Source organism: Aptenodytes patagonicus, chromosome 2, assembly GCF_965638725.1.
Source record: "Aptenodytes patagonicus chromosome 2, bAptPat1.pri.cur, whole genome shotgun sequence".
NCBI classification, from domain to species: domain Eukaryota; kingdom Metazoa; phylum Chordata; class Aves; order Sphenisciformes; family Spheniscidae; genus Aptenodytes; species Aptenodytes patagonicus.
The window spans coordinates 128,024,162-128,168,340 of record NC_134950.1 but is presented as its reverse complement, the minus strand read 5'-3'; the positions used below and the strand labels follow the sequence as shown (position 1 = coordinate 128,168,340).

The 144,179-nt window shown below is 41.8% G+C and overlaps 1 protein-coding gene across 3 annotated transcripts; it reads left to right on the top strand.

Annotated features, from left to right (window-relative positions):
* The first annotated feature begins 72,770 nt into the window (after positions 1 to 72,770).
* LRRC3B (leucine rich repeat containing 3B) lies at positions 72,771 to 136,374 on the top strand. Of its 3 annotated transcripts, XR_012994707.1 has the most exons (3): positions 72,771 to 72,831; positions 125,082 to 126,689; positions 135,947 to 136,374. XR_012994707.1 is itself a non-coding variant. In XM_076331154.1 (2 exons), exon 2 carries the CDS (start codon positions 125,245 to 125,247, stop codon positions 126,022 to 126,024), a length of 780 nt encoding a protein of 259 aa, XP_076187269.1. In that variant the 5' UTR covers positions 73,035 to 73,058; positions 125,082 to 125,244; the 3' UTR covers positions 126,025 to 126,814. The 3 variants fall into 3 exon arrangements, 2 of the variants coding, with proteins under 2 accessions (XP_076187269.1, XP_076187270.1); XM_076331154.1 differs by lacking the exons at positions 72,771 to 72,831; positions 135,947 to 136,374 and adding an exon at positions 73,035 to 73,058 and having other exon boundaries at positions 125,082 to 126,814; XM_076331155.1 differs by lacking the exons at positions 72,771 to 72,831; positions 135,947 to 136,374 and adding an exon at positions 91,828 to 91,844 and having other exon boundaries at positions 125,082 to 126,814.
* The last annotated feature ends 7,805 nt before the right edge of the window (positions 136,375 to 144,179 follow it).

Genomic DNA, 144,179 nt, shown 5'->3' with positions numbered 1-144,179 from the left:
AGAGACACTGAGTCTCTGGGATACCTTGAGAACAAGTCTGCAGGATGATTTTCATGCAAACAAATGTAGAAAGCACAGGTCAGTCCCTAAGCATAACACTTGCTCCATAGACTTGTGGAAGTGCAGCCTGGTGCTAGCTCCTGCATCTCTCCTAGGGATGTCCCATGCTCTTCTGGCCTAAGATACAGAGAAAGCATTGCCTGTGCAATACCTGTCTTGCTAATTGATAGCAAATAATTGCTATATTATTTTCTTGTGATTCTGTGTGTTATGTGAGCAATCCCTTATCTTGCCATTAAGATAAAATTACTTTCTATTCTGGGAAGTACAAGGCTGCTATAGGGACTGTGTAAAAGTGCTGCTCTACTCTGAGACCTGACTGAGCCAGATATATCTCCCTTCCACTGCAGGAGTAAGGGCAAATCACCTTAGCAAACCCAGTCACTGCTGTCACACTCTTCATCTCTACATCCATAGGCCCCTACATTTGGCAAAGCGTTTAAGAAATGCTGTGCTTCTGAGGAAATAGTTCTGTTTTCTCCTTTGGGACTCCTTACTTATATGCTGAAAACTAAGCACCAGCTTTAGTCTAATGTTTTGTCCTCCAGCAGAAATTAAGGAGAAGGAAAAATGGCTCAGTGCATCATCTGGGTAGTTACCCTCCTAGTTCATTCTCTCCACTTTGTAGGCAACTCAAGCCAGTTGCCCTAAGCCAAGAGGGAAGCACCTGTTATATTTTATTGTGTTATTAAGTATATTTCTACAACTGTTCTCATATTAAGTTTGTCCCACTGTGACCTCCTTGAAAGAATAAGTGCAACTCAGCGTAAGTAGGGGTTGCAGAATAGTCTTCAAAGACCCTTTCATGTTATATTTTTATCTCTGTCCTAACATTGGCTAGCCATTTCTATAAAGCTGTGATTTCTGTCTTTGATAAACAAGGTTCCTTAAAATCCTCAAACAGCTTAATATCATCTGTGACAGAAACTCCTATTTATGGCACTAATCAAAACCTTTCAGGATCCCTGCAGACCAAATACCTAAGCTACTATCTCTACATCCTTCCTAGCAAGTCTGTTTATTCACAGCCGGGGTCTCCAAGGCATCTTATAGACATACTCTTTATGAAGTTATTTTCACGTTGTTGTATTTTGTTAGAGCTCATAAAAAGACCTACCAATAAAAAAGTTGCTGTAGCTCACCTCTCACATAAACATACCGACGCCTTAATTCCCACAGTACCCTGCCAGACTTTTAAATATTACATTATTTATTTACTACTGATTAGATGACTTTTTTTTTTAATTAAATGAGCTCTTCTTACAGTGTTCATTATATCAGTTTTCCTGTTGATGATGACAGTACAAATGTGCATGAGAGGGGGTGGAATAATGAGCCTGCTGAATAACAATAAGGTCAGATTACTCCTACATATAAATATCATAGCAAAGATAAGATATTGGATATCCTTTTTTGCTGCTGTTTAAAATCAAGGCAAGTATTGACCTCACCCAGGGATGCTGGATTTCTTGAAGACATACAGATAGTTTTCAGTGATCATTTCAAAGGTACCTTTCCAATAGCAACAACAAAATATAACTAGTACCAACAAAGTTCAAAAATCCCAATTGTTCAAGCTCTGGTGAAACATTCAAAGCTTTTTTGATTGCTGAATTGTCTGCTTAAGATGTGGCTAGCAAGTTACTTCTTTTTCTCCTGACAGTCAGATGGTATAATCAGAACCTACATGACATATTTGTCTGTCTTTAATGTTTTATCACATTGCTCTGTTCTTTCATCTAGAAACTAGTACTTGTCCTTCAATGCAAATATATCTACCTATTCATTAGTCTGTCAGAATGTCTATAAATATTAGATTGTTTTGAGGAGGCAGTGCCTAATTTGTCAAATGAAAATATTTTTCTCCTGCTTTCTAGCACATGAACTTTGATGGATGCAATTGTGTTCTGAGATGCATTAAAACCCAGAAGTTATAGCTATTTAGCTGGTGGGTGCCTTGAAAGTGTGTCACACAAATTACCCAGCTGGAGAGAATTGAAACTACAGTGAAAATCCTGTTATTGCCTTCAAAAACATATGGACAGAAAAAAAATTGACGACTTCATAAGGCAGTTGAGGCCTACCTTTTTAATGACTTTTTTCAGTCACCCATGCGTATGAGCTCAGTCGACGTATGAAAGTACCCTGAATGATATTTAAATCCTTACATTTCATTGAAGATCTATTTTCTTTCTTCCCCTCATTGAAACCTCTCAGACTATCTGGTTACAAAATGTCTCAAAATATCCTCTGGCAGCCAAGTGAAAGTAGTAAAATGATTTTGTTTCTTTTGCCTCTTTTCCAAAGTGGAACCACTCTGAAATCCATCAAGTAGTGTAATAGCAACATGTTGTGCATACCCTGAAATAGAAGGGGTGTAAAAAGATGTTGGCAATAAGAGTTATTATTAAGAGTGCCTGTCCTTTGTCAGATAGCTTTGGAAGAGGAGAGAGACTTTGCCAGGAATGATATTCACACCCACAACCACATGTCCATTTGTACTCACACAGGCACTTTTCAAAACACTACAGTGTGCACTGACAGCCTGCAAAGGATCAGCTTCAAAAATGTCCTTTGAATCATTTCTTAGCCTCCAGCAGTGGCTGGAAAAGGTGTTTGTGATCAAACTGAAATGTAAAACTGCAATACTATAAATAGTAGCAAGTTCTACTTGCTGGAGAATATCATTCTCCAATATTACATTGAATTCTTCTTGAAGAGAGTAAAATTAGTGTAGTGAAAACGTTCCTTTTGTATCTATTTGGTGTTAAAAAATGTTGACATTTGCTTTCTGCAATCATTTCTGCTTCAGCTAAGTACTGGTAGTGTCTTGAAGGAAAAGTTTATTTTCACATTACATTAGGGTTTTTTTTAATACTAATTCTACTCTGGTCTGTAGTGAGTCACACACTTGGATGCAGGATGCAACCTTTGTGATTTCACTGGAAGCAGCACCTTGGGTAACAAGTACCCAAGGTACTCCATCCTTCAGAGGGAAAATACCCAACCTGCCTTGCCTTTCTACATACATTTCCTCCTTTGTAGGTTTCCAGTACCATACCTCAATCTGAGTATCAGTTTTTCAGTTCATCCTTGCCCCAGTCCCTTCATGCTCTACTGCTGCAGCATGAAAATAGGAATGAGGAACATACTGATGATATTGTGTGCAGTACTTGAGAGGTTGTTTGAGGGAATTTGACGCCTGGATACACTGGAGGTCCTGGGGGTGCATTTTCTAAGTCCTTTGGATGATAGCTACCACCAACTTGTCCTCTTGCAGAAGAGTTGAGGAGCAATCATAGCATCCTGTATCCCACTGTTATTTGAAGTTTCCATTCCTAAGCAGGGGATTCAGCTGCCTAAGCACAGGTGTCTGACACTAGACACCTTTGGGCACCTGCTTGGGGTTGGAGAGGCAGCTTGAGGCTTGGTGGCATTCCTCTGTGTGTCTAAGATGGTACTAGACACCTGAGTCCTACCAATAATGTCTAGAGCTTTTTATGTGTTGGATATGACCTTTACTCCCAGACCTGAGATTTTCAGGGCCTGAATGAGAAATATGCATAGTAGTGCTTTTTCAATCCATAGTTCAGTTTTTCTTTCTTTACATAGATTGGACAATGAATTCTCTTCTAGAGTATCAAGGTTTTGCAGTAGCATATATCTAGCATATATCTTATTATTCCACACTGCTTTCTTATTGTAAGGCTCCAAAATGGGGGAATTAAGAATTCTGAAATTCGTTGTATTCTTTTCTTCCAAGAAAACACAGTACATTATGATGGCTTTATTATTGGAGAATTAGGGTTTTATAAAGCTACTTCAGAGTAGAGAATTGGCTCAGTCACTAAAGGGATTACTAAATACCTGCATATTTCTATTGTGAAGACTGGCCTTGGGAGGAGGGAGGTATATGTTTTCTTCCCTGCCAGAGGCTGTGCCAATGATTCTAGGCAACATGAGGTTGCATCTCTGGAAGAAACAGTTTCAATTACTAGTGATCATTCTTCAGAGTTATTTCTAATTTTGTATTGTCAAAATTGCTCTTGCCCCTATTTGCATGTACACGGCCAGATGTGTGTAGGCAAAATGAGACAATTTCACATATGACCACCAGATAAATTACCATTTGCAAGTGGAAGTGTTATGTGCGCTAACAGAGTGGATGGTTGGGGACCTGCTTGGTATTTGGCTTGTAAGAGGCAGCTGGTGACAGGCTATTAACAAAGGAGAGCAACAGATTGGTTTTTGTTGGGACAACAGGCTAGACAGTTTTACTGCTGCAATGTTTACCCTCAGAAGGGAAATGACTGATATCAGATGCCAGAAATGTCTTATTGTGAGTTTTATTCACATCCATTTTCTCTTTAAAGAAAAGGGAATAAAACTACGGCTGTAGTAACAGTTACAAATTGAAAAGTATTTGGAACAGAAAAGGAGCTGCCTGCTACTCCTATCACTCTGTTCTTGTTGCAGTTCTTCCTAAATATGTGATTTCAAGTCTTTCCCCCCCCCCCCCAGATAATAAGGAGTCAATATAGTCATTTCTACGACCCAGAAGGAAACACACATTTTAACAGAAAGAGAGCAGTTAAATCTGTGAGTGAGAGTTAAATTATCCAGTTGACTAAAGGATGGAAAATACTTGGCAGGCTGGGTAGATGAGCCATTTTTGGACAAAGTCAAGGATTAAAAAAGAGTTAAAGAAGTCCTAAATAAATAACAGAAAGAGAAGAGTTATGAATTTAACAAAAATAGCAATGTGATAGAGTAGGAGTTTGACGTGTGTTAGTGGTTCCAATAAACAGTTTAAATAAGTAACGTTGCAGTAAAAAAAGACAAGAAGGAGTAAATGGCAAAGTAAACTGAAGTTGAGGGAATAATCGGTTCAGAGAGGCTGAATCAGTGTTATACAGACTAAGTACTCAGGATAATGCTGCTTCTTTATTTTTCTTAGAGTAGAAAAGCTGAGTTTAAGAATCAAGAACAGGCTCTGCCAAGGCTACAGCTTGACCTGGCAAATACCAACTCCAGCTATCGGCCCCAGCAGAAGCCTTCAGCTGGATGAGCATGACTTCCTCTTTGGGGTGAGGTTTCTTTCATGGGCATCGTGTTGAACACAGCATCCCACTTTATGAAGAACTGTGGGAGAGCTGTATAAACAGTTGAAAGTTATATAAAACACAGTAGGGTTTTTCCAGATCATCTCTTTCCAGTACAATGTTATTGTCTTCTTTTTGTGGTAATGCTAAACATTCAGAAATTATAGGTGCTGTGTTAGACTTCCTGATGCTAATGGAGTGCAAGTATGGAGATATCCTCCAGTCACTATGAAAGTGATCACAAAGATTTTTGCGGGGTAACCAAAAAGAAAGTCTAAAGAAGGTCTTTGTGGTGTGATTCCACATAAGGTGGAATTCCACGAGGTGACATAAGCATGTAAACCAGCAGGATTTAAGCTGAAGGTACCCATCTGACTTTAGTGTTCATAGGGGCACCTATTCAAAGGTCATAGCTTGAATAACAGAAAACAAGGGACCCATATTCAGGAGCCAGAAGACTTCCCTGTCCCTTCTGTGGCTGCACAAAAGACTGTGCTGAGCTACGAGGCTGCTGAAACAGAGGCAGCAAGAAGGCAGAAGGGGGTCTGTGTTTGGACAGGGGAAGGCAGCTGTAGGGTGCCACTGTCACTGCCTGCCCTTGTGCAAGGACACAAACTACGCTCTCCTGAGCCATCTCTCTAGTAATGTTCCTGTGGTGCAGCATACCAGGATATAAGCATGTGGCATACTCATGACAGGACGAAGCATTTCCAAGTATGCCTGGCTAATAAATCCTGTTGATTCGGTAGAGATAAAATGTTGGGTTAGTAAGAGACTGGGTCGCTCTGTGGTACTGGGAGGCATCCAGACTGTGAGATGTGGCTGTAGCTTCTATAAATGTATCCAAACCAGCTTTCTGTCGACAATTTTGGGTACCAATGACAGGGTACTTTCAGCAGCATGGGTCTCATTGTGCATCACGGGCTTCTCATTGGACTGTTAACACAGGCTTGGTTTAGCTTAAAGCAAGACTGAACATGTCTCCAGGAGCTGCAGTCACAACTTTGAAGAATAAACACAAATTATCGTATAGGTCAAAATGCAAAAACTCTAGAAAACAAGTGCTCTGACATTTTGGAAGCCAGTGAATGAATGGCCCGTACCTGATGGTGGGAATATAAGCTTACGTGGCTGGGGGTGCTTCAAGGTGGAAAGTTATCTTTTCCTGAAGCAGGGCAGGGCAATTGCAGTCTGAGGAAGAGATATTCAAACACAATTCTCTCATGGAGAATCAGAGTTACTGTTAGATAACCAAGAAGTTACTTCAGCTAAACCCACATCTTTTAACATGTATCTGGAAAGAATACCACAGTGATTTTATTCAAGATTTGCATCTCTGCTATAGCTTTGAAGACTGGCTCATTAGTGATGTCATTGCAATGGGTGGGTTCACTTTGATACTGTTTACAGCTGACAGTGACAAAAACACGGAGACTGATTTCCTGAGACAGGATTTCACCCTCAGGATGTGGTCAGACGAGGCTGCTCCTTGTTTTTCAGCTAGAGTTCAGGGTCTCAGTTTTAACCCATAATGTTTCAAATAATCTGCTGGAGAGATTCTGTCTGTCCCACACACCCGAGCCATTTTACCTGAAGACCTCTGTTTTAAATGAGAAGTGTATGTTAAGGTTTTCCCTGCAAGCATTTTTTTGGGTTGGATACTTGATATTCCTGGGCTGGGAGTTCTGTACAGTATCGAATGTTCATTTTTCTCAATGATAAATGCATTTAAATAAAATATGTAGGCTTTTGTTATTTTGTTGTTACTATTCTAACACTACAGATTGCTCAAAATGCTACTAACATGTTGACTATAAACCTAAATTAATAGAGATACATGATTTATATGCATATGATGTTTTAATAAGCACTCAAGAGGCAGGCCGTTTGTAAGAGAAACATAATTCTTCTATTAACTTTCATAAATACCCTGCTCACTCCTTTGGGAATTCATACACAGCATGTGCATATGTAACAGCATAGCGGCAGTGCATGTAGTGGTGTGATTGTAGGAAATACAATTCTGTTTACTGTCTATAACATCTTTGATTGTTGATTATTCTTGTCTCTGTGCCAAAAAGAGTCAGAGAATTGCCAGGAGTTGGTTCAAGACAACGGATCTTAATGAGTATGACTGTGATCCCCCTATAGAGAAGAATATTTTTTATTTCTTTGTTTCTGGTTTTCTTTTCTGTCTACAGCACTGAAAAGAAATGTTAATTTGCTCTGTATGGAAGCTATCTACTGGCAGCAGAGCCCTTACCAACATAAAGACACTAAGAATGAGCTTGTATTAAAGGCCCCGGATGCAATATATTTGGACTCAATCATGGGGTTTTCCATTTGGCCTTTGTCATGTCCCTTAATTTCCCTGCTGAAATTCCTCATCTGCTTAAATTCCTCATCTGTGAAATTGATTAATAATATTAATGTCTTTAGCTAATATATTTAGAGAATAGACTATTCGGGACATGGGCTAGCTCTCTATGTGAATACACAGAACCTAGAACAGTGGGGCTTAGACCTTGGTGTGGAGGAACCACTTTATTACATGTAGCATGCAATAAGAAGGACCTAGTCCAAAATCCTGCTGTGCCTTAGATTTCTGTCCATAAACAAGAGGAATGACGTCTCCTGATCCCGAACACATGCTAGAAAGCCTGCTGAGCTAGTTAACAGTGCGCCATTATCTAAAGTGTTTATTGGATTCATTAAGCACCAAAAGCTGTGGATGAAAAGCAGGGGTATGTTTTAATCTCCTCATTCCTGCTGCCACTTTTCTCTTTTACTTCACGTTGACATTTCTGCTTTAATTAAATATTCAGTTCCTTCTTGTGATTTCTGCGTACACAGTTTCAACAGCATGAAGTGATGTTTCTTTGTGGCAAAGTTATGTCTAGACTGTTAGTATATCCTCTAGTGTCTCAGAGATTGCTTCCCGGGAGTGTCCTCCTAAATATTCTGCTTTAGATGTAATTGTCTGACTTTCTCCTCTGAGTAAAAATGTGTTGCCTGGGACTGGCTAGACAAGCCCACTGTGCAGAATTGATTTTCATGTTTCACAGGGTACTGATGACTCCCATGCTTCTATTGCAAGATTTTTGCCTTTTGATGGCTGACCAAAAGCCCAAGCAGCAGCAGTAAGCTGATCTACATGAGAACATTAGCTGTCAGCTCAAAAAGAAAAATAATGTTGAGCTCTCATGATTGCACAGAAAAAAAATTAGACTCATGAAGCAAGTGCAAAAACTGAAGCACTCAGAATAAAGAGCAACTAAATGTTTAAAATATTATTTTTAGGTATTTTAACCATTGTTGTGTGTTTAGGGGCTGATGGTAACACCTGTCTTTTATGTAGTATGCTTAATTAGTTGATATAAAAAATTAATCTACAGTGGGGTTGATATCCAGCAGTGGGAACATTATTTAAATACAAAGTTTCTCAAGACAGATGGGCCAAACTGTTTGTTGAAGGCCACTGACTTTAACCCAACTCAAATTGTCCATTTATTCCTGTAGAGCATTTTGAAGAGGGCTGCGCTTTGTAGCCTGACTAAATGAGAAAGACAGGTGTCCTGGGTTTGGCTCTGGAAGCTGGCGGAAGGTTTCAGCTCAACAGTCTTTCATTCTCCTTTTTTTTGCTCAATGTTTAACATCATTTCTTATTGTGTATAATGACTTGGAGGCTGAAAAAAATTGTATGTGGCTTCCTAAGCATCTTGCACTGTGGAAAAAAAGCTTGGAAATAAAGTGTATACAGACTGTCAGATTGAAGATTTCACAGAAATTATTTGCTCAGGTTTCCCATCATGTATTATTAAAGTGAAGTTACTGGAAAGTATGTGTTCTTATGGGAACAGAAAACAAAAGCATCTGGAGGTTTGTGGGTTTTTTTTTTTCTGGAATAGAGACAAAAAGGTGGGGTGACCTTCTCACAGAGGCTTGTGGAGTGATGTCAGCAGTATTTTCCTTAAGGTGCAGTGAAAATGAGTATTTTCTTTCTCTTCAAGCATACTTCATAAGACTTTACTTCTCATAGCTTTGTACTTGTCAAGGCTCATTGAGTAAAAGTCTGAGGCAGTAAAGTGTTAGAACTATCTCAGTACATGTCCTTCCATCCATCTTTATTTAAATTCTACAATTATTTCTTGTAGTGTTTTCTCTTTTTTTTTCCCTGCAGTTAATTTTTATCTCTGTATTCTTTCCTCTATTAGTTGCCTAGGAAGGTCTTATTTTCAGACTTTTTGATGCAAGCCCTCTCCCCTCCCACATTTTCAAAAACATTTAGTTATACACAAGGTAATATTATTTTTAATCCTATATTTTTCATGGGGAAAATCACAGCCTATCTTCTTGTGGATAAAGACTATGTTTTACTTTGCTAACATCTGAGAGGTCTGAGTCCTATTCTCTAGTACTGGGACAAAAATTCTCATATATGTGGTATTAAGAAACCAAGTACTTACCCAGATAATTTACACAGACAACAAATGATATGTGTTAGATACCAGAAATGAGCAAAAAAAATCCATAAGACTTTTTTTTTTCTGTATCCTAGGACATCATCTTATCTTTTTCAAATTTTAAAGCCATTGGCAGGAGTCACTGAGATTGCATGTATCCTTTGACTCATGGCTCTTCTTCTGAAAACTTCTGAAGAGCTTGAATGTCAGCAGTTTGTCAGCTCTGGTGGAAACAATTTGATCCTCAATAAGTGAAGAATGGTTTTGGGAATACTGTTTTAAATTTCCTAAGATAAATCTCTGCTCCTGAGTATTGCATTGAGCATGAGAAATGTTGAGGCTGTATCTCATTCTTAGAACTTGTTTTTGCTCTTTTCTTTGTTTGTTTTATGGTTCAGAATTAATTAATAAGGCTTTCTTGAGCTCTTCAGTCTTTCCACATCCCCTCAGATGCCTTTTATCCTCAGAAAAAGCACTTAGGGCTAGGTTTTACTTCCTGTTCATGGCAGGAGTAAAGAGGGCTACGCATAGAGAAGCCCTGTGCAAAATGATGGCAGAGTCAATCTCTGCCCACAGCCTGCTCTCCTGTGGAATAACAGTAGAGGTATTTCAGTCTCTACAGTATCTTGTATTTTGTGCTTCTAGTTGGTAGCCAAAGGGCTCAGGGGCACTGACTGTGCTCCCTCTGTCCCACAGACCATGCCCCCAGCCTCACCCATTTTTGGTGACTGCTTCTGTAGAACAGGTAGTGGAAAATGAACTTCCAGATAGGGGACATGATGAATATGTACAGTTCCTACATGGATTTATTTCCTCCAGGTCCACAGTTCAAATGCTGTGACCACACTGGGTCTGAAAGTCCAGCTGTAAAGCCAAGGCTGGTGTGTATCTGGTATTTGTTGGCACATTCTCACTTCATTTTAGTTGTGTTGCACTGCCAGCATTCAGATATACTGAGGCAGGAGAAGATATGCTAAGATACGTGACTGATGGGGATCTGGGATGGGAATGATAGATACCCCTCTCCTTTCCCCCATCCATCCCAGGGCACTCAAGATGGCTATAAAAGAACCTTTCTGACCCCAGGAACAGCTCTGACCTGCACTAGCGTGGGCCTCCAGCCCCTTGGCAGCTACTGCGAAGTCTGTCAAGTTCCACCAAGGGGAGAAATCCTGCAACAGTTGTGTGTGGTTGGAGGACTGGCATTAATTGCATGGGAGAAAGGTGGACTGAACAAGGGCTTCGATCATGGACCAACGCCCTAATTCACAGAAGGACTCTCTCCCTGCCTGTAATCCACACCTGCAGGGCAGAAATGGTGAGAGAGGAGGGAGCTTAGGGAAGAGGGCCCAGAGCATGAGAGACTGTGGGACAGGGATTTTTTCTGTGTAGGAGGAACAATTTGTCATGTCCTGTTTGAATTAGAAGGCTGGGTCCTGCCTGGCCTTTTGGGTCCCTGTATAACAAACACTGATGCACAGAAGTGGCACCCGGATTTCTACCCTGGGTACACAGCTGCTCCTCATGGTGTACTGTAGTGGCATGGGGAGAAAGAGGATACGTGTTTACTCATTCAGGTGCTTAGAAATATAAAGGTTGTATTAAAAATGTGAATATTACTCTACAATTTTGAGGATGCTTAGTTTTTCAGACTGACTGGTGATAGATGATCAACATCTATCAAATGTCAGATCTCATTGCCTGATCAGAAGCACGATGACCAGAAGCACACCCTCAGAGGCGGATGTGCATGTCCTCTCATGGCTATGCGATGTTTGCCTTTAACTTACTAAAGAGAAAAGGCCAAATCATGCTTTCTTGGAACAGATACAAGTTCCCAGTGGAGTCATATAAGAGGCACATGTAGCTGAAGAAGCGCTTCTTTCACCATGTGGTGAAATCCTATCCAAACCCATGCTCTCAGATCATTCCTCATACCTAATTAGGGGCTCGTTAGCTCTTTGTATAAGGCATACTGGAACTTTTCACATTATTCCTTGATAAATGGCAATTTTCAGAGTGGGTGTGAATGGGCCATTTCAATAGATGTCAAGAGCTTTAGAGGAAAACTGGGTTGCTGAAGGGGACAAAGATCAGAGGAAAGGAACACCAAAGTAAAAAATGAGACGTTAGGGGAAATTGAAGAGTTGGGGAAAAGGAGGATGCAAAGGAGAAGCTGTCTCTTCCTTGTGAGATTCTCTTCAGCCAGATTTTCACCACACTTCGGAACAGCCTAGAAGCAGTACACAGTCAAATCCTGAGTCAGGTTCTGTCAAATTAGTGACGCATTAGAGAGTCAGACTTTCACACTGTCTGCGAAGTGCAATCGTGCAGCTACACTGCAGTCATGCACTAAAGGGACAAAAAAAACCCCCAAAACCCAACCAAAAAAACAACCCAGAAAAAATTCACCTGATTTCTCTCATTCCCATCTCTCCTTAGCTAATACCTTTTGATAGGCAGTGACACAGTTTGGTGCTTTGCACATGTAGCATCATCTTCTTTATTGGGAAAATCTGTCTCATGGCAAATTTTTACCACTGGGATAGCCCAAGGACTCTCTTTAATATCAAATCATGCCAAAAAGAAGCGAGTGTCTGAGTGGATAAGAAAGGTGATTCAGTTCGTGTATTAGTTACAGAGGACTAGTTCACCACTGGAAACTGTTCAAGTGTAGATAGGAAGGAAGTCTAGGAAGATTCAGGCTTTAAGACAAACAGAGCCAGGTCCAGCAACCACGCTCCTATCTGCAGAGACACCAGAAGAGGTGGTAATATTTTAAAAAGCAGATAAAGGAACTACTTGGGTGCTTAGCAGATATTCAGTGAGTCACTGCACATTTAAAGAGGTCATCCTCAGGAAAAAAAAATAAATTATCCCTAAACAGATGCTTTTAGGAAGGCTTTAACTCCTTCCATTTAAAACACTGAACACTGATCAGCGAGAGAAGTAACGCTGTCTGAGACAGAGGGGGCAGCAACCACTTGGATCCAGTTACTAAAGTGATAACCTTGCCTGCCAACTGGGAAACAACCGTAGACAGAGATGCGTATGTGCTTTTTGTTTCGTATAAGCCTCCTCTGAGAAGGAAGGAAGACAGCTGCTTCCCTGCAAAATGTTTGCCATAGAGCTGAAGCACAAAATGGCAACTTCTGATCCAGAGCATCCTGTGTGTTCAGAAAACCTTCTGCATAGAAAACAAGAAGATCCTGTACAGGTTCATCATCAGTGTATTATAGATGCTACACTGCCCTTATCACACACTGCTGACAATCTGCTTAAGTTCTGTTATGCCGGCATTTTTACAGCGTTTGAGAAGTCATAAAAGACAGAACTGCAAGAGAACTCTAACCATTTGTGTATGCAGTTAATTAGAACATTCAAATTTATTTAAATTCTTTTCATTCTGTGTTTTTATCAGTTTCAAAGGTTACTTCATTCTTACAGATAAGCTGGTCACTGAAGACTTCTGAAGTCTCCAAAAAAGAAGTTGACTTACAGGCAATAGTACAGAGAAAACAGGAAATAACAATCTGTTGAATATTAAACCCATTCATAATAATAAGCAAGCACTTTTAGATCTTTCACAGTATAATTCTGAGAATAGCTTTGACTGCAAATGCAATCTATTCTTCAAAAACACAATGAAAGCAATGTCAGGGACAATTTGTCACCTTGAATATCTAACAGAATCCTGAAGGTTTTAACATTGACTGCAATATACCTTCCTGGCTTTGAGCTTTTCCAGAAATGCTTCAGTTTAGCTATAGGTGCATACTTTTTCTATACTGCTGTTTAGCTTCACTTAACCGGAACACAGGCGACTTGTGAAATAAAAGAGAACAAAGCTTTTACTTTTTAAGAAGTATTCAGCAGAATGGTTTCTCACCATTACTAAGAACTTTCTCTTAAATCAGTCCAGCTTTGAAGACCCCAGAGTCTGGTACATGAGCTGGAGGGGAGGAGACACATCAGGGATTTCCTTGCCTCCACTGACTAGCAGAGACCCTTCTCCTGAGAGATCAATTTATCCTTGACTATTAAAAATACTTCAGAAGAACTTTGGGTAAGGAGGGCCTTTGGAGTGCCTCAGACTGAATGAAATCACACTTAGTGTCCAGGATGCTTTGTGTATTAATCCTCTTTTTTTGTATCTTCTTAATTTGCTGCTTTCAAACCCGTTAAGACTTTTTCACATGCATAGATTACAGTCAAGCATGGTTAAAGAGGTGATGATGTCACTCTCAGATAGCAATAGGTATATGCTTTTTTTGGGGTAGATATAATTTCTAAGTATCTCAGGTGGGCATTTTTACTGTTGTCTGTCGTGGTTTAACCTCAGTCGGCAACTGAGCACCACACAGCCGCTCGCTCACTCCCCCCGCCCCCGGTGGGATGGGGGAGACAATCGGAAGAGTAAAAGTGAGAAAACTCATGGGTTGAGATAAAAACAGTTTAATAATTGAAATAAAATAAAATAATAATAATAATAATAATAGTAATAATAAGAAGAAGATTATACAAAGCAAGTGATGCACAATGCAATTGCTCACCACCTGCCAACCGATGCCCAGCCAGTCCCTGAGCAGTGGCCCCCCCGGCCAGCTTTCCCCAGTTTCTATACTGAGCATGACGTCAGATGGTACGGAATGTCCCTTTGGCCAGTTTGGGTCAGCTGTCCTGGCTGTGCCCCCTCCCAGCTTCTTGTGCACCCCAAGCCTTCTCAGTCGGTAGAGCATGGGAAGCTGAAAAGTCCTTGGCTAGTGTAAGCACTACTTAGCAACAGCTAAAGCATCAGTGTGTTATCAACATTGTTCTCATACTAAATCCAAAACACAGCACTGTACCAGCTACTAGGAAGAAAATTAGCACTATCCCAGCCGAAACCAGGACATTGTCTTATTTCAGTGGTTTCAAGTGTGAAATATTTTTAATGAACAAAGCAAGCCGTTCCCTTTCTAAGTCCTGAGCGTTTCAGAAATGGTGGGTTTACCTTCATCACTTCCTGCCATTATGCTCTTTGTAGTTGTTCCAGTGTTAGAAGTTAGGTTTTAAAAATATCAGAACTTGCTTTATGATGGGAAGAAGTATTTTGGAAGAGTGGGAGTTGATGAGGGAGGAAAGCATTGACTGTTCTGTGAGGAAGAAAGGAAGAATTGGCTTTAAGGAGAATCAAGAAGATTAAAAGGGATGTTTGGCCTCAGACATTACAGTCTGAGGATTAGAACTGTTTTATTTGCTATTACTAAGAAGAAACTGACTTTACAAGAGTGTCTATTGGAAGCCCATTGTTAAAAAAAAAATTGGGGAGTAATTTAGTAATCTGCTAGAGGGGTGTTAACTGGAAATTTGTTACCTTGTTCATTTATGGCTCATCTCACCTAACTAATCTCTTCTTACTTCTGCTATCTTAACTCAAAGCCTGATTTGTCAGGGAAAGCCATGGGGCATCTGCACATGGGGAGGTTTGTACAGATGTAACATCAGTGCAAAAGAAGTGGCACTGAAGATCAAAGTGCTTCTTTTATTCTTATTATTTCTAATATAGAGTTGTTTAAATAAAACTAATGTCTATTACCAACATCAGGTTATCCTAATCCATATAATCATATAATCATAGAATCATTAAGGTTGGAAAAGACCTCTAAGATCATTAAGTCCAACCGTCAACCCAACACCACCATGCCCACTAAACCATGTCCCTAAGCGCCTCATCTACACGTCTTTTAAATACTTCCAGGGATGGGGACTCAACCACTTCCCTGGGCAGCCTCTTCCAATGTTTAACCACTCTTTCAGTAAAGAAATTTTTTCTCATGTCCAATCTAAACCTCCCCTGGCGCAACTTGAGGACATTTCCTCTCGTCCTGTCGCTAGTTACTTGGGAGAAGAGACCAACACCCACCTCACTACAACCTCCTCTCAGGTAGTTGTAGAGAGCGAGGAGGTCTCCCCTCAGCCTCCTTTTCTCCAGGCTAAACAACCCCAGTTCCCTCAGCCGCCCCTCATAAGACTTGTTCTCCAGACCCCTCACCAGCCTCGTTGCCCTTCTCTGGACACGCTCTAACACCTCAGTGTCCTTCTTGTAGTGAGGGGCCCAAAACTGAACACAGTATTCGAGGTGCGGCCTCACCAGTGCCGAGTACAGGGGCACGATCACTTCCCTCCTCCTGCTGGCCACACTATTTCTGATACAGGCCAGGATGCCATTGGCCTTCTTGGCTGCCTGGGCACACTGCCGGCTCATGTTCAGCCGGCTGTCAACCAGCACCCCCAGGTCCTTTTCTGCTGGGCAGCTTTCCAGCCACTCTTCCCCAAGCCTGTAGCGCTGCATGGGGTTGTTGTGGCCGAAGTGCAGGACCCAGCACTTGGCCTTGTTGAATCTCATGCAGTTGGCCTGGGAAGAGGCTGTAATATCAATAAGGTGTTGATAGAAGATTCACACAATCATTTAGGGCATTCCCTTCTCAAAGACCAGGGTTGAATATGTTGATTGGTGGTGGTCGTGCTTGGCATCCTAGGTGGGGGACACAGAAAGCAACAAGGGAACCACAGAAGCTGTCATGGGCTTCATCCTGGCAGGGCATAGAGACAACTGCAGTAAATTGTTCTGCTTGCAAGTCATTGGCTTTTATCGTTGTGACCTGGATGGTATTGTACCCTTGATAAAATTTCCCTTATGTGACCTTTTATTAGGCTGCTGGGTTCTAGTCTTGCCATTTTAAACTCTTGTGCCCATAAGCTTACCTTGACCTGAGTAGGTTGTATTTTTATAAGGCCTTTTCTGTGTATTTCAGAGTGAAATAGCAGTGATCCTTTTCTTTCACTGTTACCAGTTTCCTCACACTCTTGAGTGTTCTTTGGAGCTGGGTCAGGATCCTGGTCCCCTCAGTGGAGACACCAGCCATGCTCAAGTTCCTTCCTGCACATAACTTCTTCCCCAAATCATTAATTTCTCCTCCTTTCTGTTGAGAACTTCTTTCCTTGCCTGCCCCAGAGTTAAAAAGGAAAGGTTTATACCTCCATCTTCCCCAAGTATCTTTTCAGTTGTGTTTCTTACTGAATTCCGATCAAGTTAGTCTCTACACATGATCAGCATCCCCACCATGTAGTATACTGCTCAGTTGACGCTAGCCTTGATGTTCCCATTGAGAACCTGATTTGCTATCAGGTAACTGTTCTGTCTAACTAAGAGATGATCACTGGAATTCTACATTTTAGCTAGTCTTGTGCTATGCAAAAATATTTTTCACATCCTCTTCTATGGAGCTCAAGTTCTACAGAAGAGCAAAGCACAGCAGAGAAGATAACCAGCTCCATATTCAAACTGAAGAGTGCAATTTTATGCAAACACCTTGAAAGACCATGCTGAGTCAAATTCATAAGCTCAAGCAAATTCTCCAATTACAGATTTTTTGTTTTAAAGAGATGGCATTTTAGTACTCTGAACTTAACTTTCTTTTGTCTTTGACTGCATAATATGTTAGAAGTCATGATTAGGAAGCAATAAAAAAAAAAGAATTGTCTAGTAGTATGTACTCACACTCACCTTCTTATTTCTCTTACTGCTTGCTACTGTTACTTTTTACTCTAGAAATTTGAATTATTCCTTCTAGATTTCCTCTAATAATGGGTTAGTTGCAATGTATGCTATGTGTCCTTGTTTTAGACCTTTCTTAGCTGTACTTTCTGCAAAACACACAGTTAAAATTGTGGAGAAATGGCCTTAAATAATGCAATGTCATTAGAGCTGATATCTTTCAGCTTTCTCATATTGTGCTGTAGTGGTAAATGCTCCCTTTGTGCCTCTGACCTTTAATACATTCCTTAAATTTAATGAGTTTAAAGTGTAAAAGAAAAAGAATCTTGCCAAGCACAATCATCAGGACTGTTATTTAATAGGGAAAAAAGGAACAGATTCACAAACATTAGCAGGTCTATACAAAACTACTTTGCACTCTTTCTACCTGCTGTGATATTCTGTTGATACAGTATGCTCAGTCTGATAAAAGCATAAAGAAAATAGCAGCAGACACTTGAATACTGTTCTACCTATGTGGTGTGAGAGAATTTGCTATTTCTCATAGTCTAGCAAGGCACTACTTAAGTCCACTAGTGTCCATAGAGTCTATTACAAAATGGAAAAAAGTGTGTTGTCAGAAGAGTCAAACCTGATTTTTCATTTGTTCACTTTTTATTTTATAAGAAAAGTTTAGCCTCTGCTGCCTTAGTTGTGCAGTTCTTGCAAAATGTGCCAGTTTAATACACTATGAAATATTTACTTGTCCTCTTCAGAAAATTCTTCCCATTGCATCAGGCTAGCGTGCTGCACCAGCCTTTTTGGGAGTGGGGCATGCTCCCTGCACTGTGTTACGGTGAGAGAAACTACTTCTACAGTGTCACTGCAGAGGAAACCTCCTCTCTGGGGACAGACTCTGCAATCTGCCATCTCCCATTTTGTCACACCGAAGAGTGCAAAAGCCCTTCTACAGACGTGTAGATGTTTTGTTGATGGAGAGAAGAGTGGCTTCTTGCCTGGCATTTTCAGCAATTATTTCCATTTTTTCAGCTGGCCTTGCAAAAAGCTGAATAAATCCAGACTGCAGAGCCCATAGCTTCTGTTATTATTTTAGCAGTTAAAATGTTTTTTTCATATGCAGAAACTGCAAGAAGAAGCCGATGAGATGTGGCACAGTATCGGCAATGACAATGCCGACATTGCCTGGGTTGTTCCCGGAACATTCATCTTCAACATTACACCCCTTGTGCCCATGGGCTGTTTGCCCCAGCTTCTCCCAAAACATTTGTGCTTGATCTTCTACCCTCTTCCTGAACAAGCCGTCCCTGATACAATCACATTAATACATACAAGCAAAACCAGAAAAATAGTGTGGAGTCAAATGATACTTGCCACTACTGGATTATTCATTCTGTATATAAGGAGTATTTTTATCTGCTTCTCTTTGCCTTGACCATTTAGACTGTAAACTCTTTTGGGACAGGGACTGCCTTGCAGAAAGAAGGATCATGCTCAGCTAATTGCAAGGGTGCTACAGCAGTTGAGATAAGGGTGAATTATAATCAGCGGATCTGACTAAGAGGGAGTGACTCTACTGCTTATTTCCTCAATATTTACATGTCATCTTGAGAACAACAGATAGAGACTTAAGCACAGGCAATGCATGATAATGAACTATCTTTTACTTGTTAAAGAGTGAGGACCAGCCACATTCTTTAAATATTAATTTTGTGTAGACTTTCAGATCACAGAAAGAGAGAAGATACAGTCTTTTTAAGCAATGGATACATTAGGTTTATACAGGTATTTAGAGTGCTAAATATTAAGTTGTTGGCATCTTTTTGAAGTGTGCAGCAACACAGGGAGGAGTTATCTCTCAGAGTAATGCTTTGTGTGATTTATTTAGTATGGGAGAAATCTGAAGCAAAGCAGAGAACTTGTGCAAAGCCATTACATACATAGATTCCTAATGGGTCTGACCAGAGGATAAAGATAACTGTATTGGCCTTCTCCTGGACTTCTGCAGATGACACCTCTGACCATTTGAAACTATGTGAGAACCATAAGATGTCTGAACATTTCCTGTTGCAAAGAAGTTGCATAAAAGGATAGAGACATTTTTTCATTTAACACCTTACAAGTCCACTGCCTAGCCAAATCTGCATACCTGGTACATCAGCTCTACGGTCTTCCCAGACATAACAGTATTTGGTTTCTCTTCCATCCTACCATTCTTCAATCTGACACTGTAGCATGAGCCAACACTTTCAAATTTGGGGTGACTTTGACTGGCTTTCATGTTTATAACTCTATTTTCTCTCTCTAATTCTTATATCCTAAACCTATGATCTCTTTTTCTTTTTTTGAAACTCATATGTGGGCAAAAGTCACTCTGACTTAATTTATTGGAGATTTATGAAAAAAGTTTTGTCTATTCCATAATACTGCTCTGAACACAAACTATGGCATTATACTGGAATTAGCTAGCCTGCCAGATGACTTCAGTCTTGTTTTGAATACGTTGACTGACATATCATTTTGCTCTTAAAATAATGGGATTCTGGAAAGAGTCTTCAACTTGTAACATCAAAGAATTGCTCAATTCACCTTATTAGTCTTCAACATTTCAAATACAATTGCAGAATACATTAAAGATTATTTTGGTACTAGATTATCCTCTAGCTGAAAATATTATTTTCATGGCTATTCAGTATATTAATTATTTACTGTTGCCTTTACTTATTAGTAAATTCAAAGCTGAGGAAAACACTATATTACATGGTAAATTAATCAGAGCAACCAGATTTCATATCAACTCATACCTCTTTCAGTTGCCCTCAGTCTGAGAATGGACAGCATGAAAAGTCTTTGGATTTTTTTTTCTTTATTCATCAGATTTTTCTAAGCAAAGTAGCAGACAGGAGGCATTGTGATAATCTGCCCTGATTTTGGTTAGGAGGTACCCACTTTACTTTCCAGGACCTAATGAATTCTGCCAGCCCCAGTTTGCCCTTTCCCTTCTCCTAGGAATGGTATTAAAACACGACATTTCCCCTCTTCTCTTTGAGCTACTCCATGGTATTGTGTCCTCATGTGGAGTGCTGTAACTTGTTATCTATATAATGCTTTTCGAAGGAGTCCCAACGCTTTTGTTATCTACATAAATATCAAAATGCTTTTGGCCCCTGCATAATTGTTTTACCTTCTTGTGCCTTTCCCTCTTTTCTCCTCTCCCTGAACCCATGTGTTTAATGTCAACTTCTTTTCACTTAACTACTTTGTATCAAGAATATCTTGTGTTAGCATCATTATTATCCTTTGTATTAGTTTAAAAAGATGAAAATCTTGGAAGTACAAAACAGAATCACATGCTTTTACCATGGATCTCCTCTGCATCCACCTCTGTTCTCCTTGGTAAGATTTTGGGTTTTAAGTAACTAGTAATTTAAAATCCCTCAATTTTCTCACTTCTATCTTTTCCACATCTGTAACAAACCTGTTTCTTTTTATAATATAAGCAACCAGAAATAGATACAGTGGTTGAAATTAATTTTCATTCCACTGTGTTGGAATAATTTCCTTTGGGTTACGATAGTCAAAATGTGCTCACAGACTGCACTGGTATAAAGCCTGAATTTTTTGCTGACATTCATATTGCTCACTTATGGCAATAGAGTTACTTCTGGCTTATGCTAGACTAAAAGGAAGCAGTACTTATCATAATGCCTCTTAAAAAAAACAACAACTCAATTTTCAGCTTTTTCTTATTTCATATTCTCTCCCTATTTCATTATTTTGTTATGTTTAATTGCCTGACTCACTTATCTACACAATTCTATTAGTCTGACCAGGGCATTTTGAGTTTTCCTTTTCCCCACTTCTATTTATTGTTCCTCCTTTTTACTTACATCACTCTTGGCCTCCCATTATTTTAAAGTCATTAAAATTTTAATTTCCTTTCTTCACATCAGCCAGAACTAGTGAGCAATACTTAATCCCAACATGCTCTAGCACTCAAATCAGCCTCTGTGGCACTGAGCCCAGTCACATTTATCCACACCATGGGATTTTATAACTAGTTTTTATCCTGCCAGACCCAAACTTCCTTAGGCCTGATGATCTTCCTCATAATGAAGTGAGCCAATGGCAGAGTAGCCATGGATGACCAAGGATGTGGCTCTCATTAATTTTGTCGTGATGCTCTGGAAGTAATTCTCAAATTCCCAGAAACTCACATTGCTCTTCTTCCCCTACCTCTGAATATTGATTCTGCAGGAGAAAAGCCACAAAAATGATGACCAGCATTGCCAGCTCCATCATCACTAACCCAGCACACTGAGCAGGTGGCAGTCCTAAATGCAGGCTTTATTAGAAAATTCTCCATTATATCTGCCAGGTATCATTGTGCCCAAGAGGCAGGCCTTTCCCATGACCTATTGCTATGTATCCAGGAAACTGCCTCTGTGGTACGCTACATGGTTAGGAAATCCCCACTGCACTTGAGTTATACAATAACCTTATGGCAGGCACTTGCGCTCCATTTTTCTATACAGTAGTGACAAGATCATAACTATGCAGTTCAGGTTTTATTTAATCACTGATGTAATTTCTTTTAACAGAATGGTATGTGTTTTATTTGGAAAACCCTGAACAATATAAAATTATGTTTTCCTTAGCAAGGTGATTGCTAGTGACAGACTGGCAGGAGCAGGGCTGTATTCTGTGGCTTAGTACTGCTCTGGCAAAATGTATGGGATGATGCTGATTTTTACCAGCTGAAGATTGGTCCCACCACTTGCTTCTGCTGCATGGCAGGAGTAGAGGCAAAGTGTGAAGTTCTGTGGTGGTCAGGGCATAAGATGAGGTGCTTCACAAGCGCAACCGCCCCAATGTCAACCACTGTTGCAATGGCTTAGCACCTCTCCAGCTGGGTCCTCCAGAGTTAATCTGGTGAGCCATTGCAAGTGGGCTTCTCTGCAGGCAAACTTGGGCTTGGAGGAAGGGAGAGGCTTGCTCCTTGTGTCAAGCCTGGCTTGAGCTGGCACAGCTTTCCCAGGATACTCCAGCCAGCCTGGCAGCAGATCACACTCTCCTATCCTGTAAGCTAGTGTGTGGGTCTCCCCACATCAGGACTTTGGCAGGTTACTACAGAATCCTGTGGATTACTCTCTCATTTCTTGAAAACACCTTCATACACTAAGCTTTCTGTGTTAAGTTGTGTTACTTCAGCTGTGACTATCCCAAACCAGGCACAAGAACAGAATGGTGCAGGGGTTGAGGCAGAAATACTACAAAATCCAGAGCGCTTTGGGTATTTTTCCCTCCCCCTCCTGAAGTCTGCATCAAATTAAATTTACTCAAAAGTTGACAAACTTCTCCTAGATCAAAAGTTATGAAATGGAACTGTATGTTTTCAAATGCATGCAATAGCATTGATTTGTAACTCCTCATACAAAATCATTTTTGTTTGACTTTCTGTAGTCAGGGTCTGGCATAGGCAAAAATACAAATATCCTACTGGGTTTGTTCTCTCTTGTTTGAGTTGTATCTGCAATCAAATAAGGAAGCAAGCAACAACAAATGGTTCAGACTTCTCCAAACTTATTGCCTAATAAGTGTGAATGTAGAATTACATTTCAACAAGATTTCAGCAGTTTTCTGAATAGCATTCACTGATAACCTCCATAATTAGGATCTGTTCGCTGATGGTGGTATTTTCAGCCTGGTGTAAGCTCCCAAAATAAGAAAATCCCATCTTTAAGAGTTTTCAGGCTCATCAACTGGAAGAGAAAAAGCTAAGGCTCTGCATGAAGAAGCACAAAAGCTGCAATGAGAGTGGAGAGAAGCTCTCCCTTCCATGGGCTTTGTTGATTAACACATAGTGGACGCTGCAGCTAAAACAACTCTTCAAGCAAAAATTGAAAGTGGTAAGAGGGAGCCTATTTCGTGAATCCAGATAAGAAAGGCTGCCAGGAGGTCTGTGTGGGATGAAGGAATAGAGATGGAGGAGAATAAAATGAACACAGCATTGAACACAGCATTGATACTGATTTGGGTTTTGTTCTTCCGTTTTACCTCTACTTTCTTTCTTTTTTTTTTTTTTTAAGAAGGATATAAGTAATCTGCCATGAAATGTAGAATAAGTGATTCCAGCATAACAGTCCCCTAAAGCTTGCTCCAACCCCCTCTTCTTAGTCACTAAAAGTGTATGAAAAATGCAAATCACTGAAGTAAAAAATTTAGAGGCTCAGTAACTGAGGTAACGGGTTTTTGTTTATAAGAATAGCATAGCACTCTGCAGCATAAACCGTCAATTAATCCTTTGGTGCAACCTACGATGATAGACTGCCTGGCATTATCAGATTCTGTTTTAGCTGTATGATAAACACAGTAAGTTAAAAGGGCTTCAGGCAGCTAAAATGACACGTTTGAAATTTTGCATTGCTTTTTTATTCTTCATTCAGTTGTGCTAACGGGGGAAAAAGGTGAGAGGGAGAGAAGATCAGAGGAAACCCACACAGGTTTTAAAATAGATTTTGAAAGCCAATGTACTTTATTTATGTATTTTACTGTGGTTTTTCCACTGTGTATGCATGTAATCCCTTCAATCCCTGCCTCTTTATGCGGCTGTAGGTACAGATCCTTACCTAAGGCAGGCGAAATGGGTGTCAGTGGGAGTGGTGCGATGCTGCTCTAGATACAGATTAGACATAAAGGCTCAGTTTTGGCTGCCTAAGTTTTGGTGCTTACCCTAGATTCAGGTTAGGTGCGTAGGATGTGTCTGTGGGTCAGGGAGAAACCAGGCTTCATCCCTGTTTGCTCAGGCAAGACCTGGGCGTGCACCACCCTCTCTTCCCCTGTTTTCTGGCGTATTGATACCTGGGTTGGAAACCAATATAAACCACCAAACAGATCTTCTCAACTGAATAGTGAGGATGACCAGGCATGCCACGCACTGCCCAATGTCTCCGTTTGCCTTTGAGATGCAGCCATACCTGGTTTAGGTTTCCTTGATGATCCCCATAGGTGTCTGCAGAGCTTAACCATACTCTGGGCAAGCCAATGTCTGTCCTTTGACTGTGAAGGAAGCTAGGACCAAATATATTTCCAACATAGGCTATTCAAGCAAATGTCTAATGTTAGGTGAGAAGAAACTACCAAAAAGTTCTGTCTTTTGAAAAAGAATATGTATACAGAAAATGATCTAAACAGTACCTTTCTTTGTCTTTATTCCCAGTGCGCAGCCTGAGGCTGAATCCTGCTAACATTGAATGGGTGTTTGGCATAAGAATGCACTCAGTGCATCTCAAACACGATGGGGTTATTCCTTCATCCTGCTTTGACTACTCTGACAAGAAACAGAAGTGTGTTTCTTCAGTTTATTTGTATATCCTGTATTTTCTCAGCCAGGATTTCGGTTCCCACCTTCCTCAACAGCTTTTATTGCTCTGTATTATTCTCTGTCTTTAGAGTCTTCCTACTCTTATTCACCAGGTATACAGTCACATATGCATTTTCTGTGTGCTGCAATGCAAACTATTGGTTTACCCTAACAGGAGTATTTGCATACAAGAGGACAAGGGTTCTTCAAACTTTATTTTATTCTGAAAAAAGCCTGAAGGCCCTGAAGAACATGTGCTATGTTTTTCATTCCACTACTTTAAAACAGTACTGGTAATGAAATGTCCTGTAGGGACAGCTTTAGTGAGACAAGTAGTCAGCGTTGTAATACAATGATGGCAGTGCCTGTGGCACTTTGAGCACGTTATTACTACTGCATTACGTTCTGGAAGATGACAAGAGAAACAGAGCGGTTATGGGCTCTTTGACCAGTATTGTTGGAGGGTAGTGGTTGTGATTTCTGCAATGTGGGCTTCTCTCAAGCTATTCTGTGAACGATAGTACCTTGGAGGAAGTGCTGGCATTACCCTAGAGAAAATGAACTAACAGAGCTGCAACCAGCTTCCTTGGGGCGTTATTTCTGGCAAACAGCGTTCTTGCCTTGGATAGCTCTCACATTGCTGGAAGACCCAGCAGGCATCAAAGTGCTGAGGCATGTTATGTTTTCAGGCACCTGTGAAGATAAATTGGTTGTGAACTTTGTTTTTTGAGGTAAGTGCCCCCAGGTCAGGACATGAAAAATTAGTCCTCTGGTTTGTTAGATGTTTTCTGCGTAGCTAAAACAGATTTTAAAAAATGCTGAAGTGTCTTCCAGTGAAAAACAAATCTGCATAGAAAAATCATTTCTAGATTAACTCTTAGATTCCATTTGTGTGTTTTTTTCCCAAACTAGTGCAGCATGCTCCAAGGCATTTCATTTTACTTTTAGTATTTCTGTGGAGGATAAACTCCAGTCTTGCATGTGTGATTTCAGGAAGGTTTTATTTTCTTTCAGCATTTTGTTTCTTTGTTAAGCTGGGCTAATCAAAGGTATGGATTCACGGCTCTCTCCCTGAGTAGCACCAGACAGAATAGTACATACACCTACTGCCTGCAGTCATGTCTGCAGCTAGACGCATGCTCCCTCCCTCTTTTCTCTCCCATAAGTGACAATTCTTTTCTCCCACCCTTTATCTTATCTCCTCAGATTATTAACACTGTGGAGCCACAATATTTCTTTGCTTTGTGTTTTTGCTGCACCTAGAATAGGTGGGATGCTGGTCTGTCTCATAGTTTCTGGGAAAAATTGAACTGCAATAAACTGTGTATTGCAAGGAAAGGATATGATTCCAGCTAGCAGGAAAACTACCAGATAGACATTCTTTTGTCCACTCAAGGAATGGAAAGAAAAGACTTGTGTTGTTCAAAAGGCTTTATCTTTCCTTTATATTACTTTTTTTTTTTGCTATTATGAGTTGTCGAATTGCTGCCTAAAGCAGCTTCTAGATTTTTAATATAATGACCATGTTGTTAAAGGTCTTTTTCTAAGCCCCTGGCTATGTTCTCATTCTCTTATTCCCATTCATTTTTCCTCCTCTTTCTGTTCCCTTCCCCCGTGTGAGTGGCACTGATGGAGCTACCAGGACACTCCTGTCCCTAATAACCTAATCAGTCCAATAACAATCAGGGACCTCATTAGACTGCTAGCTATTGAGTCCCCTTATGCTGTCTGTGTTTGGTGCTGTGGCATATACAGATTGTTTTATTTTAAAAAATCTCTTTGTTCTCTGAAAAATATTGTCGAATAACAGACATAGTCCCTCTGGTTTTCTCCTCTAAGGGTTTCGTTCATAAATCCTACTGTTATCAGGCACAAAGGGCTGAGAAGTGACGGCCTGGGATAGCTCCTGCACCCACAGTCCTTGGCAAGCTGGAAAGAGGCCACCCTTTCACCATTTGATCCTCTTTGTCCCCCTGAATATGAGAAAGAAAAAAAAAGTTAACAAAGCTTTTTGCCCTCACCGTCTGACTGGTTAGAGGGAGAAGGTAGAACCGGCGGTGGCGTGGGCGCCTCTCTCCCTGCACGCTCCTTTGTGCTGCCCTGCTATGTGGCAGGGGGAGGACAATAAGGTAGTGGGAGAGCCGAACTAGCTCGCAGTCCTCTCCCTCACATGTGTGCTCACACCCTTTTCCTATGACAAGTGGATATCCCTATTGATAAATTACATTTGCCGTACCTATAAAGTATTCCCACAGCATTGCCAGCAGTGGAAGACCTATTCACTGCTGAATGGGTGTTACCGATCCCATACCATATGCAGTCTTTTAAGTTTCAGTAGAAAATGAGCTATTTCAGAGGAAAAAACGAGTTCTTTTGCTGCTACTCAGGCAGGGGTAGATGAAAGCCATAGGATCAGTGAAGTTGGCATCTAATGACATTAGGTTCCTTTGAAAAAAGCTGAGGTGTGCAGTCTCACAGGTCTTTGAATTTTACAGAAAATCCTTGCTGTGGTGTCAGGTGTTGGCCACACACTTCAGTATTGTTGTTTATCATTTTTTCCACTTGTTCAATCTGTGTACATAGTTTCACGGGGGTTTTGTATGAATATTTGCATTTTTAACTTGAGATCACTGAAAAGGAGATGTAGTGAAGCAGTAACGGGTACTGTTGCGTACATTTTCTTCTTTTTCTGTGAGGAAAAACAGTAAACATGATATTTAAAAATATCCAGAGGTCTTGAACATCACTTTTGCATGAATCGTTGAATCCTGCAGATTAAGTCTTTGATCTCTGAGAGGCTCCTTCAACTAAGCTTTAATGAATGTGTTACCTAACTGTCCTTCAAGGAAGGCCATGATTATTACTTTGTTGTGTAACATTTCACAAACTGAAATGATAAGATTCTTCACCAAGAATGTTTGTTCTGTTAGGCTTCTGGCTCTGATTTGTAATGAAGTAGCATCTTCTGTGTTGCAGGAATAGTAGTTAGTTTGTAAATGTTGTTTTGGGATGATCAGTGTATACAGATGGGCTCCCTTTAGGTGTGACAGATTTGCCTGAAGATCAGAAAATGTGGCAGCTCACCAGGCAGCCTGGCTGAATCGCCAAGTCCCCAATCTGTGGGACGTGCTGACATGCAAAAGCTGTGGTTTTGGAAACGCTCAAACACGAACTGCCCGATGACCTATTTTCCCCTGGTAGTTTCTGGGTGGAATGAGATGGGTATCAGCAGGAAGCCTGTGGTGCTCACCCTTGGCAGAAGCACAGGAGACCTGTGAAGCTTTCCTAAAGCAAACGCGCTGCTTCCAGTCAGGCTTTCAGAGCTTCCAGATGAGGCAGCCCTTGAGCAATGCAGAGTTGCCAGAGAGCCTGGAGAAACCCATGAAATCCACAGTCCCCATGGTTCCTGTGCCAAGCCTTGAGCACCACTCAAGTGAGCTAATAGGCAGTAAGAAAACCTGCCCACTGTTGTCAAAATTAATCAAAACTGAGTGGTTCTCTAGAAACTTTCTAGTTTTGGGGAATAGCTTACAAATAAACATACAAAATTATGCTTTATGAGACAATTCTGGTTAGCTCTACCCATAACCATAGGCCTTAATTCTTGACACTGCCTTTCTAGAGATAGAAATCTCCATAGCTACTCTTCCCAGTCCGTTAGCTTTGCTTCTGACTGATGCTCAGCATGCCTATGACAAAAAAAGATTTTCTCACATGGTTTACACTAAACTTAACAGGAGCTTTTAATTATATTTTCTAAATTAAAAAAAAAAGGGAAGAAAAAAGTTTGGTGGGTTTTGTTGGTTTTTTTTACATTTTCCATTGATTATTTAGTATGTCATATTTAGTCCTTTCCAAAATGCTTTAGAAATGTGTTTTAAAGCATCTTCAACTTCAGGGCAAACCAGGGAATGCAAAAGCCAGGCTACTTATGAGATTTACGCTTCAGCTTGCTGCCAGCCAGATGGATTGGTGACTTGCAGGTGAGAGAGATTAGAGGATAAGCAATGAATCACAGGGGCAGCCCCTGTTAGAAATGCCTCCAAAAGCTCAAATGAATAGTTTTCTTATCAGCCATCTATTCAGGGCCTCAGCCTGCAGCACCCACTCTGCACAGCTTGCTTCATCTTATTTGCTCATGAGGAACAAAGCACTTGGCTTAGCAGATTTGTCAGCAGCACTGCACTGCTCACAGCTAACCTCCATTTTCTTCCAAATAGGAAAAAATCCTAAAAGAGAGCAACAAAATGTTCTCACACATCATATGGCAAATGATGGTCCAAAGTCAGGGTGTGATATTTACTCACCAGAAGGGAAACACGTTATGTGTGCACATCCATGCACAGAGAAGAAAAATTTACTATTATTTATTTGTCTTTCCTTAGTAATTAAAGATTAAAATTCTAATGCTGATTTGGCACCTCCTGCACCTCTGTGTAGCCCATCCCCTGCAAAGATTTCAGCAGTCTCAGGAACACACACTGCTGTCCACGTCTTACGCTTGACTGAGGCTTTAATGCTGCGATCAATAGAAAAGCAAGATTTCATCCTAAAAGTTGCATTTGGATTATAATCCTGATTTTAAAAACAGCTGTCTCTGTCACAGCCATGAGATCTAGGTGTGTGTTACCCGTCTGGGAAGTCTCAGAGAGTCTGCTGTCTTACGTCTTTGAGTGCGTATGTGGTGGCCTTACACACGTTCCTGGGGAGACAACGTGGGACCAGCAGCCCAGCTTTGGTGCCACTGCAGGAGAGGAGCAGAGAGCTCCTCTCCTCTGCCTCCCACTGTGGGGTCCTCATGCAGGAATGCCTTGTGGTCAGATGGTTCACTTTAAATGTCAAGATGGCAGCAAGATAATTTCCTTTTAAGAAAAAAAAACCCTCTCCGCATGCTATTTTCCTATAGGAAATGCCAGGGAGAATTCTAGGACTTAAAAAAAAAACAAAAACAAAAAAGGAGGGTGGCAGAGGAAAAAAAATATTAAAAGTTTCAGGAGGCTTTTGGTTACAGACCAGCCTCTCTAGAGGGTGAGAATGTATAAGGTTGCAGGAATTGAAGTGCCCCGTAGGCAGCAGCTGCTTGGGGGTTACTCTGTCCAGGTCTGGATCTCACTGTTAGACACCAATTAAGTGGCAGAGCACGCAAAGTCTTTACTTGCATGATCCTGCTTTTGTCCTGCCCATTCATTTCCTGGAACCTACCCTGTTGTTCTGACGCCTGTTTTGATGATCCTAGACCACATTCCCATCCATCTTACCCTTTGAACTGATGTCTTTTTGACTTTTTTCAGTTCCTCATCTTGACCTGTCTTGATTGTGGCCTTTGTCACTTGCTTCCACCTGATCATAGAATCATAGAATCATTAAGGTTGGAAAAGACCTCCAAGATCATTGAGTCCAACTGTCAACCCACCACCACCATGCCCACTAAACCATGTCCCTAAGCATCATGTCCTGATAGCCAATGCAGCCTACAAAATAGCTTTATTGCTTTGTCTCCGTCAAAACTGAATCTTTCTCCAGTTTTTCAGGAATCAGGGTTTCTTGTGCCTTTCCCTGTGACAGCAACTACTAGTTACTGGTGATAAGGCAATGGAGCAGATGGAGCACTGAGCTTTGCAATGCCTTCATTCTTGCTTTGTGTGGCTTGTAACTGCTGTAATACTTGAAGTCAGATAGAAATAAAGAAATCATAGCTAATAAACCCATAATAGAGTTGTTATTTAACTAGAAATTCCCTGTACACTAAAAAAAAATGTTAGACCATCAAAGATGAAACCTAACCTGGGAGTTTGTTCCAGTAGTGAATCTGAATAGAACTGGTAGAAGGTTGAGATTACAACATGTAACTGTCTACATTAATGACTTTTTCTTGATTTTGCACTTCACATACAAGATGATTCATAGCTTTGTACTCCATTGTATAAAATGAATATTTGTTGTACTGAAAACACTGACTGTGAAAGTATCTGACAGTCTGTTTCTCTGCCATGTTGTTCTTCCTTTACAAAAAAGATGATAAACTCCTCATACAAGGGATTTCTGTGAGTTTTCTTGGCATACATCTTGTTCGGAATTCAGATTTTTCTATTATAATCATGGGATCAAATCCTGCTGCCCTTATTCAGTCAAAACTGCCACAGATTTCAGCAAAAGCATTGCCTAAGTAGGGTGTGAAGGAAGGAAGGTCTAGCATTTTGCCCGCACAATATTTAAGAAATTACAGACATCTGTGTTGTTTATTACTTTCTGTTCATAACATCTGTGGAGAGGATTTTAAAAAATATTGGCATTGCCCTAGGTATCTAGGAACATGGGACTGGAAATATGTGCTGTGTCAGGGGGTCCAGTTTCTTTCTTCACTGACGACTGTGTAACAGACATGTACCCTATGGTGACCCTGTAGGCAACAGAAGACACAAAACACTCTCCAATATCCTATCGTGAACTTAAGACCTTCCATACAGAAATCAAAACCCACAAAATCAATAATGGGCCATAGGAATAGTGTAGGCAAGGTCCAGACAACCGCTGAAATTTTGCTCCAAGTTTGTCAGTGTTATTGCTTGCTGCAGTGGGAGTAGTTAGGACACTCAAAATGCTTCTGCAGTCCACACCTTGAATGGTTTTATGGTGTGCATTTGAATACTAACTCACCTTTGTCATTTAACACAGTTCTCGAAGGACAAAGCTGTATCTTCATGCCCTATTTGCAGATCTTCAGCTACTTCTAACCTATTGTGTGGTTTTGCTAAATTTCAAGGCAATATCCAGGTTACTGGCAAAATTGGAAGTGTCAATGATCCCTAGATCAGTTCTTTTCTTGTAAATATTTAAGAATTTTATGATTGCAATTATTCAATAAAATTGCCTTACAGATATGAGCTGTTTACAAATGAGTTTGGAATGGGAACTTTAGCATGTTGGAGGGCAGCTTAAGGTTACTATTCAAGTTTTACTCATTTATTTCTTGCAGCATGCTCAGGTTAGCCCATTTCACTCACAGTAGGGTATCCGAGGTACTCGTTCAATTGCTATAGGTGACCAGAATTCTGAAATAAATTTTTTTTTTTTTTTTTATTGAACTCGTAACTGCATTTTATTAAACTGGTAACTACATTAATCAGTGTTGCCATTTTCTCTTTTTTGGGGTTATTATTTTCAGTTTAGGTTTTTACCTTTAGAAGGAGTTAGATAGAGTGAGCAAACTAGTTGGACAGCTGAAACATTTCAGTTCAGCACCAACAGTTTTAGTCAAATTGGCCAGCCAATCCAAATCCCTTGCTGCTTTACTGAGGAGCAACATAGTTCTCGGGGAAGCACAGAAAAAGTACTTCCTAGTCTAGAAAATAGACAAAAGCTGATCCTGCTCAAAAGAGAAGCAGAGGCTCCAATAACTCACTGTTTCCAAGTGAAGACTGTGAGAAAACTCACTTTTTCTGGCATTGCCAAAGAAAGATCTGGTCTTTAAAGCATATCTGACAGCAATAATGCAGCATGAAACTGCTTCAGTTTCAAAACCATTGCAATTTCCCCATCTGATGTGTGTACAGGTTGCTTATAAGGCACTCCTGTGAAATGCATTTGCTTGAACAGCAGGCTAGACTGCAGTGCATTAAAGGGCGCACGCAAAGGAAGCCTTAATAAGCAATACACCCTACACCCTCTGTTTCAGCAATAGTGTTACAAAAAGCTAGTAGCGAAGATCGTCTTGGAGCGTTCTGGTGACTAAAGATCTTGCGCATTGCCCAGCACTGCTGGGGCAGTTCGATCCCGGCTGACAGCATGGGCTTTTCAGACACAGCGCCATTCTGTTTGCACATGCTGTCTTCATTCAGAAATCTTTTTATAGACTACTTTTTCTGAATTTCACCAGTGGCAATACAACAGGGGCTTCTCACAAAACACAGTATGGTGTCTTATGAAGACTTTTTTATTTTTGCAAGCCACTGAGTCTTCCACTTTCAAAAATGTGGATTTTTAAGTGTACGTCAAAATATGAACAAGAAAAAAATGGGAGAGTAAGGATCTACCTTTTGCTATCGCATTGCTAGTCAGAATCTTTAATCGTTTACACCAAGGAGCTTGTATTTTCATTATCTTCCTTTAATGAAAAACTACAGGAAGCAAAATTAACAACATTAGGCAAAAGGTCGTTGTCAAATTAGGCTGAAATCTAACCATGAATAGTGGCCACAGGTTCGCACCAATTAGTAATGGCTTGGTTTCTTTTCCATTAGTAAAACACTCTGTAGATGGCTTGCTCCTCTGAAATACTGTTGGAAGGAACAGCAAATGGGCTGTGATGCCTCCTCCTAACAGCAGCCAGGTGTGCAATGACAGGTAGGATAACCTGAGCACTTGTGTGACTCCAGATGCAAATCTGTAGTTGGGTTATTTCATTACAAGCCAACTAGGAACAAGTGAACATGTTGTTTGATGTCCTGCTGTATTAAGCTTTTTTTCTACGACTGAAAAACAGAAGTTCTTATGCCTCTCCTGCTGTTACGCCTGGTACCCATCTATTAACCTGGCCCAGGTCCAAGTTGGTGTTTATTATATCATAACCGCAACAATGATTCTTTCCTGTAAGCATGCAGAAAATTAAAATAAGAACAGATTTTCTCTTCAGTAGCGTAAGCTGCAGCTAAAGGAAGACTGATACAGTACAGCAAGGAGCACAGCAGTAAATTATTCCTCTCTGATGTTGAGCTGTCCAAATAATCAGCGTCTTGTATAAGCAAAGTTGAAAGGAAACTGTGGCGCAGTCAAGGTCTATCACTGCAGCTCAAGTGCTGAGCTGTCAGCTATGGTGTGGGGATGGGAAAATGAGAACAAACTCTTCTTCTGACCACTGTAATAGCTATTCATACATTAATGTTATGTGCACAGATGCATCGTGTGAAGGGGGCTGGTATCTTCCCATTTGCTGGTATTTCAGCACGGATGCTGGCACTTTTTGTGGAGGGAGAAGAGGGCAGGAGAGCAGAAGGCTGGACCTCTGAATTTTCCATAGGTACTTCAGAATTCCCAACCTGAGCACTTCGTGTACCTGCGTATACTTGAACTAGGGCTTGCATATTTGGCACCCTACCTGTGCTGTCTAGTTCATATAGCTGTGCTAGTAACAGATATTACCTCTCTAGAAAACTTGCTTTACTTACATCCTTTGACCATCATGGCTGCAGGAAAACTACTACTATTACTTTGATCCATAAAAACAGCCTCTCACACGCACACATGTACAGTTCATTTTTACAGATCATGTTTGTAAAATCATTTTCTCAGGTGTTTTCTGAGGCTTACAACCATTGCCAGGTAAGTATTAGCAAATTATAATAATGAAAAATGGTGATGAAATCCCTAAGCCAAATTTAAATAGAAGAGAACTTGGTCACTGTTCAGTATTCATGTAAAAACAGATCCTGAAAATGTAAAAGGATTTTTTGTTTTGTATTTTGGCAACACTGAAGGGCACAACAGAAATCAGGTGCTTACTATACCAATCAATAAGAAACAATTTGCAAAGCTGGCCATCTGTGCGGAGAAAAGAGAGGAAAAGTGAAAGAAAAAAACCATTCCTCCCCTCAATTTTTGCTGAAGAACGGAGACACAGAGCTATTGACTGGCTTGCCCAGTGTCATGCAGGGTTTGTGTGACTGATCCAAGAACAGAATTCAGGTCTCCAGAGTCCTGCTCCTCTGCCTCAACCACACAAGATAATCCTTCATTTTAAATGCTTGCCAATCAGCTCTCCTGGTTATAATGCTGGCTGAAGTGTTATCACTGCAGTATGAAAATGGAACTACTCAGTGTTCATCAAAGCCGGATGATCAAATGAAAACTCCCATTCTCCTGGCCTCAGGACTTTAAGCACCAGCTTTCTTAATATTTATAACAAAATTAAATGGGACAAATTCTGTGAAACTAGGTAATCCAATAAAACCTCCTTGCAAAACTGGACAATCTGAATAAAATAAATTTGCCATGGCCAAGGGGGTAGCCTACATTTATATTACTCCTTCAAATGTAATTTAATTTTCAAGAGTGACTGTAGATTTCTGTTGATTGGGTTTTTGATAAGCACAAAGTAAAGCTTAAACCATGACAGTGGTCCAGGTGTGCTCCCTCTGCTGCAGTACGGTTGTTCCCTATGTCAGAAGGACATGCTGTAAGGAAGGGCTCTCTGTGCTGCTATCTAGCATGTGTGTTTCTTTACTTCATGGGACTCAGCGCCATGGATTCACCGTTGATACGCATGTATCATGGTCTGTACAAAAGGATGAGGGAGCAAAAACTGCCCATGAGAAGACACGGGCTGCTCTTCTGTGTGCTGCAGCTGTCTCTTCTCATGCGATTTCCTCCCTGATAACCCATTTGGGGGAGAAGCAGAGGAGTTTTGTGTGTTAGCAATATGTCCGTGGAGTTGAAAAGATGCATTGACAGTATATCGGTAGGGCTGAATTACAATTAACAGGAGAACCACAGCACAGCTTCCCGAGGCTCTGGCATGCTGCGGGGCCAAGCCTGCGTCCTCCTCACCGGCGGTCGGGGCCAGAGGCAGTTGCCAACTGCCTGTAGTGCGAGCCAGCCCCTGCCAGCTCCGGTGGGAGGAGAGCTGAGGGCTCCCTCCCCGCAGGGGAAACCTCAGCTAATTATTTCCTTGAAGTAATGTGTCTGCCCATAACCTGAACTTCAGTATTGTGCAACTCTTTGAGGAGACAGGAGTGATTTAGGAAATGAAATGTAGAACTTAAAAACTGTTTCAATGATTGGTGTTGGAGTTTTACCTTTAAAAATATGACCTAAGTTCTGAGGCTTCAAAAATCTGGCCTTAAACCCCAAATCCTCAAAGGTCTTAGGCAGCCAATTCCCAAGGGCATAAATTGCTTTTGAAAATGTATTTTACACATCTAGGACACACAAGTATTTTCTAAAAGGGCTCTTAAAAGGCAGCATTGCTGCTGTTGATAATGGAGCTTCTGCATGTCTGAACTTCAATGAAATCGTCTCTCTGGATGGGAAAAAAAAGTGTTTTCTAAAAAAAAAGCCACAATGTTTCACCTGATTTATTTATTTATTTATATATGGCACTTATTGAAGAGTGAGTCTCATTCCAGTCCTACAGTACTTACCTGATTACACACATAATAGCTGTAGGATGCTGTCCCCATATTATAGGCTTTGGTCTGCTCACCCAAGAGTAATTATGATAAATTTGGCTAGCTTACCTGGAAATATTTTATTTGAATTCTGGACTCCTTTCAGACTGCTGCATGCTTTTCTTCCTCTGGGTACCATTCACTAATAGGTAGCTTTGAACTGCAAATTGAAATTTTGCTTTCTGTGACCAAAGTTAATTTTGGAACCATTTTCTTCTTTTTCACAAATCTTCTCCTCTGAGAGATAAATTGCATTTTATGTTAAAAAGAGGAAACAAGAATCAATTTGCAGCAGCGTGGTGACTATGAAAGTACGATGTATCGTGAGAGCTGGCAGCACCGCAGCTGCCTGGACTTCCCTTGCTAAAGCTGCTGCACAAAGCAAGTCGCTGCAGAAACAGGAATATCTGCTCCGCAGGGATCGCAAGCCGAACGATGCTTAACCAGGGTGTACCGCCCTGCATAGGCTTGTGTTCAGGAGTCATGCATGCTACTGCTACCCAGTGGTGTCGTGCACAGCAGCTCAGCCCTTCTGCCATCAGCACAGTGCTTCAGTCTTGAGCAAATTGTTGTTGAGCAAATATGTTGTTTGGTGCCTATGTGGTCTAACATGATATGCTATTGGGAAACACTGAAAGGGCACATGGATGCAACTGATTTCCCTTGCTAAGGTAGCTGGGAGGGCAGCTAACTGTACACTAGTGTTTTTACTTCTGTGGATAAAGCCATGATATATTTCCCCTACTAGATCAAGCTGACTTGTAAACCCTGGAAAGCTCAGTGAGGCATTACGGACACTGCTTGTACTGTCGTTCCTTGATTCATGATCTCTAAACCAGAAACTCAGTTTGGCGTGCTGAAGTCTTGATCCCAGCTGCTGTATCTAGCATGAATTAGTGCTGTTTCACTGATCTGGCCTTTGATGCTGTTAGGCACTGGAGCTAGTAGGAATCTTTTCACTGTACTGACTTTTATCCTTTCTACCTATGTAGTACTAGAGTTCATGGAGAAAAAATATGTATTATTAGTAACATCTGGATTTTCTTCAGTACCAAATACTCAATGTTATGTTTGATAGTCAAATATATACCTCTCACTTCATTAAAAGGGTAATTTGTTCACCTCAGAGCCAACTTTCAAGTGTGGGTTATGGTATTTTTAGCTCCAGCCAGTGAGTTTTCTCATTGCCATATCACACTACCTCTTTGTACACCTTAGCTGCAAATGTTGGATGTGGAGGATTAATTCTGATTGATAAGGGAGTTGCTTTAATATGAATTCATCTGTTGAATTACTTTATTACCTGAACCAACCCAATGTCTTAAGAAACATACCACACACAGAGGACAGTAAAAAATTTTTCAAATGGTGGAGTCTTTGCTTTATCATATGTCAAAAGATTATGTTGGCTCCTCGGACAAAGTGAATCAAAGAACCTGACTTACTTTCTATTTCCACCCTCTAGCTAGGTTAAATTCATGCTAGAATTTCATACTGCATGGTGCATTTTATTAATTGATGTTGCCATTTTGAGATTTCATTGATAATGAGCCTGTTCAGGTCGTGCTGGTATTTCACTCCTTGCTGTAATTGCACTGTTACACGGTTCCCCTAGAGAGTGGCAAGACTCAGCTAGCGATAATTGCTCCTCTTTTGTCTTCATACAACACCTATAGGCACCAACCTACACTTGAGCCGAAAACCTTGAGTCTCTGGTTTCTTCATTTTTCTATGTCATATTTCTGCATAAAAACAAAATGAAGAACCTTTTAGAGAGAATTATTGCCCAATAAAATACACTGATGAGTATTATCTAGGCTTAAAATCATATCAAACCTATTTACATGTCTTCCCTTCCTATCCCACCCTCCAAAAGACTTCATAATTCCTAGTCAAAGGCTCCAGTGATGGAGATTGATCATATCTATTCCTATGCCTCATTATCCTTAGTGACATGGAATAGTTCCTAATTTTGCCTCTGAATCTTCTTTGTTGCAATTTAAGCCCATTATCTCTTATCCAAACAGGCAATAACAAGTTGCTCCCTTCCCCTTTGCAATTGCCTTGTATGTATTTTAAGGCTTCCTTTGGGATAAGCACAAATTATCTCAAACACTATTCACTGGTGGTGTTTCTTAGCCTTCTGATATTCTGGTGTTCTTTTTCATACTCTCCAGCTGCTCCAGATCATTCTTGAAGTGTTTTGCCCAAAACTGGACATACTACTCCAGCTGAGGTCTTACCAGTAGAGTGTCTTTCAGGTTTTACTCCTCTTTTTATAATCCAGTGTGATGTTTTCCCTTCCCAATAGCGCTGACTCATGCAAACATTATCATCCATTGTAATTATTAGATGTTATTCTAGAACTTGCCGTCCAACTCAGTGTATACTTATTTGCTTAGTTGACTGTGCCTGTGTCGTGGTTTAACCTCAGCTGGCAACTGAGCACCACAGAGATGCTCGCTCACTCTCCCCCCGCCCCAGTGGGATGGGGGAGAGAATCGGAAGAGTAAAAGTGAGAAAACTCATGGGTTGAGATAAGAACAGTTTAATGATTGAAATAAAATAAAATAGTAATAACAATAATAATAAAAGAATATACAAAGCAAGTGATGCACAATGCAATTGCTCACCACCCGCCAACCGATGCCCAGCCAGTCCCTGAGCAGCGGCCCCCCCGGCCAGCTTTCACCCAGTTTATGTACTGAGCATGACGTCATATGGTATGGAATGTTCCTTTGGCCAGTTTGGCTGTGCCCCCTCCCAGCTTCTTGTGCACCTCCAGCCTTCTCAGTCAGTAGAGCGTAGAAAACTAAAAAGTCCTTGGCTAGTGTAAGCACTACTTAGCAATAACTAAAACATTGGTGTGTTATCAACATTGTTCTCATCCTAAATCCAAAACACAGCACTGTACCAGCTGCTAGGAAGAAAATTAACTCTATCCCAGCCAAAACCAGGACAGCCTGTCTGGGTGGAGTACGCTGCGCTCATCCCTGCTGAGAACCATCTTGATTTTTTTTCCAGGAAGCTTCTCCAATTTATCAAGAACATTTTGCATTCTAATCCCATTCAACCATCAAAAGCCTGACAAATATTTATTCACCTGATTCAGGCTCACCTTAACAACTTAAATACCTGTTTAAAAATGTCTACATATTAAAAATTGAAGTGGATCTACAAGATTACATTATCAGAGTGCTGATAAGCAGGATGCATGAAGTAGCATAGTTATATATCCTGCTTCTGTCTGTCTTGGAGGTTTTTCTCAATTTCATTCTCAGAACCATTCCTTGGGAAGAAGGACAGTCAGAAAGCATTTCCTAAAGTCACCCTGCCTTGACCCCTAGACTTAAAGGCAGGTTTACAACAGCTTCTGCTGCCAGCAGAACTACCTCAATGCATAACTCAGGGCGGGCATCTCCTGAGTGGCCGTGGGTCAGAGGGCACTGGGTAGCTGTGGGAAGGGGAACATGCATAAGGTTTCCCTCCAGAGGTGTTCTCAAGAGGCTGCCATCCATGCTTCAAGGCTAGGACAACATGGAGAGTCCAACCCTTCGTGATGGAGGGCAGTTGCAGGGCACTGAAAGCTGCCATGAAGATTTGAGCTTGTGCTAGCTCTGTGCCACAGCACAGCCTGCCATGTGAACATACCCTCAGTTTCTGGGCTTGAGGATCAACACAGACCATTTTCCACTCAGCTAGGACATCCTCATCAGGCACCGTTTTGCCTTACAGTATCCCTGGAGAAATTTCACTGACTCCAGTGGTATTATTAATTTTCCCAAGAAGGCTCCTCCATTCTTTATACCTGGAGTCCTGGCAGTGACATGCGTGCCGGGGAGAGCCACTTGCTGTACTGTCACTCAGCCCTATTCCTGTCACAGGACATGGATCATATGCTGCATCAGCTGATGTTAACTGCAGCACTCTTCTCCCTTTTCCTTGCCTCTTTGCCATCTTTCTCTCCCTTCTGCCTCATTTCCTACACCCTGATCTCCTTTTTTTTTCAGTAAATCCTCTCCCAGATAAAGCCTGGCAAGGAAAAAAGGCTGAATACTGAGAAGCCACAAGCATTTCTGGGTAAGCTCTCAGGCTTGCCTCCCCTTCCTCCCACCTGTTCAGCAGGATGTTTAGATTACTGCTCTTTATGTCAATTCTGTCATCTTACTATAGACTAAGGAATTTGAGTCTGCTGAAAAGGTGTCATAAGTAAAGCACAGGAAGAGCTTTACAGATGATGTTCAGAAGCTTCTCTTAAACATTTCACAGCTCCCTCCTTCCCTGTCTTGGCCCACTGTGAAAGAGAGCTGCATTTATAAGCCATTCACCCAAACATTTTTCCTTTTTGCATTCATGGCAGAGAGGAGTCTGGGGACAGTGAATGCTCCCACAGCTACTGTGCAAATAGCAGCTAATATTCAAGTCTGCCAGGATGGGGCTATATTGCAGCTTTGAAGTTGCTTGATGGGTTGGTTTGTATATTCACATTTTTATATGCAAATTTATTGCCTAGAAGCCTACATAGTCACTCTATTGAGGAATCTGGAAGAGGAATGTTAAAATGGCACAATCTCAGCATGTCCCCATGGCAACCCTTACACGTGATGAGTTCAGAGTTAGTGGATTAGAGTTGTTTCTCTGATGAAACACCAGATGTGGCAGGCAGGACTTTGACCCAGCTGAGAGGCTCTCCTCTTTACGGGTGTCGGTCTTATTCATGCCCTAGCTAATGCTAAGAAGGTGTTTATATGTAGAGGCCATTCAAGGCTGGTTTGATTTCCAGCCTGAAGATGTTCTAATTTGCACCCTGATCCAGCAGTTCCTCTGGACTTACAGCAGCAAAGGGCTGCCCCATCTCCTGCCTCTGACAAGTCTCCTGGCCTGGTTTGTCTCCTGTGGAGCGTCTGTGGCTATAAGCACTATTTATGCCTCCTTAATTCCCTGCTTTCACTGGTATTTCTGAAGATTATTTTGCACTGGCAGCTGTGATGGAGCAGAATGGCTGGGGAGCAGTGGGAAGTGTTGCTTCCTATCACTGGTAGTGACTGCACTTTTGGTAGTTGAATTTCATTACTAAAATCCCTTATTAATATAGAACCACTCTCTTCTATCCTCAAAATCTTCTGCCAGCAGCTGTCTCAGAACTGATGACCAGTAACGACTGTCGAATACGGAGATTTCTTGCCAGCACTGTACAAAGTGGATATGTTGTGTTAAATGCCCTAGCTTTGAAAAGAATAGCAAGAAAGCATAGGGTGCCAAAGGAAATTACACATTACAACTGCACCCTCTATATTCTCCTGCTGTCCTTGCCATTGCAACAGCTGTAGCCAGCAGCAGTGCCTGTGGTGGAGCATTTTGAAACGTGAAAGCATGGGTGTCTGGTGCTGTTTTCCTGCAGGTCTTAAAGAAATTGCCCTCATCCTCAGGAGATGAGCACAGGGGTTCATGAGGAGAGCAGCACTGGACAGGGTCAAAATGGGGAACATGTACAAGGTTGATTTCACTATTTGGTTGTTTGATCTGATTGGAACTGGCATTTCTGTCAAAGAAGTATCTTAAAGGACAGTTAACAGTACCTGGAGTCCTCTTGTCAGGTACTTAAAAAACCTAGGGAAGAAATACATAAATAACAGCAGGACCAAGGAACACTTTAACACACATAAGAAATCTGGTCCAATGAAACCCTTTATATAAATCCAAATAGAATTCATGGGAAAATTGCACAATAGCCTGTCAGAATCAAAGGACAATTGCAACTGCTGTGAGATAAAATAAAACAAAATGACAAAGTCTCAGAGCACAACAGACACCATCTGACTCTTGTTCTAGCTGTAAACTTGGTACTTTGAAACTCGTAGCCTTTCTCTTCTTTCCTGGAGTTCTCCTTTTATGCTGAAAGCTTATTATGGTTGCTGTGAACCAGGTCTTTGGTTAGACTTACATACCTGCTTACAGGGAACTGTACCATATCCTGGGGTTTTGAGCTAATCAGATGGAGCAGTTAAGTAGATCTTTATGTCATGATAAGATGTCCCAGGAAATCACTGCTCCTCAGGCATCCTGGCAGCAATGGAGCTGCGAATCTGAGGAGGGTTCCCTGAGGCAGGTGGCAAAGGCAAAGTTTTGGGAATTGCTCTCCAGAATGGTTGTGTGAGGGGAAAAACAGAATCGATAAGGAAAACAAAATAGCGAGAATCTCCATCAAAGGAAATGGGAGCAGTGATATTTAGCACAAACCCCTTTGGGAAGGCAGACTCAGGGATCTCTGAACATGGTGATTGATTCTGTTTTGCTTCTGCTGCTTTCATGGAAATAGCACTTCCCGTGCAGTCTTTGTAAATAAAGAGGAGGGCACCAAAGAAAGTACTTGACTAGCATCATCTGTTTCTCTTTGACATGAAAACAAGAGAGCTAGATCCAAAATATTGTCTATGCCCTCAGGCAAAAGGATAACAAAAATACATGTGTAATTATATTCCTTACTTTGGGCTTTGCTATTATCAGAGGGCATACGACTGCCTCCCCTTCCCCCCAAGACCTTTCTGAGATAAAGATAGAGATTATGTACCACCAGCCCTCATAGTAAATAGCCTTCTCCTCAGACAGCATTTATGAAGGAAATGGAAAAGCTCAACAACAGCAACACCGCTGAAGAATAAAAAGTCATTGTACAAGCATAAAAGGCTTATTGTTTTCATAGGAGTTAATTTTCATGCAATTTTCCAATTTACATTTTTTTTAAAACCCTTAACACTTCCTAGCTCTTCTTGGTAGGTAAGCACTGTACAAACATTATCTAATTCATAGTTATTAAGTAAGTAGCTATTAATATTTTCATTTTGGTGACAGAATGGAGACAGAAGCAATTTCTTTCTTAATGTCATGGATTGGGTCATTTGCTTAGCAATGCTGAGGCATGGCTGGCTAGGAAGGTAGGGTTAAGGGCTGGGTTGTGCCATGGACTAAACAACCCCATCTTAGTCTTCCTGAGTAGTAGCGCAGGAGCAGAGAGAACATATCTTTGTTCTCAAAACGGGAAGAGCAGAAATGAATCAAACCTGGGCACCACCCTCCACCTTGCTCTCCAAAATACTTGTTACCATCTGGACTACTGAGATAACACCTCAGTGATGATATAGGCCAGCTAACAAGTCTACTCCCAGGAGGGAGCAGAGGAGGAACTGCCCTATTCCTGGCTAACATGGCCTTTCAGAGGCTCTTCCTGGTTGGTACTTTTTGGGTACATTGTCTAGGTCCTGAACCCTGCCTGATTCATAAGACAGCCCCTAAGCAAATTGACGTAAGTCATAAAGCAAGTTTGTACCAATAGGGCTGTAATAGGGCAGATGTGTGGCATCTGGGGCCTCCTAGGTTAGATGCTTAGTGTTAACTCATTAAATGAGTATATTCTCATAGAAATATATGCCTGTCTTTCTGGTGGATGGTGTAACAAGACCAAGCACCTTCACAGAAAATATTCAATGCTCCCAGGGAGTGAAGAAGGAGATGCTTGGTCAGCCAAAGAGAAACAGCAAGATAGGTGTATATCTTAATGGGCATCTAAATCAGGGCTTCACATTAAATACATCCATCCTTAAATCCATCCTTTCAGTACTGAGTCTATACAAGACAGTGGCTGTCTGATGGAAGGGGGAGAGACAGCAATAGCCTGCAGGGCTCACCTGGGAAGTGTGGGCTCTCCTTGGCCTGGGTGCTTCCACCCAACAGCTCCCCTTTTTTTTAAGTTGTGAGTCTTTCCCACCAGGCTGAAGGCTAGGCTGAAATGGAGTTTCTTGCCATTTCTGTGCAGATAGGCCACCGTGCAGGAAGGCAAGATCAAGCAATGAGGAAGGTCCTACAGCAGCGCAGGACCAGATTGGGGGTAGGCTAGAGAACAGCAAGGAGAGTCTCATTATAATGGTAATTTTCTTGACCTACTTTATTCAACCATGGCACTTTGCAAGCAAGGTCCCTAGCAACAGCACTGTAGTCCTGAGGCATCATGATGGAGACTTGGTATTTGGTTGTTTTCAGCTGCTGTTCCTCATCCTGAGCAAGGCAATTTGCCAGCATCTTAACAAGGACATTGCCAAAGAGCCTGCCTCTCTCATCCATGCTCTCTCGCTCAATCATGAATTCTGTGCAGCAATGTGGAGGACAGCAATCAGGCTACTTTACAGTGTTACAGTAACCATGTTTGGGATGAAAAATCAAACAAAACTATATGCTGCATGACAAAATTACTGAGGAAAAGAATGCTGTAGGCTACTTCCGCTGATGCGAGAGTTGCTCTCTGTTTCTGAGCTCATGATCCTGCGGTTAGATACAAATAATGTGTCAGAGCTGAATGCTTCCCATAGACCTACATTTTCCATAGCTCAACAACACACTGCTGGGGTGGTTTTAACAAGGTAAGCATACACAGGCATACACCAACGAATAGACAGTCTTGGGGGATTAGGGAGGGCCCTAAGAGCATTTCATGTATTTGAGAGTCTGTTTTAGTAATGGCATTCGCCTAGCAAAAAAATCCATAAATACCACTTGGATTTCTTTCATTCAGATGTTTGCTTCCTCGTTTCATTTTATCTTTCCAGGAACTCAGAGAGAAAATAAAATGTCACTGAACCTTTTACCTTCAGGCTCCTGCTGGCCATCATATTATTCATGTAACTAGATGTGATGTCCACATTATGTTGGTCATATGAAACGAGTTAGTGGCCTCAGTCCAGCCTGTAACAGACTGGAGTAATGTTCAACTAGGGGACAGACACCCTCACCACCATTAGGGTTTGACAATACCTCAAACCCCTGGTAATTCAACTGCAGAAAAAACTGTCATCCCTATCTGCTCTCTCCCACTGCTCCATGGCTTTTCCTTCCTCCTCTAGCCAGAGACCCAGAGCAGGGTTTGTACCTGTCATCCATGCTGCAGTTTCTAACATGTCTCTGCAAGCAGCAGGAGAAGCATCTGAGGCCCTGAGGGATGTTAACTCTTCAGAGAACTGGTTCCAGACCTTCCTTCCTTTAATAAATGCAAACAACAACTGTTAAATTTTCCTCTCTGTTAAACCGTTCCTCTGAAGCGATTAATCTAACAGCCTTTTAGTACCACAAATGCCTTCTGTATTTCAGTTCTACTAGCTGTAATAGTTACCAGGTCCAGAGGCAGTCTCAGAAAGAGGAGACTTTCAGAGACCACCTTCTTCTTCCTGAGCTATGGATCCATCTTATTACAGCTGGCCAGCAGCCTGAAGTACATATTGCTGCTGCTGCATGTTGTGGGTGGAAAGGAAGACCAGCAGTATTACCTGCTATGCACCTCATTTGCTAAAACGTCCATCTCATAGCACCCAAGCAAACTGAATCCCAAAATATCCATGTTTTGTGGTCCTACATAGCATAGCTCTGCCCATAACTTTGACTTAAAGTGATGAACTAAGGCTTTGCAATAAAAGGTACAAATGCGAGTGTTAAAACTCCCTTTTCCAGAAATACAGAGCTAAAACATTTTGTATGGTTCAGGTGGAGTTTTTTGAGTAGTTATTAATCATTCATTTACATGGATCCAAGTCAGATACCAGGGGCACTGGGCTCAACGCCTTCTGTGTTGTTTCAGACCCGGGGTCACTGAGTACGCAGCTGGGACGCAGCACAGCAGACTGTCATGCAGTGTTGGCTCTTTATGGGGCACTATGTTGCCTCCTGGGTTAGTATCCAACTTGATTTGCTAATCCTCTGAGCAGAAGAAAGGGAAGGAACCGTTGCCTGAGGCATGCAAGCAGAAGCAGCTGTGTGTGAGTGAGGACAGAGAGGTGGAGGTGGCAGCCAAGGGGCGGTCGCAGAGGGAGGCCAGTGCTATGGTCACCTCTGAGCTGGGGCTGGAGGCTCGAGGACTGCATGCACACACAGCCTGGTAGGGTGCCAGCAGTAGTTACAAGCTGAAGGCCAAACAGCGGACTGAGGGGTTACATCATTCTATTGTTTTTACCCATGTACATTGAACTGCCTTTGGAGGCATTTGATCCTTGCTGTGATCTAGCAAAGTCACCCATCAAAACTCTGGCTACAGGGAAATTAAGGAATGCAACATCATGAAGGGGAGTCAGGATTTCATCCATTGCTGCCAGGATATCACACTCTCTGCTTGCGGCAGCCCTGTGGCATCTCTTCCAGGATGCTGTGGGTGTGCTTGTGGGAATCCCCCAGAAGATGGGCAGAAGATGCTCAACCATCCAGCTGGGTGCCCTGCACCACCCTGGTCTTACCACACAGCTATTGAGCCCCTGATGCTACAGCATAGCCTTAGCAGGGCCTGAAGCCGTCCCTCTGAGTTTAGGTATTTACAGAATAACACCCTGTTCAAAACATACTGGGAAGAATATGTATATTGAGTTAGTCCCTCTATATGCATATATGTAATTCCTATTAGTTTCATACGGAAGTAACAGGGATCTTGACCTATTTAGTGAGACAGGTCTCAGCTACCAGTTGGTAAAAAGGATCTGGCCATGTGCTACTACCACTTCTCTCCAGCTGCTTCATACGGCCTGAAGTTGTGCAAGGCCATGGCTGGCTTTCCTTGTGCATAAGGCAAACTTTGGATGCCCTTCCCAGCTGGCTTTTTTTCTTTTTTTAAAATAAGGAGAGGAATTATAGCCTTTTAATTTTTTTAACAGAAAAACAGCTTCTTCGAATCTGTTTCTTACCTTCCAGAATTACTTTCTTCCAACTGTACTATTGAGAATGCTTTGTTATAAATCATGCAACAGTGGGTGTATTTTATCTGGGCTGATACAGGTTGTGTTGTTTTATGCTAGTGCTGCTGCTACAGCATGAGCTGTGCTTTCCTTGTTGTGTATTCAGAGCAGGTAGGTTTTTGCATGTCCTGAGATATCTTACTCTGCCTTTTTAGAAGTCCATGGCAGAACTGTGATTGATTTGAAGGTGCAGAGGATTGCAGGATAATGAAAAATTACCTGAGGTTTGTGCTGAGCTCAAGGGTCTATGAGCAATAAAGTACTCATCATTATTCATAAACTGAGATACTGTATGCTATTTTTCAAGGTTTTAATTGCAGTTGGCATTACAGACCTATTGCCGGTGGCAGCCATCTTGCTGAAATGTGATGTTTCTCGGGCTACTTGCAGTACAAAAATCTCACAGGAATAATTGTCAGCCAGTTTCCAGCAGTCTAGAAAAAAGCTGTCTGCAGTTAGAAGCACATTTTATCTTTTGCTTCTAGAGAGGCATTTAAACTAGAGTGTTAAATTTGAGCCTAGCTTCTGTTAGGACTAACTTCTGTGGTTCTGATGGCTGCCACTGATGTGCTGAGAGCTGAGTGGTGTCTTGATGCATAAGCTTGGGTATGGGCAGGTCCATGTACAAAAACATGTGGAAGTCATAACCCAATGTGCAGAAGATCCTCATCTCATGTTTTCAGGCCTTGTGAAGGGATGTTTTCCCAACATGTTTCACTTCAACCAATGCTATTTTTCCTTGCTCTCTCCTTCCTTGTGTCCATCTCCTTGTGAACACTACTTGTTCAGCAGTTTACCTGGGGTTGTTTGTTGCTTTGAAAGCATATGCAAAACTAAAAGTTACCTAGGGTCACCTAGTTTGAATGTAGACCTCCCTGGTGTTGCTTTGATGACCCTGAGAGGTGGCATAACCAAATGCAAAGTTAGGCATGATTTGCACTCCCTCCTCTGCTGGCAGAAATGCTGCATGAACATGATGATTCAAATTGGCTGGATCAGGCAAGTGTGAGAGGCAAATGCAGAATAATAACTCCACATACAAGGCCCCGTTGGCAGAGAGATGTAGTCCCTGGTGAATCTTTGGGGAAGCATGAATATTTCCAATAAACAAATGGGACATAGTCTTTGAGGGTAGGCAGAGGAGGTAGGAAAGTGCTATCAGCCATAGTCATGTTCAATTAGTGGCTGTAAAAGTGACATTTGCTCTGCGTATTCTTCTTAGGATCAGCACTGAGAATACAGCTCATCTATTAACACATCTGACAAGCCACAGTGTTTAACCCACCTTCTCAGCATCTTGGTCAGGAGAACAGGTCAGTCTGTTTACTGTGATATTTTGCAGCACATTTTTCTACTGAGAAAATGGTCATATTTCAGACAGTGAGGCCCATTAGCTTTTTTCAAGAGGCAATTCCCTGTGAATATGCTGAGCACTGCCCAACACATTAGCCATGGACGGGCAGTTCACTCATCGGCCAGTGTGGGATGGCACCTGTTCGTGCCACAGCTATGTAATAACTCCTGATGGACAGGAAGGAGAGGCTTTCCTCTTATTCAGAGGCTTATTCATAAGAAAGAGATATAATCAAATAAGAAATCTCTTCTGTCCTTTAGATAGTCCATTGCCACATAAACAGTTGACTGCCTTGTACAGGAGTTCTGAAGTTCTCATCCAGCTGATTATACATGAGCTTTCCTGGGAAAGACATGTTATTACTGCAGGATTTTTGTGTTTAGCTGGATGAGAAATAAAAACATTGTGTGAGCTGTTTGGAAAACTGTAGCTGAGATTTCCAGCAGATGGAAGGGGGGAATAGCTGAACTGAATGGTGATGTGATATGAAGGCAATGGGAGAATGGAAAGTTGCTGTGTCATGACAACAGTAGCAAAAGTATTTTAAGAGGGTGATCACTGCTAATTGCCTTGAGCCCTTTGCTTGTATCTGGTGTCCCTTACCACGGTTCCAACAAGATCTTTCCTATTTTGGATTGTGTTCTGTAGGGAGAGATTTGTGTCTTCATGTTATTTGGAAAGCACCATGCCTGGGACTGGGCAGCCAATAATGAGTAAATAACTCAAGTGTTTTGGGAGCCTGTAACAGTAGCTGTATGGAAAATGGCAAGGCTGCCTGGCTTGCACTGCTGTGTGCGTGCGCTGAGAGAGCTTCTGTACACAGCACATGGTTCCCTGGCTAACGTGACCATCAGTGACTGTGCAAATTGTGCAGAGCGAACAAAACCAGAAGTGAACTGCTGGGAAAGAAGCAAGCTTTTTGCGCAAAGCAGATCTGAGAGGACCTTGTTCCCCTTGCAGCCACTGGAGACTCCCCTCCCACCCCCCTAAGCTGGTATGCTGTTCTTCTCTGTCCCCATTTTCAGCACTTGCTGCAATAGCACATCCTTTTGATGCCAGGCCTTCAGGTATCCCTGCTTTTCCCTGCTGGGTCAGGATCAGCTGCTCTCTTCCTTTGCAAGGGTTATAAACATGCTGTTTCTTCCTCCCTTTCACCATGTCTGGACAGTGGTCTCCCAGTCTCCTCTCAGGGGCTCCCTTTGTGCTCTATTTCACCTTCCTCCCATTCAGGAAACCCCGACCCACCACCCACACAGCCAGCCCGAGGAAGACCATTAAGATGAATGTAAGATCTCATCGGCTAAGCCAAAAATCTCCCGACACAGTTTACCTAACAGAATGGGCTGTGCCTCCAACCTCCTGCTGCCAAAGTCATAATTTCTTTACTTTCAGCAACATGAGGATGCTAAAGCTAAGTGGATAAACTGGGTCAAATATTCAAAGGCGTGGGAAGGAAGTGCTTCCAATTCCAACTCAGTATCTGGGGCAGGCAGCAGATACCTGTCGTACTGGGCTGTAAGATGAGTTTTCCCTTAGGTAAAATCTTGCCTTCAAACTGGAAAGGTTTTCCTTCTTTTTTTATTTTTAATTTAAAAGTAATTCTTGCCAATTTGAGAAACAGAATGGCGCACTCCCAAAATTGCATGCTGCATTAGTTCGGCATGTGTATTAAAAAGTTTTCTTTCATAGAGGGCTGGAAGGTTAGGAATTGAGTCCTGCAAGGGAAAGGCTAAATGTGTCATTGCTTGATGTGCTTAAAATAAAGCTGACTGCCCAGTACCAAACACTGGGCAGGACGGGTGAAGAGCAGTCCCTGTCATCAGAGGGAAGCAGACTGTCTGATCTGTTGGCTCTTTTGCATCTCCTGCTTCTTGAAGTCCATAAGGAAAATTCATGTGTAACGTGCTTTTCTTGGGATATATTTTGCTTCTAACACACTGCCTACAATTGCCCTAATCCTGAAGTCCTTAATCCCAGTTTAGTTACTTTGGAGACGGCTTCTGATTTCAGGTGGTGACGAGTCCCCTAGTACAAAAGGCACAGTGCTGCTGACACATTTGTAGTTATGATCTGGCCACACATGAGTTTAGGTTTTTTCCCCTGGTCTGCTACACAAGTACTGTCTACTGGCCATTTGCTGCTGGCTTTTAGTATTAACACTGCAGTTGTTATATTTCCCAGAGCCCAGCTTTGCTAGATCCCCAGCCAAAGGAACTCAGGCCACCTCCGGTCCTTTAATCTTTGTACTCTGCTTTTCTCACGTCCTCCGTGGATGTCCTTCCTTCACCTTCACCAGAGAGATCTGCAGATAAAAACAGTGGTCTTCTAGCCACCTTGGATATTCAGTCATATTTTGGTTTATTAATGCCAGTGCTTAGAGGAGTCTTGCTGAAGTTTATAAAATCTTCCTGTTCCTTTTGAACTTCTTGATGCTTTATCTGAAGTTATACAACTAAAGCAGAGTTTGAACTATGGCATGATCTTTAAATAGAAACTTGCCTGTAGTGTATTATTTTGGTTTATTATATGCAAAAAAAAAATCTTTTCTGGCAATTCCCATGCAGTGAAGAATTTGCAGGATGAGACCAAAATTAATTACTATAAGTAATGCAGCCACTGTACACAGTGGTTTTACAAAAACAAGAAATCATCATCAGATTTAGACACTGAGCTCATCTAGAGTTACTGCAGTCAGAGAATTCAATTCAACAGAGACATTTCTCATGCAGCACAACCATACGCTTTCTGAAAATATAAATCACAACAAATGAACTGGGAAACGCACGGCACTGACACACATAAAATTACAGAACAACGGAAATCTCTCTTGGTTTTATTTGTTTGATTAAAAAACCTGAAAGGCAAAGATTTGTTTATCTCATTGCACAGAGACACAACAAGATTCATCTGTCAGGTCTTTACGCTCAGGGCTGTTTCATATGCATGGTCATGGCACACTAACATTTTAGGCACACTAGCATTGCTTGTAAATACTTATTAGGGACCTACTGTCATACTCGGGTAAGATCGACACACGATGAACTCAGCAGTGATTGACTTCAAAGGTAAATAGCTTGTGGGGCAACCTGAAAAAAGCCTGTTCCCATCAGCAGCTGACTCAGAGGCTTGGAGGGGAATATTGTAGCTCCTGGAGAAGTCTTGCAGCCTAAGTTTTAAAGCTTTGCTTGGTTCAAGTGACAGTGGTTAGTAGTTCAAAACATGGCTCAAGGCAGCAATTTCATTTCTCTGGATTTCAGCAGGAGAAAAATGCAATAGTTCACATAGTTGTACTCGGCTTGTAATGAAAAAGGAGCTCGTGCTATAAATATATTTCAAGTGCCAAGACAAATCAGATGTGTTCTTATAAACAGTCTTGTAAAGGTAGGTAATTTATTCTCTGTTAGTTATATATTACGCCCTCCTGGCCTCAGAACTCATGAGATATGCTTAGATAGCAGTTTAAAATTTGAACATCCAGAACTTACATAGCAGATATTTACAGGTTGGCACATCTGATTTTTTCTTTTTTATTTTACATGTTCATTTCTTTTATCTGTTAATATAAAATTACAGCTTGCTCTTTCTTCTCTCTTAATCTAAGAGCCAGATTTTAAAGTAATTCCAGATGGAAGGCCAACAGTAAAAACTCTGAAGATCGTTAGGCACCTAACATTGCATGGAAGTGCCCAGTGGGATTTCCAAAACACCAGGTCTGTCTGATGTCTAATATCCATTACTTCTCAAAGGAAATTAGCCCCAGATCCTGCGTAGGCTTTTTTGCAAATCCTATTTGATGCCTATCTGCATCTTTAAGTATCTAAATGCCTTTGCAAATCTGGATTCAAACTCTTAAATGCTATCTCAGAACTTAGTAAAAACGTTAAGGAGAGTTTTGCCTAAGAAAGCATTTCAGTATTCAGCCTTGGAATTAATCAGGTGCAAACGAGGAAAAGCTAGGTTCTAGGTAATCCTTCCAAAGAATAATATCTAAACATACTCTGTGGGTGCTTAGGCCCATATACTCTAATACAACAAGGCAAGGATATACTATTCATCTTTCCAGCATCTCAGTTGGTTTTTCTTTAAATAAAGGGCAATAGATCAACATCAGTCTAGTCAACTGAGAATCTAGTGTCAGAATTTGTTTAATTGGACTAAAGGTCCTGGCAAGATCTAAATATAAACATACTTAAAAGATAAATATTTTTATATTACATTTTCTTTCTAATACTTGAGTCTAATTTTAATGTAGAAATCTTGTACTGACATCCAATTTGCAAGAAAGTGCTTTGGAAAGATATTTACTTTTTAGGTTTTTTTCTTTGCTCTAAGCAGCACTTGAAAACCAACACATCTCAAATGCAAACCAATAGAAATGTAATCTCAGTTGTCTAAATGAGGAAAAAGATCACAGTTCTTCCTGTTTATCTTGCTTTCCCCATAGCATTTACTTTTCTAGTTGATATCAGAAAGAAAAGCAAAACAAAAATCAATTCTAGAAGTAAATGAAGAAAATGAAAGTAACACTGCAATATGTTAAGACAATAAAAACCCCAAACCTCCTTGTCTCTCCAAATGCTAAAGTTTCAACACTACATACATTTCAACATAGATTAAAAAAAGAAAGTGCCACATGTGCACACACACGTGCACACACATGCCTTTATGACCTCTCGCTGATTTCTACAGAAACAAATAAAGGTCAGAATTTTCTTTTGATTTGTAAGTTATGGAGGAAGTGCCAGACAGGTAGCCTGTATATAATATTTACATGTTTAATGATAGAGATATCTAAAATTAGCCATCTTGCTCTTCCCTTCAGAACCCCACATACTTTCTTCCTGTCTGTGATACTTACTCCACTGTGTAGTCTAGGCTCTTTCAAGGTTGCTAATAAATACCAGGATCCCATGAACAGAAACAGAGAATAAATGAACAGGTCCAATCAGGGTTGTGGTGGTGATAACCTCTAAGTAAAACTGATTAATAACCCCATTTTACCAACCCCCAAAAGATCAGGGACAAAAATGAGCATCATCCAAGAAGGCAGGACCCTACCTGTGCTTGGTTGAGTTTGCATGGTCATAGTGGCAACAGGTAGTTACAACACTGCATCAGTTATTTTTATATACCTTCCTGTTTCATAGCAAACTAACTTGTGGAACAATGGATTTAACTTTTTACTATGAATCTAGCTAAGGAATATTTTGATAGCATACTCAGTGTTTTGAGTGTGTGCAACTGAAATGTCATGTAACTAGCTGGTTGCATTTACTAAGTCCACTTATAGACCAACCCTTCTTACAGACTTAAATCTATATATTTTATCTCACAAACAAATACCATTGACAGTCAGCCAAGACTATCTAATCATACATGCCTGCAGGCTGGCTCCTTGCATGAATGGCTCTCCCCAGTGCACCACCGAAATCGAACTACACTCTGGGAAGAACAACAGACCTTTGATAAGAGAATCCAAAACATCACCAACTCAGTTGCACTGGATATGCTGAACTCATGTAAAGGCAAAAGAGTACAGACTTCTGTTGAAAGATGTGCTTTCAATATCTCATCAGTCACTGCAGGAAAAATCTCTAATGCTCCCCTTTGCATGGCATTGCTCTTGCAGAAACTGTACTCCTGTAGGGGCTCACTGAAGTACTGCCACACAATGGCATTTGATAGGAAATAAAAAATTCAGCAGGTTAAATAAAAAGTTCTTCTACTTACTGGACCAAAGCCAGAGGCATTTACAGTGTGCAGGGTTAAATCAGAGCAGCCTGGAAGCTGATCCGTGGGAAATTTGAGGAAGAAACTAAAAATGCAAGTTGATCAGCAGCTGCTTGTCATGATGGGAAGAGAATTTTGGCCATTGTGACATCAATTTAATCAAAACTAGAGAAGTAATTATAGCAATGATAAAATGTGAAAGTGGTTGTTACTTAACTAGTTGTCTACTAGTATCATGAGGGATAGTTTTCCTTCCCATTGTGGGTACACATCTTTTTTGCTTTGATTTTTCTTTTCCCCTTCAGGCTCTCGTAAGACCTACTATTCAATATTTAAATATAAAAATCTTGTTTGTTTCAGCCAGTATTAATGATCTAATTTTTGATCTTGTTTGCTAATAGACTAGAACTTCCTGCATGTGCCACTACAGAGACAATCTTCTTTCTTCTTTGTGAAATAAGCAACATTAATTCTGATAATTTTCTGAATTAGCAGAGCTTTTCACAGGAGCATTATTTTTAAGTGCTGTTACCAGAATTACTCAGGAGAGCTTAGAGGTTTAAATTAGTGATGTTTAAATTAATTAAAGAGAACAGCCTGTGAATTTTCCCATCCAAGTTAAGATTCAAGATCTTATTTGTGGGGTTTTTTTGTGTATATGTTTCCAGCAACAGCAAATTTGAAGAAAATCTGATTTAAATGTTGTCTGCTGCATAGGAAATTACATTAACATTTCAATTAAAAATTACATGCAGACAATTGCTCATTTATCCTGAGGTGCCATATATCTTAGTCTTGGGTAACTCAACACAGACCAGCTGCAATCAGTGACACCGCAGTAACTTGCATGGGCAAGATCCTAGCCCAGATATATTTGGTAGTGAGAAAGGGGCATGGGAAGTTTGGACACCCGCCTTCTTTTCTGAGTACCGCCCTCATTGCGCTGTGCCTCTGTGGTATAGAGCAGTAGGGGATGCACTTCATGGAGCAAATGCATGAGTGATGAGTCATTTGAAAGTGCATGAGCTAATTCAGCTTCCACTGGCTTCAGCGGGATGGACTAAATGCAAGAATGTAAAATACTGCATCTATTTTGAAGCAATTCATTTATCTAAAGTTGTCTGCTGTGTCTGGGTACAATAGAGATCAGCATTGTTTCGGTCTCTAGCTGGTGAAGGACGTCTAGTTTGGTAGTGGACAAAGGCTTATAGTCCCCACTACAATGCTGTTGCTGGGTAACAAACACAGTACCAACTGCTTCTTGTCCTTTTTCTATGTTAAGAGAAAATTCTGGTTCCAACAAGAATAGCTATGTAGTCAGGGCCAGGATTTGAGCACAGGCATAATCCCACCAAGCCCTGTTACCCCTGCTCTTTCTTTCCTTGCTGCTGGTTGTAGCCCAGCCTTGGCTTGGAGCAGCCATGCTCTGCTTACCTCAGGGTATTTGCTGGCAGATTGGGCTACAGCATGCTCTTGCCAGCTTGGGCCATGCTGGCCAGGCAGCAAGGCACACATAGGCTCTTCTCCAAAGAGTGCTGGAGTTTGGGCTAAGCTATGTCAGAGAGAGTTTAAGCTGTGGATGCTACACAAGGGAAGTTTTCAGCTCAGACACAGACTCCTCTGGACCAGAGCCAGGCTTGCCCAAATCCCTGCCTAGAGACCATGGCAGACTACTACTGAACTGTTGGAAAAACAAAGTTGTGGGCTTAAAACACATCTCAGATAAATTGTCTTCCAAAAGCAGTAACTCTTCAAGAGCTTAGAGCGAGCCCCATGCCATGCCCTTTCATAGTAGCATTTATGTTGCTGGACAGGCATGAGATCAAATGGACTTTCAGTCAGGAGCAGCTAAGGAGAGATATGACTACAGATGAACTATGGATGGTGAGGGATAGTATAAAAAAATTTACGGAAATATTTCCAAACATGAGCTCATGAAATTAGGTTCTGAAATTTGCAAAGTAGCCTTCTGAAAAGCATCATCCCCACGGTGTAGGTCAACTCAGCTGGAGCTGACATTTATTTAAACGGCACGAGTTGCTATCACTTTTCTCTCTCTTTTTATTTTTTTTTAAATAACCAAATCCCTTTGAGAGCAATGGAGGGGTTAAAAATTTTACTTTAGGGAAACTGTTGGATTGACAGAGCCTACCCACTAAACCTAATTTAACAGAGATCCCAAAGGCTTTCCTGAATGAAACCAATTACAAGCTCTTCCTGAGGAAAGGTGTTGGACCCCTGGGATGGAGATACATGTATTAAACATTTTCCATTCATAAGAAACCATTCCCCCTGAAGACACTGTTTTTTGCTTGCTGACTGTGACATAACCATCTTTATTAACATAGGTGGTGCAAACACCTAGAAGATAATGTTGAAGATGTTTGGATAGGATGATGAACTAGAAATGGAGTGATCCTGTTTTATGCAATCCCACTGCTCCTCTGCAAGGCAATTAGATTTCTGATTGCAACCATTTCAACGGTAAGATTCTGTCAGTTTTCAAGTTCAGGTTTTTTGCACCCTCTCTCTCTCTCAGATAAGAAAACCAGAGTGAAGAGGGCTTGCTTTATATAAAATATTATCTGTAGAAGCAAAAAAAAAAACCCCAAACATTACAGACACGCTTATTCCTTTGAGATTTCTTTCAGGGGCTTGGCACCTCTGATGAATAAGAAAGGCAATTTTAACATGTATCTCCACCTTTAATTCCTCAGTGCATCCATTTTAGCAGCAATCATTACAATGGGGTTGACATGTCTACGAACCTGAGAGGCGTCGTCAGAATCCAGAGGAATGAGCACGCAAGATGAAGTCAGAGCATTTGTTCCTTGACAGCTCAGGCGCGGTGGCAGCCAGATAGGGCTGGAAAAAAAGAGAAGGCACTGTAGTTCCTCCTCACTGATCTGAAGCCTGCAAACAGATATAATTTCAGACATAAATACTCTGAGCAGCATGGTTTCCTGGGAGGTTGTTGTAAGAGTGAAGCATACCAATGTCTTCTCTGAAGGTTTGTGTTTCATGACCCCATTTTGATGACTGATTGTTTCTAACAGTCACTCTTTGCAAAGATTCTCACTCGGAGAACCTATTTATATTATGAATGAGAGGTTTTTGGGGTGTTCAAACAGAAATTTATCTCTCTATTCTTACAGCTTGCAAAAAATAAAATGTAATGCCTGACCTGCTACTGAATTGTTACATTTTACATATATCAAGCAAGATAAAACCCATTTGATATGCTTACTTTTTTTCAGGTTATTAACGTATTTTACTACATCTCTGTGGGTTTTTTTACTATATCTGAAAATATGCCCAATGTTGTACAAAATTAGTACAGGCTTAGCATCAGCCCATAAATTCTGACAGTTCTGAGAGGATGAGTATTGGGGGCTTTTCCCTGTCAATTATTATTTCTGTAATAGATGTATGGAAAAAGCACATGATAATTAGGGCAGCCCTGAAAAAACAAATCCTCACAGTCATGTACAATTAAGATAGAACATTGAATTTTAATTCTGAGCTTTGAGTATATATTATGAAATATATCCTATATTTGAGTATCTATTATAAAATATATTGTTTAAACAATTAATTGTCCTCAACCTGCCTCTTTTAAAATTAAATGTTTTATGCAATAATTTACTGAACATACAGAATCAAGCTGGCAGCCACCAATGTTAGGGATTAATATACCTCTCTTCTATACAGCTTAGGCTAGAATACTATCAGGCAACTTGCCTTATATCAGTGTTAAAAAATTCACAATAATGTCACCATTGGAAAATAGTGATCTTGAAATCTCAGTATTGGAAGCCCCGCAATTTCTTCCCCCACGCCCCCCCCCCTTTTTTTTTTCTAGAAATGCAAGGTCAGTGAATTTAAATGTTGTAAATATGCAAGCTGTAATGTGTTTATGCTTTTGTATGCAGCTATTATCATGGTATGCGCAGAGAGGCATCCATCCTCAGCTGTCTTCTCAGCAGCATTTCCAAGGAAGCTTGTGCTATAGTATGCCACGATTAGTCTTTGGAAAAGAGAGATCCCAACATTCAGTGACAGAAAATTTTCAAAACCTTCTTCCTTCTCTGCTATAAACCTAAAATGGTTGTTCAGGACTGCTCCTTGTGTAGCTAGTATCCCAGTATCCGTTCTACTTACGGTGCTATTTATAAGTAGTAACAGCGTCTTACAGAACCCTACCCACAAGAAGTTATTGTTGAGAAAAGAGTGAGGGAAGGTGCAAAGATGATCCCAGGCCACCTGCATCTGCCTAATTCAGCCAGAACATGTCTTTGCCTGTGATGAGACATGTCAAATAGGACAGTGACCCAGCCAAAAATGGAAAGTTGTGCCTCTGTACATGAGTATATGGTATAACGTCGACTAAGGTTGGTTGTTGCTAGACCACAGGCTTCTGTCAGTTTGGATTTTGGGAGTGAGTGTGTTCCTTACACCCCTGGGCCGAGGCCAGCTCGTGGATGCAGTTGGTAGCAAGGAGAGATCAATTGCCTGGACGCCAGGCACCTTGCCATACGGCTGCCTACGTGCCAGCGCAGCTCTCCACAGCATAGGTCTCCTGCCAGGTGATTCAATTTCAACCACTGAGGATAGAGACAAGGAGTCTACTAAGTAGCAGCTGTTTTTTTTTTTTCTTCTGCAGTCCTCATTCTTTCTCCTAATCACGCATGGTTATTATTTAGATTCACAGTTTCAGAATACATGTCTACATGTCCAGTTCCAAAAATAGGTCAAAGCACCTATCCCAACATCAGTAATAAAAATTCACAGGGTAAGTATAGAAGAAAGCTGCTTATAAATGCACATCCTGCAGCCCACCCTGCCTTAACTGCGAGGGGGAAAGTGAGCACAGAGCAGGATGCCTCAAATATTAACAAAGCTCATGGCTGAGAGCAAGATCTAAACCTACTACAGAGGATTTCAGCCAGCACCTCCCTTTGGGGCGTACCCTACCTTCAGAGGGTACACTGAATCTCTGCTGATGTCCCCAGGGGCACTAGGACATGGAAGTGAAGGGCTTTTCTCAAATCCCAAACCATTTAGGGCATACTACGTTAAAGCTGACCCCTTTAGTCCCATCAGGAAGCTTACTGGAAACCAACACTGGTTTTGGAGCATTGGTATAATGCATTTTCTATTGCTGCTCTGTGTAAGAAAGGGGCTAAGCATTGCTTCAACTACACTGGCAACCTCTGGCCCTGGTGGTGATGGGTGGTACTAATGACTAATAATAAATAGGTATAATTGCTATAAGATTAAGAAAAAGAATCTTTTTGAACAAAAATTCTATACCCCAGTCTGCTTCTTAATACCTACTCTTATGATTGGAAGATGATTAGCTAGTATTCCCAGGCATTATATTTAACATTCATTTACTCCCAGACTGGTATAACATAATCATAATAAAAATAGATTTATTGGTTTGTTTCTCCTTCTAGCCCAATTAGGTAAAGCTCAGAATTTTATAGGATATTGAGGACACTGAAGCAGATGCTGAATAATAATGGCTAATCTCTGTTCATTGTGATATATCCCAGAACAGCTGCAAATGATGGCCCAGCTCTGTTATCATCCAGGATAGCATAAAAATTAAGGATTCCTTCCAAGTACCTCCCCTGCATTACAGACCTATTTTCATTTCCTAGTTGGTCCTCTCCTCTCATATAATCAAAATCCCATGAATTTCCACAGATGCAGAACAGCTATTCCTCATCCTATGCTCACCTAGAGGGAGAGACTCTCTGGACTATCCCAAAGTATATTTTAACAGGGCCAAAAAAGACTGAGGTTGCCACAGGTAATTCCAAGTGTTCCTTCACCTGTGCTGATTACACTGAAATGTAGTTTTTTAAAATAGGGTATATGTAAAACCAATATTAATGATCGGACTACAAGCACTTTTGGGGGGTATCTATGAAACCATGTTTATAATTATCAAGAAGTCTACAGAGAGCACAACGCATTGTGTGTTAAATACGGGGAGTCTCCATCCCTATAGGAGAAATAGTCAAAATGCAATAATCCTTGTTAAACTGTGGTGCAGTGTCACACTCTTTCAGCAGCCTTTTTGGGCTTCATGTCGTGTAAGACATTACAGCACAAGGTATTGCTTCCCAGGTCATACACTTGTCCCAAGCAAGTGTATCACAGAGCTAATGTTTCTCAAATATTCCATCGTCTGTCCAACAGTGTGTTTTTCTTGTTCCACCATTTCCTGGTTCCCCATTCCCAAGAAACTGAAATAAATATAGTTTGAGAGACTAAATTTCACTAGAATCAGCGCCTGGAAAAATCTCAAGGATGACACCACCCATCTTACAAGCAGTAAAGTAGTAAGACATGGCAACTCAAGTGTTGTTTTTTAAAGAAAGTGACACATGGTAGTCCTGGTTTTTTTGCATTCCTTGCTGCTTTTTGAAGTGTGTTAGACAACTCTAAAAATAGGTATGAGTGTAATTGCCAGGCATTTGTAAGGGAGCCTGTTTGTGAATGCCAAAGAGATTTGAAGGTAGATACATTTTGAAAAATTGGAGCTGGAGCAGTTCCTTTTCCTTCATCCCACATGTTGTTTGGGGGGATACAAGAGCAGAGCGCGTGTCCACGCATGGTGCAGTACAGCCCTGCTAGCCATCTGCAGCAAAAGGAACTGTAAGGTATGCAGCCAGCAGAGGTGGTGCTGTTTCATAAAACATATGCTACCTTTTTCAATAATAATACCTCTAAAACACAACTGCAGTGTTTTTGTGCATGTGTTTCAATGCTTATGAAAGCTACCAGTTGCAGATACTGGTATAGACTCTCATAGCTTTCCTGAAGTCAGTGGAACTGAGATAGTTTTATAGTTCTCTATTTGTTCCAAAGAAGAGGAAGAAAATGTGCAGCCTTGCTACCTTCTTTTGCTCCAACATGACCCTGATCTTGACACATCACCATCATGTTCCAGAAAGACAACTGAAATGCTTCCTTTGTCTCTTTCTGCCTGCTGTCCCTACGGACGAGCAGCCCCTGATGACTTAGGGGCAGCAAGCAGGACATGCTAGACCCTGGGCATTAGTGAGAGCATAGGGCTGTTCACAGTGGCTGTAGCTCACGTAGACAGAGCCACTTTAGCTTTAAAGTAGCTAGCTTGGGCGCTGCTGATGGCATGGGAGCCAGGACAGCTTTAGTGCAAAGTCTGCCCAGGAATACTTAAGTGGTTAGCACATGCATACTTTGTAGTAGCCACAAATGACATAGTTTGAAGGGTTGCATAAATGAGCAATGGGTAAGCATGGCTTATGAGAGGGTTACCCGGTGTTCTTCACTACTCTGCTTTTGTTGAGACTGGGAGGATGATCGTGCAATAGCCCCAAGCTGTGACCGCTCATTTGCAATGTGGAGAAGTGGCTGCTTAGAGCCCAGGCCGGTGATTCCACCGCAAAGCCTGTTTGGTCACCTGGGACCTAGACCGACTCTGAACAAGCGGTATTGTGGTTAAGGAGTATACACCTATCACGAGTTTCCCGAGTCATGCAATCATTTGATTCAAAGCCTCTAAATTAAAATTTTCAGTTGCAAGGCTTTTAGCATTACAGCTCCCAATATACTTCATTCTCAGTTCTGAAAACGTAGAGGACAACTGCCACAGAAAAGAAAAGAAGGGAAAATGCATTTCCAGTCAAGTGTATGCAGTATATGATGTTTCTTACATGTATATTGCAACAGTTTTCAAAATACTCTTTCCTGAAATAATTTTAGGCTTAATTAGTACTTTAGAAGATTTGTTCTTTGAAGATCTGTAATGACCAAAAAATGTTTAGTTTGTTACTGAATTATATCTTTCTTAATCAGTAACAATTACATGTACTTAGGTGTGAAGCATGCGTTCTTTGACACATCTCAAAACACCTTACAAAGGAGCACAGCGTGCAGTTCATTATTATACCCCACCATGTCAGATGACTCACATTGTTGTTATTCAGTCATCAACAGATATTTAAAACCAAATTCCATGGAATTTTAATTGTTTACTGTGCTATCTCTGGACATTATTTTTACCCATTAATATGTCAGCCAATATTGTAATATGTTTTTCACCTAATTTGGCAAGGCAATTACCTCAAATTAGGAACTCATCTTTTTGTGTAGTTAGTTTTTAAAGGCAAAGATGCTTTGTATGATCTGAATACAGTTTGTAAAATCTGAAAACCTCCACATGCACTTTTGCTTGTCTTTGAGCCTGGCAATAGTTGAGATATTGAATTTTATTAAAATGTCCAAATAAACCATTACTCTTGTACTGGTGGTGGTGTGTGCCAAACAGTAGCCCGAAGCAGAGCTGCTTGGCTCTGTTAAAACCCTGAACTAATAGATTCATAATGAAAGCAACAATTCAAACTAAACTGTAAGAAGCATGGAAGGGCCTATTCATCTCTCATAAAAACGAGCATGTTGTTTCATTACTGTTCTGTGGTAAGAGGGGCCACATTTTGACTCACCCTCGAAAGCACACACAATATTTGTGCACACAGCCTCTCCACGAGGAGATTCCTCAGCACATGTAGGAAGTGCTGCCCAACCCCTTCTTGCACATGAATATAAGGGACAGGAAAAAAGGAATAGGATGAAAAATCACTCCTTGAGTTTAGGGTGAAGAAAAGATCAACATCTCACTTCAGTTCTGTCTTGAAGGCTTAAATGGAAGAAAATTGCACAGGCCTGTGCCAGCCCTCTGCATCAGGGTGGGTGCTATTCCAAAATGCAGCGCAGTTTTACATGCCCAACAGGGAACAGTGGTACGCTGCTTTAAAAATCTGCTTCTTTGTAGGTCAGGTACAGATACATGTCTTGCCTCAGTGATGACTAATAAGAACTTCAAATTCAGTTCTCTTTTTTTTTTTCAGCATACGGTTCCAGATGAATTAAAGGATTTCTTTCCACCCTGTTTTTTACTGAATCATATTATTTCTAAGATCGTGATCTTCTGAACTCATACATACACAGAGATCTTACCACCCAAATGTTTTCAACCATTCATCTCCCCCAAATTAATTTTTATACTTATTTTCATAATGCTTCTGTATGATCTAGAGAATGGTATTTGTCATAAAATGGAAAATTGAAGTACAGCTGACTCTTCTCTTACCTGTTCTCCTTGACTTTTGAAATTGATCTGTCCTCGGTTTTAGACAAACAATGCTATTTCAGAAATGTCTCATTAGTATAAACAATGATGTAGTTGATGGTTTTCTCCTGACAGTGTAGCATCCATATATAAGATCCGTTGCTACTGTGCTCATGCTGTATTTCTGTAAGCACAAACAATGCATCATCACTGGACAATAATTTTGCCAGATCAAGGCTGCGACTTTGCCCTCTGAGGGTTGTCTCTAAGCAGATAGTGCTGTTGAACTAGACAGAAGGATTTACAATGAACCTCTTTTTAATTATCATGCATAACTCTAGGGAGCTTTTCAAAATGGTCGCTCTGAGTAATTTTAATATGTTTCTATAAGGTTTAAAGTGATACAGGTCCAGAGGCAGAATAATATGTATGGCTATTTTTAAATGCTAGTGTAAAACCCCAGCTGCACAGCTTTGTCTGTATTCATATTTTATTAATCAGCCCATTTTAATGTCCTCACTTTTCTCTCTCTCTCATTCTCTTCCTCTAAGTCCCTGCGCAGCTGCTTCCCAGAGACCATTTTAAAATTAATTCTAATGATTTTACGCACTTTTAATATGACTATCATCACAAGACTGTTCTCTTAGTGAACCAAGTCGGTAGCTGGCAGCAGTATTATTTGGGGACCTCGTCTCATTGTTTCCCCCAAACTGACAAGAGTCAGGCCAAATCCTTGGTCTAATCCTGTTGACTTGTTTACAATTTAAATGAATTTAAATGAATGTGCCACAGGATAATTGGCTCCCTTAAAATATAATAGCAACATAAAGAGGGTCTAACCTCCAGCTGTTTTTCAGAGAGGGAGACAGCTTAGACAAACCTTGTGACCAGGCTCATTCCCTACAACCAGAAAAACCCTGCACCTGTGATGAATTTTCTCTGGCCTGTTGGGCATCTGGGGCAATTACTCTCCTCCGATTAATGATCGGTTTTGACTAACAGTTTCAGATACTCCACTAAGCCTGAAAGAGTTCTTGGCAGACCACTGATTCTAAGTGGGGTCTAATGTTTATCCAGCTTAAACACAGTCTGGATGACAGCTTTTAGTGCCTTTCAGCATAATAGTTAACAAAAACTCTAGTCAGAATTTGTGCACTTAACTAGTTAAACAAGAGCAAAAAAGTCTGATTTTATTGACAGCCAGAAGGAAGGAGGCAATTATGTTTCAAATGGTTCTGCTTACTTGATCTTCTTCTTTTCTTTTGTTTTACAGTTGCTCTTGTGGATCACTATGTATCTATTAAGAGTCAGTAACATCAGCTTTGGCAATTTGCCTAAGATCAGTGCCTTGTAACAAAAAATCCCTTAGTAGGCTTCTTTGCAGAAAGTCAAACTTGTCCCGCTTCCTAAAAACCCGAGAGAGAGTGTTCATGCTTTTCATTTTCCCAGGACCTCTGGTTCTTTCATGGTGCTTCTCCATCCTGGTTGCACTGGCAAAGCTTAATTCAATGGGGGGTTCACATTGGACTGTCTTCTATGGAATTCTCCTAAAAAGGAAACTGTTGAAGAATAATTATGAGAATCACAGACTATGTTAAATGTCCGCCAGCTTCTCTTCAGAGTTTAGTTTATGAGGGGGAAAAAATGCACATCTTGTTAGGGTTTCAATCTTGGTCCTCTCTGATGTCCAGCACCAAAGAACAGTAATAACAAGGGACGTCCGATATCTGATATATGTGAAGAGAAGGAAATCTTCACACATAGGAGATATATATATATATATATGTATATTACTACAGATCATGTCATTTCCCCTGTAGTACCTGTTATTACACCATAACATAATTGTCTTGCAAGAAAATTTCATGGAAGATGAAAGTACTTTTTTTCAACCAACTGGCTGCAGGAAAAAAAATAGCGATCTAATAACAGCTTTTATACAGCATTTTCCATCTTGTGAGCAAGAGCTACTTTGAAAGTAAATTGCATATACCTTCCCATTTTACCTAGGTGGAAACTATGTGCGTAAGCATGAGGGATCATTTAACCTATATATTCTGTTTTCCCAGTGTGTCCGTAGGTATTGTTAAAAGTGTCACTCAGCAAAAGACTTAGGCACAGAGTTAACTTTAAATCCTTTAAAAGGCTCAGTTGAAGTCAATGGCAGTACTCCTGGTGCATAATATTGAGCAGATGTATAAATACCTGCAGGATCAGGATCTTAGGTTGGCAGGTTCTTTGGGGCACATCATACTTCTCTTTCTATTCATGTAAAATACCGTGTAAATATATGGCAAAACATGCACATTCAGTAAATATGCACAATAACCCAGTGAATTTGGCTAACAGTTTTCTATATAACAATAATAGACATAATTAAAAAAATTCAACCTAAAACCTAATCAATCAAGTTGATTATTTTGAAAGACTCAAGATAACAGATCCTGGGTACCATGTGAGTTCTTCCAGAGCAGTTGAGTTTTTGTAAGTCCTCATGATATTGTGCATAAAGTAAGAAATATCTTCAATATCCTCTGAACAGTGTCTCAGATGTCCAAGTCTCAGATGGCTGGAATGAATACCTGTTATGTTATTGTTAGTTGTTGCTGGATTACTTTTTTAAAATCTCTTTTTCTTCTGTTTCAGGAAGATAATAAATCCACCAAATTTTCTCATTTTCCGCCCAGACACCCTGCAGACTGCTTCTGGGATAGTGCTGGTTGCTTCTTATATGTCCCATCATAAACAATTATTCTTTATGCAAACTTTTTTTTTTTTCCATCTGGGTATTAAAAATTACAGCAAGAATTATGCAATAGAGGATTTGTTTGGAAAACCTCATTTGCAGGAAAATGAAAATGCAGGAAAAACCTCATGTAAATGAAAACCTGTACATACACTCAATGAGACAAGCCCATTCCTTAAATAAAACTGTAGTTTAAGAGAAACCTGTCATAAATCTAAACCAAGAAGAATATCTTGATGAGCTGAGGCTATAATGTATCCTTTCGTCCTACTCTGCAGCAACAAAAAGTATCCACAGTTCTGTGATGATAAGCATTATATGAAGCTATACCTACTGTGCTCTTGTAAGCTGCCAGGTGCAAACATTTCGGGGATCTAGAATACCATGGTTTATTCATTTTGTTTATGAACAATTTGCAGTGTCACACTATTCATTACACTTATTAGTGATTAATACAACACTCATAAGTATATTATTCAGAGGCAGTAAGTCATGGAGATGTGCATCTATACTGGTATAATACACATACATGTGTTTTCTGTCTTGTTTCACCAGTCTGAGTTGGTTTTCATTCATTCCTTTCTATGACTCTCTGGGTAAGAGGTTAAAAACAAGTTATCACTAGTTATGTTAGTCTACATAGAGGAACAGCTGATTTATGTTTATTCAGTAATGATTTTCTGGATGGAGCCACTTGCACCTCGCAACCATACCAAAACACCATGGTGCCTTTGTGAATGTTTTGCCAGAGGGGGTGTTAAATATCCGAGTTCTCACACAGGGATGCTGAGCACCCTCACCTGTCACAAAGATGAAACATCTAATAGCTTAGGGCTGGAAGTCTTCAGAAACCTGCTCTGAGCGGGGCTTCTCCATGAGCAAGCTGTCTGGTTGTCCTGCAGTCCTGTCCTATCAGCGTAGGCAGGAAGGGACTACGGATGGCAGAAGCTGTGAGGCTAGGTCTCTCCTACTAAAGGCAGGTACCTCTGAGAATTTCTTTCCACGCATGCAAGGCAAAGACCTGCAAGCAAATGGCAGTATTTTGTGTTGGCGTCTTTTTAAAATTTTGTCAGGAGTTGCTTTGTTTTTGAATTCTCCATGGGTTTGTCTCTCCCTGACCAGTGGTACTGGAGACTGTTTGGCGCTTGTGACTCATGGTGTAAACTACCTGTATTCCTGGAAGCCCTGGAAAAGTAGGGACTGTTATTATGTTATGTACAGGCTTTACATTTCCTCACAATTTAAGGCCAAGAGAGATCATCAGATTGTCTAGTCTGATGTCCTCTGTATCAGAGGCTATTAAGTGTTGTACATGTACCTCAAGGTTGAGACAATTACTTTCATTAGCCCATAGTATTTTAGTCCTTGAGAAACCAAACTGGTATGTGTCTAAAGCAGTACCTGAGATCCCTGCAATACTTGAGAACTGATTAGGCGTGACATGCCCAGATAATCACAGAAACAATCCACGCAAAAAATCCACCATCCTTGCCAATCTGAGCTAGAAAAATCTCTACTGCTCCTGGGCTTGGCTTAATTCAGACCCAAGCATCAGATGTCTAAAATAATTTTCTGCATTGGTTTACTCTCTTCCTCGCTACAGCAAAATAAATAATACATGCTTCAAGGGAAGGCAGAAACTTCTACTGCAGAATGTATAAGGCCAAATATCCTCTGGGAGGAGTGGAGAAGGGATTCTTCCTCACTGCTGTAGGCAGCCAACTGGAGCTCTCAGTATGGGATTTGATTATACTCATTATCTTAATGCCAACCTGCAAATGTCTGAGTGGGCAGGGTGTAATTCAAGCCATCTTGTTTCAGCCATAATGGAAGAAGTTGCACAGATGCATCATTCTAATGGATGTAGGGCTAGAGTGATCACCAGGGGATCTACCCTGATGTGACCCTCCTTCCCTCCCTGTTTGAGGCTGCTCTGTCCATTAGTTGTCCCAGAAGCTGAAGTAAAGCCTGTATTTAAGAAAGACAGCCAGTTTTTAAGACAAGATCAAGCAATGGTGAGTGCACCACCTCCCTTCGTAAGCTCTTACAGAGTTTAATTACCTTTACTGCTAGAAAATTGCATCTGATTTCAAGGTTGATTACATCTAACCTTAAACTTCCAGTCACTGGATTTAGTTGTGCTTTTGTCAGCAAAAGTGAAAAAGCTCTCCGCTATCTGTTACCTTTTCCCTGTATCCTCTCAACCTTTTCTTGAGTAAGTGGAATATGTCCAGCTCTTTAAGCCTCCCATCTCAAGACTTGTGCTTGACTTGCAAAATATTTGGATTTTCTCCAATATTTTCTCATCTTCTTTAAAATGCAGGCACCAGAACTGTGCTTGATATTTTGGAAACACGCAAGGGCTATGCTGAGTCCTTTCCACAGCATTGCACTGAGATCTCATGTTAGGGGTGATTATCTAGGGTAATCGCTTTTTATCATTCCCTGAGTCTCTGTTCTCTGAGACAGTGCCCATTCCTACAAGCTTTTGGTTCCCAGAGGTATTAATATGCATTTGACTGTAGTAAAATGAATTTAGTGTGCTGCTTGTTGGACAGTGATCATTTAGCCAAATCAAATCACTGCAGAAGTAATATATCTTCTTTATTTACTGTGCTAAAATACATTGTGTCATATGCAAGCCTTTAAAGCAAAGATTTTATCTCATGGCCTGGACTGCTGAAAACAATATAAAATAGTATTAGGTGAAGATTGTTTCTGATTCTGTTGGGAAAGATCCCCACATTGAATGAAACCTCACCATTAAAAGACTACATTTTGAAATTTGTCAGTGAGATACTTCTTAATCCTCATACTGGGTGACCTGTTAAATCCATGTAATGCAAGACTTGAAATCAAAATGTCATGTGATATTAAGTCAACCGCCTTGCAGAAATCCAAGTACGTCCTATCAATACAGCTGCTTTTCTCATGCAGACCTGTAATCTTTTATATAAATCTTCTAAATAACCAAAAATTCCACAACAAGTGTGTCTGACAAGACCTAACTTCCACTAACCTGTTTTGACTAGCATTAAATATACTTATTCTCCGGTTCTTTTTCTAATATTTAAGTATCCCAGAAATGCATGCTATTTTGTGAGCAGCCCAAAACACCAATTTCAAGTAATGGATGGCACATAGCAGAAAAATATACTTCCCTGCTTATATTTTTCTCTAAATCAGAGCTAGGTGGAGTATGAGCTGATCTAGTTGACCTTATTTACAACCGCTGTTTCTCTTTCAGAACTAATGAATTATTGACAGTCTAAGGATTTTCTGTTATTTAAAACAGAAACTCTCCTCTATAATACAGTGCAACTCTTCACTATGTAGAAAAGGGACTATGCGCAAAAGTAGCGAGATCTTTCAAAATGACAAAACCTGCCAAATACTGGAAAACAGAAGCTACTGGTACTTCTTGAAGGGAGTGTTTAAGGCCCAGTCCTCAAACCCTTGTGAGAATAGCAGTGCTTAGAAATCAAGATGGTCTGCACATTGCTACCACAGGGCTTAAGCGAGATTAAGAGACACAAAGGATTTGTACCGGCCCTCTGCAAAGATGGCTTTTCTCCATTATTAATCTTCTTGGGGCAAAACCTCATCACCTATACGTGCAGTGGCAGTACCTGTGGGCTGAGAGGAGCATGAAAACTGTTGGCACCATCAAGCCTAGAGAGACAGCAGAAGTAGGTATCCAATTTAGGAATACAGCTATAGCGTGAACACTGTACTTTGTGTTGCTTTTAGCATTCCCAGGATACAAAATGTCATGCTTTTTGCTGCTCTTGTGGCTCAACGCAGACTACTGCTGTGGGCCCTGCATGTGTCCTCCCTTTGAGCATGGAGTAATCCTAAGGAGAATGTGCTGCTGACACATCTTTGCACTGTCCTCTACAAAAAAATCACACTCTGGCCCATGAACAGAAGAAATATTCCCTCTAAACTCCTAAGCACATGCTGCTGGAGGTAAGGCTGTTGCGAGGTTTAGTTCTTTAATGTACCTACATCTAGAATATGAATTTCATACCATTGTTGGCTATGAAAATAATTGATCCTCTAGTAAAAGGAATATTAGTTAATGGGTAACGAGAAAGGCACTCAATTTACCTCAGCACTGGAAGAAGTGGTATTCTTCGCTGATTTTTGTACAAAGTTATTAGTATCTGGGAAGCTTAAAGGAACAGATGGTAACAGATGATTCTTTAATTTAGCCATTGAAATATTTTGTTAGTTTATAAATTTTTAAGGATCCAACCCTGTAAAGTCTTATTTGTATGAATAACCGTTACTCACAAACAGTCTCGCTGAATTATGTAGGGTTTTTTGCATTAGAAAAAATAATTTGCGTAAAGGTTGGTAGTACTGGGCCCTTAAATATTTATAAACACTTATCAAAATTATTTTATGAGGTAAACTTAAGAACCATCTGGTATCACCTATTATTTTATGCTCCCTAATTTTCATAACTATGTGTAGAAGTCGTCAAGTATTAGCAGTTCCTTTCTTATCTGAGGGCAGCCAAATGACCTTCTCCTCATCCTTTAACTTATACTCCTTCCTAAGAGAGGACTAATCCTTTCACTTCTACTGATCATGTAAAATGGACATGTGATGCCAATAAGTTAATGAGCAAATCTGCTAGTGGGTTTGTTCATGGAGCTAAGAAGTTTCTTCCACCTATAATAATAATATATTCTTTCTACTGCACACACAGCCAACTGAGGGGGGGCATCACATCAGCTGTACTTCAGTTCTTAAAAATCTGTGACATTTTTAACAGCAAGTAGCTGTGCATCCCTTCACAGTAATTTTCCCCAGAAAAAATACTTTCTTCTCCTTTTCAGAGATGTACTAAACACCCATTAATTTCAACTGAAGTTGTAGATGCTTAGCTGCTCTCAGGAGTGAGTCTTTGAATACAAACCTGCAAACCAGCTACTCATGTGCAGCTGGTCAAAAAACTTTTTATAAGCTGCAATTTCAGCAACAAAAATAAGTATTTCTATCTTTTGTGCAGTTCTTTTTTCCTTAACACAAGCAATCACTCTTAAATCAATAGGATGAATAACATCATGGCTAATGCAGTAAGTTAAGTTATGCAGGCTAAGATCAGTCTTCCCTTATATTGTTATGCTATGTAACTATGCAAATGGTTCATTCCACAAAGTGCAACTAGAGGTTCAATTTTAAAGGGAAATTACCGCATGGAAGACATCCGTTTTCATCTAATCAAATAAACCTTTTTTTTTTTTTTTTACTGTTGAGCCAAATGAAAAGCAGATCTGCTGATCTTCTTTTTCATTTAAAAAAAATTTAACAGCAGCAAACCACTCCAAGGAGGTTTGCAATGCTTGTCATATGAATATTAGTATTGTGGGTATGAGCAACGAAGTGCATCCATCCTGGGTGCTACACCCAGTTGTTAGATGCCTATATACTGGACAGTGAAAATATAAACACAAGCTGAATTTGAAGAAATGGCTCCTGCACATTAGATTTTGGGTTCTCAGCAACGATTAGTATTTTTCTACTGCCTTAAAATGAATCTGAGTCAGTTTCAGTTAAAGGAATAAAACTCACAAAGCCTGAAAAACATTTCCCATTGGAAATAATACAGGGCTGGCAGTCCAGTCATGGCTGCTTCTGCTGACTTTGTGACATGATCCAACACACTGTAAACAGGAATGCATGCTCATGTACTAAGTTTTTATTTTTTAACTGATTATGTCTTCAAAGCTGGATTGAGTCAGTCAGCGTGAGGAATGTGTAAGGAACTGATAAAAGTGATTTTTATCAAGTTGCTTCATATTTGCTATTTCCTCTTATACTAATAAGAATGTAAAATGATAGGCATACATAAAAGTGTTCATGAGCCAATTTGCAAATATTCTTAGGAGCAAAAAAGCAGGTTTTGACATAATACAAAGGCCTGGTCCTACATTATCTTGCTAATATGATTCAGACAGATTACTCAGTGACTTAAGTATTTACTTGGGTAGAGACTCCCAGGACTGAGGTTTAATGATGGAGAATGGCATTTAGCAGTGCATATTAGTTGCATGTTTTTCCTTCTTCCGCCCCGGAAAAGACCACCTATCTGGCCATAGCAGTGGTCCTTCTGACCCAGCAGTTTCTTTTTAACAATGGCCTATATGGAGAGAAAACAGTTTTGTATAGTTAGAGGCAAAAAAAGCCCCTAGGAAATCCAAGCCAATTCATTTTCTGTTCCATGTAGCATCTTAGGAGGCTTTCACCTTAAAGCAAACCAGCTACCAAGCAAAGATGAATCTTTCTAAACCCCTTCTACCCAGGTGCTCTCAACTGGAGACAGGCAACAGAATCCTTTGCTGCATGAGGTAAATAGAAAGTTTACTTTGCAGAGCCAGAGTAGAAAAGTGCACAACAGAGAACGCATGTTTGAGTGAGCGAGGCAACCAAGTGGTGATGTTCCTTCAACCCTGTATTTTGACAGTCCATCCAACTGCTGCAACATAGCATATTTCACAGAAGCACCTCTCAGAGAAGAGTGTCACCCTGGCAAGCAATCATAGTAAACCCAAAGCAGGGTCTGAATAATTGGTTCTATGCAAAACCAGTTCAGAGGGTTGGTTAGGTTGGGTGCAGAGTAAGTTCACCTATTGTAGCAAAAACTGTGCAGCAGCAAGTTTGCCAAATCAAGTATTATACGCTGGCAATAATAGCTTTTCATTCAGATTGGCAAAACAATTAACCTTATACATATTTTGCTGGGGAACCTGGAAGGCACTGGGGAGAGCTGAAGCGGCCTCTGAACGCGCTCCCCGCCCGCCGTGGGCCGGCGGTGCTCCCGGCAGGCAGGGCTCTCCCTCGGCCCCCGGCGCGGGCGGCTGCGCACCCCGCGGGAGAGAGGGCGCCTGGCCCCGGGCACCGGCCTCCGCCGGAGCGGCCCCCGACTCTGCCCCTAGAGCTAGGGGTTGAGAGCCAAAATCAGTCCCGGGGAGGGACGGACGCCATCACCCCTCCCGGAGGAGCAGCTCCCCGCTCTGCCGTGGGAGCGAGAGGGGAGCCTCCTCCTTCCTTCCCTCCCTCCCTCCCTCCCTCCCCGCCCCCCCCGCCCCGCTCTCTCCTCCCTCCCTCCCTCCCTCCCTCCCGGCCTGCCTGCCTGCAGCCGCAGCGCAGGGGCAGGAGGGAGCGGCGGCGCGGCTCGCACAGCCGCCCGGCCCGCGCCCGGCGGAGGCAGCAGGGCGGGCGGGCGGGCGGTGGCTGCGCCCTGGCCCCGCCGCCCCGCCGGCAGGCTCCGCCCGTCGCTCCCATGGCGCGGCGGCCCCGCGCCAGGTGAGGCTGCGCTGCCTGTTGCGCCGCTGGGGCGCGGGCCGAGCCGCGCCGAGCCGAGCCGCCGGGGGCGACACGCCGCGAAGTTTTGCGGGAAGGCGCCGCTCCGCGATGTGAGTTGCGGGTCCCCGCGGCCGCGCTGGGGGGGGCGGTAGCGCCGGGAGGGAACTCGACGGGGAGGGAGGAAGGGAGGAAGGCGGGTGAGCGGGCGAGCAGCGCTGCTGCCGCCGCCGAGGGGCTACCGCCGTGCCGTGCCGTGCCACCTTGCCCGGCACTGATCGGCGAGGACCAGCGGAGATACTCCCTCCCCCGGCCCGTGCTGACGAGCCCCCGGCGCCCCGTGAGTTCTGGGGGGCGACGGGGTCGGGGCTCCGCCGAGGCAACGGGGGGGTGGGGAGGGAATCAAGGGGCGGAGGCTGCGGTGAGGGGGCTGCCACCCCCTCGCCTGGGACCAAGCGAGGGATTTGGGACCCGCGCCCCCCGATCCCGTACCGAAGCAGCGTCAGAAAAGGGGGAGAAAGAAAAGCGCACCCCCATATGTCTGTTTCCGAGGCGCCTGGCCGCTGCGCTCCCCGGCCGTGTGCGGGGCGGGCTGCCGGAGGTCGCGCTGATCAGCATGCAGGCGGCGGCCGGGGCGCGGAGCGGGGCGCGGGGCTGGCGGGGAAGGGGGAGGCGGAGGCGGGGAGCGGTGGGAAGCCGCCGTGTGTGTTGCCGTGGGATTTTTCCACTTTGAGACCTAGCAGGACCAGTTGCTACGGAGCAGGCGTTGGTGGCTGTGATGGGGAGGAGAGGGCAGCTCCCTCTGAACGCGAGCAACAAACGGCAGCGGGCGGCAGCCGGGCTGCAGGGGCAGCGGCGGTGCCCGCTGCGCCCAGGTGAGCTGCACCGCCCCGGGCCGCCCGCCCGCCCCCGCTGCCCGGTAAGGCACCGGGCGGGACCGTCGCGGGTGGCGCTGGGGCTCCCCGGGTGGCAGGTGCAGCCCCCCGAGGCGAGGTGGGCGGGCGCAGCCTTGGCGGGCGCTTGGCGGGGTGTGCCGCGCCCCCCGGCCCGGCGAGGGGACGGGAGAGCGAGGAGGTGGGGGAGGCGTCCCGCGGCGGCGGGAGGCTCCGCGGTGGCCCGGCGCCCCGAGCAGGGCACGGCCGCGACCTTAGAGCCCGCACAGAAGTGTCGTGATCGCTTGCGGTAAGCGGGTACCGAGTGCTCCGTGTGTGTGGAAACTGCAGGCTCTTCTCTCGCCTTTCTGGCAGTCTACACGTCCAGAATTTCCCTCTCCAGAAATTTGGAAAATGTCTCAGATGTGCCAGCGGGAATTTTTCTTTCCTTCTTGGCTTTTGCCTTCAAAAATTAGAAGATTTTAGAGTATCTGTTAGAAAATCACAAAGCGATTCAGGCTGCAGCTTATCACCCAGTCTTTCTGAGTGTCCCTAGACAGCAGAAATGGTGTGATTACAGAGTAAAACCAGCCAAATAACTTGAAAAGCATGAATAAACTAGCTACTTAAAGAGTCAGAATGAAAACCAGGCAAACAACATTTAGTGCTCCTTTCAAAGAAGCGAGCCCAGAGGTATTTACGTATATATGAAAATGACAAAATAAGCTACTGCTTTTGAGATGATTGTAATTATTTTAAAAAAATAATAACCATGAGAAAATGTTACGGATTTGGCAAGGAAAGGAAAATGAGTATTTTTAGAGCCAAAAACTCTGACCAGGGTAGCTTTTTCTGAGTGCTGAAAAATAACTGGCAACAATTTCTTCTTGTGGTAATCTGTCTAATGATTTGTACATTTAAATTGCAAGGTGTGCGTCACGCCTTACTGAAAGCAGTAGCTTGAAGGCTTTGATATACAGCACCACGGTGTTCATATGGCTTACCCGTTGATATTATTCTTAGTAATTTAATTAAAAAGGACGCACACACACAGACTTCTAGTTTGATTTCGAGGGAAAGTAAGTATTTAACCTGTAGAATGAACTAATTTGCGAAATCTTTGCTATGTTCAGAGTTTAATTTTCTAGTTTAGTTTCTAAACAGTAAAATTGCTTGGAATTAATTGTAACAGTGCGATTGCTTAGCTGATTCTGCAGCCCTTACTTGTGCAAGTTGCCGTGGGTTTCTATGGGATTACTCCCACAGATAATACTCTGACGACCCAAGATAGCAGGATTGGGCCTGTTGTCAGATAGTTCCAGCACATGGCACTATGTGGGGGTGCGCCCGTTGGTGCAGTCTTTCACTTCGGTGGGACAAGAACTTGGGGTTAAGTCCAGATCTCTTACATTTATTCAGCTATTACTGGTTGGGTCACTGAGCCCTGATCTTGCCTTCCCTGTAAAATTTGCGCCAACTTCAGTCCAACTAAGATGAGCTCCTGTGTGTGATTGTAGTTTTCCATTGCCTTAGGGCAGTTGAAGCTGCGCAGTATCTTGGGAGATCAGGGCCTGAGTGAAGGAGGAGGAGGACTATCTGCAACTATCAAGAATCAATGTGTTTTGCCTCAAATGAGAGATTAATTGAAAAAGAAGTATCATTTAATAGGCATATAAATTCATGCTCTGGATCCAGTCCTGTGCTAATAAAGTCCATGAGAGCTGTGCCACAGATAAACAGAATAGCAAGACTTAATTTAAGGATACATTAGCGATTTGTCTCTTCCGTGTGCTTTATGGGGTCCATATTTAAAATCTTTTGGGAGCTAGGAAACTCTTCCTGCTCACACTGAAGCTGCGTTAGAGTAACTTCAGAGCAAACGCATGATATGTCAGCTCAAGCAATAACCTCCCAGCAGTAGAACTGACATTTATAAAATTCAGCCTTACTCGGAAGTGCTAACTTGGGTGTCTAAACCCAGAGAAAATGTATTGCTTTATTACAAAATCACCTTTAGATGTTCAGTTAAATAATAAGGTACTTCTGAATCTTGCTTTTAAGGACCTTCCCTGCCACTTCACTAGGAATGTTTATGAGAGTAACGCAAGGGGTGCGTGGCTCACTGGCAGGAAGATTTTAAACTTTTTAATGAAATGAATAATTTAAACAAGCAGGAATATGTGTAGAAATATTTGTTGTTACCATTTCAGTTAATCAGAAGATGGACTAAGGAAGGTATTTCTTCTCACTAGAATATTGTGTTTGCGATGACTTACAGGATTTATATGTAACTACTGTCCTTGTTGTCATCTGTGTGCATGGTCTTTGGATCAGCCCTCACTTGAGAATGCAGATTAAATCAGTGTTCTGTGGCTAGCAAAATGATCTTTATAATTTTGCTTCATCCAGTAAAATTTGTTCATAAATTTAGAGAAAACTCTTACAGAGCTATGAAATTTAGAAACTTATAAAAATGCGAAACAGAACCTTATTTTTAAATGATGGTATTTTGAGCCAAGAATAAATTATTTGAGTTCATGGAATATGTCGCATTTACCTTGGCTTGTTTGGCCAAGCCTTTTTAAATACTGTTTTATTTATTAAAAGTAACCTCCAGAAAGTACAGTTTTGGTAGAGCACTTCAGTACTGGTATGAATCAAATGTCAATATGTCTACAGAAACTACAAGCAATAAGGATATAGGAATTTCTCAGCACATTCAATAAGTATTTTTAAATGGATTACAGTCTGTAAATACATGCATGAACAAGGTGTGCCTTCTACTCTTAAATCCAATGTGCTGTGGGTGAAGTAGCATCAAATTTAGAGTTGTTCTCTCCTGGTGAATTTAAATCTCTGCTTCTAGTTTTAATCCAGCTCTTTTCATAAAGTAGTTTCTGTGTTTCTGTCATTCTGGTGCAGTTTGTTAGTTTGGATGTACAACGGACACGTGGGTGCATCCCAGAGGAAAAGCAGTATGATGTGGTATCGGTTTTACTTGCTGCTTCATCTGAGCTCATGGTTTGGATAAACAATTGCCAAACCCACTGTGGAGGAAGATCTCATTATTTCACAACAGTTAAAGATGTATGCTCCTGCTTCGCGAAGATCTCTGTGGGCAATTGGTGTCTGCGTCCGTACTTGCCATTGATGACTTGCATTGCTTACCCCTATAGACTAAGCAGGATTGGTAGCTGGTGCTGGCTTGTTTTACACGGAGACTTAGTTTGAACTTCGAAGAATAAACAAAATGCTTACTGCTACTGAACAAGAAAGTAACTTTTATTCCTCTCCCCTGGATATTTAAATGCTCTATTGAGTACATTCAGCAAGACGAGTTTTTTTTAAAATTAGCTTCTTTCTGCACTGACTTCAACACTGGACATGGGAAAAGCCTTTTACCATAAGGATCGACACAGCTCCTGAGTTCTGCTTTCCATCAGCAAGGAAAAGGCAATGGTAGCCAAATTAAAATGGGGTTTCTCTCTCTGGAAGGTATGAACTTTTATAGGGATGAAAAAGAGAGAGAGAGAAATGGGAACAGATGAAGAAAGTCAGATGTCCTCAAAATAGGGGAAAAGTAAAAGACAGCAAGGAGGAAGATAGTGGGTAGTTTGACTTTGCGAACGATGAAGGGGTCGGTGGGGTGGTACCGTGGCCCTCTGGCGCAGCTCCCTGCTGAGCCATGGGCTTGCTATGGGACTTCAGAAAAGATGGGTTGGTTTATTTCAGTGGGACTAGGAGCCTTGCTGAGGGATTGAACTTGGCTTTTTGTGTCTCAACTCCACAGATAGAAAGGAGATAAAAATGCCTCTCGAGTAAACGGGGCTGGTAAAAGGCCTTTTCAGAGAGGCATTGAACTGGATAATTGGAATTTTTACTTAAACAGGGGTGAAAATTAGCACTACAGATCTTGATGTACTTGATTAAGGTTTACCTCCCCTTTTCAGGGTCAGTTCAACTAGCTAGTGTGTGTTTTAAATGAATTTTGTCCTACATTAATAAAAGTTTCATAAAGCTGCTAACTTACCCTTTGAGAAGAAGAAAAAAAATGATCTTTGCCTGCCAAATAATACTATGAAGATATGATAACAAGAGAAAGTGAAAAGTGATAGAAGTGAGTGATAGCACATAAGTGGGATGCTACTCTGGCATGGAAGCAGGAAAGCAAATGGAGACTAATTAATTATTTAAGGAACAATAAATGAAAAGTCTGGTTATAAAGTGACAGTAAAAGGAGAGACAAACAGAATAAAAAGAAAGTTGGGAAAGGGAAACAATGCATAAAGAAAGTAGAAGGTGGACAGGAGGAGATCAAAGGGGCAGGGGATGGATGTAAAATTTCCGTGGAGTTTTCAATTGGAAAATATAATCTGTATAAATCCATATATTGCAGTGCTTACATAACAACCTGTATTTTACTCAAATTGTGGCAGTCTGACACAGAATGTTCTTCTGGGGTGTCACTTCATGTTCCTGCTTCATCCTTTGGACACACAACCTTAGTTAATAGGGCACGTGTTTTTAAAGGTGGCATGCCTTAGTGACAGGCTGTCTTAAGAGGTATACTTTGTGGATGTTGTTAGTGTTAATTTTCTCCTCTGTCAAAGTTGCAGTGAAAGTTACCTCTTCCTCCAACAAATAATAGCATTGATTTTAAAGGGAGTATTTTTTTTTGCAGTTTACCGAAACTGGGTTGCATACTTTTGCAACTGTGCTAACTAAAGATATTTTGTATGTAAAGATTGTGAGTATTCAGCATTTCATTAGAGTGCTTGAACGACTGAGTATTTAATATGCTTGTACTGGGAGTTAGTGGGACACGTGAAAAGCATGTGAGGGTTGTTTCCCTCATCTAGATTACAAATGTGTATCGCTTTGGCAGAATTGGCTTCATGCAAAGTATTTTTCTAATACTTACAAAGTATACATTTTTATGTGCATGTGAATAATTTGCAGCAAAAGGGTCAAGCCTTTGGACATTCAAATAAATCTATGCTGTTTGCTATTGTAAAGGCACTATAATTAAAAAGAAACAAAAGCACTGGGTGTACAGTGTTCAGTTCATGCAAGTACTCCTCCTCCTTTAAGAACAGAGGCAAGTACTTCTTCTTAGAAGAGGAACTACAACAAAAATTTTATATGAAGTTGCTTGCTAGGTCGTATGTGGTTAAGCGAGCAATGGTGGTTATATAGCTTATTGATGAAACTTCAGCTTATGAACGTTAAAACCAAAATAAGTTTAAGCTACCAGTGTTTTAATTCTTGACTTTTTTTACCCATTTTTATTTTGTGTTGGGTAATGAAAATTGGCACAGTCTATTTAGACTTCCATTTAAATTATTTTTAATTCTTCATATAGCAATATTTGTATATTGTTTTCAATACAGTCTTACCTTAAAAAAAAAAAACCCAACACCAAAAAACCTTTTCATACACTTCTAAAAACAGATTCTGTAATGCTTTTTTTAGTCTGAAGTTTTATTTTGAAATGGTGATGTTCTGTTACACTTTCCTCCATCTAGGCAAAAATGGTATTTGCCAAGAACAAAAATCTTGAATCAATATGTGCAAATGTAGGAGTTCCAGAAGAGGGAAAATACTCAAAGGCAGGAGCCTGTCACAAGACTGGGACTCAGTAAATCCAGGGGTCAGTCTTTATAGCAAGTCTGGCTAGGGTTTGGTTTTTTTTTTTCCCTAGAGGTACTGCAAATGGTCTTTAAAATTTATCTTGATTCCTCTGTATTGTTAAACATAATTTATTGTTATTAGCGTCGAAAGAGAGAATGACCCTTAGTTCTTTTCTCCTGAAATGAAGTTATCAGAGTACAACTGCCATTGCAACCTTCAAATAGTCTGATAGTGTTTCTAAACGTCCTTTTTGCCCTTGTTTTCAGCTTTGTTGACACCGAGTCATTGAGATGAGAATTGGTGACTTTTGAATAGTCTATTTTTAACAAAGTTTGTAATAGAGTATTACTGTTCATGAATACATGTCGGTCCCAGTCTGCATGAGCACTAAAAGGGAAGGCATGTGTCAGAGGAGAACTGCTTTTAAGTACTCATTTTCGGGTTTTGCTGTTCTCTGGGTGTGCCTGGTCCTGTTCTGTAGATAAGAGTATCGATCTTCACTCTGCTGCTGCAAGGATATCTCCTTTTTTTTAAAGCTGAGAGATTCCAAACTGTTTCAAAGAAAATGGCCTACATCACGTTATAAAACGGGATACGAATGGGAAATTGTTTTCTGGGATCTTCAAACTTAGAGTGAAGCAACTCCCAAAACATCAGATCACAGTATTTCTCAGACCTTCACTTGTCACTTCTCGCACACTGCAAATAACTGAAGCACACCAATTCAAATAGAGTAAGAACATCTCAGCTTCGACTTAAAAGCAGCACATGGATGACAGCATGCATAAACGGGCAGTCCTTTCCCTGTAAGTATGTATTGAGGCTGCAAAGCGGAGATGTCATGTCCCTACAGACCAGATTACTGATCCCATTCTTGGTTTTAAGCAGTCTGTTTTCATTGAAGGGTTAATAATTTCTGTTAAGAAAGTGTATTGGTCATTCTCTGTTTCCAGAACCTTTCACGGTTTTTGCCCTTTGACAGAAGAAATTGTACATGTATTCTGCTCATCACTTTCATCGATTACATGGTATGCTTATTGGCAGCTTTCATGCATAAATAGTTATTTTGCTAGAGTAGGAGATGGCAGGATTTAGACACGTAAGAAGCCTAAATCTTAGCCTCAGAAAAAATTCCTGATGGATAAAAATGGTATTTCAATAACTTTCGATCCAAAAACTTTTCTTGCAAAGCGACGTGACTGTTCTTCTTGCCAGTCACGACAGGTGCTCCATCTGTACAAATACTGCCTAATTTGAACCAGTCAAGCTTAACGTTTTTTTTTTTCCCACTATCTGCCACATTTTCAACAAATTTTCTCAGTTCTTTAAACAAGTGTGAGGCAGCAGTGTGGAACAAAATGGACGGAGGCCAAGCAATTCCTTAATTATAGCAGATTTTTTAACACATTGAACAACAACAGTCAACTGTGCAGTGTCAGTAGCACTGCAACTTCCCTTGGTTGTGAGCAAAAAAAAAAATATTTGCATGAATCTGTTAAAAATTGAATGCATGCTGTTGTATTGCCTAATATCATCTCAGCCTTTCTCATTGTCATGCTGCATGAACAACTATGAACGTTATCAGCTGTGTGCTGTTCTTTTGATCTGGTTTGTGCAGCAGTAATTGATGTACCCTCTCGCTTTCAGTCTTTGTTGTCTGAGAACGGCTCTTTCTCACAAGCTTGCCATAGGCATAGTTGCTATTACACCTTTGCCACCGATTTCGGCTCACAAATGTGTATTTATTTTTTACATACAAAAAGCTGTCGTGCTGGGGATCTTTCTTGATACGAAATCAGACTGCAGGTCAGATCCAATAAAATGTATTTTGCATTAATTTCAGGATTAGTTTGGATAAAAATACTATTCCAATTTGGACTTTCTGTGTGGCTCTATCACCACACCACAAACATAATTCTACAGACTGTCCCTTCTCCAAAGAAGAACCTAGCCTTCCCTGGGAGAAAGTCTCTCCATGCAGTGTCAGCTCCATGCACTGTCATCTTAGTATTTTTTTCACTGTGACATGCATGACTCGGCAAGCAACGCTTTGATGGTAAGTAAATTGCTTTAAAAAGTTTATGGATGTTTGAGTTAGCTGGGAAATCATTAGAAAAACATGAGGTGAATAAGGACACTACAGGTTGCATAGGTCCTTTATTTTCCTCTTGCTGTGGAGCTGCAGAGCAGGTAAGCTCTGGCTTTCTGTGGGCTCCCCAAAAGGAGTCTTGTTGACTGGAGTTACTGTGTCTTGGTGGTTGTTTTAATGAAGCGATTTTAATAATGTGGGCTAAAACTGCTAGTTTTAAATTTTGGTTCTAGAAGCTGTGGAGTGCAGCTTTGAATCCCAAGTAATCACTTGGGCTTCTGCAAAGGGAGACTAAAATACTATCAGGCTTGCAAAGCAGTGCTTCGTTAACGCAAAGCAGTGGGGAGCTAGAGGCTGATTCTGTGACCACGTGTGTACTTCCATTCACTTGGCTACTCCAAGTAGCCTTCTTAATTTCCTATGCATCCGTAGTTTACTCAATTTATTTTTTTTAAAGAGAATATTATTATTACCTTTTTTCTAAAAATATTTAAGGCAAGGGGTTGCAAAGACTGTTGAATTTAATAAACACCTGTATTGTAGCAGAAATGACATTTTTGTGACTGCAGATTTGGTGTGCGTATGCAGGAGCTAATGGAGCTCTAAAAGCATTTGGTCTCGGCCCTTCCGACGTTGTTGTTTCTTCATTTTGGACCAGTCGCAGGTAAAGGGCACTGACAGGGTAACTTTTTAGTGACTTAAATACCACAGCTGACAGAGAAAGATTTCATTTCTGAGGATCACCTATCAGGGAAGTGCACTTCACTATTGCCATCTAGAAAAAAAAAAAGCATGTTTGTTTTTAATTACAGATACTGAGCTTGTTGTGGTCAGTTGATGTGAGTAGAGGTAGGCTGACTGTAGAGGTGGAAAGTTCGTGGTAGTGAAAATTTGAGCTTGGTGAGAGGTGGACTACTTGCTAACGTTGACACTGTATTCAGGTTCACTGTTTTCACCCATATACCTGACCGTTCTTGGAGTTACCTAGCAGCATCTTGGATAGAAGGGTTGCTCCTGGAAACAGTTCCCTTTTGGTCTGAGAAATTAGCTATAAACTTTGTCCCTTCTCCAGTATAACTTAGACTAGATGATTTTATTTGACAACTTAATAATTGTACCTAAGCTGCCTCTGAAAATATTTTGCACTTGAATTTTATTAATCTTGAATATATTACTTCTTCAAAAGAATTTTTATAGTTCTTACTAAATAAAGAATGAGCCTGGAAAAAGGAAACTAAAAGTAAGTAAGTGCTCTGTGTCTTCACTTCCAAAACAAATTCAATATATAAAAAAGTGTAATTATATTATCTTTTCATCATTTTCACACCAGAATGGGGGGAAGAAAAGCCCATCTGTGTAAACCTTTTGAAACCTGCTTCCTGTGTCATAGCCCATACTTCTTCAGATTAGAGAGGAACACTATTCCTCAGATGCAATACAGAGAATTTTACTGTTCAACGACTGTGATAACAAGCAAAGAAAAGACTAGGCTGAAAGTCAGGTGCCCTGCTGCCCTACAGCAGCGGTGGTGCTGGCATCTCAATGTCAGTGTTGTAGAAGGGAGTGGGCGTTTGCAGGCTCCCCGTGAGCCTCATCATTGCAAGGGCAGGGTGTACCTATGACCACATCAGACCACAGCTTTGGGGAACACCTCTTTACTTCAGGGGCTCTGCAGGACATTGTAAAGTTCACCTTGCATCCTTATGCTGCGTTGTAGTTCCCCTTGCTGGTGAAAGCCTTTGATTTTTCATTAGGGGTTTGACTCTGGGTTCATTTGAAGGGGGAACTTGATTTCCTTGCCCATTCAGAAAAGAAACCACTACCAACAACAACAAAACCTCAAACCAACCAAACAAAAATGCCAGCCTCTGTCAGCAATAATTCATCAGATGTGACGGGGTCAATGTTCCTCAGTTTGGGCTTGCATTTGTTGGGCTTGGGGGCGACATGAGAGGGAAGTGCTGTCTATGAAGAGCTGGTAGGGATGTACCAGATAAAATACCTGGTATGAAGGCTCATCTGAAGGGATGAAGGGCAGAAAAATCAGAACATGCTGAAACATTTCCTGTAGGATTTGTACCTCTGGTGAGAGGTTGTTGTGGTTTAACCCCAGTTGGCAACTGAGCACCACACAGCTGCTCGCTCACCCTCCCCGGCTCCTTCCGGTGCGATGGGGGAGAGAATCAGAAGAGCAAAAGTAAGAAAACTCATGGGTTGAGATAAGAACAGTTTAATACTTGAAATAATAGAATAGTAATAATAAATTGTAATGGAAAGTAAAACAAAAAGAAAAACAAAAATCCAGGGAAAGAGAAAAAAAAATTATGCAACCGCTCACCACCTGCCGACCGATGCCCAGCCAGTCCCCGAGCAGTGATTGTGGCCCCCCAGCCAATTCCCCCCCAGTTTATATACTGAGCATGACGTCATATGGTATGGAATATCCCTTTAGCCAGTTTGGGTCAGCTGTCCTGGCTATACTCTCTCCCAGCTTCTTGTGCACCTCCTCGCTGGCAGCGTATGGGAAGCTGAAAAGTCCTTGACTTAGTATAAACACTGCTTAGCAGCAGCTAAAACATCAGTGTGTTATCACATTATTCTCATGCTAAATCCAAAACACAGCACTATGCCAGCTACTAGGAGGAAAATTAACTCCATCCCAGCTGAAACCAGGACAGAGGTAAAAGATAAAACATCCTGCTAATGCTAAAGCATATCCTCGCTAAGCTTACATTTACTTTCTTGGCAGCCCTGATGCAGGTGTTTTCCTGGGCCCAGAGAAAATGGGTGGTGTTCATGTGCACAGGACATGGGGATTTGTTAGGGCTGAGACACGGACACTGATACAAAGGGCAAGTCATGGAGCTCCTAATCCATCCAGGGAAGCATCTCAGACAGGAGCTCTGTCTGGGCGTCTGCGTGAAGGGCTCACAACTATGAGCAGTAATGGGCTTCTCTCGGGAGTCATCATTTTAAAAGTCTGTTCAAGTTAAGCGCTGGGCTTTTCTGCAAAAGAGGAGTTTCTTTATAGGATGGGTGGCTGGTGCAGGGCGTAAGAGGAATGATGAGGAGTTTTCAGTACCTGCTGCTGCCAAACTTAGTTATGCTTACTGCACTCTAAAATACTGCCATTTGAGTTTTTAACATGAATATCGTCAGTGTGAGTCGAGAATGTTTTTAACTGCCATGGTTTGCGTAAGGCTTTCAAGGTTGTGATTCAGGACTTCAGGAGGTCTTCTCCAAAACCTTACTGAGAAAAAGTGCTCAATTCTTTTCCCTTAATGATTGGCATGCTTTTGGGGAGGGTGGGTAGGGGAGATTTCAGTGCTCTCAGCAATGGGGGAGTCCCATGTGGCATTTTGCAATGTGGGTTTAAAATCTCTAACTTGCCAGCCGTTTCCTTTTTTTTTTTTCCTTCCCCAGAACTTTTAAAACCTTGTTCTAATTTTTCTCTGAACCAAAGTGATGTTTAAAGAACAAAGTCTATTAGAGATGTTGGCACAACAAAGAAAAAGAGTTTTAGATGATGTGAGTCAGCTTAGAAGGTCTGAAATGGGAGGTGGATAGGTCTTTCTTTTCTCAAGGGAAAATGGTCATTCTGAATAAGAAGGTAAGGTGTTCTCAAGGTGTAGATTAGAAGAGTCTTCAAAAGGCTTAAACAAGTACAGCACCTCTGCATTTCCCAATCAAGGGTGGAGAAACGTTTTATTATAGCATAGCTGTGTAGTGAGTTAATAAAAAGTAAACTTTGTGTAATTTTCCTTGCAAATATTTGGATGCTAATGAGAATGTTTACAGTCCCTAAACTTTCTACTGTTTTCTTTTTATCTTACTGTCTCTCTTCCCTTTTCATTGCTGCTGCTTTTTGAAAGTTATGTTTTCCCCTCCTTTAGAGGTGTCAGCTACAGAGGACTCTTCCCATGCACCAACTTAACACCTCGTGTGGGCTAAGGGTTACACAGAGCAGGGCAGCAAAAGACTTTCAGTGCAGGTGCCTGGAGCTGGTCCTCCCGTACCCCTGCCGGAGCTGATGGATGGGTCTGCTGGGGATGGAGTGGGATTCTTACGAGGAGAAGCAGCCACAGGAATGTGCATAGGTTCAGATCTGAGACCAGGGTTGTACAGAGGTGTTCCCATTAGTGATTAGGTTGCTATTTGTTTTGGAAACATCAGTATTGTGGGGTTTTTTTTTTGCTTGAGAATCACTCACATTTAAAGACTTATGGTCTTTATGCAGGTAAACCTGCATAAATCTGAGCTCACTGAAGTTGCTTTGATTAAGGTGGGTGTAAGCCATAGTAGATTTATGTCCGTAATGCGCATGCTGTCTCAGTTTGTGATAGATTTATGCAAAATCATAATGAAAACACCTTAAGAAAGGATGTTATTCATACTGATTTGAACACAGTATGTGTCCAAATGGGAAGTGAGGTATTGTTCCTAACTTGCAATATAAAAATACTTGAAATAACTATTTCTGGGACTTCAGTATTATCTATTGAATTCATATCTACCCTTGTCATCTGACAGGCTACTAAAACAAGATTCTGCTCAAAATGATAGAAGTGACAGTCATACAATGCATTTCATTCCTGCTGAGCCCTGTTATGTAGTTAGTTCGGGAGATTGGGATCTTGCTTCAGTCGTTCAAGGACAGTCCTTTGGAAAGGATTTGCAGAATTTGTAATTGTGCCCATCAATCCCCCGCTCCCCCCTGCAAGTATGGTAAAATTTCTGTTGCAACCCTACTGTTCTGTGTTGGGGAAACACCATTTCTATCTTACTTTTTTGCTTGTTCCCTCTTTCTCAACCCCCAGCGGTTGCGTTGTACTTGCAGTGAATTCCCTCTGCTACTGCCACGGACCATGCTTTCCTTCTTTTGCAACGTTGTTATGTAGAATTGCTTCTGTGCTCTGTCAGCATTTGACCCCTTGCAGCTGGCAGTGAATAGAAGAAATCATATATACAGAGACCCAAACTCTGCCCTTAGCTACTCTTGTGAAAACCTGTGGCATTATACAATTGGCTTGGAAAGACTTAAGAAATCCTGTGAGATCCACTCCACTGAAAGTCACTCTGTAAATGTTAGACAGGGCTGTTGTTTTTGCGCTAGTACATTTTATTTTAAAGCCGTACCTGAACTGCAGTCGATGATACTGTTTCGTAACATTAAAATAGAGGGACAGATTTGGAGTATGAGATGTGCTGTGCTGTCAGTGGAGTTCGCTACTAAAACTGTCTTAGCTAGGCACCGTAGAAGTGTCTGTGCTGTGAGACAGACATGCTCTGTGGGCTTCTGGTTCCTGGCAGTGTTCAAACCACTGGTCACGATGTGACCATCCTGCTCCATGGCCTGAGCTCTTTTGGGATGGAACCAGGCGCATCTGCTGGCAGGGCTGGGCAGCGGAGGTGCCCAGAGTCCTGGGCCCATCTTGGTGGACAGTGGCCCTGCAGCACAGCGAGTCCCAGGCAGCAGAGGACGTTGTCCTTCTGTCCTGGTTTCGGCTGGGATAGAGTTAATTTTCTTCCTAGGAGCTGGCATAGTGCTGTGTTTTGGATTTAGCATGAGAATAATGTTGATAACACACTGATGTTTTAGTTGTTGCTAAGCAGTGCTTATACTAAGTCAAGGACTTTTCAGCTTCCTGTACGCTGCCAGCGAGGAGGTGCACAAGAAGCTAGGAGAGAGTATAGCCAGGACAGCTGACCCAAACTGGCTAAAGGGATATTCCATACCATATGACATCATGCTCAGTATATAAACTGGGGGGGAGTTGGCTGGGGGGGCAGCAACTGCTGCTCGGGGACTGGCTGGGCATCAGTCAGCGGGTGGTGAGCAATTGCATCGTGCATCACATGCTTTGTATATTCTTCTTCTATTATTATCATTATTATTATTATTACTACTATTTTACTTTATTTCAGTTATTAAACCATTCTTATCTCAACCCACGAGTTTTCTCACTTTAACTCTTCCGATTCTCTCCCCCGTCCCACCAGGGTGGGGGGAGTGAGCGAGCGGCTGTGTGGTGCTCAGTTGCCTGCTGGGGTTAAACCACAGCACCTTCCTGGGCCAAGAAAACTCGGTTTAGGTCTGGCATGTTCCTGGCACCATCCAGTATGGAGCAAGCGCAGGGCTGAAGAACGTAAAGGGAAGGTGCTTGCACCCACTTGGTCTCCAGGCAGTGGGGTGAAGCTCTGGGGTCTGGCCTGTGGTGGTGGTGTAGCTGACTGCCCTGCTGTCTGTGACTGCGAAACATAGCATGCGTGGAGATGTATGTTGCTGTATGGAAAGGCCCATATGACCTTTTTGTTTCATGTTTAATGCAGAACTGTAAGAAATAATGTTCAGCCTATAGACAGATATTGTACTGACCACAGCATCTTTGACTCATACTGATCTCTGCGAGTGTGGAGGTTACTTCATACAGCTGGTCCACAAATAACTGAAGAGCTTGAATAGCTGTATAATTCTTCTTTAAAAAGGTGTTGCAGTGATAGACCTGAGCAGATTGAAGTTACAGTCAAAAAGCCCTGCCCTGAGCCGTTTACTTTTTTTCTTGGTTTCTGTGTGTTGTGATCCTACTAAGACAAGAAAGCAAATTATGAGAAGTGAGGAAGTGAAGCAGAAGATATGATGAGAGATATTATAGACACCTCCAGTACCGTCATTAGACATTTTTAACTACTTCTAATTCTTTGAAAATTTTCAAAAAGAAGAGTTTTGTTTATTTTTTCCCAGACTGAATGGAAATTTTGCCATTGCTTAATGTAAAAAGGGAGTCAGAAATATCAAAATTACATGTGAATTATTTATGTGTCCAATTCGCTGTTGTGAATGGAGGAGCAAGGATCTTAAAAGCTGTTAATTACCATGAATTTTATTGTACTGACTGTGGTTCTAGCTGCAGGCCACGTAGTCTCCAGAGGGTAACCTAGTGCCGTGCAGTCTAAGGGCAGTTCTGGGAGGGAGGAGGGAATGTGCCAAAACGCTCACTGCTGAGCAGTGAAGTTATGTCTAGATCTTTTGTCATGTTACCGGAGAGTAGTGGTGTTTTTCCTTCAAGGCCTGAAGATGAACATCTTTATTTATGTTTCTTCTGGTATGTCCAGAACAGGAAAAAGAATAGAACAAAAGTTACGGTGCTGTAGTACAGCATCTTCACATTTTTTGTTCTGTGCTTCCTATATTCAAGGGATTTCCTAGCAAGAATAGAAACATCTGCAATAACAACTCCTATTTATGTTAAGCTTTTGCAATCAGCATGCAGTCTGAAATAATTACAATGAATACACCCTCTGCTCCAAACACTCACAGCTTGAATTTATTTCAGGCTTCTTTGCTTCAGAAGTCTGAGAACATAATCCCTCATTCTGCTCTGCTTCATCTCCTTTGCATTAATTTATTCAACAGTACCTTTTGTGAGCTTCATTAACAATGGTCATGCCATAATAAATTACATGAATCAAGAAGTTTTTAATTAAATAAGTTCACAAAAAAAAAATCAAAGCATAATAAATTTAATTAGGTAACATTTTCCTGTAATAAATTTGCACGAGGTGTGTAATGAAGTAGGCTGGGGTAAAATCCATAATCTGAAGTTTTTTAGCCTTTATAGCTTTACTAATTTAATCTGCAAAAAGATTTTGCTTTCTTTTTTAAAAAATATTTTTAAAAAATCATGTGTCAAACATACCTAGTTGTGCAGAGGATTATGCAAATTTAGCAGAAAAACAGTAGTTACTGACAAAGACATGGCTAAGAGTGTTTTACCCTGCGAAGACACAACTTCCAGCCTTTCCTCCTCTGTTTCTTTTAGAGCTGCTCACCCAAGTCAGGGCCGTTTTCTCTAATCTGGCAGTGGCCCTTCAGCTCCATTCATTTTTTTGGTGCTGGGCAGAATTGGGGGTATTTTTGGTTTGAATTGGCCAACGTATACAGTAGAAAGAGCACATTCAGAGCCGAGTCTCCATGCCAGTGCCGTGTGCATTTAGCTGGGCTGCTTGCCCAGGCATGTGGGGAGGAAGAGTAAGATCAGCCTTGGCCCACATGTGCAATGCCATGGAGCGACTCCACGGGTGTCCTCAGCAGCTACCGGCACTTGTCTTTGCTTTCTCTTTCCTAAACTTGCATCCAAAAATCATAGGATTGCTATACCATGCCCTGCCCCCTGACCTCTTACACAGCTCAGCGAGGCTGCTTTCACTTAGGCAATGTTCCCATCTAAGGGATTTGATCCAAAAAGGGGAGATTTGGTTTTCCTTTATGTCCAGGATATGCAGCAGTGAATAGTGCTCTGATTTTCGATGATGAGACCATGCAGGGATTGAACAAAAAACAGTGGGAGTCGACACAGAAAGGGAATCTTTAAAATTATGAATATTGGCTTGTGTTTTTCCCAAACATCTTTGCAGAGTCAGAGAGAGCAGTGCAAAGGGAGTAGGCTGGTACATTACATTCACTGTTTTGGTTTGGTGATGCATAGAGTCAGAATAATGTTTTGTAATTGTCTTTCACAAGTGCAAATGGCAATGTATTGAAGGCTGTGAAAAATAATTACCAGTATTTATATCTCTGTGAAGCATCCTTTCCTTTTGATATTTTAATTTAGGGCTGATTTAGAGAGGTAAGATTGATGTCAGCAACATCAGTCTATACTTTGGGTTGGGTTTCTGGTTTTTGCGGTCTGCTCCCGTTATTCTATGCACCATCAAACTCTGAAACTAGGGCATTTGACTTTTGGACATTCTGTGAAAAAACATAGCACCAGGTCATTTGATTTGTATATACATACAATTGGGGATGCAGGGTGAGAAAAAGATGTATGATGAGGCCGATAAGGGAAAGACAGATGTAAGGTCGGATTGTGACAATGCTGCCTGTGGTGACATTGACGGTGCTGTGTCTCCGTCCCCTCCTAGTCAGCTGTTGCCTCATCTTAGGTCACTGCAGGGGTAGCTCAGTGTTTGCGGGAAGCAGAAAAAAAGTGTCTGTTGCATTTTAATACTGGCTCTGCCAGTAATTCTTCTGCTTTCTGTGAGATGTATGTAATATTTAACCATGTGAGGTCTGTTGTGAAGATGACATGGCGACTTATCTGAGATGCTGTATAACCTAAAATTCACCAGAAAGGTCACAAACCTGTGAGCAGGTGGATCTCTTACAGTTCTCTGACCCACGGGCCACAGTTAATTGTCCACCAGAAGACACTGTAAAGCATTTCAGTATATCCAGATATCCTATCTCTCTCTGTCCCTGCCTTTTTACATTGAAAGAGAAGCAGCTGTAATTCCAGAGAAGGTAGGAGGGCATAAAGTTTATATAGCAGAAGCACACCTATTTTACAGAAAATGCCCCATTTAAGTTTTAGTGATCTACCTGAACAATTGCCAGGCAGCACTCCTAAAGTTGTAGAGTATTGTACAGAATCATTGCTGTAGTCCTTTGCAAAATTTTTGATAGCTTGTAGCATGCATGGTAGTCTGGTGGTGAAGAAGAAGAGGGACACACAGGTCCAGAGAGTAAAACCAAGATGAAAGGAAAGAGTTAATGGGAATACAAGGGTAGGGGAAAAACTGATGCACAAAAAAAGAGGGGGGAAATTAGTAAAGAAAAAATAGGAATTAAAATGCAAAGTGTTGGCTGAGAAAAACAGCTCACTAGTAGTCACTTGCTGGGATGAGAACATAGTACCTTCATCAAGAGACTCAAGCAGACCTCCTTCCCCAGGAGGTTTGGGAATCTCCCACGTGAAGGATCTTGGGGTGAGTGGGAAGAAACTCTCCCTCTTAAAGTGATATGAATTAGATGGCTGAGGCAGATAAATTTTTTAATTGTTTCTGGAAAAGAAGACATTTGAAATTAAGGTCTTGATGACAGGAGTGTGTCAAATTAATGCCTTATGTATTTTTGGAATTATACAATGTGTCATAAGCCAATTTGGTTCCAGGGGCAATGTGACATCTTCTCCCTTGTGAGTGAGGTTTCCAAAGGGCTGAAAAGCAAGGAAAATGTAAAGCGAAAAGAGAAGTTGTCAAATGGAGGACAAAGGCATTGACTGGGCTATTTAAACTGTATAAATCAGTGATGGTGTATCCTACCTCTCAACCCCATCTGATAGCTCTGTGTGTTTAGGCTGTTAGATCTGTTTTCCATTTTTGGTCTGTTTCACGGCAATAGATTTTACCTTGACCTGTAAAGCCAGTCACATCCTTTTACACAGAGTGACTTCCCAGAGAGCAGAAACATAAATCTACACTGTTGCCACGAGGTGCATGCTGTGCCTCACAGCAGATCCGTTTTTTTACTCACAAGAATGTGTGCAAGAGGGTTTTGCTGGGCTGCTGAAAATATTTGCGCCGCAGTTTTACACACCAAATTTTTGTTTCTTCTGCTTCTAGAATCTGAATAGTTTGGAAAGGAAATGTAGAGTTAACATCTGCAATCTGAAATGGTCTTCCTTTTCAGAAAAATACTGTTTCCAGCATTCCTGTTGGGGAAGAGGAGCTGTCCTTTCCAAGACATTCGGTATAGGTATGAAAATGTTCAAAGAGCTGACAATTAATAATTATTATTCACTGTTGCTGCTTTGCTTCTAGTACAGTGAACATATTTTTGGAGTAGAATTAAATCCAAGTCTCTCCAGGGGCTACTGGTATTTTGCTAATGCTAAATTAAAGCGTGCCATGTGCTGTGCACTAGGGCTGGTCAGCAGTGGCTTGACAGAATTTAATTGCATGTGTGGCAGGGGTGCTCTGGGTCACTGCGTGGTAGGTGTGATACAGCTGCAATCTGGTGGGAAAGCAATCACATTTTCATGAACAGAAAGGAGGCATTCCCTAGCTGCTTTCCATCCTGCCCACAGGTGAGGTGGTCCAGCTCCTGGAGTGGGCCTCCTGCACAGCCAGTTTTTGTTCCTTGTGCTCATCACCTATCCCTTTGCTTTTTCTACTCCCAAGCTGTAAATACTTAAAATGAGAAATAAGTTAATTAGAAGCCATGAAACAGAGGTGGAAGCTGAGCTACCTTAAAAAATCAGTAACTGAAGAAGCAGGTCCAGATTGGAGAAGGGAAGTAGTCTTTATAGCCTTCAAAATTACCTTCTTGTTAGGCTGTTGAAGCATACGTTTGGAGGTATGAATACAAAAATTTAGTAGTACTCCCTCTTTGGGACATGCTGGTGTATGTTGGAAGTCCCTAATTGGCATGTCATCCTTTACTGCCCCATTTTGAGCACTCTTCCTCTTTATGTATGTTCAGTATTCTTTTCCTTGATGAGGTCCTCACCTTTCTCAGCCGTATGCTTTGAGCATGTTCACCCTGCCCAGGCTGGCGCAGTCAGTGCACAGCATGCTGCGGCACGTCTGGGCTAAAATAAAGTGTTAGTAGGAAGACAACCACTGAAATGAAACCTGTGAATCTTGTACCTGAGCCAGCAGAGCCGCCGGGCGGGGAAGTTTCCTGAAGACCCAAGCTGAAGGCCCTATTCCCAGGCTCTCCTTCTTCCCGCTCTCTTTCCGTCTCTCACTGAGGGCTAAGCTAGCTCAGGCAACCGTGCACTGGCTGTGGATAGGGTTCACAGGAGATTGGTTACTGCGATCTCTGTAGCGTGCAGTAACTAAAGGGGTAATTCATGGGATGCAATGCTCAGTGAGGTGTAGGTGCAGGTGAAGGTTTAGGGGAGAAGTACCCCTGATGTGTACTGCACCCACAGCGGTCCTCAGTGAAGGGTCTGCTGCCTCAGGGCAGGGAAGGAACAGGAGCTGTGGTCGCGACTCGGTGCAGGTGCTGTGGCTGGTTAGGTGGTGGCAGGGCAGAAGAGTTCGGGAGGAGAGCGAAACATTGAAAATACACCGGGCTTGCATGATGTTTGGGAGTTACTATGTGGAATGGTGACATTTTGTTAATTTATTTAGTAATTTGTGATGGCAGTTGCTGAATATTGAACAGCTTAAATCTAAGCAACTGGCATTTCATGCTTTGGTGAAGAGAAAGTGGGTGAGTGGAATAGTAGGGGTAAATTGTGAATAGGAGTGAAACCAATATGTGCAGCTTTCTCTGAACCTGCCCACCTCTTTCTTTGTGTAATATTGAGCAACTGGGGCTGTGCTGTCTCAGCTTATCATCAGTAATCAGGCTATAGATCTCCAGGGACGTGTTTTGCTTTCAGTTGCTTTGGTAGAAATCTAAACTTACTACCTAGATTATTTCCATTTAGACCAGCAAAACTGCAAACAGAATTTGAGCCTTTTTTGACAGTTTGGTTGGTGGGAAGTACTCTCATTTTATGGGAGCCTGCTATCTTTCTTTAGTCAAAGAAGAAACTGCTTGAATACAAAATGAGAGAGCATTTGCACTATTGTCTTTTTCTTTCCTTCTGTGGGGAAGATTATACTAATCTTAGTAGGAGTAAAAATAACAGACTTCACTATAAATTAATTAAAAGTACTTAGTTTATTAAAAAATGACATTTTCCTAATCCGTAAAATTTCTGCTAACCTGTAAGAACATAGGACACAAGACTCGACCAAGTTAGTTACAAGAGGTGTATAGTGCTGTAATTGAATTCCTTCAGCTGTTTCAAACATTTTTCAGGGAGATTCTTCCGCCCCTCTTGAATTCCATGCAGTTTTTCTTTAAGTGGCCCACTGGATTCCCTATATGCTTTTTAATGCTAGGCTGGGTAGGTATGTTTATGAGTTGCCGTCCTAGGCTGCTTTCTCCAGAGGTGTAATTTAGAAACTAGTGTTTCATTCATTACTGTGTTTACCTTGCTCTGAATCTATGATTTCGTCTGTTGTTCAGCTTGCAGACTGATGACTCATTCCTTTGCTTCACCCGATAGCTGCACATGATCTTATCCCATTCTTACATGAGCTTTGGTAGCGAACTAACAAGAAATGTTTACAGCATTCAGGGTGAATCGCAATTCCACAGAGAAATTTATTTTACAAAAAAATAAAAAGGAAAAAAAGGGTTGCTGTAACTTAACCAATTTTTTCTAATCATTTATCTGTTTTATTATGCCTCTGTTCGGCCTCACAGTATATGTAAAGGATGTAAGAAGACGCTCTCTGCCCCTTTCTAGCATGCATGGGAAAAGTCAGGGTGTGCAGAAGCAGAGTGGTGTTTCCATTCAGGAGCAGGGTGTAGCAAAACCACCAGAGACATTCATGTCAGCCTGTGGAAATCCATGTAAAGAAAGAAATCCTAGTGCGATGTCCGCTGTATTTGCAGGAGTTTTCTGTAGAAGAGCAGCTTCCTCCATGCCATGTCCCCACTTGACTTAGCAGCATCCTGTAGATGTGAATGCCTGTCTCTGCAGAGCAGGATGTGCAGAAGATGAAAAGATGGGTGGTGGAGGGACACATGGTGACTAACTCTTTATTCCTGGAATTACACCCTCAGCATGGAGGACAGCATTAAGTATATCCCTGATAGGCTCCTCACACTGCATCGTTATTGGGGATTAAGCCATTTTCCCCACGGATCCTGTACTTGGCAGAAAGCTCTGCAGGAAGGGGTAGTGTGCCTCCAGATTTAAACATACGCAGAAACCAGCACTTGCATAATAGATTAGTTCTTTGTCATCCACCAGTTTCTTCTGTTCTTTGACACGAGTTTCAGATACTGCACATGTTGATTTTCTCCTCATGCCATGTGGTCCTAACACATGGTGAAGGAAGGGCATTCAGACTTGAATTATTTCATCTCCCAGAATCTGTCAGTTTTCCAATGTCACTTTTTTTTCTTCCTGGTATCTCTTCTGGTATTTTTATTTAACTTCTAAAAAATAGGACATTGAGTTTAGATTTTTACCTTAAAACTGGTTGTTCCTGTTCACTACTAAAAGATATATCAGTGAACTGCAACTGAAAGAATTACCAGGGTATAATTTTGCCTTTTTTTTGGGGGGTGGGGAATTTGCTTATATTAATTCTTCTGCTTTGCTAGGTCTGTGAAGACCACAAGGTTCAATTTCTCTAGGTAATTCTAACTTGTTCATTTTCAAGTTTTTATCTGCTGGCTTTGAATGGTAAGGGGGAATTTGCAGTAAAGACTTGTAATGGAATTTGAAGAGTACGTTTATCATCAGGGTAAATAAAAAAATCTCTTTCCTTATTTTGGTAAAGGTGTCAGCCAGCGCTCTTGCTGATGGTGTCCTTTTGAACTAACTTGGATTATTGTATTGTGCAAAGCGCAGAGTGCAACAACCAAGTGATACCAGGCAATATTTTTGTTGTTATCTGCTGATAAGTGATGCCCTTATGATAGTTAAAGGCAGCATAAAGAGTTTACAGTGGGCACACTCAACCTGTCTTCCAAGTGCTGTGTTCATGCCCCTTCCCTGCTAGCCACCTGGGACCTGTCTTCACCTAGTAAACACTTTTTGTGGCCATTTGGAGGGTCTGCATGACCACAGGTCCACAAAACCATTCTTCAGCCTGGCTGCCAAGCTGTCTTTGCACAAGTTAGAAGCTGGGTGGTGAGGGTCAGAACTGGGATTTCTCTAAGGTTGGTTTATTAGGTTCCTTCGGAGCACAGGAAAAACAGCCTTCCATCCCACTGCATGTTAGAGTATCACTTATAAGCACTTCCCTTCTCTGTTTTATTTAATAGTCTGGCTGCTGTTGAGCTTTTGCAACTGTGAAGTCAGTTGGATTCTTGTGTACCTGATTCTGTGGAAAAAATTTTGGCCAATGGTGACTGGTATGAAAGAGGAGCGTGGACTAATTCTGTTTAACAGCTTGTGCAAAATATATGTAGGAGTGTAAGGACAAAACTGTCACTACTGAATCTCAGAAGTAAATGTAAGAAAAATGTTTAGAATTTAGGGAGGAAGGAGAAAATGGTGTGCACGGATTGAACATGGAGCATCAAGTCCCCGTTCAAAAAGAGAAGCCATCCAAATGCTGTTGGGGAAATTGGTAGTTTTCCAAGAGCGTGTTCTGTTGTATCTTGCTACTGATTAGCAAGTCTGTAAGTTTTTGGTGCGTATCATAGTTTCACCACATGCCATTACAGCTTGCCGACTCAGGTTAGTGAAATTTGTTTCTATGGAGGATGAGTATCCTCACAGGATGTGCACAAAGACGTTGGCTGATTGTGTTCTTCACCTTTTTGAGAGAGCTAAAGTGTTCGTTACAAACAACTTGTAAAAAGCAAAGAGCATTTCATCGATAGTGTTATGTGAACACAAACTTCTTGTGTCGTTTTATATGAAGCAGACCAAAAAAACCACGGTAACTTACAAACAACAACTAAAGCAAGGCTTTGAAAAAAATACGGATTTCGCTTCTATCAATGTAGCAAAATATTTACTTAAATGACTGTGACTTTCATTTGGTGTTGTAAGGGAAAATATTTTTACACTTCATTTCTTCTCTTTACCATAGTGTTGAATCTTGCTTACTTTATGTAGTCATGCATGAATACACCGAATTAAGTAATATTTTTATGAGTTACCTGGACATTTGAATTTCTTATGCATGGACCTATGAATTAAAGAGTGCTAATTGAAAAAATGGTTTCAGATGAGTTTAAATTAAAAGATCAGAGTAACTCATTATTGGCTCCTTTACATAGATACTTTAATTGTTTTGTTTTTTTTTTTTTTCCTTAACATATGTACATATATTGCCTCTGGTTTTGTAGCTTTCTAATATTATTTCCTCTAGGGTTCTTTTCTGCATTAATTTTTGTGTATACCATTTTTTCATGGATCAAATTAAATGAAATGAAGATACTACAAGTGAAATAAACAGAGAAATAGGTTAACATATAGAAACATAGAAAACTTGTCTAGGAAATAGCTTTTTAAGTGAGTTACTCCAATTGGTAGAATTAATCAGGCTAACCAGAAAAGAATGAACATTTTTGTGGAGAAGGGTGAGGTCATACTAAAAGAAAGTTGTGAAACCCCAAGGGAAAATATACAAACAGGAACTTTTAAAAGAATCTAGCCTTATGACCAGAAAGAACTGGAAAAAAAAAATTAATTGCTTCCTTGCCATCAGCCCTTTCCCACCCTGAGAAAAGCCATAAACAGCAGTGAGTAAGCAGTGGTTGCCAGCACTCGGAGATAATGACTGTGGGCAAGTATGTGTTGGGCTGCCTTTTTTAGGCTTGCTGCCTAAGGAAACTTCTCTTCAGCATAAAACAGAAATAGAAATTAAACTTGTTGCCTTGAAATGTAAAACGAGATTGTTTAGGGCATTTAAAAGGAATTTGTCTGCTATCAGTGCTATCAGTCCTTGAATTTTAAAGATATTTTTGTTAACTGTGAACTTGAAAATTGAGATGGTGCTTTTTTTTCAAGGCACAAACTACATGATCCCATGATGTAGCTCCTTTGCTTACATGTGGAGGTTATCTCCATGGTTGACTCCCTCCGTGGCTTTGGAAGAAAGCTGGTCAGCAGTAGTGCTCCCCTTCTCACCTGCAGATAGGACCTGTAGAAGTATGGAGCAGGGGTGGTATGCCTTGCTTCTCCAACAACTTGCAGCGCTTGAACTTCCCTTCAGAGTCCGGCCTCCTGGGAGCCTCTGGGATTGCTAGGTTAAGCAAATAGCCTTATAGAAAGTTTGACTGATACCAGGAGATGAAAACAGTTGTGCTGGCTCTGCTGGAAGATAGCAAGAAAAAGCCACAGAGAATCCCTGAGTGAAAGCGGTCACGAGATACCGAGCAGACCTGGAGGTTCTCGGTTTGGCAAGCTAAGGCCAGCAGGATAAAAGCCTTTTTTCCTTTAAAGGCTACAAAACCCAACAGGAGGCTTCAGGGAAAACCTTAGTGGGTTCCTGCAGAGTTCTTCTTTTTCCCTTGACACACATTGCATCTGTTTCTGTAGAGGGATAGGAATTGGCCTCGAATTTTCTAAGAGGATGAAAAAATGTATTTCCTATTACAACCTGTTTGACTGACTTCTTAAAATTAATAACAAAAGGTGGAATTTTAAAAAGCTTGTTCTACCATGGCTCAGTTCAGCTCCTCCTGAAACCATTGGGACAATTTACAAGATTCTTAAGTACAAAGTTCAGTGGGTTTGTTTTGTTTTGTTTTTAAGCCTTCTAGCTACACTTCATGGGGTTTTGTTCTGTAATTTGGGTGCAGAAAACAGAATGAAAATTTGCCCTTGTTTTCTGGCTAGCTTGAGTGTCATTTTGGTGCCAAAAAGCATTTTAAAAAAGGCTTAAACTTTTTTTTTCCCCCTCTTTTTTTTTTAAAGGCAGCGTTCTTAAAACAGCTTGTGTGGAAGTAGGCACCCAAGTTAGTGTTTGATGCATTGAAATCAGTTAATCACTTAATTGGTTCATTAGGTACTTACGAATTTATTTACCAAAAGTTTGGCCATGTGTGACTTGCTGTCACTTGAAAATCTTCTCCTTTCCAAATAAGAGAGCTTCCAAATAAGTTTATGCATATTTATTGGGGATATTGTCATGCTGTCAATTCAGTAATTCAATTTGTTGACTGCAGTTCAGTGACATAAATGAATAAATATTTGCAGTTTTGGTCCTTTGCTTTTAGATGTTGGTATGAGTTAAAAAAGAAGAGCACTATTTTGATTTAGAGTATAATGTCACAGAGCAATACAATAATTGTGTACCTTCAGTGTTTGTTTGCTGATATAGCCATTTCTCAGGAAGCACTGTTGTTGTGGAAACCAGCATAATTTTAATTAATGTTTTACACTATGTGCCTTACAATTAATATTTTAAAAATAGAACATCTTTAATTGGACTTGTTTACATACCCTACTTATAGTGAAAACTGTGCTCAATGGTAAGATGTTTCATAAACCCTGGCTAAGCGATAGCAAACGCCTACAACCAAATTCTGGTTTTGGGGTATGTGTTTATAACTCTGTGTTGCAGGTGAAGCACCCCATGAAGTCTCTTCTTTACAGACAACACATTGTACAACTATGTGTAACATCAACAGGAAATAAAAATGTGCTTCGGTAGGACTTAAATGTTGTGCTGCAAGGCCTAGAATTATCTCTGTCTTAAGTTATACTGCTTTCGAGTATTTTTTCTTGAATTGTTGTTCTTGCAGATGTTTTGTTTAACCTGCTTGGAAATAATCACAGAATGGCTGAGGCTGGAAGGCACCTCTGGAGATCGCTTAATGCAACCCCCCTGCTCAAAGCAGGTTGCTCAGGGCCTTGTCCAGCAGGCTGTTGAGTATCTTCAAGGATGAAGATGCCACAACCTCTCTGGGCAACCTGTTCCAGGTTTGGCCAACCTCACAGTAAAAAAAAAAAAAAAAAATCATATGTTCAGATGGAATTCTCTGTATTTCAATTTGTGCCCATCGCCTCTTATCCTTTTGCTGGGCACCACTGAGAAGAGTCTGGTTCTGTCCTTCTTATTCCTCCCAATCAGGTATGAACCTCACTGTTCACTTATTTAGTCTATACTTCATCAGTCTGTCAATGAGGATGTTATGGGAGACAGAATCAAAAGCTTTGCTAAAGTCAAGATAAATAACATCCACCTCTCTCTCATCTCAGTGAGATGAGCCAGGCATCTCATTGCAGAAAGCTATCAGGTTGGTCAGATGTGATTTCTGCCTTCATAAATCCATGCTGACTGCTCCCAATCACCTTCTTTTACTCCATATGTTAAGGAAATTGTTCCCAGATTTTTTTGCTCATCACTTCCCCAGGATTCGAGGTGAGGCTGACCTGCCTGTAGTTTACTGGATCCTCCTTCTTGAAAATAGGACTTTTGCTTTCTTGCAGTCCTCGAGAACCTCCTCTGATCCGCATGACCTTTCAAAGATAGTTGAGGGTGGCCTTCTGTTACATCAGCCAGCTCCCTCAGCACCCATGGATACATCCCCTCAGGACCCACGGGCTTGTGTGTGTCCAGTTTGTTTAAATGTTGCTTAACTTGATCCTTCTCTGCTGAGGGTAAGTCTTCATTGCTCCAGATTTTCTCACTGGTCGCAGGGGCCTGGGATTTCTGAGAACAGAATATTCAAGGAAGAAATAGCTTTTAAATTGACTGCCTTTTTTCTGGTAGTAGTCTGTCCCTCTAGCTATCAGAGATATACACTTAATGTGCTTTAAATGCAAACCAGTTCTTTGCAGAATGTGTTTATTAAATAGATTTGAAGTTTGTTGATAGACCTATATTTAAAGCTAAACTATTAATATATTTCCATGATTACACTGAAAAAGAAAAATTATAGTGCACAAAGGAGTATGAATCTACCAAAAATGTGGATTTTTTTTCTTTGTGCTTCTTTCCTGCATTGGCCTGGCTGAGTGCTGGCTGCACAGAGGTGTCTAACAGGAGTGACTACAGGCAGTGCGGGGATTTCAGAGATGGTTTTAATGTGTCAGAACAGCAAGGTGGATTAGTCTGCAGTCACGTTCACGTTGCCATCGAGAGCTGTCGTCTGTGTCTAAGCAAGGTTGTTTTAAGCTTGCATGGGTGTAACAGTTCCAATTTACAAGCGTTTCTGTGCAGTCATCAAATGGGGAAAAGGAGGGAAGAAAAAAAAGTAAAGATGCTGTTTCCAGTTCAGCAGGAACCTGACAGCTCCTGAGCTCAACAGGACCAGGGCGCCGGGAGCCACTGCCTTGCAGGGTACAGATGCAGCTGTTGATGGGAGGCAGGTTTCTGGCTCCTGGCTTCTTCTGAGCTCCAAGCCCAGCAGCAGCTTGGGAATCCCACCGCTTATGGGGGTGGAAAGCACAGATCGTCCCTCTCCTGTTGAGCATGTGCTGCCAGTGGGGAGCATAGGTTAGTCAGTCGTCTCCTCCAAAGAGAAATTGGACATCCCCACTGAGTGGAGTCAGAGCTGAGGAGCCACCCACCTTTGGCAGTGTTCATCTACTCTTCCAGCATGGCTCCTCCAGCTTTAAGTAACTAATAACTTTTAAAAAGCCTTTCAGTTTCTTAGGGTTCCTTAAACAGCCAGTGGCTCTTGGCAGATTGCGCAGCAGTGAGGACTCAGCCTAGCATCATGTGAAGGTCTGCCAGGGTCGCTCCTCATCCTGCACGCAAGTGAGAATGGCTCTGGGTGGGAACTGTGGCACTGTCTCAAAACTAGTGGGAGACTGCGGATGTTGCAGTAATTATTCCCAAGAGTAGCTGTGCCATCTTTTGGGCTGCTTTCTGCTGGCACTGTTACACAAAAAAGGTCATTTTATTTTCCTCAGCGTATCTTCTGTTGCTAACACATCTTGTTAAGTCACGGTTGCAATGTGTGTGTCTTGTTGTCCTGGTTTCGGCAGGGATAGAGTTAATTTCCTTCCTAGTAGCTGGTACAGTGCTGGGTTTTGGATTTAGGGTGAGAACAATGTTGATAACACACAGATGTTTTAGTTGTTGCTAAGTAGTGCTTACACTAGTCAAGGACTTTTCAGCTTCCCATGCTCTACCGACTGAGAAGGCTGGAGGTGCACAAGAAGCTGGGAGGGGGCACAGCCAGGACAGCTGACCCAAACTGGCCAAAGGGACATTCCATACCATATGACATCATGCTCAGTATATAAAGCTGGGGGAAGAAGAAGGAAGGGGGGGACGTTTGGAGTGATGGCGTTTGTCTTCCCAAGTCACCGTTAGGCGAGATGGAGCCCTGCTTCCCTGGAGACGGCTGAACACCTGCCTGCCGATGGGAAGGAGTGAATGAATTCCTTGTTTTGCTTTGCTTGCATGCGCAGCTTTTGCTTTACCTATTAAACTGTCTTTATCTCAACCCACGAGTTTTCTCACTTTTACTCTTCTGATTCTCTCCCCCATCTCCCTGGGGGGGAGTGAGCGAGCGGCTGTGTGGTGCTTAGTTGCCGGCTGAGGTTAAACCACGACACTTGTTCATGATAGACCATTCATAACGTACCCTGTATTAGGTGTCTTGTCTTATAAACACATCATATAATCTCACCACAACCACCTGAGCTTCTGCTTCAGATCATTACTAAGATCCTGAGTGCAAGCCCAGCCAAGCAGCATCCAGTGGGGCCACTTTGCCTGTTATTAAGGGGCTGTAACCATTAGTGCACTGAAGAAGCAGCTTCTCTTTGTTATGAAGAGAGCTGGCTGAAAGCTCTAGGTGGAAGAACTGCTGAAGAAAAAATATCATCTTTTTAGTAAGAAAAATGCTGATGTTATTTAAATTTTGTATTTTGATTGAAATTTTTTGTATTGTATAATGTTTTATACCAATTGTTTTCTCTCAGGGGTTTTAAAAGTTTTTAAGTTTTTAAAAATTCATATTTTATAAAAATGACTTTCATAAAATTCAATAAGAAAACATGTATGTTCCAATAACGTTAAAAAATCCATTAAAGTGTCAATAATACCTTTGATACAAATGCTATGAAAAATGCAGCAGAAATAAGAAATGACTTAACTGAAGGAATGCCACTGTAAAGGGAAAGATGTGAAGTGATTTTTTTCTCTTTTTCTCTTCACCCACCATCAAGTTTTGAGCCATGTGCACATTTAATGAGTAAAGGTAGGATGTAGAATTTTGCCTAGGGAATATTGTAATAACTTAAAATAATTATTAGCATGTTATAAATAGGCTATTTTTTCTCTCATCTTACTACTAAACATTGATTCTAAGAGAAGGCTAGTATTTCTAGGCTGAGGTCAGCGGCAGCCCTGCTGATGAGGGCACGTGTCCAAAATGGTGACAATATGGGGGACTATCAATGCCATGGCTATGAGTGTCTCCATTCGGTGCTCTGGGGAGGTGCTTTTGAGTACAGAGCACCGTGAGAGCCCTGGTGGTGCAGTAACATGTGGCTATTGCCGTGTGAACACTGGCTGCTTTCAAATTCAGCTCATCTATCATGGATCAGCTTGAAAATTGGTTGACAGCACTGTGTTGACTGAGGTTTAATACTGGGCTGTTCCTCAGGCTGGCAAAGGTTGCAAGGTTTGAAATGCAGGTTTGCAAGGATGGGCTCCTCTTTGCGGCTGGAGATGGAAAATCTGAGATTTTCGGGTGTCATGGTTTAACCTCAGTTGGCAACTGAGCACCACACAGCCACTCGCTCACTTCCCCCGCCCCCGGTGGGATGGGGGAGAGAATCGGAAGAGTGAAAGTGAGAAAACTTGTGGGTTGAGATAAAAACAGTTTAATAATTGAAATAAAATAAAATACTACTACTAATAATAATAGTAATAATAAAAAGAAGAATATACAAAGCAAGTGATGCACAATGCAGTTGCTCACCACCCGCCAACCGATGCCCAGCCAGTCCCTGAGCAGTGGCCCCCCGGCCAGCTTTCCCTTAGTTTCTATACTGAGCATGACGTCACAAGGTATGGAATGTCCCTTTGGCCAGTTTGGGTCAGCTGTCCTGGCTGTGCCCCCTCCCAGCTTCTTGTGCACCTCCAGCCTTCTCAGTCGGTAGAGCATGGGAAGCTGAAAAGTCCTTGACTAGTGTAAGCACTACTTAGCAACAACTAAAACATCTGTGTGTTATCAACATTGTTCTCATACTAAATCCAAAACACAGCACTGTACCAGCTACTAGGAAGAAAATTAAATCTATCCCAGCCAAAACTAGGACATCGGGAAGCATCCTTTTGGGATACAGGCAAACTTTCCCTGGACCATGAGTGGCACTGAAGGTGTGTGTGGCACTGAAAGTGTGTATGGCACCACTGCGCTGTGACAGTTTAGTCCATTTTATTGTTCGTGAGCTGATCTGTTAACTTCACTGCCCAGTAAGGGAGGACAGGGTGGAACTGGAGGGTGCCTTTGGCTGACTGAAAGCAAGAAGGGAAGGAGTCAAGAGTGCAGGAGGTGCTCAGATGTGAACCAGCTTATGGAGATGGGACTAGCGTTGCTGCAGCACTGTGGCACTGCATCTATGGCAACTAAGGGAAGGAGAATGAGCAATGTAATGTTTCCTCTGATGGGGGGAGTGAAGAAAAAGAGATTTGAAAATGCTGCTCTCAAGTGATATGGTTTGCTTTACTATTTGTTTTGCCATTCTTCATAGTATGTAGACTGGGACTTGATAATGGTGTTGCATAGCCCATTTGGACTTCTTTGGGTGCCCTAGACTGTTGACTTGTATTCAGATGTGGGATTTGAATGCATAAAAGAGGCAAAGGTGCCTCTGAAATTAATTGACTCTTAAAAAGAGGGAGAGGAGGGGGGCAATTAGCAGGATGCTTTTCATTACTCTCAGTGAAAATGTGTAGTAGATACAGCGTAAAACTATACCACTGTATGGGTCATTTTACCATATCAGTGCATCTGCCATGTTAGTCAATGGGAAGCTGATGCTGCTGGTGGTGGGCTGATTCGTGGCCTGTTATGTAGCTCCCGGAAAGACTGTATAATTTATAGAACTTGCTAATGCTTGGCAGTTTCACTGGGCTCCAGGTTGTAAGGGGTTCACCCATCGGCTTGTTGAGCCAGTGTGGTCTCTCACGTGAAACTCCCATGTCTGGCTTCCTCCCTTCACAGTGAGAGCACAGGCGTGACAGCAGTTTCTGGTTCTTGTTCTTCTTTCCTCTTCCTGCAATTCCACGGGCTTTTCTGACAGCCTTGAATGTTCCTGTAGGTATCACCACTCTTCTACCCTCTGTCTTTTTGCCTTTGAATTAGTAGTCCTGCCAGTGAGATAAAGACTTTCTTTGTAGCTGGGCCATCTCTATAAAGAGCCCCTAAATCCTAATGTTTGTTTCTGGCAGAGAAAAAAAAACAGGTGAGTGGCTTTGAATTCATATGCTTTTATTTTGGGGGGGGGGGAGGGGAAGGGTCAAGCAAGTGGAAAAAAAAAAGCCAACAGGTAAAAATAAGTCAATTTCAAAAGAATTCCTATTTTTTATTTTCTCTGTCATTATATTTCATTGATTCTCCATTTCTTTTTTTGGAAGGAATTGTTTCAGGAGAGGAAATAGTAGTCTTATTTTACCTACTACCACCCAGACCATTTTGGGGCAGTGTATGGACACCAGCAACACGTGACATAATTATGCTCAACACACCTCACCGAGAGTAGCTGCTGTTTCAGGAACCAGAGGAGAAGGAGGGCATACGTATGCCACACGCCAGGGACAGATCCTCTTTGCTCTGACGTGACTTTTATACATCTTGTTAGAAATGAGTGGGTTAGTGACCAGGCAGGGATCGCAGGTGACACGGCGGGGCTTGGCACACCAAAGAAAACCTGAGGCCATGTGGGCTCTTCTACTGAGTGAGAAAATTCAGCTTTATGGCTCTCCTGGAATCGGACTGAAATGAGACTGGTGGTAAACAACTTCTGTGCTAATAGCAGGGTGCCTTAGCATGCAGGTGGTTTCAAACAGAAAATGCCTTTAAGCATTGTTTTATGGTGGTGTGCATTTCAGACAGAAAAATGGCCACAAGCTTTATTACTTTAATATTAACACTTTTTCATTACTCTCTCTCTCCCCCCCTCCTGCAAACTGCTGCATTCAACCATTATAAAGTGGCTCTTTCTTTTTTCCCCTCGCCTGCCATTTTTCACAGCATGAGGAGGGAGAGGCAGGTGAGTGGCAGGAGGGACAGTTGAGGACATAATGGCACTGCATCTGTTGCCAAACAAAGCCAAAGCCCAGGCTGCCGCCAGATAACCTGTTGAGGTAACTCGCAAAGCCCTCAATGATGAAAGCATCCCTCCTGCCTTGGCTGCCACTTTCTAGTCACCTGCGAAGGGACTGCACCTCTTACAAGGGCTTCTCCCATTTCCATCCTCCCTCCTGCTCCTTGATGGTGGGGGCTTTGCAGCGCAGGTGTTGGTATCCATCCCTTCCCAACGCTTGTGATCAGGTATTTCCATCGCATTTGCCACTGAGGGCTGCATGCCAGGATGTTTTAAAATTGGGAAACAAGTAGTAGTGATTCGCAGGACCAAATTTGCCCTGCTCCCCTCTGCAATTTGGAAAAATGGTGTAAAAATTTTTTTTTTCAAAATCCTATTCTAATATTCTCTTTCCCATTCTAAGTATGTCAAGTTAAGTTTATCTTGGTGCCAGTACCAACTGTAACTAGAGTTAAATTAGCCCTCATGTTAGCTCTGCTTGGTTTTCACTTTTCAACAAGTCTTAGTAAAATAAATCATGTCCCACTTGTCTTTAAATTTCATTATCATGACCTAACTTAATTTGCTATAAATTATTTCTACCTGAGCTGCTCCGGCTGTGAACTTGCAGCCTCCAGTGTCTTCCTCATTGGATCATTGCCCAGCTAATCAAGATTTTTTCTTCACAACTCCTGCTTTTTGTATCAGCTAGCTCCACCAAAGTCAACTTGGCTGTTGTCTCCACCTCCATGGGGACACGCAAAGAGCTGATGTATTCTTGTCTTTAAAATTACAGTTTTACTGAATTGCATTTCGGTCTCTTCCTGTCATGCTCTAGTGCTGCTAATAAAGACCTCTTTTCCCTTAGAATAAATGTGACCTCAATGGTTTGTTCTCATCTTGGAGACATTGCAACGCTTTCTTTTAGTTCTTCCTTTCTTTTCTCCTTGGGAAGAATGACTGACTGACTGACTGGAAAATCTCTGCTCACTCAGTATCGAGCAGCTGTGCCTTGTTTTTGTTTTTCAGCACAGCTAGATTTCATGTCCGATAAAGACTGGTGTGTATTTCCACTGAGAAATGCCGATCCATTTTTTTTTTTCTTTAGAGCTGTTCCTGTTATTTAGCAATTGTTGATAAACAACTTTTATTTCAGCCCCCTGAACATTGAAGGCTCGCCTCTCACCAAGCTGCTGAGTTGCAACCAGGCTAAATATTTTTGCTGAGTAAGGGTCAGAGAATCCTTAAAGGATTCCAGCCTCCTACATCAAGTTGTAATAACAACTTGCTATGATCATATGTCCTCAAAAGAGAAACTTATACGGCGAGCTTTTTACGAGTTTGGAAAAATACTGCATGGTTTAAAAAAAAAAATAAAAGGATTTTACTTGACTTCCTGGGAAGCCTTGGGGATGCTCCAGAGCAGTCATTTCGAAATGAAAACATGCTGATTGTTGCTTAGGTGGAACACATGTAATTTGCAAAGTCCTTTAATGGCAGCTGAGGGCCTGATGTAACTCACCAGCACATTAAAAAATAGCCAGTTTTTCTGACTCTTATTTGGAGACAAGCGGTAACATGCAACTCTTTATGATGAGCAGTCTAACGTTATCTTTCAATATAGTCTTTCTTTTGAAAACAGACACTCTTGCTTGATGTCTAGATCCTGGTGGAGCAGATATCTCTGCTAGAGTAGTTTAGTTATTATGGTGGATGTTGACGGAATTGAGATTCCTGGGTGCATTCAGGCTCTGCTGAAGGCATCCTGTTACCTCCCGGTACAGGATGGTACAAGAACAGCGGGTACAAGAGGTACTGCCTTGGGCACACAGCAGTGTCCTCAGTTCTGACATGCTTCAGTCTGACCTAAATTATTGGGCTCAATATGAGGTTTACTGGTAAAACGACACGTCATGTGATAGGCGGGGGGTCAGATTAGATGATCTAATGGCTCCATCTGGCCTTAAACTCTTAATTAGGGAAATGCTGCCAGCACAAGATGGCATTGAAGCTTTCCACTGCTAGATTTCACTTGCTTGGGAGATCCTCAGCTGAAGCAGAGCTGCAGAGGTTGTACTTGGGCTAGTCTTTTCCTCAGCCTCTAATGCCAGTAGCAGCCAGCAGAGCTAAAAGCGAGTCCTGATGGGAAAGTGCTAGTCTTGCTTTCATGGAAGTACAAAAGCCCTGTGTCTAACTCTTCCAGACTGTCACACGTTCAGCTTTTAGAGCTAGAATGATATCTAAATATAGAAATAAAATCTATTGTTAGCCCAGTACTATGGCATTCATTGAAAGAAAAAAGGTAAGTTTCTCTGGCAAGCCGATGAAAAATAAATTACAGTTATTTGAAGCTGCTCATGGATTAAAATATTAAAAGTGGGGATGTGGTTTTAGTGGTGGGTGGTTTGATACAGTAGAGGTTTATGATACCTTTGCTTGACACCTTTGGTGCAGAAATGGGAAGTATAGATGTGTGTGTTGTTGTAGATGAGCTCTTTGCTCTCTCAGCTATGCAAGTGACAGTGTGCAGGTTTAATAACCGTTGACCCAGCAAAACCAGCATCACTGATCAACCATTATCTTCAGCAAGCCCAAATGGCTGTAGTTACCTCACTGTGTCACTTGATTCCAGAAGGTCACTTGAATGTCTTCTTAAAGTTGCTTAATTGCTTATTGATCTCATAATTATTGCATACTTGCTGTCTCTTTCGCTATTTTCTGAAATTCGTTGATACGTCACAATTTTAATTTCTTTAATAGAAGATTGTGGTTTTGTGGTATTGAGCATTCACTTTTAAGTTTAGAGCTTTTAATTGGAAATTTCAAACTTTATTGGTTTCCTTTATATACAAAAGTTACACATTTTATTTTTCTTGCATTTTTCTAAATCTGATACTCTAATTTTGCATGCCTCTTAAAGGTCCTGTTATTATACAACTAGCATATTTCAAAACAAAAGGAGCTGAATTAATAACTACTGAGGTATTCTATTCTAAAGTACTGTCCCCTATTGCTAGTTTAGCTTGTGGTTTTTGCCCCCCCCCTTTCAGATTTTTTCATACCAAGTAATTGCTCTGAAAGTATGTTCTTTTTCTTTGAGGTCTCATCTAGTGGATATTAATCACATTGTTTCATTTTAGCAGAATCGTAGAATCATTAAGGTTGGAAAAGATCTCTAAGATCATTGAATCCAACCGTCAACCCAACACCACCATGCCCACTAAACCATGTCCCTAAGCGCCTCATCTACACGTCTTTTTAATACTTCCAGGGATGGTGACTCAACCACTTCCCTGGGCAGCCTCTTCCAATGTTTAACCAATCTTTCAGTAAAGAAATTTTTCCTCACGTCCAATCTAAACCTCCCCTGGCGCAACTTGAGGACATTTCCTCTCGTCCTATCGCTAGTTACTTGGGAGAAGAGACCAACACCCACCTCACTACAACCTCCTCTCAGGTAGTTGTAGAGAGCGATAAGGTCTCCCCTCAGCCTCCTTTTCTCCAGGCTAAACAACCCCAGTTCCCTCAGCCGCTCCTCATAAGGCTTGTTTCCAGACCCTTCACCAGCCTCGTTGCCCTTCTCTGGACACGCTCTAACACCTCAGTGTCCTTCTTGTAGTGAGGGGCCCAAAACTGAACACAGTATTCGAGGTGCGGCCTCACCAGTGCCGAGTACAGGGGCACGATCACTTCCCTCCTCCTGCTGGCCACACTATTTCTGATACAGGCCAGGATGCCATTGGCCTTCTTGGCCACCTGGGCACACTGCCGGCTCATGTTCAGCCGGCTGTCAACCAGCAACCCCAGGTCCTTTTCCAACAGGCAGCTTTCCAGCCACTCTTCCCCAAGCCTGTAGCGCTGCATGGGGTTGTTGTGGCCGAAGTGCAGGACCCGGCACTTGGCCTTGTTGAACCTCATACAGTTGGCCTGGGCCCATCGATCCAGCCTGTCCAGGTCCCTCTGCAGAGCCTTCCTACCCTCGAGCAGATCAACACTCCCACCCAACTTGGTGTCGTCTGCAAACTTACTGAGGGTGCACTCGATCCCCTCATCCAGATCATTGATAAAGATATTGAACAAGACCGGCCCCAAAACTGAGCCCTGGGGAACACCGCTTGTGACCGGCCACCAACTGGATTTAACTCTATTCACCACAACTCTCTGGGCCCGGCCGTCCAGCCAGTTTTTGACCCAGCGCAGAGTACACCTGTCTAAGCCGTGAGCCGCCAGCTTCTCTAGGAGAATGCTGTGGGAGACGGTGTCAAAGGCCTTACTGAAGTCCAGGTAGACCACATCCACAGCCTTTCCCTCGTCCACGAGGCGGGTCACCTGGTCATAGCAGGAGATCAGGTTGGTCAAGCAGGACCTGCCTCTCATGAATCCGTGCTGGCTGGGCCTGATCCCCTGGTTGTCCCGCTCATGCCTTGTGAGCACCCTCAAGATGAACTGCTCCATAATCTTCCCTGGCACCGAGGTCAGGCTGACAGGCCTGTAGTTCCCCAGATCCTCCTTCCGGCCCTTCTTGTAGATGGGCGTCACATTGGCAAGCCTCCAGTCGCCCGGGACCTCCCCCGTTAACCGGGACTGCTGATAAATGATGGAGAGCGGCTTGGCGAGCTCCTCCGCCAGCTCCCTCAGCACTCTCGGGTGGATCCCATCCGGCCCCATAGACTTGTGAGTGTCCAGGTGGCGTAGCAGGTCGTTGACTGCTTCCTCTTGGATTATGGGGGGTTAATCCTGCTCGCCATCCCCCTGTCTTCCAGCTCAGGGGGCCGAGTACCCTGAGGATAACTGGTCTGCCTGTTAAAGACTGAGACAAAGAAGGCATTAAGTACCTCAGCCTTTCCCTCATCCTCGGTGACAATGTTCCCCCCCCCCCGCATCCAATAAAGGATGGAGATTCTCCTTGGCTCTCTTTTTGTTGTTAATATATTTGTAAAAACATTTTTTGTTGTCTCTAATGACAGCGGCCAGATTGCGTTCTAGCTGGGCTTTTGCCTTTCTCATTTCTTCTCTGCATGACCTAATGAGATCCCTGTACTCTTCTTGAGTCGCCTGGGCCCGTTCTTCCACAAGTGGTAAACTCTCCTTTTTTTCTGCGTCCCAGCAAAAGCTCCCCGTTCAGCCAGGCCAGTCGTCTTCCCCTCCCGTTCTTCTTACGGCATATGGGGACAGCCTGCTCCTGCGCCTTTAAGACTTCCTTCTTGAAGAACGTCCAGCCTTCCTGGACCCCTTTGGCCTTCAGGACTGTCTCCCAAGGGACTCTCTCAACCAGCGTCCTGAACAGGCCAAAGTCTGCCCTCCGGAAATCCATGGTTGCGGTTTTGCTGGCCCCCATCCTTACTTCACCAAGAATCGAGAATTCTGCCATTTCATGGTCGCTAAGCCCAAGATGGCCTCCGACCACCACATCTCCCACCAGTCCTTCTCTGTTTGTAAACAGCAGGTCAAGCGAGGCACCTCCCCTGGTAGGCTCACTTACCAGCTGTGTCGGGAAGTTGTCTTCCACACACTCCAGGAACCTCCTAGACTGCTTCCTCTCTGCCGTGTTGTATTTCCAGCAGATGTCCGGGAAGTTGAAGTCCCCCACAGAGGGAGGGACAGAACAAGGGCTAGCAATTGAGAGACTTCTGCCAGCCACTTGTAGAACGCTTCATCTGCCCCTTCATCCTGGTTGGGTGGTCTATAACAGACTCCCAGCAGGATATCTGCCTCGTTGGCCTTCCCCCTCATCCTTACCCATAGACACTCAACCGTACCATCATCACAATCGTTGAGCTCCATACAATCGAAACACTCCCTAACATACAGGGCCACCCCACCGCCTCTCCTTCCTCGCCTGTCCCTTCTGAAGAGTCTATAGCCATCCATTGCAGCACTCCAATCATGAGAGTCACCCCACCATGTTTCTGTGATGGCGACTAAGTCATATCTATCCCGCTGCACAATGGCTTCCAGCTCCTCCTGTTTGCCCCCCATGCTGTGTGCATTGGTGTAGATGCACTTGAGCTGGGCTATCGATTTCGCCCCCGGCATCGGCATGCCACCCCTAGGCTCATCTCTAGTGAGCCTGGTTTTATCCCCTTCCCCCTTCGAACCTAGTTTAAAGCCCTCTCAATGAGCCCTGCCAATTCATGAGCAATGATCCTTTTCCCCCTGTGAAATAGCTGGACTCCATCTGTCGCCAGCAGGCCCGGTGCCCACGATCAAAAAAGCTAAAATTCCTCTGATGGCACCAGCCCCTGAGCCACGTGTTGATCAGGTGTGTTTTCCTGCTCCTTTCAGTATTCTTCCCTGCCACTGTAGGGATTGAGGAGAACACTACCTGTGCTCCTGATCCTTCAACCAGTCGCCCCAGTGCCCTGAAGACCCTTTTGATCACTGCAGGACTTCTCTCTGGAAGTAGTAGCTTCTACTGTCCTGGCTTCTTTCCTTGCAAATTCCTTGTGCCATAGATTATTGCTCTGTGTTTATGTCACTGGGCAGTTGTGCATGGAGAGAAACAGCTTTGGTTTCCTGTGGTGTAACACAACAGGGTAATCTAGATCCCAATTAAAGGCAAAAGTATGTGAAAGTGGATGCTAAACTGCTGCTGCGGCACTGCCTCTGGTCACATCTGTATTTCCTTTTGAGGAGTCTAATGCAAGAGATGGTCTCATCTGTGGTGACCTGTCGCGGTCCTGGGAACCTGCCCTGTGGCAGAGGATCAGCTGGAAGAAGCAACTTTCAGTCATGCTCTGCTTCGTTCTCCTCCTCCCTTCCCTGTCTTACTTTGGAGTCTGTAACACATCTTATTTCTTCTAGGACTCCCTAGTGCCTGGGTATCTGCTGCCAGCAGCTGTCTTGCTGGCTGCTTTGTGCAACTGTTGTCAACTTTACAAAGCCGCTAGCATGTTCCTTGCTGAATGGTCCCTTCAGGTTTGCATGCTTATTTCTGCCTTGCTGACTTTATTATCAGCACAGCTTCCCCAGCCTAATTACAACTTCTCTCTTCCCACTGCCTACTAAGTTGCAGGGACATTTGGATGAACCTCAAATGAGCCTGAAGATAGCAGTATGCAGAACCAAATAAGCACCCTTCAAAGTGGAAGAAAGGTCTCTAAATGGTCTGAATCTTGCTTATCTTTGCAAGGCAGTACTTTAAAGGCCTATTAGTTTCTGATAACACGGTTTTTGGGGGGGGGGGGTTAGATTTACACTTTGCAAAATAAGAATGCGATTTTCAGTTGGACAAGGACACCATCTGCAGTCAGCAGATGCAGTTATCAAGATTAAATTGCAAGACTTGTCACTGATTATGCTGGTAGTCATTGAGGTGATCAGTGTAATTATCTTGAGATCAAGAAGACATTTTCTCTGATATGGTACTGCAGAATTAAGTTGAAGGAGCATCCATCATTAGCTACTGGGTAGAATCAGGGAATGGCTCAAACCAGGCAGTTGTCTTTTTCACTTTGATCACATTATTTTATAGTATGGGAGAAAAACAGATCAGCAAATACTGTGAAATTGACCTTCTATGTTGAAAACATTTTCCATTGGATTCTATCAGATTTATTGAAAACTTACTGCATTGCCTAATCGTGAAAGGCTCCTAGGCATTCAGTTCACAACCAGACTTTAGAACAGACTTTAGTCTGGGTCTCTTTACCCAAGGAAGACAAAGTATTTCCACTTCAGGTTATTTTAAGCTTTCGGAGTATAATTTTTTTTCTAGTATAGATCATATGGAGGATTGACTCAGCTGCTGATGGAAAGGGTTTCCTTGCCAAACAGAATGGTTGTTGATGTTGTCACAGAAAATGTGACCAAGACTCGGTAGAATATAATCCCAAACTCTAAAAATGTTTTTGACTCTATTGCACGCTAATAATTAATCTAGGAACAAATGATATGGCTTTGGAGAACTCTTTACAGACAGTCGTTCATCTGTGGTGGAGCATTTTCCTTTAGCGTCTGTAGTAAGGTTCTTCATGTTCTTATATAGTGGTAAAAAATCCATTTTGCAGGTATGTTTGCTGAGCAGTAACTGGCATATCTTGAGCTATTCTTCTGTAGATTGTCAAGCCAATTTCTTGCAAATACAGTGATAAATGATGTTCAAGAGATGATGGTATTTATCTTACATCTTATGCCTTTCATTTTTAACTTAGTTCATGTTGTCACTACATATGCACTGTAAATGTATGTAATGTTTTGTTTCCTTTTTCAAATGGCATAGATACGCATACAAAATATTATTTATATTTCCCAGCAGAGTATATTGCTCAGGGAAGGGATGGGAGCCTTTTGTAGTCCAAGTCATATGAAGAGGATGGAGGAGATAACTGGGAAAAGTAGGCAGCACTGAACATCTTCTAAAAAGCAAGTGATGGTGACAGTGGAAGAATAAAGTCTTACTCAGTCTTTGTTAGGGCTTGAAAGAAGGAGGTCTAAGAGCATCCCCAACAGCTGTTCCTTTAATTTCCATCAGGCATATCAAATTTCATTCCCAAGAAATGTGTTGCCACAGAAGACTTCCAAGAGCAAAGCATCATAGGAAAGATAGGAGATAATTGGTAATATTTTTCTGTCACTGATCTGTTAATATACCTGCTAAGCTTCACAAAATTATTTATCAGCTGAGAGTTATAATTCCTGATTTGAGATGAAAAGGGAGAAAAGTCAAATGCATTTTTTAACATGAACCCAGCCCATCAGTCTTAAAGTGCTGATTCATTTGCCCACACAGTATAATTAGGTAAGCTGTTAATCTGTAATAAGGAGTGATACATTCAGTGATCTCACCATCAGAAAGTAATTATAGCTTAAAATGTTCATTTGGCTCTCCTCAACCATTTTATTACTCTGTGACTGTTAAGAGAGGGTATTCGTAGCTTAAGATCTGTAAACTTTTACCTACACAGTTTGCTTCTGCAACTGAAAGTGGTTTGCCATGAGCAGTTGTTAGAAGGATGTCTATACTGGAAGGTTTCTGGGAACAAAATGTTGAATAGCATTCTGAGTCCTGTCTTAGGGGAGAATGTTATAGTTTAAGTACATTTGGTGTTTCATTGGATAATTAATCCATTATGTAATTGGAGTCCAGGCTCACACTGATTAATCATGACATTTCAATTATTCATTGAATCAGTGATCTTTTGCACCCCTTTTTTCCCACCTCATTTGCTCTAGAAGCCACCTTGTTGGCTTCTATTAATTTCTCTTCTTACTGCTTTAGGATTTCCTCTTGCTGTGTTCTGAGATCCTGAAAATCTTCCACTACCGGAGACTTTCATCTGGGCATTTAAATCACCTGGCATCTTGCAAGCAGCTCTTGGCTTCTCTCTGGTTTGGTGCTTCATAGCATTTTAACTGCCTACCTTCAAGGTAGCTGTGCTGTGAAGCAGCCCGGCAGCTGCACTGCATTTGGGGAATGCAGGGAGAGATGCGTGAAAGACAGAGGTTGCCAGCACCCTGGGTCCCGAGACTTGAGACCAGATTCTTGTTTTATCGGCTAAACTGAATTTCTTGAGTGTGTCCCGGAGCCGACAGAGAGGGTCGAGTCACCCAACTTGGCGTCTGTCTGTGCAGCTAGTGAGATTGCCCTTAGCTGCGGCGTGCCACAGTGTCTTCCCCACTGACAGTACACAGGCAGCGTTTTTTTAAAGGATTGTATTTGTCTGGAGGAATTCACTTGGTACCCATGAAATTTGTTGTTCTGTAGCGCGCAGACAGCACAGAGATCAGAAGTGGCTGCTGCGTTTTCCTTCGGGTCCTGCTGCTCCCGCTCAGCTCCAGCTCGCAGGTATCCTCACTTTCTGGCTCGGTACCAACTCAGTCAGTCACATTGCCATGGTGTAGTTTTATCATATGTCCATAGGGAAGTGAACAAAATACCTTTTTTTTCTTTTTTTTTTAATTACTGTTGTTTTGATACTGTCACTTTTGAGCCATCATAACAGGCAGACCAGTTATCCTCGGGGTACTCAGCCCCCTGAGCTGGAAGACAGGGACGGCGAGCAGGATGAACCCCCCATAATCCAAGAGGAAGCAGTCAACGACCTGCTACGCCACCTGGATGCTCACAAGTCTATGGGGCCGGATGGGATCCACCCGAGAGTGCTGAGGGAGCTGGTGGAGGAGCTCGACAAGCCACTCTCCATCATTTATCAGCAGTCCTGGTTAACAGGGGAGGTCCCGGACGACTGGAGGCTTGCCAATGTGACGCCCATCTACAAGAAGGGCCGGAAGGAGGATCTGGGGAACTACAGGCCTGTCAGCCTGACCTCGGTGCCGGGGAAGATTATGGAGCGGTTCATCTTGAGGGCGCTCACAAGGCATGAGCGGGACAACCAGGGGATCAGGCCCAGCCAGCACGGGTTCATGAGAGGCAGGTCCTGCTTGACCAACCTGATCTCCTTCTATGACCAGGTGACCCGCCTAGTGGATGAGGGAAAGGCTGTGGATGTGGTCTACCTGGACTTCAGTAAGGCCTTTGACACCGTCTCCCACAGCATTCTCCTAGAGAAGCTGGCGGCTCACGGCTTAGACAGGTGTACTCTGCGCTGGGTCAAAAACTGGCTGGACAGCCGGGCCCAGAGAGTTGTGGTGAATGGAGTTAAATCCAGTTGGCGGCCGGTCACAAGCGGTGTTCCCCAGGGCTCAGTTTTGGGGCCGGTCTTGTTCAATATCTTTATCAATGATCTGGATGAGGGGATCGAGTGCACCCTCAGTAAGTTTGCAGACGACACCAAGCTGGGTGGGAGTGTTGATCTGCTCGAGGGTAGGAAGGCTCTGCAGAGGGACCTGGACAGGCTGGATCGATGGGCTGAGGCCAACTGCATGAGATTCAACAAGGCCAAGTGCCGGGTCCTGCACTTCGGCCACAACAACCCCATGCAGCGCTACAGGCTTGGGGAAGAGTGGCTGGAAAGCTGCCTGTTGGAAAAGGACCTGGGGTTGCTGGTTGACAGCCGGCTGAACATGAGCCGGCAGTGTGCCCAGGTGGCCAAGAAGGCCAATGGCATCCTGGCCTGTATCAGAAATAGTGTGGCCAGCAGGAGGAGGGAAGTGATCGTGCCCCTGTACTCGGCACTGGTGAGGCCGCACCTCGAATACTGTGTTCAGTTTTGGGCCCCTCACTACAAGAAGGACACTGAGGTGTTAGAGCGTGTCCAGAGAAGGGCAACGAGGCTGGTGAAGGGTCTGGAAACAAGCCTTATGAGGAGCGGCTGAGGGAACTGGGGTTGTTTAGCCTGGAGAAAAGGAGGCTGAGGGGAGACCTTATCGCTCTCTACAACTACCTGAGAGGAGGTTGTAGTGAGGTGGGTGTTGGTCTCTTCTCCCAAGTAACTAGCGATAGGACGAGAGGAAATGTCCTCAAGTTGCGCCAGGGGAGGTTTAGATTGGACGTGAGGAAAAATTTCTTTACTGAAAGATTGGTTAAACATTGGAAGAGGCTGCCCAGGGAAGTGGTTGAGTCACCATCCCTGGAAGTGTTTAAAAGACGTGTAGATGAGGCGCTTAGGGACATGGTTTAGTGGGCATGGTGGTGTTGGGTTGACGGTTGGACTCAATGATCTTAGAGGTCTCTTCCAACCTTAATGATTCTATGATTCTGTGATCATCTAAATCCTGGAACAGATTTAGAGTAAGATGTAGAAGAAGGATGTACAGGACAACCCAACGTGTAGCTTACTGGAAGGTCTGTACTAACCGGTAGTATAAGATTGATAAAGGATAGGATGTATGGAAATAGTTCTTCCCATGGATATCTTCCCTGTTTTGATTCTTCGTAAATATGCCATCTGCAGTTGTTTGGGAGTAGTGGTGATGAATCTCTGTCTTTGGTTCAGGTAAAATTGTCCTGTCCTCAGTCCTTTAGCAAATTGGACTGTTTGGGTGGGCTAATCACCTGTGACTTTTAGCCTTTAGTCTCCATCTTACGGCGTTCTTGTCAATACTAATTACGAGGTAATATTTTTAGAGATAAACTAGTGTATGGCATTTTATGACAATATTAATGGCAAAAAAAAGGAGTACAAAGACATAAAATACAGCTCTTTATGGATGTGGAGTGTAAGGCAGGTCTGTGTGTGCTGTAACAAACACTGGCATTACAGGAAGAAGAAAGAGTTCAAGGAAAGCAATCCATTAAAAAGAGGAGTATTTTCTATTTCAGTGGATAATTTGCTAAACCTGATTTAAAACAAAAGTATTCAATATGGCAAAGTTAACACCTATTTTAATAGAGAATAGGAGACGAGGTTTATCAGTGAGCATCTTTTCTATATACCAACATAGTCAATGTCTTAAAAAGGGAAAAAAAAGTTATAATAATGTCAGGTCTTTCAAAACTATGAAACATCTCAGTAATTGTCTCGAAGTCAGATAAAACAATGATCTTTTTACAGTGTTCCCTTTTAATGGATTCTTAGTTATAAAATTTTAATCTTTATTCAAAGTGCAAGTTTGCTCTAAAGGATGTCTAAAAAAAGATCCCCGTAGGAGTCTTTATTTCCTGGGCTTTTTTAATTTCCTATCAAACTTCCGCTGTTTGCCACAAGAAGGTTGTTACTCTGAAGGTTAGGAGTTTACTTAGACTGGGCTTGAAAAGTCGAGCTGGTTTTTTAGGGATCTCTTGAAGGCTTACTGGGTGTGCAGCTGAAGCTGAGCATTTCATTTGAAGATGGTAGAGCTGCACACATAAATACGAGGAGTTTATAGATTCGTACATGAGTTATATGGCTTGTACATGAGGAAGATGTGTGCAGTCCATCTGTGGTGTGGAGTGCCAACAGTTGCTCACAGGGACACCTTTGGTATTAACTGAAAAAACAGTGACATTTGTGGTAGACTCTGTGATCCCAAGGAGTGTGGAGCACTGCGGTGCCATTTGGGATCTGTTTTCAAATGAGGGCTTCTCCAGGTACTGTGCCTAAAGTTAGTAGCAAGGTCATTTAAGTTTTCCAGCTGTACATCATCAGAAGCGTGTTATGGCTGGGCAGGTGAATTGTGCACCAGACCTTACAATCCACATTCTTGGTAAGCTGGGTTGTACGTAATTTTTTTCCAATTTTTCTGGAGGTCGAAAAGTGACAGACCAGACAGATTGAGTGCAGTCATGACACACCCAACAGGCCACCCCCTATGGTTTATCTGTTGGCTTCTCCCTTTTGCCTCTTCCCATTCTTGCTTGCTCATTTGTGCACGTAAGCTACAGCAGCAAGAAATTCCTCTCTAATCATGGCACCTTCAGTAACCACAAATACAAATTGTGCATGCAGATGCCGAGCATCTCTAGTTAGCTGTGACCCCTTTGACATTGCTGGAGTAACGGATGCAATCTTTTTCATCAGGGGATCCATCTTTGAAGACAAGAAGAGACATTATTCTAGTACCTTACATTATTGATAGGGAAAATGGAGTTGCTATCACTGCATTTCCTTCACAGGGAGACGTGTGTGTGCCATGCAGCTCTCTTTGCACAGGACAAGAGGATGGTGTAGTTGCTCATGCCAGTGAAGACATAATTTAGCTTACAGAATCTGCACAGATGATCATGCATGAGATGGAGATACCACTTGGCATAAGAGATCAGCAGTGAAAACCCTTTGTAGCCAGACTTTCTGACCCTAGAAGCCACATAAAAAAGTCTGTTGGTGGCTGACAGCTATGGTCTCACTTTCATACTGTGCTCCCAGACTTCACTCCACAAGCTTGCCTTGCTCCTGTGCCCTCACTGCTTCCCCCAGGATCCCAGTGCTACTGCAGTTACCCTTAATACCACTTACGCTTTTGGGATACTGCAGTCCCTCTTCATCTGCTGGGCACCTTGCATACTTCTGCCTCTTGTTTTTTAGTAACTCATTTTGTGCCATGACTTTGTAGTCCCATGCAATCTCTGAACCTAACCAGCAGGATGAAAACTTCTTGTAGAGCTGGGACTGTACTCTGCCCATTGACAGTGCTGCACTCTCCAGTTCTTGGGATTGGGCTCCAAGGGGGCAGATGCAGCTGACTGGCCTGATCAGATATCTGTGATCAGCCCACCAGCCCCTGGAGCCGGAAGAGTGAAAAGAGAGTGAACACTGCACAGTGGGTAGGGACAGGGACATGATGGGAAGAAGCATGCCTTCTGTGCTCAGAAGGAGACCGTGCTTCAGCTGCAGCTTGATGCCATAGCACCTTCTGTCTTTTTTCTCAGCATCCCATGACATCACATCCCAAAGAAAGAGCATCTTCCAAAACACCAGCAATATTTATCCAGTTGTTATTGCTAGAAGAGCACATTGTGCCCAGTGCCTGTGGTGGTTGGCTTAGGGAACCAAAATGGTTTTTAGGATCATATCTTTCTTAATTTTCCTATTTCTGCTTGTTTGTGAATGATAACAACAACAACAAAACTTAAAAATCCTCCCCTGTCTCTTATCACTGGAGAATCCTTATTATCTGTGATCCAGCGAAGGCCAGTGTGGTAATGACTGCAGAGAGCTGCTGCTGATTCTTCCCATCAGTGTTTGCCCACAAGCAAGACAAGCGATGATGCTGTGTGTGAGTCTGGGGGTCTTAGGTTGGCGTGGACCTGTGTGATACTCTTCTACAGACTTTATTTGTGGCCCTCATTGCTGTGATTTAGGACAGAAATCATCCCATCAAGACATTTGTATTAAACATGTCGTGTCATGGTCTTGTCTTTAGCACATGAGACCTTGCTTGATGAATAACCATCAGGAAAAGGGTGATGGTTTTGATCGCTCCTCAACAGAAATGTTTAGGAATTCACCTGAAAATGTCTGAGAACTCAGGTGAAATTCAAGGTAAAAACATTGTGATATTGGAGCAACTTGAACGAAGATATTTGGCTGCCACAGGTAATTTTTGTAGTGCTAGAGAGTAATCTTTGAAGCACCCTACTGAAATCTAGATAGACAATGTATGGAGAAGGCATCTGATGAACAAGCAGGGAGTGAGTCTTTCTCATTTGGAAGATAAAAATTTCCAGGAAGAGTGTCATCAACAAGGGGCTCCGCTGACTTCATCTTGGTGGAGATGCAACGTGATCTGGATGGTTGAAGGTGTCTGTGTTTGAAATATGATGGTCAGGATACGCCTGAAGGCTGATTTTGGTCTCTGCTTTTGAGTCCTTGGCAGTGGCTGGCCTTCAAGTCCAAGGGACTGGAAGCTGCTCCACTCTGACGTTTTTATGAGGGCAGAGGCAATGTGGAGGGCCAGTGACAAACTACTCACACATGTGTGAGCATTTGGGTAATGACTGAAGAGCTGCCACGTGGACTCTGAAAGTCTCTCTACCATAGTAGAAACCACTTTTATTTCCCCTTGCCCTTCTCTTTTGTTAAGTCTGATAAATCAGACATCTTTAACTATATATATGATTCTTTTTTTATGCATCTTTTATTGTCTTAGCATTGTCCTAAACAACAAAAACTGTTAGTCTGTTTCACAGTGTCACTTTATGCTGTTCTGTGTGATGGCTATACTATTTCCTGTACTCCTGTATCTTGCTCTGAGGACACAACAGCATAAGTTAATATTGAAAGTAGTCTTGTCATGGACTTTCTATGTGACTTGGCTAAGTTTGCAGGCCCTTTTTTCCAGGTGGGTAGTTGGAGGCACTAATGCTTCTTTACATCACTCATTTCTTGTGGGGAGGAGTTATTAATCAAATACCAATTTAGTAATATTGCATTCAGGTGCTAAGATACAGTCTCTGCACCTTGCTTGCTGGAAAGGCAAACATCTGCAAGAACCTGACACCTGAAGCTCAGCAGAAATCTCACTGTGTATTAAAAGCAAATGTGCTTTCCATGAGGATTTCAGGTTTTGTACATTTTCCTACACTGTTGAATGTTTGTACTGAGTGAATGGTCTTGGGGGGGAGCATGAGAAGAGGAAAGCTTGAAAACTGGTTTAAATTGCAAGACTGTAAAGAATTATTTTGTGAGATCTTCCCTCTGTAGTTTTATTGCCCTGCAATATTTGACTTGTATGTTAGGTTTTCTATGTTTGTACTTGTATTTTAGAAATGTACACAAAACGTCTTTTTATACCATGCTGTTACCTGTGCTTGTACTATTGCTGTCATTTCTCTGTGCCTTCATTTACTTTTTAATTTATTTTTCTTTTTTCTTTATTTGCCGATTTCTAATTAATTCATATATTTGTTTTAATTCTGTGTCTTCCATCCCTTTCTCTGCAGTCTTTAGTGTTTCTGTCTTGTGTATATCTCTTGTCTTTATTCCAACTTCGTTACCACCTTCTTTATTTATTGTGTTCCAAGCAGAGAAAATTAGATGCTCAAGAAGCCAAAAATCTTCCTTTTGGCATTACGAAGGTGTGGATCCTAGTTCTCTTTTTTTCTTGTTGCAGTCACTAGGATGCCTGTGAGTCAAGAAAGTCCTTGCTGTAAGTTTGTTGGTGAAACCCAAACCTCAGATATCCCTTGGATCAGATATTCTGATTATGGAAGTAAACAAAGCTCTGTTTCCCCTGACTGATGCTCAGTCCCATTGGATTGCTTCCAGTTAATTCACTGAGAATTTGCTGAGCTTTATTCTTGCTCAGCTAAGTTTTCTTGACTGGGTTGTTAATTATAGGTTTAAACTTGTATTTGCTCTTTCTAACAACTTAAAACATCGGGAGTTTTTCTCCCTCTTTATCCATTTCTTTAGTAATCTCTTTTGAAGGTGCATTGCTTCATTAAACACTTTCCTGCTTAGTCTGTAATGATCCTACTTTTTCCACTCTGAACACATTAATACATTAAAGAAGAAGAACTTCTTTTGTCTTCAGTGGGATGAAGATGTTCCGCATTGTCTTTGGTGTGTGGGGCCTCTTTGACGCGTGATCTTTGGTGTCATAGCTGCACTGTGGAGGACTCAGCAGGATCCATGGTGTAATTCCAGGTTGGCAGGGGTTTTTTTAGGCTGTAATGAAGCAAATATGATATTTGATCATCACGCTCTGGTGAGAACAGTGTGATTTTTATGCTTCTACAAAATTAAGCATCTACTTCTGCTTTTTGCTCTTTCACCCCAGTCCATTCCTGTGGTAGGACTCCAGTATTTTTGGTGGAAAGTCACTGTATACAAGTAGTCAGTGATGAGATGCTTATTCTGTGATGATGAGCTGGACCACTCATCTACTCTTTTGGTGCAGCACAGTAGTGAGACATGTAAACATGAAGGGAAAAGAAAATAGGTGGCTGTTTTTCCAGGGGATGGGCCTTCTTGTGGCAGCACCCAGGGCTGCGGGAGGGAGGAGCAGATGCCAGCTTGGAGCTGCGAGGGGGAGCAGCTGCCAGCTCCAGCTTGGCCTCCGAATGGGCTGCACATTTTAGCAAGTACTTAGCACTTTTGGGCAGGCTGGGAAAAAACAACTTCTGTAGCTTGTCTCCTTCTGTAGCAGATTTCTATCTGATCTGAAGACCAAGCACTGCAGTGACCAAAGAGCTGCAGAGAGAAATGGCAAGGATGCACCCAGTGCAACAGGCTTCTTTCACGTAAACCCTGTTTCTTCCACAGAGGTCCTGCAGGACTCTGTTGATTGTGGAGGTGCTGCCTCACCTCCATTTCCTCATAGGGAGCTTTTCATGCTCTGCTTACTTCCCTTCTTAATGTTTCACATTTCCAGGGTTAACTTCACAATTTCTCATTGCTAACAATTTCCTTTCTTCTTAGAGTAGAAGATTTCTGTGTTATGGAGTCCAAGTGTAAACTGATCAATAGATAAGTTGAAGAGTAGTGGTGATACACGACTACTCTTTGCAGTAGTTGCAGTGAGAGTGTGCTGAGCTTTTGCCATTCCCGAGCCATAGCAATGGAGTAATCACACATAGTGTACATGTTTTTGAGATGTTTTGGTTTTTTCCTGTGGGGTTACTGACATACTAAGCCTCAGCAAATGGGTTAAATAAAACTTGAGGTATGGGTTTGAAATACTGCATGACACATCTGATCCATATTACTGTGATGTGCCAGAAACTGCAGTTAGTATGCAAGTTCTGCAGACAAAAATGATTGCAATGCAATTTCTTCTTTTTCCTGTAAAATCACACATATCCTCCCTGCAGGGATTTTGTTGTTCACTGGACTACACTGTGGGTTCGGGGGGAAAAAAAATTCATTTATATGTAAATACAGCCTGAAGGCTGCAAATATCCAAGCTGCTATGAAGACAGAGGGCATGTACGTGAAAACAAATAGACCTGTTGTGGTTAGAAAATTCATAGTTTACCATAATAGGGGGGGAGAAATAAATGAGATTGTCTTTGAAACCTTATAGGTCAGCATTTCAGACTTCTGTATTTGTGCTCCAATTAAACGAGAAAATGGAAAAGCTTCTGGATATTTACTGTTTTTAAGCCAACTTGACAGGGGAGAAGCAGAAACAATATTTTTCATATATTCTATTAGCAAATTACATGCCATGAATAAGATTTTTTTTTGTTTGGCTCGCACATAGGTTTGTGTGAGTTTTATTTTGGTTGGGGGGGGGTGTGAGTTTTTGGTAATTGTTATGTTTCTTTCTTTTTCTCTCTGTTAAACGAAAAGAAAATTTTCAAGAAAACTGGAAGTAGAAACTATTTCTGTGGGTCTCATAGCATTGTCTCACAAAATGCTGGAAGGTACAGGAAATCCAGCGGTCAAAAGCAGAAGAGAAGGAGGGGTAGACAAACAAGGAGATAGTGGATGTTTGTGGTATCTTGTAGCAGCATTTGGTTTACTTAATTTTTGTTTCTTGATATAGTAAAAATATTTCCTTGCTGAAGTGCTTTTATTTGGACTTACAATAGCATAAATTATTTTGAGATAAGTTCACATTAACCACCATGAATTCCTCACTTACCTGTCACTGTTGCTGGAGATCCAACTCTTAGCTCCTATTAATGCATCTTCTACTTTAGCAAGGGAAAATGTAATTTAGTTTTATAGCTGTTCTAGAAAAGTCTGTGATAAAAACAAACCAGTGCCTCCTCTAGTAAGTATTAAAGCCCAAGCCTGTGCAATTAGTAATAAGTGTAGTTTATCCTCTTAAAAATGTACTGGGGATTTATGTACTAAACTCAGATTAATGCTTATAGGAGTTACCTAAATAAATCCTCTGGTGCACTGATAGGATAATAGATTATTTATTTAGTGTTGCATTTCACATTGACTTCATTTTATTTCTTTTTTTTTTAATGAAAACAAAATTGGGATTGGAGTTTGATATAAGGAACTTGTTTTCCTTCCTCTCTGTAGGTGTGCTTCTAAGAAGATTATTGACCATGAGGAAGCCCACATGTTAGTCAGTTTGTACTAATCCCACCGAAGAAAATGAAGCCACGTTTCAGCTTTGCCGATCCTTTTCCCACCACTGTTGGCTGAATGAGAAGTGGTCGTGTGATTATGCTGACACCCCAGCATGCATTTGGTAGACCTGTGGTTAACTCGTTCCCTCTCCATGTGTCTGCTCTTACAAAGTTTTGTCCTCATGATACTGTGCTTTCATTCTGCCAGTATGTGCCCGAAAGGCTGCCTATGTTCTCACTCTGGAGGTCTGAACGTCAGCTGTAGCAATGCAAACCTCAAGGAGATACCCAGAGATCTTCCTCCAGAAACAGTCTTACTTTATTTGGACTCCAATCAGATAACATCTATCCCCAATGAAATTTTTAAGGACTTGCACCAACTGAGAGTCCTCAATTTATCAAAAAACGGGATTGAGTTTATAGATGAACATGCCTTTAAAGGGGTGGCAGAAACCTTGCAGACTCTGGATTTGTCCGACAACCGGATTCAAAGTGTGCACAAAAACGCTTTCAACAACTTAAAGGCCAGAGCCAGAATTGCAAACAATCCCTGGCACTGTGACTGCACGCTGCAGCAGGTGTTGAGGAGCATGGCCTCCAACCATGAGACGGCCAACAACGTCATCTGCAAGACTTCTGTGCTGGATGAACACGCGGGGAGACCGTTCCTCAACGCTGCCAACGATGCTGACCTCTGCAACCTTCCTAAAAAGACTACCGATTACGCCATGCTGGTCACCATGTTTGGCTGGTTCACCATGGTGATCTCATATGTGGTTTATTATGTCCGGCAAAATCAGGAGGATGCAAGGAGGCACCTTGAATACTTGAAATCCCTGCCAAGCAGGCAAAAGAAACCGGACGAAGCCGATGACATTAGCACTGTGGTATAGTATTCTGTATACAATGACTGCCTTTGTGATGGAAACTAGATTTGGATGACACTAAAACCAGAGGTTTACTTCTAACGTTCATTGTAAACATTAAGACTTTTGGGATTTTTTTCTGTTTAACTGAATTATACCACTGTTGAGCTTTCTAACAGAAAGTTTTGTCCGGGTGGTATACTTTAATTATTTCTCTGGTGGTATCCTAAAGCAAGTGAATTAATATGTAAACATTAGTTTAGACCCATTCCACTATTTAATAACGAAATTTATTTTTTTAATTTAAAAACCAAATAAAAGCTTAAATTTGAACCATGTAAAACAGAGTAATTTATTGATCAGAAACATGTCCAGTGCCAGAGCACACTTGGTTTGATCAGTGCTTGCGAGGTAGAAGAGAGGAGCCATGACAAAGTTGGCTGTGAGAGTTCCGGGCGTGGAGGGTCCCCGAAGGGCACTTCTCTCCCTGGGGTGCAAGATGAAGAGCTGGTGAATGGTAGCCCATTTTTGGGGCTGCTTGCCGTGACAGGAGAGGGGCGCAGTGTGGGGAGAGCAGAGTGCCCTGACTCCAGGTGTAAGGGACCGAAGCTTGGGTAAGACCCGGAGGGCATTTCGGCAGCACTGGGGAGGAGCCAACATGAAGGAGCTGCATTGCAGGACATCGAAGAGAGGTAAGCGGGGAAACGCGGTGGGTTTTCATCTTACACCCACGTAACTGCCTCCCATGAGCTTCAGGCAGGTGTCCCCAGCACTGGGGAGGACAGCAAGAAAGCAAGAGCAAACCTAGTGTACTGTTCAAACTAGAGTACCACTAGTGATGGAGAAAAAAAAAAAGTTAAATGAAATTAGTGTTTTTGATCTGTATATTGGTTCATAACTAAAAGTGGCTTTATTTTTTAGGGTGCGGCCTTTTTAAAAAAGCTGAATGAAATAAATGAATATATAGGCATAATAGGGCATATTCTATTGTGTGTTAGAAAATATTTTTGTATGATTTTATGGATAAATGCTTAGGAAAATACAAAGCCCATGCAGTTAAACTCAGCCTTGAATATGAAATTGATACTTTAAAGCTCTGCTGTCTTTAAAAACATGATGGTTTTCTCTTTTCATAGATAAAGTTTTCAAAGGGAACAAACTCACAAAAATATATTCCTCTTGTCCTTTATTACCATAATAAAATTATATTTGTCTCTGGGTCCCTATAGATCCAGTCTAACTGACATTGGAATATGGATTGCAGAAGTGTGGATTAAAAAATGTGCAAAATGCTGCTTTGCAAAATCAAGTGTTAAAGAACAGCCTTAAAAATACTAAGAAAACTCCAGAGTCATCTCTCCCATCAGATTGTCCGTTATTTCTGTTGCAAGTGTATTCTTTTCTATTTTGGAGGGCACAAGGGGTTTTTATCTTATTTCTTTCTGAACATTGTTAAAAGAATATATAAAATTTATTCGAAAGGAGGTGAGAGAACAGGGAAAAAAAGACTTTTTTTTTTTAAAATGTGCTTAGAGTCAACTTTTTATGTCATCTTTGTGGGCTGAGTCCTGCCTGGGTAGCTGTTCTTGTGACTGACTTAGCTATTTGCATTGTTTTATCTTGATGAACAGTTTTTGGCATATTTAGAGAATGTTAACATTAGTAAAGGCCATAGTCTTTCAAAAAAATACCTGTTCTCTGATATTTCTGCCTCCCCCCTTCCCCCCCCCCCTTAAGTAAAAATTCTGTTTTCTAAGGAGAGGAGGCTGTTGATTACACATCCTGTTTAGTTTGCATTTTATACCTTCCTTTTCTCAAGCTCTATCTTGCTGAACTTTCCAGCATCGCCAAAGTGCCTCCCCCAGTTCCCTGAGGCACTGCGTGGCCTCCTGGAGGAGCCAAAAGCAGTAGGGCTAAATACACATGTGATTCTGAAGAGAGCAGTTAAAATGTTATATTGTACTGGCAATATAACAAACCCTACTGAACGGGATGTGTAGTGCCTCTGTGTAGGCTGAGCCAAGTTCATTCCTGATACAATTCTCCTAATTTCTCTCCTTCAGGGTAAAATTTGTCTTGTTTCTATTGCTGTGTTCCCCAAGCGATACTTCTGATCCCAGCTAGTATGCTACTTTTGGAAAAAGCAGGGGAGACTAGCTAAAAGAAGGGACTGAGCTGGAGGTACTAACTTAATCAAGAATCCAGTGCTGTTTATTCACAACTAAATGCAGAAATTTCTCCACAAAATTTGGACAAAATTATTTAAACAGCAACAATTACAAAAATCTGGACAGTCTTAAAACACTTGCAGGTTTTTAAAATTTGCTTTCAAGCAGCGTTTAAAAAAAAAAAAAAAAGTCTCCCCAAAACTGACTGGCAAAACTATAAATAATTTATCTTTAGTTTTTCCATTTTTCCACTTTATTACTTGATCCGTAAGACTGGTTCTGGAGCTGGTACAGTTTTGTCCCAGCTGAGCTTCTGACTCTACGTGTTTAAATCCTGACCAAAACCAATTTAAACCAAGTTAAGCAGTACTCTGTAGAAAGGCTCTGGAGGGATGGTTTCATATCAGTTCTGCAGGTCTACTGATTTTTTTTAATTGATTCCCTATCAAACATCTCTCCTCACAAAACTTTTCCTTTCTTCTTTTAAAGCCAGTACTGAAACCTCTGTTTAATATCTGAGAATCAAGGCAATGCTCTGACAACCCATAGATGCAAACTCGTCAAGCTGAGTTTAGCTGACAAGGAAAATGAATGAAATCACTGTTCCTCCACTGTTCCTTGACAGTGCTAGTATTCCCGACAACTCAAATATTTGAGCTACATCTCTTTGTTTCATTGAAAAGAAACAGAAAAGAAGGATAAAAACCTTTAGCATATGAAGACACTTGTTTTTATCATGTTTACTGCACACCTTCCTGGCCAAAACTACTGTCTGTAGAAAAGCCGACACGCTGCCCTTTGAAGTCAATGGCACAAACTTTTTAAACTTTAATTGCGTAATACTTCAAGGAGTTATTTTATTTACCAAAACAGTTCTGCTCAAAAATGAGTAAATTGGTATATCTTTAGCTGTGATACCTTACTATACAAATACGATGAAAGGAAATAGATTTTTCCATATTCACAGGAGATAGTATATGACACAAAATAAAGAAGGAAATGCATAGCACAGTGATTCTTAATTTTTTTTTCCTTAAGATGCTTCAGGAAAAGTAGGCCTAGGGCTCAGTAGGTTAAATGTGATTCATTTCACTACCCTGATTTTTTTAAAAAACTTCCTAGTTTTTGTTTCTAAAGGGTAAAGGATAACTCTCTTAACATTTTTTTTCTTAAAACTAATGCTCATTTTTCTCTGCTAATTTTCTAGTGTTACTATGCTCTGTGGGTAAGATCTGTGATGGTGCATTTGGGCCATGTGTATTTAGGCTCATACTTTATACTTCTATTCTGTTCTCAGTTTTGTACAGAATTAGATACAGATATCTTCACCATTAATGTACGTTATGTTTTTAAGTCTTCAGTAGCAAGATTTTACACCACAATTGCCATAACTTTCAGGGGCTGAGTACGAATAGAAAGTGTGGTGGTGCAGGTTCTGGTCTTCCCAAGGAGGAAAGAGGAGAATTCTGGTTTACCAAAGAGATGCCATGCAGAAAATCCACCATAGTGTTTTTCAGTTTGAAGGGGGCAAACTGTAAGCATTAGGAAGCAAGCAAAAAAAGGGAAAGTAAAAGGAGCAGCTGGAGGCTAAAATGCTTGAAGGTATCATGGAGTCTTGCAGCATGTTTAGATGTGCAGTGGGGTCTCAGTGAATCTAAATCAATTTTAAAAAGGGTGTCCCTCTACTCCCACACCTGGAAAAAAGCTAGCATTGCTAAACAAGAGTAAATGAGATTTCAGGAGTTACAAACATAGTCTTTAAACTGTAGGAGTGAAATCTGAAGAAGGAAAATAGAAGAGCGTGTAAATTCTGGTGGGGTTAGATGTAAAGCCATAGTATGGCCAAAACAAATGGGAACATTTTTTTATAAGCAAATCAGAAATGGGAATCCCATCTCAGCAAGGGCCAAGAGCTAATCGGGTACTAAGGGAGCGCTGTGGATAGACTGGGCAAATGTTCTGAAAGAAACTCAGCTAGCATGTGAGAAGGGGAAAAATCATCCTATGAATTAGTTACTGGTTAATAGATAAGAAACAAAGGTAAGAAGAAATTGTCTGTTTTCTTGAAGGAGAATGGTTACTGAAATTTCTGAGAAGGTGTCCCAGAGATCTCAGAATGGGACCAATGCTGTGCAACGTATTTCTGAGTGATCTGGAAAAGGGAGTTAATAATGAACTGATAACATTGGTGGATGATAAACAGTTATTGAGGGCAGTCCAACCTTCAGCTAACTGTGAAGAAATACAGAGGGTTCTCACATTTCTAAGTTAGCAGATGATGATAAAATGAAGGTTGGATTTGGTGTGAATAATTGCAAAGTACTGCAGATGGCACATCCTTAGCTATGAACACAAGGATATTCTCTAAATTAGCTATAATCAAATGGAAAAAACATCTTGGAGACACAGTGGGAAGCTCTTCGATGACAAACACCAGAATTATTAGGAGGGAAATAGACAGCCGAACAGTGTGGTGGAACGGCCTGATAAACCACTGAGTAAAATCTGTGATGAACCCACATCTGGAATATTGCATTCAGTTCAGGTTCTCCTCGTCTCCAAAAAAAGCAGATCTGTAGTCTCCAAACTACAGAAGATGTAGAGAAAGGCAATAAGATAATCAAGGATATTAAGTTGTTTCCATAGGAGAAGACATCAAACATCCCCAAGCATGGGGATGAGATGCCAGAAGAAGACATGGTAAAAACTGGAGTAGTACACAAAAGGTAACTTGAGAAGGACTGATCTCTGTTTCTTGCAACAGAAGACAGAGCAGTTCTGATTAAAGAATACCAGGCAGCAGGTGTTGGGGGGGGGGGGGGGGTGGAGTTTAATATTTTTTGTTGGAAAGCATGCATTTAAATGATAAAGTACAGGATACTGTAAAGAAGAAAGCATATATTCAAAGGTAGGATTCCACAAATTCATGGAAGTCAAGGTTGCCAGAGGTTATTTAACACTGCTAGCATTGATGTAGATACAATTCTCAAGAAGGAAAGCCCCTGCTCATCCCAGGAAGCAGGGATGGTTTCCCTAGGAAAGGCTCACAAGTCTGTGCTTCTCTTACTCTCTCTGAGGGGCTGCTGCAGTTGTTTGTTGAAGAAGGGAAGGTGGGCTTGATTTTATGGCACCGAGCATCCAGTGGGATGCAAACTGTGCTGCAGTGCCCGCTCTGTGAGGCAGGAGGGAGCGTTTGTTGTGCGGACAAGGAGGTTTCACATGCGTGGAGTGGGAATGAAGCCCCGGGAAAGCAAAATCACATTTATCTGTTGGCATCTCCTCACTGTGAATTGCAGCGCTAACTGCCGAGCAGGGTTCAGGTGTTCCACGCTGAGTTGTGCCAAGACTATGTTAAGTAAAGGAGTGACAGCTTTTCACTGGGGACCTGTGGGAAAGTTATTCAGCGATCTTCCCTGACACATCGAGGTGCATTGATACTAATCTCAGCTCACCTGGTGGTCCATCTAAAATGGATGGGGATTTCCCTACAGGTTCATCATTAAAATAAGGCTAAAGAAATCCCTTCATCATTGTCTGTTTCTTCAAGTGAAAACTGGTGTGATGACTTAATAAACTTCACAGTGCCACTTATGACAAGGAAATACCCTGGCATCTTTAGCTTTGATTTGCCTGAGTCAATTAATTTGAGGAGTGAAACCAACCAACAAGCATTAAATACAGAGTGTACATGCTGTACCATGGCAATATATGAAGTAGGTGTTTTTTGCATGCCAATACATACATGAGTATGTATGTGTGCAGGTCATCCATAGAATCATAGAATAGTTTGGGTTGGAAGGTACCTTTAAAGGTCATCTAGTCCATACATCTTTCAAATCCACTGTTTCCTTGCGGTTAGTCATGTGCATGAGTGTGTCAGATATGTGTACAACACACGTGCACGCGGATAAAACAGGAACTCCTTTGGATGCTTTCATTTCCCCTATTTAATCATGAAACAGGTTGCTTTGTTGCTTTGAAGCCATGATTCACACTGCTTCCGAGCCAAGTACACCTCCGTCGTCAGCCTTTCACAATGTCCCCCCGGTCCCAGCACCAGCTGCACACAACGTGAAAGAAAACGGGGTGACACTGGCACAGCTCATCCTCTTTCTCTTTCTGAGATCCTTAGTCAAATCCATCAGTTACCATATAAAGCTGTTACAGACCTTTGTGAACAACCTTTTGTTTTCCTTCTGGCTCACAGAAAGCAATACGTTTTTCTAGAAAGAAAGATGGTTAGGTGGATGATGTAATGCCTTTTAGCTCATAAGAAACGGTCCTGTTTGTAAAATGTGCAAATGTGGCTAGTGTCCCTGGATCTGTTCTCCTCTTCTGCACTTATTAATGAGTAAGTTCTTGGCATTACAGTGTGTTTGGCTGTGTTTTTCTCCTAGGAGATAGTTATGCCCCTTGGAGGAGATTTCTTGAGATGGTTGTGAGTCCGAATACAGCTGCTAAATCCAACAAAAGCTCCGGAATGAAAAATGAGATGGTTTTAAGCTTTCCCTACTGCAGGGAAACTTGAGAAGCAGTTAAGTATTTGGGAATTCAAACATCTGTATTATTCTTAATGCTGCTGGGAGGTTTCAAACACATATTGTAAGCATCCTGCTGGTTTGGTGGGGCAGTCTCCAAGCAGATTTCATAAAGACGCGACAATCTCCAAAGCCTCTTAGTGACATATTAAACTGGTCATTGGAGGAGAAAAAAACAAAAAAAGCCCAAAACAAAAGAAGTCCCTATGTTGAACAGTCTGTTTAGGTATCTTTATCCTTCACAATTATTAGTCTCTGCCTCATAATCAAAGAGTCTGTGACCACTAGACTTTTTCATAGCTCCATCTTAATTTGGCAAAACAGGTCTTTTTAAACACATCTGCCCTAACACTGGTAGTATCTGACCTCACAGTACTAGTATTTAAAAGGCAACTGAAGTTTAACATATTAGCTAAATCTCATCTGCACTGAGGTCTGTTTGTACATCTGTCTACATATCTGCAAAAAAATGCTTAGGTATATATTAAAAATTACACATTTTCCTTACATAGGTGTGGCTATGAGACCATGCTATTTCAGATATGCTCTGAAAGTTTTTAATGTAAAAAAGCAAGGAAAAAATTGGAAAGGAAAAACAGACTCCAGACAAAACGGAGGAAAAAAAAGCCCTAGCACAACCTATTCTTGTTTCTTCCTTTGAGGATTAGCTTTGTGCTCAATGCTGCATTTTATGGCTTACCAATTTTTTATTTCTGTACCTAAGCCAGATTAACATTCACTTTCAGCAAAGTCTCTTATAAATGGAGTTCTCAGCAACAGAGAATACTGAGGCATATCAAGTTGTCTGAAAAAAACTGACTGCAACAAATAAGCTCTCTAGAAAATATTTCTATACCCTGTTAATTAAATTTAGTGGTGAAGGAAAAGAGTTGTTGTTGAATTAAGGTAATGCTAGAGAGATTTCAGATTCTCAAGTAGATGCTAGCTTTTATATTCTTAATGTGGCTGTATATGGGACAACCAACACACCTTTTTGCTACCCTATTTCAGAAGCTATGGGTCTGGTTGCTATTACAGAACACAAAACCTCCTATGTCTTTCTTCATGCAGTCACTAAGGACAAGAGCTTTGGGAAACACCGTACCTGGGAAATGCCACCCTGAGAGCAGTTTGCTCAGAGTCCCACCTCAGCACTGGCAGCTGCTTTGTTTTAGGCCATGTGTAAAAGGAGGGAAACTGCTGTTTGGATGACGTCTGTGAACCCTCTTGAAGTGACTTGGTTACCACTAGTAGCAGATACACCACAGCTCAGGATCCCAGACGGCTCATCCCTTAAAACCACAGGGCGCTTTTTTTTCCTGACAGGGCATCCTAACATGTTGGTGAACTGAATTATCTGGGTAAGCCAATTTCATGGCTACTTTTCTACAGAGTGACATGTTAGTTTTGGGACATGAAACTCTCCAGTACTATAAACTGAAAAACACCAGCATAGCCAGTTTGATTTTCACGAGGGGGGTGTCTAACCACATTGCAGCTATACTCACAATGTTAGAACTTTTTCCCTTCTCTTTAGTCTTTTGTTGTTTAATATTACCTTTGCAGTTGAATAACCTTCATAGCTCTTCATATTGTATCTTCAGCAAGCTTGTTTTCACTTATCAAAAATTATTTCCTATTGCTATGAATGGTAGACCTCACTGGGAAATATGTACATGGATGGGGATAGATTCGGTCTTTTCTCATGGTTTTTACAAGATTCATGAACTGATTAATATACTAGGGTTTTTTACAAAGAAAATTATATTTGATGTGTATACACAAGCTTTTTTAAAAATGGCTGATCAATAAATGAACAAAGTGGAATTTACTGTATTTTATTCTGAAGTCCTGAAGTAGAAAAAGACAGACTATCTGTTTGGAAGGGCTGGGTAATGTATAAAGGTATTCTTTCAAAAGACAAGCTCTGCAGTACCTTGAAACATTTATTTCTCTTCCAAAACTATGGCAACCCTGAAACTGTTGTTCGAAGCATCATACTAGATGCAAATTGTAATGCTGAAAATAATTCATTTTTAGATAGTAAAAGAAAAATCAATCTCTATCTTGGGTTCTCACATTGTGACGTACCAAAATTCCCGGTTGAACTTCAATTTGTGCTTTCTTTGTTAGGAGACTTCCTTCCCAAAACCAAGAATGCACTTTGGGCTGTATGTTAAACAGAAATTTTGCCGTTGCCATGGGATCAGCATTTCTGCAATAAATGTGTTATTGATACGGGGTGAACTGAGTGACTGTTCTGGCAATTGCTTTTGTACTGAAGGGCTTAATGTGGGTTTAATCTCTAAATAATGGCATCACACAGCTCTGCAGTGGTGCACCCTCAGACTTCTGGAGTGGCAGTGAGGAACTAGCCTTTCCTTACGCTGGTGGCAAACAGCAATGACAATTGTCTTAGCTTTTTATTGTTCATATGATAAAAGACAGATGGTGTCTTTTTGTATTTGGCTGTACATAGATCTCTCTGGAATCTGTAAGTGTGTGTGTATGAGGGCAGGCTTTCTCAGGGTAAAAAAAATGGTATTTCAGCAGGTTGACTGCATGTTATCAGCTTCCAGTAATGGGTCACTGTTCAGCCAGCATCACCCACAAAGTTACTTTATAGCAAAATTGCTGGAGTCAGCAGGCTTCTGGAAAATAACCATTATTGTTTAAATGCTTGTATTCCAGTATTTTTCCACAATTACTGCTGTTCTGCACCATTGTGTCCTCTGTGAGCACCACTGTGGAGGTGAGCAAAAAGTTGTCTTGGAAGGAACAAGCTCTAAATTTTCAGGCTCTCCTGAGGTGGTGGAGGAAAGGTCTTTCATGGAAACTACCTCAATTAAAAACATGACTACATAATTGTGGACCTGAGGAGACCTGACACACATTTCATGCCTGGCCCCTGACTGCCTGAGTAAATAGATGCTGTACTTAGCACAGAGAATAAATGGTTTTGGCTGAGAAGAGTGAGTCATTCAGAGCTGAGCTGCTTTTCCTGAAAACCCACAGAAATTCAATGATTAAATAGGCTTTACATTTGGAAAATCCTGCAGGCAAGTCTTTAATCAGTGTTGAAATGTTTTTCCTTCTGATGCCAGTAGATTTGTTTTGACACAGCATGGCGATGACTATAGGTATGGCAGTCAGTTTTAGCTGGTAGAGGCGTGTGGGTGATGACTGCTTATGTCACGTGACCACAGTATTAGGTGTCTGACAAGTGTGCTCCTTCTGCTGCAGGTGTTAGGTTGAGCACAACGGAGAACCAACTCTTCAGTACAAACTGAGAAGATGCCGGTGAAAGGTGCTGCATGGTCTGGCTGAAGATTTGGAGAGTGAGCAGATGGCATCCCTCACTGCAGGTCTGATGAAGCTGTTTCTGATGAGCTTGGTTTGAAACACCAGTTCTCATCCCTTGTGGAAAACCACGTCGATCCATGACACATGGACTTCAGCTGTTCCAGCCTCCTGTACCCATGCATGTGTATGTGCACTTGCATGGGTGTGGTAACATTCAACTCGGCTAGGTCTTGCTGGTAGGAGAGTGGGAATTTATATGCCCTACATTTTGAGTTAGGGCATATACAGATGATGGGCTTGGGCGGCAGCAATATCCTGGGGAAGCTATCCACAGGCTTGTTGGAGAGTGGGTGGGAGACGGTCAGAGGGTGCTCGCCATGATCATGTGCTGTTCCAGTTTTGATATAAGAAGTTTGTGATTATTTTGTCTTCTGTTCTCTTACTGGCCTAATACTGGAATCTTTTCTGTAAAAATGAAGGCAGAGTAATTAAATCATTACTTACCACTGCCATAACGCAGAAGCACTTAATTACTGCATGTTATATGTCATGTCAGAGCCTGCTGGGTTGCTTTTGTCTGAGGCCACTTCCCCAGGGCAAGGAGTCAGCCAAGTTCTTGGTGCATCCCTGCCCGACCATGGGGTGCCTGCCTCTGAGCAAAACACACCTTGTTCACCTGACAGCTACACTCGGGGGGAGGTTCTCCGTGTCCTTCAGCAGCAACATGGACCCAGCAAACTACCCACCTGTCTGTCAGATGTTGTGCATTTCCACATGTAAACTTCATTTCCTACCAGAGAGAAGGAGTCAAGCAGCAGGGCAGGGCAAGGAGTGGTGGGAATCTGCTCCTTGTGCTCCCAGGGAGAAAGGAGTAGCTAGGGTGGATGAAGGAGGTCCTGATTTGAAGCAAGGGGGTACGGGAATGCCTGGAAAAGCTAGTAAAACCCAGAAACCTGGTAGTCTGTATATGGGAGAAGCCCTGAGCTCTCTGCAGAGAGGGAAGGAAGGGGCGGGAAAGACTGAGGTAAGATGACTACCTGGAGAGGATACTCTGCATAGGGATATTCATTCATTCGGGGAGCTGCTGGGGGATGCAGAAGGAAATCCGCCATTCAGTAACCATGACCCTTGCTGACACCACAACTTGTTTTCTACCTCCCATAACACCATTGCTGCTGCTCTCCACTCTGGAAAGGCTGTTTGGGAGCAAGGCTGAGCTGGGAGAGAGGGACGTTAGGATGCTCATGCTCCTGATGAGGGGATCAGTTGCCCAGCCCCACCTGGCCTGGCCAGAGTGTTTCTCCCTTGCCACCTGCAACCTCTGAGGCCTCTTTGGAATGGGGACCTGGGTTGGTAGGAGGCATCCCAGTGCTGTCCCTGCTCCTGCTGCGAGGCTGGTTCCCACCAAGTGGGGTGGGGGAGGAAAGGTGCCAAACTCTGCGGTGGATGCTGAGTTGATCAACCACTGCCACGTTGCCACCCCAGCAGCTCGCCTGATGCTTGACTCTTCCCTGCCCAGCCCTCATCAACTCTGAAGAGGAAAAATGTTCTTCTTTTCAGGTAGTGAATTGCAAATAATGTCCATGCTCTGCTCTCCCACAGAAGGGCATTTAAACCAGCTGTATGTGTCTTTTGAAACACAGGGAAGATGTAGCGAAGAAGGGAGCAGGCTATATAAATCAAGTCATCCCTTGCATGCTTCTCCCTGTTTTGTCTTTAAAAATTCATAAGCTGGGAGACGACCTACCCTGCTGTAATGCCTTCCTGGGTGAAATCCGAAAGTGTAGAGGGTCAGATCCTTACCTGCAGTAGTTTATTGTAATGCCATTAAAATCAAAGCAGCTGTTCTCATTTATCACAGTGAAGGTCCTCCTGCAGAAAGCATTTTTAACTGCCAGCATCGTCACTGAGCATGAGGGAAAGAAATCCATGGTAATTTGGGGGGAATATTTGGCCTGTCTAGTTTAAAGGTGCTTGTTCCTGTTTCAGTTGTGCCTAGGAGTTCCTATCAGAGAAAAAGATACTGATAGAAGGGTTTGGGCCAGCACAAGTTTCTTTCAGCATTGACTTAAGCTGTCAGGACTAAGTAGATCAAGAAGAATAGCACTCAAATAATGAGAGCTTCAAGGCTTTGTAGATAACAAAGAGAATCTAACTTTAATTATGATCTTCAGCAAATTTTGAAAAGGTCATATTCCTTCATCAGTGCGTAGAAGGACAAGGAGCATCTTCATGAACTCCTCTCCCACCTTCAAGGTAGCAGCACTCCTGGCTCTTAGCCCAAAGCCTGGGAAGGCCAACATGACTTTGGTTTTTTCCTTAGAATTATCTGGTACAATATTAAAAATGTCATTGCTGCACTGCAAGGGCAGTAAAGCAGGGCTAAGAAAGAGCAGTTATAATCTAAGTAGAAAGTACCAGGGACAGGTGAAGACTTGAGTCTCTGCTCCTTCTTGTAAGAGCATGCTAGTATACCACAAAGACGTGGAGGCAGAAGAAGCAAGAAGCCTGTGTGTGTTCAGAAGGCCTGTTATGACCATGTTAGTTTTTCTATTTATTTATTCTCTGGAAAGTTGACAGTAGAGGAATTAGTCCACCCAAACAGACATATATATATATATATATATATAATTGTCTCTCTGTGTGTGAATACATACACATACATGGCAGGGTGAGTGAGTGCAAAATGACGTGTACTGAACCATATTTTCTGATATTTTTCTCCAAGTTTCTTACCCTCCCACCAATTCCTAGCATGTTGCTGTAGCTAAATCTTCCCTGAACTTTTTTCATGTCACATTAATTATTTGCCAGTGAACAGGGTCTGATTAGCAAGTTCCTAAAACTGAACTTGTGAGGTGCTGTACCTTTCATGCTAAAACACAAAAATGTTCTTCGGTTGGCTCAAGACATACCTCCCTACCAGTTTGGAGGTACCTCCCTCACCCAACAAGATTTAAGAAATTTACACAACTTTTAAAATATCAGTCTCAGGCTTTGTCTTAACTTAAAAACTGTACTTTTGAACCAGAGGTTAATTAACTTTAGTGGTTATAATGCTAGTATTATATCCCTTGCTTCTATGAGGAATTTACAGAGGAACAGTTTGCAAGCAGGCATCCTGCATTTAAAAATAACCTTGTTTTGCAGGCGTATATAACTTGTTTTAGATACAGTTGCTGTCTCTACCTAAGATCCTTATCATTGTCAAGGAAATGAGAATTTCTCTGGGGCTGTTATCACTATAATTCCATGAAATATAGTCAAGTACCATAAATGTAAAACCTTGTTGCCTGCTGCTGGCCTCTTCTAGGACCTCATCATTCTTAGATGTGAATGGTATGGATAGGAGACCTGTCTGCTGAGGTGCCTGATATCAACAAAGGCTGAGAAACTCCAGATGAAATACAGGAGTGTTGCTCAACTTTTAGACAAATATAACTTGGTAAAGGTCACCTGTGAAGGAAAAGATGTATGGAGGATGCCTGGAAAGGTGTTCAGAAAACAGATGCTTCAGTTTTATTTTCCCTCCCTTGCTTGTTTTTCACTTTTGAAGTCCTACTGGGGCTACAAAATTTTACAGTGACTGGAGAAATAGCAAAGTGGTGAATTGCCACAGCCAAATGAGATGATGTTTAATAAGAGACAGGAAAAGATTTTTTAAGTCAGACTACCTCAAACTCTGCTAGCATGTAATTTTTTTTTCAGTGGCTAATTAACATCAGATAAAAGATCTTAAAGTCTTTAATAACAATTTTGCTTCTTGGAGATGCAAGAACTCCAAATAAACATCCTTGATGCATCCTTTATCAAGGCTTGGAAAGTTTGAAAGACTAAACTCAAGCTCTTTCAGATAGGTCTAAAGTAAAAGAAAATCAAGAAGGTTTTAGCTTTATTCTCTTCATCTGTCCTTTACCCAGCAGCTGTAATTTAGCCACCAAATAGACGGGGAAGACAAGCTCCATAAAAAATATATATGTTCTCTCATGTCATCTACAATGGAGGGAATATTTGGTGTACAGGTTTTATCTGCCGCTTTAATTCCTTTTAATTCCCCAAAGTTTCAAGCTGATCTGTGTTCCAGCTCTAAGTATCTGTATTAAGACCAGATTTACAAAATCTCAAGCAAAAGTCTGATTGAGATTTTTATAAATCTGGCCTTAATGAGGAGACTTAGAGCTGGATTATCCAGATTGTTTTGAAAGTTGTGAGGATTAAAAACTTGTCTTAAAGAACAAGGCTCCCTTAGCATCTTCTTAATGAAGACCCTAAGTTTAGAAATGCCTGTTTAGGAAGAAGGAAAAAGACAGAAATCAAAGCATCTTTCTTTAAAATAATAAAAACAATTCTTCATTTCAGAAGTGCAGGGCAGCCTGGGAGAGTGAAGCCAAGCCCTGGACCCCTTCTTGGTGTGCTGAGCTATGGTGCTCGCAGATGCTGAGTAAGAGTCTATGGGGATACTGCTGCCAGCAGGGTGGGAATCGAGCAGATAGGAACTGCTCTTTCTAGCTCCAGCTGGGGCAAGGGCAAGGTGTGGGCTGGGCTCTCTCAGCCACTGCAGCGTCAACCTGGTCATCAGCAAGAGTTGGTGCTGTTCCTGCCTCCATGCCCTGAACCTTCCCCACCATGCATGGGGCTAGGATGGTGCTCACCCAGTTCATCTCCCAGATCACCCCCAGGTGTGGGGATGTTTGTGACAAATGTTTCTTCCCTTTTCACTTTGCTTTGTTTCTTCCTGCCAGTTGCTGAACGGTCCTCTGAATCAATACAGAAAAATGACGAGCCCCAGTAGGGTCTAAGGGCTGGGGGGTGCTCTGCAGATATATGCAAATCCAAGCTCTGCAAAACAGTTTGTCTTCCCCATTCATGCCAGACCCATAAGGAGAGTAAGTGTGTTTGGAAAAGGAGTTGCATGTTTTGAGGACGCAATGTGTTAACTATACACCTTGTGCGTGTGGTTAGAGGGGCTCCAGCATTGCGAGAACAAGACCTAAAGAACTCCTCTAGAACACATGCAGCTTGTTAATGTCCACTTTTAAAGAGAGGACACTGCTCTTATATCATGTTTTCTAAGACTGTCTCCAGGGGAAAACTACATTTACTTCAGTGACTCGTATTAAGGGAGTGAGGATTAAGGGCTCAGAGTATCTAAATGCTTGGCCACTCATTACAACTAAAGGTCTTGGTGTCAGACATCATATCCTAATGGAATATGTATTAACCAGCTGGCCAGGAAAGTCTAGCTTTATAAATATGTGACATACTGAAGTGCTTCCATTTTGCTCGTTGAATTCAGCATGATGATCAATTTGTGCATCTGCAAGCTCTTCAAAAGTAGCTGACGACAGAATGGCTTGTTTGCTCAGAGATAGACTTCTGCAGCTTGTTACATGGTGTGTGACTCTCTGAGTTCACCTTCCTCTCTTGTTTTTGCAGTTATCCTGGGAAAGAGGTTGGGGAAAAAACATAAAACCTTATGAGAGACTAGCATTAAAAAATATACTCTGTGGCAGAATTTTAGGATTAAGATAAACTGTGTTTTATGTGGTCCCCTAATGTACCCAGCTGTCTAAACTATTTTCTCTCACCTAGGATCTGTCAGTGTTGGGAACATCTGCTAAGATGTTCCCCTGCTGGTTACGGATATGCCATTGAGCAAAGCAAGTGCAAAACTTTATACAAAGGGGAATGCAATATGCTCTTCCTGATCATCTCTCTCTACCATAAAACACTAAAGTTCACACAAGGATTTCTGTTTGGTTGGTTGGTTTTGAATTAAATTATCAAAGATTTTACATTTCTCTAAGTCCTCGAGCGCATTTGCACTTTCTCTCCCCTGTTAATGTGCCTGTTATAAAAGTGAAAAGGTACTGTCTTTTCTTAGACTTGTGGATAAAGCTGAGAAAAAAAAGGGGGGGGGGGGCAACAGAGAAGCTCTTGCAAACTGCAGAAACTGCAAAAAACACTTGCTTGTTTGTTTTTCTCCCAATTATGTCAGTTGGCCTACAAAAACATGTCAGCTCCTCCCACGTACCTTGCCAGGGGCCTTCTATTATGACAGCTAAAACAATACTGTTGCTGTTTAAATGAATGCAGTGTTTTCAACTTTTGAGAACAAATAGTATTCATCATCCTCCTAATATTGATATCTGCAGAGGAGAACATTGGTTACTAATCAACTGCTTGTTTTAAGAGCCTGTCTCAAAACATCCCCAACTCCACTGGCCACTTTGCTAGATAATCTTGTTCTACTCCGATGTCAACATTTAAGACAGGGTTTTCTGTCAAAATGGAGAACGCACAGACTGGTAAATATGTAATAAGTGGGATTTCAAACAATCCAGTTGTAATGTTTTTCACTAAACGGTCAGAATGAGTTTGCCTATTATCAACCAAAGAAGTTTGCACAGATTTGCTGATCAGATCTTGCATCGCTGCAGACTTGGTCTGCAGTTGGTATTACTGCAGAGCCTCAGACACCCCTGTCTCTACTGGGAGAGTATAAACACATGGTGAGACTTCCTTAGCATTTCTGTGCCACTGCATGATCCTGAGCACATTTCTCATGACCACTTGCAAGCTTAATAGAAGAGTTTCCAGTGAGGAACAAGAAGTCTCTTGTGCACAGAAGGCCGAGTATACTCATGTATGTGCGTACAGGCTCACTCTAGAAAAGACTTGAACAAAGTCTACATTAATAGGATGTAATAAAAGAAAAGTGGTGACACAGTGTGTGACTAGTTGCATGGTTTCAGATATTTCTAAAATTATTAAATATAAATAATCAAACCATCAGTACATTTTTTGCTGCTTGTCAGACTTCTTAGTAGCACTTCACACCATCCTGTGAGCTTTGCAGTGGCAGCTGATGACACATTCGTTGGAGGATAAGGTAATTGGTTCACAGATCAGATCAGCAACAGATCAGTATTTCAGGCAAAAAGGAAATAATGAAAAAAAACCTCTAGGATGTTTCTGGGCAAAACAAACCAAGGGGAAAATATTAAGGAACAAGAAGGGTTATTATTTTATTATTCTACTGCACTGTGTTTCATGATGTTGCAGCACAGAATTCAAGTTGGTGCCAACTCTCTGCTTGGCTCTTAAAAGAGATTTCTAAGCATTTGAGGAGAGCTGGTTCAAAATGGTGTGAAAAAAATTGACTTTTTTTCTGGAGAAGTTGTTGATGTTTTGCAAACAGCTCTAAGTAGTGTTGAAATTTTCCTGCTTTTTTTTGTTGTTCCTCTGTTTGAAGAAAACTGTGTATGTTACTTTACTGCTCTGTTGAAAAATTATCTTGTAACCTTGAAGCATATATATTAGTTTTGTTTCATTTTAGCCTATTCAGCTGCAAATCAAGCATAGTGAGTTTAAGCTGTTGGTTTAGCTGGTTTAAAATTTGTTGGCTTCCTTTTAAAACCAACAACCATAATGCTTCCATAACACTTTCTGGCTGTGCTAGTCCTCAGAGAAATAATACTTTCATACAACTTCCATTGATCTTTGGGAAGGCTGGAACTCTATTTTGTGAATAAATATATTTTCAAAGCTATTTAAAGTTTCAATTAAACAGTGTGATTTTTGTCAAATTATTCCTTAGCCTTATTGAAACAGAAAATAGAGCACTTTCTACTATTTATCATTACTCCATTGTATTAAAGTACACCATTCTGAAATGGTTCATACAAGGCTGCTCACCTACGAATGAGCAAAATGGATGCAATGACCCAGAGATGCATCTGAGGAGCTGGCTCCGCTACAGGGCTTTGCATTTAGCCACTGTGGGGGGGAACCACTTCTGGATGCAATTATCCTGGTGCTGCGTGAAGTCTCAGCAGTCAGACGGTCCTGCTTAAACGGGAGTCACAGTCTCAGTTGAACGGGAGTCACAGTCTCAGTTGGCTTAAACCTGTGCAGTACTGTGCAGGTTCACAGCGCTACGCTAATTTACAACAACAAGGGTATCGCGCTCAGTCTGTATGACCGTGGCAATGGTAATGCTGAGCTTGGCTTCCTGAAGCACAGCAGCATTGTAAGGAAACGGTCTGGTCTCAGCTCTCCAGGAATGAAGTTGCTCCTTCAGTGGATAGGAACAGTTAAGCTCAACTGCACAAAACATATGTTGCTTGCATAAGATACATTTTGGGTGAAAACTCTGCTTTTAATTATAGAT

Bases quoted from the DNA above. Each gene is read 5' to 3' on its own strand.
- LRRC3B (XM_076331154.1), top strand. From the start codon at position 125,245: ATGCATTTGGTAGACCTGTGGTTAACTCGTTCCCTCTCCATGTGTCTG.